Source organism: Pseudorasbora parva, chromosome 11 (assembly GCF_024679245.1).
Source record: "Pseudorasbora parva isolate DD20220531a chromosome 11, ASM2467924v1, whole genome shotgun sequence".
Lineage (NCBI taxonomy): Eukaryota > Metazoa > Chordata > Actinopteri > Cypriniformes > Gobionidae > Pseudorasbora > Pseudorasbora parva.
In genome coordinates, this window is record NC_090182.1 from 40,513,513 (window position 1) to 40,619,198 (window position 105,686).

Here is a 105,686-nt window from a genome sequence, read left to right on the forward strand (position 1 = left end):
TGCTCAAGCTCACCAAAATTGGACAGTTGAAGACTGGAAAAATGTTGCCTGGTCTGATGAGTCTCGATTTCTGTTCAGACATTCAGATGGTAGAGTCAGAATTTGGCGTAAACAGAATGAGAACATGTATCCATCATGCCTTGTTACCACTGTGCAGGCTGCTGGTGGTGGTGTAATGGTGTGGGGATGTTTTCTTTGCACACTTTAGGTCCCTTAGTGGCAATTGAGCATCGTTCAAATGCCACGGCCTACCTGAGCATTGTTTTTGACCATGTCCACCCCTTTATGACCACAATGTACCCATCCTCTGATGGCTACTTCCAGCAGGATAATGCACCATGTCACAAAGCTTGAATCATTTCAAATTGGTTTCTTGAGCATGACAATGAGTTCACTGTACTAAAATAGCCCCAACAGTCACCAGATCTCAACCCAATAGAGCATCTTTGGGATGTGGTGGAACGGGAGCTTCGTGCCCTGGATGTGCATCACACAAATCTCCATCGACTGCAAGATGCTGTCCTATCAATATGGGCCAACATTTCTAAAGAATGCTTTCAGCACCTTGTTGAATCAATGCCATGTAGAATTAAGGCAGTTCTGAAGGCGAAAGGGGGTCAAACACAGTATTAGTATGGTGTTCCTAATAATCCTTTAGGTGAGTGTACATGTCAAAGCAATGAACAAATTGACAAATGTAAAAATGGACCAAAAATATTGATGATCCATTCTAGACCATCAATATTTATGACCATCAATATGGACCATCCTGGCGTTTTCAACTTTTTGTCCAATCAAATGCTCTCTAGAATGGAAACTAACTAGCAATAGCAAGTGGTTATTCACAATTGTGACTTAAAGTAAAGATTACTGACCTATTTCAATTGGAAATACACAGCGAAGAAACCTTTAGTCAAGCAATTTTATAAATGCATTAAAGGGGTATTGAACTGAGAAATTACATTTTTTGACATATATAAAAGCCATATTCACACGGGATTAGTATTATCTGGGGATCTCATGTGATTTAGAAATTAACTGAAAACTTTGTTGCTAGTCCAAAAACAGCTTTTATTGTAACCAAGCCCAGCGAACGACTCGTTGTGAAATGATAAGTGAAAGACCGCCTCTGCAGAAGGAAATCAACGCCTACTTCATGATTGCAACTTTGGCCCCGTCCACTGGTGTGAGAGCGAGATGACGAGGAGAGAAAAGCGAAACAGGATCACTGGACTAAAAATAACATTATCTTCCAAATGATCCTACTAGGAATGTATTATTTATTTTGTGTGAATGTGAACATCTCAGTGCATTATTTATTTGTATTCGTTACATTTCACTGTGGATTCTTTGGTAAATCAGAATCACAATTTCGGCGCAGGCTTTGCCAACAGACTTTTACTATATGGACTCGACAGTAATGCCATAACATGTAAGTAAACATGATAGTTCTAATGCCTGATCTGTGACCAGTGATTTCTGATTTGTAATGATTCATGTATGTAGAAAGCGATCAGAAAACGCTCCCTTCACTATCACTGGAGCGGTCAATCAAATGGCGTGAGTTTATCAGTGACTGAGTTCTGGACTTTCGCCAAAACTCAACAAATCTCTTATTTACATTGTGTTTGCACTGTTAGTTATGATGAAATCATCCGTTAGTGTGCAGGAATCGAGATTATGACGAGATCACTGCATTCATGAGCTCAATATGTCTGTGATTGGCTAAATATATGGATGTAGTGTCCGGGACGTCACCCATAGGATTCCGATAAGCCGTTCTGAAGCGTAAAGTAGAGACGAGCTAGCCTTTGCCATCTTGACAGCGCGTCATTGCATGCTACGCTCAGATAACAGAAAAGGGGCAAAAATGCTGGATGTGGGCGGAGCTTAGGTGACACAATGACTGTAGACGGCGGATAAATGGCTATCCACCCGTCCCTCAAAGTAACCATGGCCATAATTATGCAGGACTTTAAGGCTTTATATAATGTAAATGAATAAGTTATTTTAAAAAAATCCCTCACAGTTGTCATGAAGGGCAAAATTAGCCATATAGACCAAAACTACAATTTGTACCAGGCTGTAAACATGTTTTTTTTTTTTTGCTGTAAATTTGGGAATTTTAACCATAGACAGTAAAAGAAATGGACAAAGCTATCCCATTGACGTCAACGGTGGAATGTGATGTCAGTATAGGAGCACTCACTTCCTGATGGCTGAGCGAACTGCGCAGGCTCAGACTGAGCTTGACGACGTAGATGTGACGTGAGCCTCCTGTCTGACAGCTGTAAGTCTTCTTGTAGTTGTGGAAAGTGAAATCTGAATATTTTCTCCCGTTGCTTTTGGCTCACTATGGGCTTCTCCCCATTCTTCCCCCTTGACTTTATCAGACTTTATGTCTTCACGTCCCCCCGACTGTCTCATAGACAGTAAAAGATTGCCTGCGAGCGTCTCCTCAGGTCTATACGGTAATTTCTCAACTGTGCGAGAGAGTCGCGTTGGTTATGACGCAATCGTTAGCCTATTTTTACAAAAACAGCTTCTGCGGGGCGATAGTGTAAGATACAAGGTAACGGAGCCTTTTATGCATTGTCGTGTTTCTTTAGAAATAAACAATGGACAAATGGAGTCTTTAAACACCTCAGATGTAAAGTTATTCACTGTCAAAGTGACTCAAAAATGAATGGGATGCTAACAGCAGGTGATGGCTTGGTTAGCAATGGCAGCCCCTAGGGGTGGAACGCTTTCCGAGCGCTAGATTACCCCCTTGATTTTAACATGGGGCTCAATGAGATTCTGCTCCCTTCTGGAGCCTGTCCTAGTGGCCAATCAATAAATTGCAGTTTAAATTACTTCCGTATTGGCTTCAAGAGAGATCGCTAGAGGTTGCCGCTTGGCTACAATGCACATCACTACAACCTTTCATGCCATGATCTAAATATAATACTTTAATCAACACTTTTCACAATTAGTTAACCATGAGAGCTGTAATAGTAAAATGTACTAAAAGTTTTCAAGAGAGTTCCACATGTAAACTAGCTATGTAATTTGCAAAGATATCAACCAATCACAGCAGTGGGTGTTTCCACTGAAGTCAAAGCAGATACGCCCCTTCAGACAGCGTTCAAATCAGAGGGATAAAATCAGGTTAGGAAAATGCCTTTTATTTTTAAATTATGAACATTTTGATGTAAAAATCCTTCTAACATTATAAGTGCACCACAGAAAAAATTAAAAATGCAGTTCCTTTAAAGTGTAAATGTTGAATATGCAGTTTCCCCTCAAAATAAATAGCCTACATTGTGAAGTAACTATACCGGCTCTTTATTCTGAGACATTCAAAGCAAATGTAAATGACTATGCACGATACCCGAAGTTATGACTGAAAGCCCTTCATGTAGCTAACTATCACGCTGCACTAACCTGTCAAGTTCCAGATTCACACACGACTAAAAATGCTGCATGAAGATCACCTGATGTCTTCTTTTCTCGACTTGGTTTATTCAGTCGTCCCTTTAATTTTTCCCCCGCAATGGAAACAGCTCATCCAGCATCATCAGGAGCTGCTCTTTGATCTGGAGCTGGCGTGTGCGCATGCGCAGCTCATTGCCTTCGCTGCACTGGCTTCAGTAAGTTGGATGTGCGCTGTCTTCATCATCACATCCAAAACCCCATCAAAACTGTTGCAATGGAGAATATCGGAAAAACCCCACACATCTTCTTATTATGTCCGCTGATCGTGGCCGTGGCATGCGCGCAGAGGTATGGTTTCATTTTGTGCCTTTTTCGAAAGAAAATGTTGTGGTTTTGGGATGTGAGAGGAATTTACGAACATCTCGTGATATTATTGCAGTATCAGAGACCCGAGCAATATGCCAGTGGTCAAAGACACCGTGGACAGACTCATGAAAGGATACGACATTCGGCTGAGGCCAGATTTCGGAGGTAATGCATGAGTAAAATTCGTATAATTGTTGCATTTGGTCTGTCACGCGCACTAACATGCCCAATTACTCATGCAAACCTTGTTCATTCATCTCAAGTCTCTGATCAGGCGTGCATGTCAATGCATGGGGAAAAAATGAACGCATGCTTATTTACCGATGTTTTGCCATTGTATATTTTCCTAAAGAGGGGAGCTAACTTGGGGATCAATTCAATTTGCAGTGCAACTTTTGTTGCATCATGACGACAAATGAAATATGCTTTAAAATCTCCTTTGATGCACGCGCATATGCGAGTCCATCAGAGAAGGTGCTCAAGCTGTTATTGATAGATGGACGGACACGTCTTAACTGTTCATTTGTCAGTCATGCAGTTGCATTTGTGCGTTCACCTCCAGTGGTTGTTACAAATCAACAATTTCATGCGCATTGCCACGTGAATATGGGGTGTTGCTGTTTCATATAACCCATGTAATGTCATAATAAACATATTTAGTGTAATTAGGCACAGTGTATCCCTGGGAAAAGGGGAAAGTGTGTGTCTATGGCTGCATGCATGCGATTTCAATCAACCAGTTCCCTTTTAACCATTTTCCTTTCTCTCCATCAGGCGCTCCGGTGGCGGTAGGGATGAATATAGACATAGCCAGCATAGACATGGTATCCGAAGTAAACATGGTATGTTGCATGTAACAGTTTTCCATTGGTGTTATGTGTTAAAAAAGCAACCTATGCACAATAACTTGAGGCGCACCAGCTGATGTTGCTCACTCCTGATGATTAGATGTGAAACTGCAGAAGTTCATTGGCATGCTGCGGTATCTGCTCTGCATTTCGGTGTTACATTTGAATTCAAAACACACGCGCACTGGCGCACTCGCACGCGCACCCGCACCCGCACGCGCTCCGCATGTCTCGCACTGTGTTTTTGAGCCCAGCAGTTGTGATATGCCACCGAGAAACTGACACGTTCGTTGAAGCACCTTATCGCACTCCATGACTTGTGTTTTTTTCCCCGCAAATCTAGTTCAAGGTGAGCGTTGCCCTCTCAAGGAGAAAGACGGCACGTGCCACGTATGCTCGCAGAACGCGCGTTTCTTTCTCAATAGAGAGGGGTTTTGCGAGGTGTACATCTGTGAACGGCCTCTGTCGATGTTTTTGTAGTTGCATCTCCCTTTTAATTAAAATGGCCAGACGTTAATTTGTGATGTAAAGCAACATACTGTTGATGGGGACAGCTGAAAAGTTTATCTCGTGCAACGGCACCCTCTGTCGGAGGCAGCGGGCAGCGCAGCTGTAATTGCAGAGGAATATGTATGGCTGTGAAATTAAAGATTTATGGCTCGTACTCATTGCAGCTTTATCATTTCAGTGAGGGTGATGGAGTTTGTTTTCAATTCATTTCCCAGTCGCTCCTTTTAACTCGATGAAGGTGAAATGGCCTGTGCCAGGAGGTCTACATTTTCTTCCCCAATCGTTGTGGGAAAACAAAAGCATGCCTCGCTTGCAAATTGAGTTCGCGCATATATTTATAGATGGTGTGTACACACAAAAAGTCAAATCTATAATGAAGGCAGTGCGGTTTCATTAAACTTTAATAGAAGCATTTTAAGAGAACCATGTATGCTATATTAACTACCTGATATCCTGGATGTGAGGTTTGATGAACCATGGACAGGGCTTCAGAAAAACGAATTGAATATGACAGCCGTTGTCCATCAAGGTCGGGATATCCAATGTACATAGAACACCTCAGGGAATTTGGAAAAGTAATTTTAATGAATGAATAACTAACTAAAATATAATGGACATTTCTGTAATTGAATATGAATGTTGTAGTTATAAGCAGCTTTAAAATATATATTCAACTAGAATTTGCTCTTTGTGAGTGAAAATGTTTTTTAAAAATCATCAAACGGCACATTATGAACAAGGTAAACCTTTTCACATTCAGTTTTGTATATGGTAGCGTCATAGGCACAACCCCCATGTTTTTGTAATGAGAATGCATAAAATAACATTTATTAAATACGCCAAATGTCTATCTCCCGCTTTAAATTGGAATTCTGCCCTTTTCCACCTCAGAGGTCTTGACTTTTGACTTTTAAAATCATATATAATCTGTTAAATTGGTATTCACATCTTGACCTTCAACCATGTCACCAACAATATTTTAATACAGAATGAAGAAACAAAAGTAGAAACAAAGAAACAAAGTTCTAAAATCGCAAACCCCATTTTAGTATGAATTACAAAATAAAACTGGTCTTTGAAATCTGATTTTGACCTCGTTAGCTTGATGATCATTTACTAATCTCGAAAACTGAGAACACCATTGATATTCACGGATCAAAAGGCGCAGTGAACCCTGCAAGGTGTCACAGCCGTTATGCAGTTTGAAGACGGGCTTCTGGACGTAGATGGTTCATACTGTGTAGTGATGTGCCTACAAATTACCTTTATAGATCTGTCAAGTTTGTTGCTTGTCACGGGTGAGCTCTGGAATCCCTAAGAGTTGGAAAGAAAAGATGAAAATCTTTGTTTTCTGCAGCTCCAGCAAAATTGGATTTTCACCGAGCTCGCAGCCGACAGGATCCTCACCTATCCTAAGGGTTGACAGGGTTGATCTCTGAGATTTGCAGCCATTAGTATCTGATATTTCCATTCAAAGCCAGCCCCCCATGCATCACGCCTCATTCACTCTTATGCTCGCCTCGTACCAGTTTACTGTCTCATTAGTCCAGCGTGATGCCTGCGTCTTAGACAGATGTATGATCTCTCAATTAGGAGAGGCACGGGTGCCCCAGGTGTCTTTGTTAGGCGTAACTGCTTCAAGTGTTTTGTTTTAAAAGGAAGAAACCCCCCTCTCTTCATCTCCTCCTGCCTGCCATTTCACACAGATGTAAACAAGAGTGTTCGCTGTGTGTTAAGCGTGGCCGAAGAAGCCTCGACCAAAGGTCACCCGTGTTGTTTGGCAATGCAAATCTTTAGGCCAGTCTACGCAAGTTGCGTTTTCTTTGCTTGACATTAAAATGCGAGCTATTTTTGGAGAGAGGCTGAAAGAAGAGGCAAACACGGGCCATGCTCTCTGGCTGAGGCAGCTTCTGATGACTCATTTGAGTTTTGAGGAAGCAAAATACAAATGGGATAATATGATATTCCAATCGCTCTGTTTGTCACCGTCGCGGTCGCTAACACAGGGTCCTCTGCCTCTGGTTTGTTTGGTGCTTGCATAAATTACGGTCGAAATGACCTTTATTTGTGGCTGGGACGGGGGATATGTTGAACGGTTTTCTCTGAAAACATAATAGTCACTTCAAAGGAAAAGATTCAAGCAGACTTGTGCTAGCTCATGGGCTAAATAATTACCGGGGCGGAAACATTGCCCTTATATGTATCATTATCCTGACAAGCATTAATTGCTTACATGAATAAGAGGCAGGGCCGTGCAATGATAGCCTGTGAAATAACAAATGGATGAAAAGACAAATTTAGACTCAATTAGATTGGTCGACTTAATTACTACTAGTGTGCGTAATTGTAGATTATTTTTGCCTAGTCAGTTAGTGTCTGTTTAGTCCTGTTTTATTGAATTCCGAGCTGATAAACAGTGTGTTATTTAGTGTTATTTTTACTTTTTGTTGCTATGACAACACCACCCTTCTCAAAAGATGTGGGGTTAATGTGGGCTCTTCTCTGTTTCGATAGATTAGGTTTTAAGGCAAGGCTGCAGATTGTTTTTTAGGAATTCTTTCATACTTAACGTCGTGCGATGTAGATTTTGCTACGGTCAGAAATAGAGTAGCAACGCTGTAGTCACATGACGCTCTCTTCCAGACAGCAGCAACCTGTATTATAATTTCATACACTGATGAGATCTGCAGCACATCTCACTCTACTGAGAAGCGTATTATCCTTCTAGCACTGCTTTTTTCTTCTCCACTAATTTCTGCAATTAATTAATCACAACCTGTTAACGTAAACTTCATGCCTTTTAAGACATTAAAAGTCGATATACTTGGAGAATGCATATGTTGCGATCCGTTAGTTGCTTACTGAATTGCAGTTGGTCTTTTTTACATTTATTTGCATGCTGAATTGTGCTTGGTCTTACCTTAGTTGCATTTATTTTACTGCTTATACACTGCAAAGACATACTGCTTGGTGTTATGATTCTCATGCTCAGCACAAAGTCTTGTCAACCACAACCAGTCTCTGTAACATTTCATTTGCAGAACTAAAACTAAAACTTACCTAAAGCTTTAAAGGGATATTTCACCCAAAACTGATCATTCTGTCATCATTCACTCACCCTCATGTCGTTCCAAACCCATATGACTTTCATTCATTTTCAAAACACGAATGAAGATATTTTTGATGACATCTGAGAAACATTTCTGTCCCTCTGTTTGTTTTTTTCAAGACATCCAATGATGTTCATTCTCGTGTTACACAGCACGTTTGAGCTTCTCAAGAACCAATGAGTTTCTTTCTTGTGTTACGCTCAAGTTGAAGCTTCTTAAAGGAACTATATGTAAGAAATATATTTCAATTAAAGGTCCCGTTCTTCGCGATTCCATCTTTCTCACTAACTTTAGTTAGTGTGAAATGTTGCTTTTGGAGCATAAATAATACCTGTAAAATTATAAAGCTCAAAGTTCAATGCCAAGCGAGATATTTAATTTAACAGAAGTTCCCTTTCAAAGCCTACAGCGAACGGCCGGTTTGGACTACACCCCTGCACTTCCTTCATGAATGACATCACTAGAACCGTTTGTTGACTAACCCTCTGCCCACCAGAACATGCAAAATAGGGGGCGTGGTCTTGTTGCTCTCCCACGTGGAGAAGAGCGCGCATTCAGCGCTTGCATCTCCCCGTTATGGTAAGAGGCGGGACCTTCCCGGGCAAAGTGCGCTAAGCTGCTGTCCAATCACAACACGGGAAGCGCTGGCCCAATCAGAACTCGTTATGTATTTCTGAAGGAGGGACTTCATAGAACAAGGAAATCATCAGGCCGTTTTTAGGACAGAGAAAACGGCTGTACAGATAAGTAAAATGTGTGAAAAATACTGTGTTTTTTACACGCGAAACATGAACTCATGTTATATTGCACACTGTAAACATAATCAAAGCTTCGAAAACACGCGAAGAACGGGACCTTTAATCATGAAATGGCCCTGATATGTCACTAGATATTAAGTAAATCATGTTAATTTTTCAAAAACTTATATCACTGACAACAGAAGTCTGGCCAGGATATTGTCATTTAAAAGTTGTTGCTGCAGCCCTCAACTGATGTTGATGTTGACGTGTTGTGTTTTGGCCTGAAGCTCCACCCTCCACCTACTGACCAATCACGAAGTCAGTAGTATTTCTGCATCAGGGTTGCCAGATCTGCTCTAGTTACCACAGCTGCCGCTACAAACGTTCCTGCTTATCCTGCAGCCTATCTGGCAACCTCGAGTGAGGGGGGAGGAGAGAGGGGATATACCTGCAGTACCAGTTTTGGCCACAATCTTACACACACTTCCTTTAAGAACCACTGATGTTTATTCTCGTGTTACGCCGCAAGTTTGAGCTTGTTAAGAGCAAATTATGTTTTTCCTCATGTTACGCAGCACATTTAAGCTTCTCAAGAACCAATGAGGTTCATTCTTGTGATACGCAGCACATTTGAGCTTCTCAAGAACCAATAAGGTTTGTTCTCTCGCATCAAGCAAGTACAACTGAGGTTCTGTTTATGTTCGCTAATAAATATTTATTGCTTAAACTACTCATATGGATTCCATTTATGATCTCTTTATGTACATTTTTCATTTTGAAGCCTCAGACTTTTGGGTGAAATGAAGATAAAAAAAATGTCTTAATTTTTGTTTTGAAGATAATCAAAGTCTTATGGTTTTGGAATGACATTAAAGGGATTAAATTATGACAGAATTATCATTTTGACTGAACTAAACCTTTAACACTATTCTTTTGTTGCATTGTTTGTTACATTATTTTTGTAATGACTAATAAGTAAAAAAAAAATGTTTAGATGCTAAGAATCCTCAAATATGATGATCCTCTTGCGAAGACTCCACTTCCTAAAATATATAGGCGACTAAGACTAGTACATGGGATATTATAAAGACAAATTAAACAACTATCATTTATCGTTGTCAAGAAATGGTTAAATATTATCTGAACCCAAAATTGCGCAGCACACCACAATATAGATTTGTCCAAAGCTTTCATTGTTTTAGGTTTTTTTTTCTCCATCTAGGGGTCCTGGCATAAACACTCTGATTAAAAGTGACCAATGGTCCATTGCCTATAGCTCTGATAGTTTCATGTGTCTCACAGTCTCTTACTTTTTTTTAATGTTCTTCTCAAATGTTAAAATAATTTCCATTTATCTATTGATATATGCATTTAATTTATTAATCGAATGAACATTTCATTACATGACTGCAAGTAGCCGTGTAATAAGCAGGATAATGCTTTGCGTCGGGGTCCTGATTCCTGTGCAGGTCTAGTTATTTTGCGATGATCAGCTGACTTCTCATTATCCCTTATATGGAAAAAGTCTAACATAAAAATGTTTTCAGAACAAAGTTTAATCAAATAACAACATTAAACTCTGATTTCCAAACTAATTCCGCAAAGAGGCGCTCAGTTGTAGATTAATTTGAAACACCTGGCATTTGGAGTCTGTCTGACATTGCAATAAACTTTGCCACTTAATCACGTCTTCGACATCAAACGTTTATCTCCAAACATGTCATCAACATCCTCATCACGGCACTTGCAGTTATGAGCTTAGATTAAGTGAAGTTAATGTGACAGATTTTGCTTGTGTAATCTGTAAATATATCATCCTGTGATGGGGTGTTAGGCTGTTAAATCAAACGTGTTTAAGTAGCTGTAGAAAACGCTCCATTGGGAATAAAGGCTAATCGGGCCAGTCATGCTATCAGCACCCCGGGTATGACCACTGGATCTTAAGTCCATCTCTCTTACAACCTCCAATATTTAGAGGCTTGTGCTTAACCAGTCATTCGCATGGTTTCGTTGTCATGACCAATTAATGAAGTCTCCCAAGTCCACAGCGACTGCGTTGGTGTCTCTCTTATTTAGAGAGACAGTGAAACTATGGCAGTGGTGATGTTAAGTGCCCTGTTATCAGCATTTTCCCATCACAATCTCTTTACGCTCTCATTTGGCACTTTCCACAAACAGGGACGAACAGAAACACTCTGGAGGCACCACACGTGACTTAATCAAAGCATTAGAGGCACAGATTCCATGTTTTTGGTGTGAGAACCTTTAGATGTTAAACCGTATAACATAAAATGAGGCTAGAAGGAAAGCAGCTAGATTTAAACACAAATATTTTGTGCTCAACCCTGTTACCACATTACAAATCATATAAATGTCCTTAAACCGTGACACCCTAAAATGACACTGTTTGGATCCTGTTTACACCACGACAGATACAAAATCTTGTTCTATTTTCTCAATTTCTGCACAGATTGTAGTGTTGGTCTACAATGAATTTTCTCATAATATAGATTAGCCGCTTTTCCACCACTGGGCTGAACGGTTCTTAGAAATGTTTGGAACGGTTCCAGGATGGTAAAATGCTGGTAAAATGTGTGTACACTGTAAAAAATATTGTTGGTTTAACTTAAAAAAAGTAAGTAAACTTAAAAAAATGTGTTTATTGAAATTAAAAATTTGAGTTGATACAATGAAGGAAATTGGTTTAATAAATAGAAACTCAAATATTATTGTATCAGATCCACATTAAAATGTGATAAATCATGAAAATAGCATGTTTCACTGCATCATCACAAATAAAACACACAATTACCCAATATGCTTACAAATCTTTTAATAATATTCAAATAAAGTTTGTCGATTCTCAAAAATGTTCATTGTATTATCTCAAAATTTTAATTTCAATCGACTTAAAATTATAAGGCAACCAGGTAACTTATTTTTTTAAATAATTTTTCACAGTGACGTTGCCACTCAGGATTTGTTACTTGTCTGTTGCCTGGCTACTAGATTTTCTGTAGCTGGTTAAGCTCACTCTTTAAGCGACATCAACACAAAGAATCATAAAATTAAAAGAAATATCTGATTATCCTTCATAAGGCCCCAGTCAGACAGAACGAGTTTTTCAGGATTGAAAAAGCACGGCGCATCGCCGGTGTAAAACCTTTTTTGGTCGAAATCAGCAAATGTGCTATCAGTCTAATCAAGATAACCATCACTGCAACGGAAGGCCCGCCTCTCCATTCATTTGATTGGACAATGGGAAAAACTAAACAAAATGTGTTTCTGCTTAGAGTTGATTTTTTTTCAACTTAATGCGCTCAAAGTGCTCCTTCAAAAACCAGCTGGTTAAAACGTGAAGGTCCCGGGGCACAAAAACAGCTTGCAAAACGCTCAGTTGAAAGCCATTTAAAAAAGTTTTTTTTTTATTATTCTTTATTTAAAATTTCAAATAATTAGTAAACCGTTTTGTTACCAAGGAAATGACTGATGCTTTGAATTACATTCCAAAGTGGAATTCCCCACAGTGGAAAATTAAACCAGAACCGTATCAGCTGGCCTGGATCGGCACAGAATAAAACGGTTACGCGATGAGAACCGTTCGACCCAATGGTGGAAAAGCAGCTATTGTAGCATTACATCGGGAAATTCACTCTGCTCTGAATGGTCGGATGGCCCAGTCTGCTCTGATTGGTCTACTCTGCTCTGATTGGTCAGATGTCCCAGTCTGTTGTGACTGGCCTACTCTGCTCTGATTGGTCAAAATGGATTTGCTTTGGTAGCACAGAAAACAGCATCGCTTTAATATGTTGACAACACGAACCAAACTCTTCCAGACCTCGACTACAACTTTAAAATTGCTTGTTTTTTTATTTTGATCATTTTGTTTTTTAAATTTGGATGTTTATTAACTTTTCAACCCAGCGTTAAAAAAAAGCCACTGCCAGGGTTTTTGACAATTTTTTACAAAAAATGTAATAGCTCATAGAATATTTTGTTTTATGAATATTTCAGCATGCAATATATAAAAAGAAAAAGCTGACCCTCTTTAAAAAAAAATAAAAAAAATTATTCTTAGTTTTATTTTATTTAAAGATTCATGCATTCCTTTTTTATCAACACCCAAATGTGGGTAAGTTTCATAAAAAAGCACCGTTTTGAACAAAAAGCTGAGAAAATCATGTTTTTGTCAAAGACTGTATCCAGATCAGATTCAGAATGACGATCAAACAGAGGAAGTAGATCGAGTCCATCAACACCCCATAGCTTCACAGTCCTGTGTCCACTTTTCATTCTGTAACATTTGATAGTTTTGATTTAAATGATGTTTAATATTTTTTATATCTATCTGCTTACATAAGCTTGTTTTTACGCCGTCTTACTCGCGTGTGTTTTGATCAGGAGATTCATTACAGGTGGGGTAAGTGCTATCTGGTAACCGCTGTTGATATTTCAGATCACCAAAACAAACACGCCCCTACCCATTCTGATAGCTCCGCCCCACACATACGTAACCCAGCCAACGACTATGGCAGAATCTGTGTGTAACTAATCTAGGTTGAATATTCAATGAAAAAGTTACCCCTTCCATCACAAAAACACAAACCGTTCTTATGAACAACTCGATAGACATATTACAATTATGACCAGATTAGAGTTATAGCGATCACAAAAACACAAAAAGTTCTCATGAACAACTCGATAACGTTAGTATACAAGCTCGATAGTCCAGCTAACAACATATTACAATTATGACCGTATGGGTTATATAGATGAAATGAGGAAGCAAACATATATTAGGAGTAGGGGTGACCCCGAATAGTCGAAGATTCGATGCATCGATATGCGGAGCCTGATTCGACCACCGATCTCACGGTCGAATCTTCGCGGGTGTTATGAAACGAGGATCATACCATTTTGGCAATATGGGGGTGCTCAATATTTTAAAGACGTGTCGCGCCGCTGAGCTGAGTCGGTGTGCGACCCCTTTAAGGGCACTGAGCTTCGCACCGCGCCTTTAAAATTAGAACACGTTCAATGAGTGTACACACACCGGCGGCAGCATTCAGCGCCTATCCGCGGCCACTCAGGAAGTTGTTTTAAATCCTGCCGCACCACAGAGCGCTTTTTCAAGGTTTTATATTAAATTTATATTATATTTCCCTCAAATCGCTAATGTACATACTGATTTAAACTTGTGCTACAAAATACACTCATTGTGCAGCTCTTCTGTCAGTCTATTCAAAATTGAGCTTGCGTGTATATAATGTGCGCGTCCGGTGGCGGTGTGTGTGAGATTGTGAGGCGCGGGGCTGAGCTTCGCGTCCTTCACCCCCTTTAGGCACAAAGTTAAACTCAAAGTGTTCTTTTCCTCTCTAGGCAGGTATTTTTTTTAGGTTTATTTATCAAAACGTTCTTTTATATATTTGTGTGATGTTCTGTATTTCGATCTCGGCTTTAACATGTTATGAGAAAACGGTTTATTAATGTTTATCCACCACATTACCTTTTAGGCTATTTAAACCTAAATAAGAAAGCCATTGTCAGTTCGTCTGTCAGTTGGCAGGCAGTTTTGGTCGCTTTATTAAAAGTTGTTGCTGTGTGCAGTGTGTAAAGGAAAATAAAAATAGTTTTACCCTTCTGCTGACTAGTGTCGTGCCCCTCCCAACCCATTCAACACACACACAGATGATTCGACTATCGGTCGACCATAGAGAGATTCGACAATTCTTATTCGAATGTCTAAATCCTTAGACAGTATAGTATCTTACCTGTCGGACACATTTTGTGAGCTGACGCTTGAAACACTGAGGGGATTTAGATGCTCCATACAGTGTGGAAATGAACGAGTCTTTATCATTGCTGAAGTGAGTGACAATACAATCGAAAATACAAACAAGCGAACATGACACACAAGCATATTCAAGCAAAAGCCAGCATATATTAGTTCTTTCTTAGCTAATGTCCGTCCTGTGTGACTGGTGTGTTTTGAATAATGACGTGCACTGAGCCCCTCTTCTCACCATAGACACGCCCCTTGCCTGCTAATTGGCTACAAGTTTGTTATTCCACTCGGCCTGAGTCCTTTTTCTAAAATGGTTTTGAAATAATACTTACCCCACCTTTAATCTTTCAGAAGATGCATAATAGTGCTCCCCCAGCGTCTAACAGTGACTGCGTTTACATGGACAGCAGTAATCTAATTATTGACCTTATTCTGAATAAGACAATATTCTGACTAAGGTGTTTACATGAGTTGCTTTTAGAGTACTCCATTCATGTTCCCGTTTTACATGTGATAGAACATAGATCGATTATGGCACGTCTTTACGTCCCCATGCCACACTATGTTCGCCAACATCCAATCATAGCGTGACTTTGGCAGGCCTGTTAATTTTATGGGCTCAGGAAAACCGCTGTCACTTCACCTGCGGGTGTCGCTGTTGGACAGTGTTACTTTGCATTAAGAAGTATAAAAAACATGCGGTTTTATAATGTTTTATATACATTTACGTTGATTTATTTTTGTAATTATGTATTGTCTCTCTGTTTTTTTGAAGAGACACTGCCCCTCTTTCCTCCTTATTGACAGCCTACATTTAGAATAATAGCTTTGATTAATGATGAAAAAGGTTTAAAAATTGTGACTGCTTGGATTGTTTTTTCCTGCCGTCGAGCCACAGGCGTTCACTGAATGACCCATCTGGTTCACGATTACAGATACAAACTTTTTATTTTGTACTTTTTATCACGATTACAGAGCATAATAATTACAACAAAAATAAATAAAAAACTATAGAGAGAGGACGCAGTGTCCAGAATGAACAGTCAAGTAAAACACACACCGCCCATAGCAACGCGTTATGGCAACGACATTTCAGACTGACAGATACGTAAAAGATAAACGGGACTTTTCGGCCATTTGTTACTGGTTTGTAGACGTTGTATAATATTCATTATAATTCAAATTCTGTTTTATTGGCCACAATATTATCGATGACTGTTGAGAGGGGCACTTTTAATTAACTTTTAGGGGCACTGATTAATTTTCAGAAAGGACAGAGGCTCGAACCCACAAAGGCTTCCCTCTGCACTTCCCTGTTGTGCGTAACGTTATGTCTCCTGTCACAAAATGCGGCGAAATCTCCGACACGACATTAATAGTTAGATTAAGGTGTGTTGTGTACATGTCTGTATACACTGCTCTCCGATAATGCGACTAAAATAGGCATACTCCACATGTCTTAATCTGATTTATGTTTAGTTAGATTATGACTTTAATCAGATTAAGGTAATTAGAAATCGCTGTCTACATGGTAGCCTCTTAATCAGAGTATTGTCTTAATCAGATTAATATCGGAGTATTGTTGTCCCTGTAAACGTAGTCAGTGAAAACATAGAACCCCGGAAAATTTTGTGTTTGGCGGGAAAGAGTTCACTTTCCGCAACAGTCCGCACTCTGGCGGTTAATAAACAGAGCACGCATCTTGCGGAAGAAAATTGCAGCTGGATCTACTTCTCTCTGTTGATGTCTATGGCGAGTCACGCAGGGACTGTGCTCCTCTGCAGCGGTACCAGACCGGCCTGAAATAGTTCTAATAGCACTTTCAGGCCCTACCATATTCTTGGAATATGGCACTTTTTTCATTCAATGCCTGGAAAAAAGTGAATCATGTTTAGCTTGATGTTAATTTTGCTTGACATCCGTTTTTTAAATGTGTTCTGTGCAGTGGAGATGGATGTCTTCTGAACGTGATGAGTGTTGTATTTGGGTTGTGACAGGCTTAATGGAGAACTCCCAGCAGCCTCTGCGTCAGTGTCAGCTCAGTGGGAGAGACCCGACAAATGACGTTGTGTCATTCTGTCACAATCTCAATATGATCTATCGATCTGGTTATCCATCTGAAGAGCTGGCATGCCTCACTTTATCTTACATAAGGTTGTTTCACAGATTTGCAGTGCTCTGCTGTAAATAATGTTATGGCAGGGATCAACAACAAGATTTTTTTTCTTCTGGTGGCCTAGTCGTTCATGGTTTTGATTTTTACATGCTTTGCCGACATTTTTCATTGACCCAATAAGAAAAAAAACGTATGTTTTATTTTTTTATCCCCTAGTTTTGTTTTTTTAAATGGTGGCTTTCTCTTACGAGCCAATGGAAGGAAGTCGGTCAGTTGCAGTGAGAGTTAAACTGTGAAGGCAGATCCTGTTTCAATGACTTTAGAATAGTTTTATTGAATAAAAAGACAGCTTTTTCTTGTGTTGGAGACTTATTTAGTTGACGTTTTTTCATGTCACATAAAGAATTCATAACCAATGCGCCCTTAATTAGAACATTTATGCTGCAGATTTAGAGACGTCCTTGATTAAATTAATTTGCACTTGCAAATTTCAGCTCAGTTAACGATGATTAAACATCACAACCTAACAGAGGCTTTTTTTGCTCTTTGCAGAACATTTCTGCTTCACAAAATTTAGTTCACCTAGATATTAATATTGTGTCATCTCTTACTCACCTCGTTTGTCTGTTGAGCACAAAAAGATATACATTTTGAATAATTTAATGGTCACACCTTTCCTTTATGGTGTTTTGCATCCTTCCTAAAACTTGAAAGCTTCTGATCCTAGCAAAAGAATAGCTACATGCTTTAAAATGTCACCATTATTAAAAATAATGCAAATGATAGAATTTATCAAAAGCAACAACAACAGATATCAAATGTTCATGTCTCGAAAATGTATCAATGTGCCAGTGCACGACATCTCTATTTTCATGCGTGATTCTATTAACAGAGAGGGAAAAATCCACTCGGTTGCATGTAAGCTCGCAGAAGCTGTGTTTGCGTCTCGGTTTGAGATCTATTGATGTCAAAGAAGAGTAAACAGAGCCCAAAGAGGCATCTGCTACCATCTGTGACCATAGTAATTATGCTCACATTTGGCACTGAAGCCAAGAGGAAAGTTCCAAGCCCAGGTGTTCCACATTCTGTACCCTGGCATCCATACTTCCCTCGGAAAAATGTATATTTAACCTCTTTCCCCAAAATGTTAAACTACAGAAAGTTTTTTCCATTTTTCTCCCGTTTTTTCCCCCTTTATGATTGATAACCGTAATACATCAACATATGCTATATGCACTCCTGTTTTATTGTACTTCATTACTTAACTGGAACACTATGGGATGAAAAAGCTCAGAATGGTGCAATACCAATAAGCATAAATATCATCAAAACATTTCTTCATGCATAGCACACATCTTCATTCATTCTTAAAGGGATAGTTCATCCAAAAATAAAATTCTGTTGATAATTTATGCTGTTTCAAACATGGATTATCTTCCATCAATGGAACACAAAGGAGAATGTTTTGCAGAATGTTCATGTTGCTCTTGTTCTTACAGTGATGGTTAAAGTTGACGAGGTTTGTCATGTTCTAAATACTTTAATGATCCGTCCATACTTCTTGGGTACTGTATTTCAAGTCTTGATTGATTCAAATCCTTGATTGCAATTTACCCGTCTCAAACAACCGGCAAAATAAAGGAAGTGGCACATTCCACAGGCAAAAATCCATGAACCACATTATTAGACCGTTTTCTTAGGCTGCACAATGTATTAAAAACATTTAAAGACCATACTATGCATAGTGCTATTGTGAATTCACCAAGGCTGTGATTCATTTAAAAAAATATATAAATGCTGTGGATTAAATATGCACTTAAATTATTTACATGCATGTAGGTTAAGTGTGTCTCAGAGAGGCTCTGTTCACAGTAAATGCAGCTCCACATGCGTGTCTCAAACTCCATCTCTGCATATGCTGAGAGTTTGGGTTGCTTATAACCTTCATCTGGGAATGCAATCGGCAACATTTCATCAGATTTGTAAGATAAATCATTTATAAACCTATGCCAACACAGTAGAATACATCAATATGTTTCTAAATATGCAACTGTTCATCATGGTTTCAGAATGAAAGTTTAAACCCTCACTCTGAGTTTGCATGTTTTGATGTCCACATATTCTTGTTCAAATGATTATAGTGGCTGTAGCATTTCTATCATAAAGAAGTGGCCAAATATTAAAGTAAACCCTAGGTGTAATCGTGAAATATAAATGTAATACATTTACCCAAGAGTAAATGAGATTTGAGGTCTGTGGTGGAGAAGATTTTTTATTGACTTTACCTGACTTTATGGTCTTTACTTAAACGGTTTTTAAATTTGAATTTGAACATGTTAAATATATAGTGCACAAGTTGCATGGATCACTTTTATAGCTCATTAAGATGGGATTCGGATCACAAGCAGACAAGGGAGACACATTCCTGTTGACACCTGGTGTTTTAATCCGTCTCTTTTGTCCACTTTCGATCACTTCTGTCCTGTATTCTTCGAGGGGAGGGTCAATGGGAAGTAAATGTTTTTTTTTCTGATCTTTTGATCAAATGGATGACATAAGCTCACGCAATTTAAGTATGAACATGAAAGGAGACATACAGAGAGCATCATCTTTAGTTTCTGCTCTGACAGACGCAAGATCAGACCGAACGCTGTGAGTGTGTGTTAGAAATCAGGAATGGTGAGAGCACATTGTGCGTTTTTTCAACTTCATACAAAACTTGGGTCTTTAGCCAGCAAGCTTCCCCCTAATGTTTACTCATTAGATCCGAAGTGGAGGGTAGATGGTCTTTTGTGGCTGTTCGAACACATTGCACCACATGAGCGTCTATACTACGAAAGCAATCCAGTCGAAAGTGGACAAGCTCAAAACGTTTTAGATCCTGTTTACACCTGTTTAGCGTCACCCACTTGTGATCAAATCGAGCAAAATGTTTCTTAAATCTTTCCCCGCCAGCGTTTTAAAAAAAAGTTGCCAGCCACCGCCAGGTTTTTTTTGACAATTTTCACAAAAATTTAATAGACCATAGAATATTTTGTTTAATGAATATCTGAGCATGCAATATATCAAAATAAAGAGCGGACCCTCTTCTTTAAAAACAAAACAAAAAAACAAACGCTTTATTCTAGCTTCATGCATTCCTTTTTTATCAATACTTGAATATGGGTAGGTCTCTTAAAAAAGCAGGGTCTAGGATGCTTTTATGGTGTTTTTGAAAAGTAATTTATCCCGTTCACTTTTTCTTTGAGGGCAGCATGAATATTCTTCAAAACATCTCTTTTTGTTTTGCACAAAGAAATGTAAAGCTATGTTCCGAGTTACAGGGCTCCTACCCCAGTTCACTTGACAAAATGTGTTAATTCGAAACACCCGTCAAACACCAACTGAGTGCATGCATTAGAGGAGGCTGAGGCATGATAACATAATATAATACTGTAAATAAATGTAATATAAATGACCATACTTTAATTTAATATATAACACTTACATGTGTGTTTTTACACTCACCTAAAGGATTATTAGGAACACCATACTAATACTGTGTTTGACCTCTTTCGCCTTCAGAACTGCCTTCATTCTACATGGCATTGATTCAACAAGGTGCTGAAAGCATTCTTTAGAAATGTTGGCCCATATTGATAGGACAGCATCTTGCAGTTGATGGAGATTTGTGGGATGCACATCCAGGGCACAAAGCTCCCGTTCCACCACATCCCAAAGATGCTCTATTGGGTTGAGATCTGGTGACTGTTGGGGCCATTTTAGTACAGTGAACTCATTGTCATGCTCAAGAAACCAATTTGAAATGATTCAAGCTTTGTGACATGGTGCATTATCCTGCTGGAAGTAGCCATCAGAGGATGGGTACATGGTGGTCATAAAGGGATGGACATGATCAGAATCAATGCTCAGGTAGGCCGTGACATTTAAACAATGCCCAAGTGTGCCAAGAAAACACCCCCCACACCATTACACAACCACCAGCAGCCTGCACAGTGGTAACAAGGCATGATGGATACATGTTCTCATTCTGTGCATATTGTAGCCTCTTTTTCCTATTTGTAGTGGAGATGAGTGGTACCCGGTGGGGTCTTCTGCTGTTGTAGCCCATCCGCCTCAAGGTTGTGCGTGTTGTGGCTTAAATGCATTGCTGTATACCTCGGTTGTAACGAGTGGTTATTTCAGTCAAAGTTGCTCTTCTATCAGCTTGAATCAGTCGGCCCATTCTCCTCTGACCTCTAGCATCAACAAGGCATTTTCGCCCACAGGACTGCCACATACTGGATGTTTTTCTCTTTTCACAACATTCTTTGTAAACCCTATAAATGGTTGTGCGTGAAAATCCAAGAAAACTGAGCAGATTGTGAAATACTCAGACCGGCCCGTCTGGCACCAACAACCATGCCACACTCAAAATTGCTTAAATCACCTTTCTTTCCCATTCTGACATTCAGTTTGGAGTTCAGGAGATTTTCTTGACCAGGACCACACCACTAAATGCATTAATGGGAAATTGAACAGGTGTTCCTAATAATCCTTTTGGTGAGTGTGTATTAATATTAAGTTTTTATTAATTTACTTAAAGGGGGGGTAAAACACTCAGTTTCAGTCAATCTCATGTCAATCTTGAGTACCTGTAGAGTAGTATTGCATCCTTCATATCTCCGAAAAGTCTTTAGTTTTATCATATTTATAAAAGAAATATGGGCTGTACCGAGTCTTTCCGGAAAAAACCGAGCGCCTGGAGGCGTATCGAGTGGGCGGAGCTGAAGAATGACGAATGTGCACAAAGCGGTGACGTCCTCAAGCGTGGAGAAACCCATCGCTCAGCTAGTTAATGATCCACAATCAAATCTGAGGCTGAAATAAATTGAACAGGAGAAACGGCAACATCAGGATGTCCGTCTCTGTGGTATGTACTGTATTTAGGGGCCTTTGTGTGCAGTTTATGAGGACATGATTCGGTTTATGGACTATTGTATGTGACTAGACCTTAGAGGTAGCAAGCAAAACGGTTTTGCACGTCAGAGTCAGACTAGTGTTATACAGAACAACAATGGAGTAACCGTTAGCACATTTGAATGACGAAGCACGCGATCGTATCGTTTACTGATGTTTACTCATGCGACGGTAGCCAATAGCAGAGACATTTGAAGTTGATTTACTCACCGGCATCTTCCAAAGCAGGACCGCTCAGTCAAAAACACACTTCTTTGGTATGATTTGATGAAGTCCTGTGACAGCAGTGACCGTGGAAATCCACTTTGCGACGCGACTGAAGCGATGCCTTGAAGCTTCCCGCCATTTCTGCGTTCAAATCGGTTCAAATGCAGCGCTGCCTTCCCAGAATGCTGTGCTGAAGCGTTGAAGTCGCTCGACGTCACCCATAGGAATAAAGTGGAGCGCGGCGCGACATAAGTGTTCACGGACGACTGGATCTGCACCTGTGAGCGTGTTTACGGCCGTGCATTTCCTCTCTCTCCCTCTAGTCACGCGCGCGTGCACCCTACCGGGAGAAGAGCCCATACGGCCCATACAAGGACCTTCCGATCTATTTAACGTCAAGTAGACCCATACTCGAAAAAAACTCGCCGAAACTTGTGAGAAACCGGAAGGAGTATTTTTAACACAGAAATACTCCATCAAACGTCCAACATTAGTTTTTGAGACTTTGTCTATGTTTAGGATGGGAATCCAAGTCTTTAAAGGTGTAAAAAGCTCAGTATGTATGAAACAGCATTTCACCCCCCCCTTTAAAGGGGGGGTGAAACAGTCAATCTCATGTCAATCTTGAGTACCTATAGAGTAGTATTGCCTCCTTCATATATCCGAAAAGTCTTTAGTTTTATTGTATTTATAAAAGAAATATAGGCTGTTCCAAGTCTTTCCGGAAAAAACAGAGCGTTCTCCAACCGCCTGGAGGCGTATCGTGTGGGCGGAGCTAGAGTGCACACAAAGCGGTGACGTCCTCAAGCTTGGAGAAACCCATGGCTATCAATCAGATTCAGCTAATACAGATAGTGATCCAGAATCAGATCCGGAGGCTGAAATAAATTGAACAGGAGATACAGCAACAGCAGGACGTCCGTCTCTGTGGTATGTACTGTATTTAGTGAATTAAATATTTCAACATTTGTGTGTGTTTACTCGCAGTTTATGAGGACATGATTCGGATTATGTACTATTGTATGCGACTAAACCTTAAGTTTAGCACAAAAAAAAGCAAGCAAAACGGTTTTGCACGTCAGACTAGTGTAACGTTATACATAGAACATCAATGGAGTAACCGTTAGCGCATTTGAATGACAAATTAATAATAATAATAATTCATTACATTTATATAGCGCTTTTCTAGGCACTCAAAGCGCTTTACATAGAAGGGGGAATCTCCTCAACCACCACCAATGTGCAGAATCCACTTGGATGATGCGACGGCAGCCATATTGCGCCAGAACGCTCACCACACACTGGCTGATTGGTGGAGAGGAGACCGAGTGATTAAGCCAATCAGGATAGGGGGAAGATTAGGAGGCCATGATGGACAGAGGCCGATGGGCAAATTTGGCCAGGATGCCGGGGTTACACCCCTACTCTTTATCGAAGAACATCCTGGGATTTTTAATGACCATAGAGAGTCAGGACCTTGGTTTAACGTCTCATCTGAAGGACGCTCAGAAGCACGCGATCGTGTCGTTTACTGATGTTTACTCACGCGATGAGCCAACAGCACAGACATTTGAAGCAGTTTTACTCACCGGCTGCTTCCAAAGCAGGACCGAACCTTTATCGCTGGGACCGCTCGTCAAAAACACACTTCTTTGGTATGATTTGGTGAAGTCCTGTGACAGCAGTGACCGTGAAGATCCACTTTGAGACGCGACTGAACCGTGATGTGAAGCTTCCCGTCATTTCTGCGTTCAAATGCAGCGCTGCCTTCCCGTAATGCTGTGCTGAAGCGTTAAAGTCGCTTGATGTCACCCATAGGAATAAAGTGGAGCGCGGTGCAGACTGTAACGATAAGTGTTCACGGACGAGTGGATCTGCAGCTGAGCGAGTGTTTATGGGCGTGCATTTCCTCTCTCGCTCTAGTCACGCGCGCGCGCACCCTACCGGGAGAAGAGCCCGTACGGCCCATACAGGGACCTTCCGCTCTGTCGACGTCAAGCCGACCCATACTCGAAAAAAACTCTCCGAAACTTGTGAGAAACCGGAAGGAGTATTTTTGACACAGAAATCCAACGTCCAACATTAGTTTTTGAAACTTTGTCTATGTTTAGGATGGGAATCCAAGTCTTTAACAGTGTAAAAAGCTCAGTATGCATGAACCAGCATTTCACCCCCCCTTTAAATGATAAACTAAGCAATACATGTCCCTTGCCATGTTTAATAGGAAAATAAACATAATTTGTTTATGTTAGACGTGTTTTTTCTTATATAACTGTAATCATAATAGTTGCATTGTAACTGTCACATCTGGCACAGATGTTTTTACCCGCAAACAACCGCATACAAACCACACCTAGGGACTAATTAAACTCATGCTGAAGCCTCAAATCATTTTTACTGTTTATTTTAGTCAAACTTCAAGTGGTGGAATGATGTGCAATTACCTGTGTGTAAATTTACCTCTCCCTTCCTGTGACGTGATGTCTTGATGCTCCTTTTTTCCCTAAGACATTGGAATCTCACTTAAGATGGCAGAATACCCTGTGAAGTCTACTTTGCAGGGCATTTATGGTTCAATGGAACGCACCTCAAGTAAAACATGTTTGGAGCGACATGAGTGTGAAAAATGCATTGTAATACACACAGTATGGAATTTATTCCTAGAATGTCTCATGTGGGAATAGGGGATTTAATTAAAAAGGGATAGTTCACCCAAAAATTAACATTCTGTAATTATTTGCTCCCCCTAATGTCAGTCCAAAAATGTATGACTGCTTGTGTGGAACACAAAAGAAGGTTTGGTAATGGACAAAAACACATTTCTCAAAATATCATCTTTTATGTCCCACAACAGAAAGAAAGTCTAATGGGTTGGGAAACACATGAGAGTGAGTGAAAGATGACAGAATTTTCATTTATGGGTGAACTTATCTCTTTAAGGGTTTGAGGAGGCTAAAGTGACTCTGTCGCCCCAGGCATCAGCTGCTTCTCCTGAGGGGAACCTGCAGCGTAGATGCTCAGCACTGTCTTTAACCTACTCTATGAGTAATGACAAATGCTAAAGATCGGAGGGAATTGTAAGAATCAAGCTCACCCCACTGACAATGGACCATCTGCATGTCATTAGAAGTAGTCAAATCTTTATCATCAATAATTTGAATTCTTATCAGTATAATTTGAATTTTTATGAATTTGGGTTTTCTTATCAGAATAGTTTCATGATTTTTTTTGTGTGTGGCCTTATTATGCCCTTTTTCAAAGCCTTGATTTTGTTTTTGGGGTGTACTAGAATAGGGCTTTATTGCCCCCCTGCTTGAATGAAAGCAACATATTATTTTCAGATATTTTGCATTGTTGCTGCACCTCTCTTTCCAGTCTGTCAGTAACTCTCTGTTTATTTCTGTTAGACCACTGTCTCTATGAAGCCCATTCTTCTGAAAAGCGCAATGTGCTCTGATTGGTTGGCTTGACCAGTGTGTTGTGATCAAGCGGCAACCTTCCGGTCTCCCTCTTGAATACAACACGGAAGTGCAATTCATTGACTGGCAGACCCCCTCATGTTAAAATGCCTTTTTATAAAAACTTTACAGCAGAAACTAAAATGTTTACAGCCTGGTACAAAAGTGCTTTTGGTCTATGTAGCTTATTTTGCCAACTGTGCGAGGAATACATTTTTTTTAATGAACTCGTCCGTTTAAATTATATTAAGCCTTGAAGTTCTGCAGAATTAAATCTTTCCCCAGCCTTTAAAAAAAAGTTGCCAGCCACCACCAGGGTTTTTGATCATTTTCACCAAAATGTAATAGCCCATAGAATATTTTGTTATATTAATATATGAGCAGGCAATATATCAAAATAAAAAGCTGACCCTCTTCTTTAAAAAAAAAAAAAAAAACAAAAAAACCCTGTTTTATTCTAGCTTCTTGCATTCCTTTTTTATCAAAACTTTAATATGGGTCAGTTTCATAAATAAATACAAATTCTCTGGAAAAAATGGCGTTTGGGGGGTTAAATGTGTGTTTTTTTGGCAAGGTTGCCTGCTAAAATTCGCATTCCTGGTATATATCAAATAAATGATTTTGCTTCAACCCGCTGACATGAAAAACACGATTAAAACCACAGACTTGGCAACACAGTGCAGTCGAGTTCTGTTGACATTTGACAATTAACATTATGCGTCCCTTCGTTGCTCTGATTGGTTGTAGGTCTATCCATTTGAGGTCTGTTCTGGTTCGGTTGAAACGCGCCCCATAATCACAGCCCAATGGAGCAGTTTCAGACTCATATTCTGACTAGAACTGAGTATGACGACGTCAGGCTAATGTTTAATGTTGATGATCACGTTATTTTTCATATGCATGCTTACATACAATCGCTTGTTTGACTGCGTCTTCCCCACGTGTCTTTTGATCAGGAGATTCTCGGGTGGGAATTATTTAAATGAGGAATTCTGTGATGTGTTCATTCCTGGAAGAAAACTCAAGAGTAATATCGAGGCGTTTCAGGCTGTTGTGCATACCGATATACAGATTAACTCCCTTTGGAGTGGATCTTTTTTATTCTCAAACAGCAACATTACACACTTTGGGTCTTATTCATACAACACAAGGAGATTTTTTTTGTGTCTGTGTAAATTATTCATTAAGCCGTTGTGACGTAAATTTTTGGATTCATGAAAATTAATTTTCGATATGTTAGTTGGTATGTATGCCTGCTCCCTAACACATGTAAAATGTGCATAGAACTGTTGAACGTTCTGTGTTCTTTTAAGCACACTGAGGACACTGCATTTTCAGGCTGTATGTAGCATAATAATATTTCACTAGGTCATTCCAAGCAGTAACCTCCCCCAATTTCTGTTGAAGCCATTACGGAAGTTATTTAAACTGCACTCCCTTGACTGGCCACCAGGGACAGGCTCTAGAAGGGAGCAGAATCTTATTGAGCCCCATGTTAAAATGCCCAACTTTACAGCAGAAAAACACATGCAGCCTGGTACAAATTGTGGTTTTGGTCTATACAGCTAATTTTGCCCTTCATGACAAGGGATGTGAGGGGAGTGCATTTTATAACTCATTTGTTTACATTATATAGCCTTAAAGTTCTGCATAATTAAGCGCGTGGTTACTTTGGTCAACCATACAGGTGGATAGCTATTTATCTGCAGTCGATAGTCATTGCATCACCTAAGGTCCGCCCACGTCCCACCTCTTTGCCCATTTTCTGTTATCCGGGTGTGACGCACGATGACTTACTGCCAAGATAGCAACGGACAGCTCATCTCTACTTTGAGCTTCAGAACAGCTTATCGGAATCCCATGGATGACGTCACGGACATATTTTTCCATATTTTTTTTCTATGTTTTTTTTTTTTCTAAGTCTATGGGTCATTTGCCCTGTCTTTTTTTCTTCTTTTTTGTAGCTGAGAGTTGAAAGCTGCTCAACTTTCAAAACTGCGCTCGTCACTGTCACTTTTTAGCCATCCAATCACAGTTGAGGAGGGGTGGGACAACTACAACACTGACCAGTTATCCTACTTGTTTACTGGTTACTGTATTTTTATATTCAGTAATATTCTTCAAAATTTGATTGCTATTTTTGATTTGATTGCTAAAAAGTTGCTATTTTTTAGTAAAATAATACTGCCGTGGATATTCTAAATCATAGCAAACAATGCGCCTCAGCTTGAAAAAATGCCGTGCCTCCAAAGCGCTCTCAAGCGGCACCAGCTGGCTGTTTTTAGAAGAGTAGCAGGCTTTGGTGCACATATGATAATTGAATATTTATTGTTAAGCATATGGCCCATTAGTCTCTTTAGCATTTATGCAATATAATGGAGTCAAACCTTAGAAGGGAGTCCAGAAGATTCCACAGCATTCCTGGACATGCAATTTACCTAGTTGTAATTCATACTAACTGCAGCTGCGGTGACACAATGACTTTACTAGTCAACGATTGGCTCTTTCATTTAGAAGGCAGGGTTTACTTGCCGTAACTTGAACGTCTTTGGTTAAACATGTGTGTGTTAAAGGAACACTCTTTTTTAAAAAATAGGCTCATTTTCCAAGTCCCTTAGAGCTAAACAGTTGAGTTTTACCATTTTTGAATCCATTCAGCCGATCTCTGTTAGCCTAGAAATCTAGACGCACCCTAGCGGCAGCAAATTTAATCTGCCCGCAAATGTCGTCTAGCAACTCTCAATACCCTTCTGAGCTGTATTCCCCTAACTCTTGCCGGACCAATCACATCGTGTATAGAGTCGGTGGGCGGGGCCATAATGACAACAGCCGAGTTGCGTTTGCGTGCTTCTAGTAAACACAGAAACTGGCGAACGGCGGTCTTTCGAATCAGCTTTGACCGCGACTCTGGAAGACTTGGAGTTGTGCTTTTCTCTGAGAAAAGAACAAAGAACGGCATTGAAGTCATTCTTAAAAAGGGAAGATGTGTTCGGAGTTTAGCCGACCGGATACGGCGAATGTTTAATCTATCAACGAGCTCCGTTTCACCTTCGTTGCTCTGGTTGGTGTAGCGCTATCCTATCGTGTGAAGAGGGAGGTTGAAAGACAACCGTTTATCCCGCCCCTCAGATTGAGCCCTGTCTATGGTGAGTTTCCAGACCAAACATCTTGATGTGGGTCTGGCTTGTCAGGCTAGATCTCTGTATCTGGCGGTAGCACTTTTAGTATAGTTTAGCATACATCATTGAATCATATTAGACCATCAGCATCAGTGCTCAAAAAAATGACCAAAGACTTTCAATATTTTTCCTATTTAAAACTTGACTCTTCTATATTTATATTGTGTACTAAGACCAACGAAAAATGAAAAGTTGCTATTTTTTTACACAGCGCCTGAAAATAGGCAAACTTCCGTCAACATAACCAGCATAACCAGCTTGCGCAGAGAGTGTGCCTTGTAACCATGGAGACGTTTGTGAGAGACGATTCAGAAGATATTTACTTTGGTGCAGATCCCGAACCATATCTATTTGAACCGGAATAACAGTTACACTGAAGGCGAGCTTTTGAAATGTGAAAGAGAAAGTGTGGCTGAACAGACAGGGGCAGAAGGGGACGAGGAGAGCAGATTCAAACTGGTGAGTCAGAGAAGAGTCAAAATTCAAGGAATAATGGTCCGACATGGATTCGGTCTTCAGGCCTTTTGATTTTGACTAACGTAATATGGGTAGATGAAATATGCTAGGACGATGCTGCTTTTAATGAACACACAGAGAGTGCGCGCGCTCTGCTCTTTCTCTCTGTCACTCAGTTAACATGCACCCTGTCATCTACATCACTCATAAATCACAAAAAAAAAAAAAACGATCAAATAAGATTTAATCGGGTTGTTCAAACTAACAAAAAAAAAGATTTACAAAAAAAAAAAGATGTACTAATATGATTCAATGATGTATGCTAAGCTATGCTAAAAGTGCTACTGCCAGATACAGAGAACGGCTGAATGGATTCAAAAACGGTAAAACTCTACTGTTTAACTCTAAGGGACTTGGAAAATGAGACTATTTTTTAAAAAGAGTGTTCCTTTAACATACACATGTTTAAAAAAAAACGTTCAAGTTACGGCAAGTAAATCCTGCCTTCTAAATGAAAGAGCCAATCGTTGACTAGTAAAGTCATTGTTTCACCGCAGCTGCAGTTAGTAGCTCCGGTTCTGAGACGCACATTTAGGACTGCGCATGCGCATTAGCTTTGTCCAGGATGAAAAATTCTTTTTTTTGTCAAGATGTAAGTGTGTATCAACAAAATTTATAAGACAGGTGTTGTCAGATTTCATTGGTGATTTCAAATATGAAATTCTCCAACAGTATTGGAGAATCTGATGTTTCAACATTCAAAGAGATAGGAACTGCGCTTGCCTGCCCGAAAGGCATTTCAAAAGATGGCCACTGAGTGAAATTACTTGTCCTAAAGGGACTTTGGTTTAACTATCAAATCATACGTCTTAATCGTATGAGGCCCATTGTTACATTTACAAAGTTATATTTAAAAATGTAACAAAGCATAATTGGTCCTCTTTAAATAATTTCTATAAATACCATCATTTAATAACCGAAACAGTAGCCTAGTGGTATTAAATATGTATACGGATATGTCATGGCGAATTGGGGCGTGTGCGCGCAGGTGTGTTTAGCGTGTGTTTGCTCATGCTGAAGTGGCCGTTTGAATGTGCACATGCAGGACAGTGTGAGTCACAGCTGGTTCTTCCAGCGGCTTTTGAATCAGAGGGAGGTTTGTCCTTTAATGCCTGAGAGTTACTTTATCAAGTGCGCTGGTTATTTTTGGCACAAGACGATTGCCGGTTTTAAGAGTTCCCTCACAGGTCACTGCTGGAGAAGCACGGAGAGATAAATATGGTGCTAGAAACTGCCTGCCACCGTTCAGCCAGCCCACTGCCCCCTCATCCTCTGGCCACGCTGATAAACACATCCAAAGCACTCCCAAAACAAACCAAAGATAAAATCAGGGGCATTTTGTCCCCGGAGGAATGAGGAAAGTGCCTGGTAAAAATTTTGGATGAGAAAATAATTGACAGTACAGAATTAAAACGAGAAACATTACAAAATATAAGGTCAAATAGAGTGTAAAGGTTATTTACATTGATGCTACAACATCTGATGCTTCACTGTGATTGGCTGATTACATTATTGCATATGTCAATGCAATAATGCCAGCCTATCATGATTGCAGCCAGTCAACAAATCGGCCTGAATGTGTCAAACTGGTGGAAATGGATGGGCTAATTACAGAGTAAACAACTCGCACTCGGACATCATCACTTTCGGTCACATCCAAATCGGAATGAACTTGTAATGACTTGAAACGCGAAGTGATTTGTGACTGAGGCAGTTTTAGCGAGCACTCAGCTGGGTTAAATTAAAAGGTGCATCTGCGTGCCTGCTACCATCTGCTGTGTTTACCGAGGATTTGTTGACTAATGATCTGAAAGAAGGCAACTGCTAATAAATTGCTTAACAACGGTTTTAAGTAACTAATATAATAGACAATAAATGTGCTTGCCACTGTATTATTTAAGATATTATTTTATAAGCAACTTTATGAGACTTCTGACTAAAAACGTTATGCTTCATGTGGTAACATCCAAATGAATTAATTCAAATAAATATTATGATCATCCTTCACTGCTATTAAAAGGCTTGGAGTCAGTAAGATTTTTTTTGCAGTTAATCTGCAGTTCACATTAAACTGATGAAAAATTACAAGTTACAAAAAGATTGGATTTTAAATAAATGCTGTTCTTTTGAACTTTCTATTCATCGAAGAATCCTTAACATTTTTTGTACTGTTAACCCTTAAATGCATGAATGCTTCGCCAATCATTATTACATAATCGGGTCTCTAGCGACCCGAACCAATATATCCAACACGGACGGATCGCTAACTGCCGCAATAGCATACAACTCCTGATATTTTAATAACAATCTAAAAAAAGAATAAAAAAAGCATATTTAGTTACCTTTTGAAACTTGAAAGGGTTTAAAGATGCAGTGTGTAAATTTGAGCTGCATCTAGAGGTGAGGTTGTGAATTGCAGCCACCAACTGCTCACCCCTCCCTTTCAAAGCACATAGAGAAATACGGTGGCCGACACAGGACAAAGATGTCATCATCTGACACAGCAGAGAGTAGCTAGCACTATGTACAGAAGTTTGTCCATTTAGGGCTACTGTAGAAACATGGCTGTGCAAAATAGTGACTTCACTCTAAGGGGACCACGGTGTATAAATATAGAAATTACATTCTAAGGGAATAGAAACATAACGGTTCATTATTTCAGTATAACAGAGGCCAGCTAGTAGTTGCTGTGTGGGTAAACCTCACTCCTTTGATCTGAAGAGATGCTCTGGCGACTGACACTTGGGCTTGGCCTTTATCCTCCTTGTTTGAGCGTCCGACTCTTATGCCGGTGGACCCGGGTTCAAGGCACACTTAGAGCGATTGGTTGGAACAGAAGGGTTTACATTAGGGCTGCACGATTTGGGGATAATATATACTTGCGATTATTCTCGGTAAAATTGCGATTGCGATTTAAAATGCGATTATTGTTATTATAATGTTTTACAAATGAAAAGTGTGTGTTTATAACATTTTTTATTTTTATATTTATGTGACTAAAAATTATTATTATGATTATTATTACTGCTAAAAATATTTTTAAAAATAAGAAATATTACCATTACAATAACATTTTCATAATTACCAATAAAAAAAGAGTATGTCAGAATAAATTTAACAATATAATACTAATTATTATTATTATTTTTGTAATATTTTACAGAAAACTTTTTTTACACACACAAAAAAAAAAATACTGCTGGGTTACCTATTAATATGCAGACACCCTATGACTAAAAAACATTGGAAAGGTCTAAGCCTAAGGAGTTATTCTTAAAGTCTGTCTTTAATATGAAATATGAACCTCTTGTGCATCCACTGTGGTGGAAAAACTCCTGTACATTGAAGAAAAACATGGATTGTCACACAAATGTATAATTTTAAAAAGTTTATTAAGTTTTAAAATGTATTAAGCATTATTTTCTTATTATTGATTACCCAATTTTTTTTAATTCATACTGAAAGCCAGAGGGCGCCCTCGAGCGGAAAACGCCACATTTGCCCCAGAGAAGTAATTGACGTTAGTCTTCAGGAAATCCATGATGTGAAGCTAACGCTGTAAACAGAAGATAGAGACGCTTTGATTGAAACATGACGACAATAAACACGACTGCTGCAAAATATGGTGTATTTGAGTTCTTCAAGCCCTCAAGGGTATTTTCATAATAACAAAGTGTATTATAATGCAGTGCTGATTGACATAGAATACTATAAAATAACGCATCGTCTGCCTCACTGTGATGAGAAGCCACATCAGCTCACAAACACTGATATGAAGTGAGGTAAAACATGTTATTAAACGTTGTCTTTTGTTGAACAGGTTTATGAACGCTTCACTAGTTTGTGAAGATGTTTGACTCGTGTTGCTTTTTCAAACACACGTTATAAGCGACTCAAACTCGCAGTCTTTCAGACGGAGCAGTGTTTATCACAGAGTCGCTCTTCGCTAACACACTGGGCATTTATTTATTTAATATCGCAGCATTTGAGCTTTCATAATCGCACACAAGCCAAATCGCGATTGCGGTTCGATTTCAATTAATCGTGCAGCCCTAGTTTACATAATGGCCCTCATTTATCAATCTTGCGTAGAAACTGGTGTATATGTTGGCGTAAGATTATGCTTACACTCCTCTCACCGCCTGATTTATGAAACTGTGCGCACCTCTGCAATCCAGGTGTACGCAATACACCCACGCCCTCATTTTACGTCATGGACAAACAGAAGACGGCAAAGAAGCGAAACTTCTCCGACGTGGAGATCGGGCGCGCTCAATCATCTCACTAGTCCACTAGACAGGGCACTGATTAGGACATAAGTCAATGGGCTGACTCCCTGATCAGTGCCCTGACTACTGAACTAGTGAGATGATTGAGACGCGCCCATCGAGACCATCACCAGGGAAGTGAAAAAAAAAAAAAAACGAAATTGTTTTATTTGGGAGTTTAAAGAGTGGGATTAAAGGCACCTACAAAAACAAAATATGGACCCAAATTACGAGTACTCTTAGGAGGTTGAGAAGCGCACTCCAGCAGTTTAAATAGCTGTTTGGATGATAAATTACCATCACAATGCATTATTTTACAGCACGTTTTGAAACAATTAGCATTTACTTTCATATCACGGCACATGTATAGTGATGATGATGTGATGTGGAGTACTACCATTCATTCACATTAATAACTACATGACAATTTGTAAGATTCTTCTTCTTATTATTATTATTATGATTATTATTCTTAATGACGCTTGTTATTCAGAAGAAGAGTGTCGTTTTTATTGATTTTATTATTAATTAAAAGAAGAAGGTCATTTTTATTATTTTGTCAGTCTGAATTATTTTAGTCCCAGTCCGTGCGCAGCTGCCGGGCCAGGCGGGCCTGAAACGTCAGATAAAGCGCACAGGCTCGTGACTGGAGGAATACATATGCCTACAAATCAAACGCTTTGGTAAAGTCACACAAATTAAACATTGACGTTCATGTTGCACAAAAATAAACACTGAATGTTGTTGTTGTGGTTTTTAACAGTGGGTCATATAGCATATCTTGTCAGTGCGTTTTGTGGTGTTAGGAATTGTTTTTCTGCGCATTTCCCCACTAACTCAAACGTGCGTACACCACCTCCTGAGCTGGCGTAGGATTTGAGCGTGCCGTACGCCAACGTCCATATTGATAAATCTCAAAGTCACCGTGGGTTTGGGTGTATGCAAGGTGTTCGCTGGAAATTTGGTGTACGCACTTTTGATAAATGAGGGCCAATGTCTTTATACACTACTGAAAACAAAGTTATGTATATTATATTGCATTTCTGTCAAAAGATCCTCATAAATACTAAACACTGCACCTTTAATTTGAGCAGATGATTTTGCCATCACTGTCATCATCAGTGTGTAACCCCAGTGAATTCAGCATCTGGCTCATGTTCGCCATCTCAAACATATGCTCAACATCTTTAAAATAAATAATTTGATATCTGGCAGCTATTTCACCACATCCGCCATCAAATGACAGTGACACTTATATTTGATTGCATTCAGTAATTGCTCTGCAGTAAAGCCGTTTCAAGTTTTGCCGATGGTATTCTTCTGTTTTATGCCTGTGGTAATTTTGAGTCAAACACCACATCATCATTGTATATCAAACATAATAAAGGTGAATTGCACTTACTCATCAGTGTAGGGGTCAGATTTAATAAACACTAATTAGCATGAGAGCACAATAAAATAAAATAAAACGCAGATGGAAGTGGAAAGTTCAGCGCGAGATCTACTGCGGAAATTAATGTACACAGACGCAGCCGGATCATTTCCATAATTACCAACACAATCTACCAATGTGGTTTAAGAGGTCCTTTTTTGAAGCGGTAAATAATGGTGTAAATACCAGTACATCGACAAGCACAAACTTTAGTCACCTTGTATGATTAAATACTCTCCTCCCATAAATGTTGCGTCTGAAAGGGAAACGCATATGCAATAAGATCAGCTGCAAAAATAACTGTCCAAGCCTTTTCAGTGCTGATTTATCAGTGCCTGCGTTTTATAAATCCTGACAGTATATTTTTTTATGCCAAAAGAGGTTTTGCGTTGGCACAATCTGTTAGTAAAGCTGGCCCTAAATTTTTGTTGATTAAATATCATGAGATATTTCATTATTTTTGCTAAGGAAAAATATACTGACACTATTACATACCTCGGGTCGCTAGCGACCCTTTACAGGTTTTTTTTTTTTTTTTTTTTACAAAAGATTGATTAGGAAACTTACTTTTATAAATATTTTTCCCCCTGTTTTTCAAAAGAAGGTTAAGCCAGAACATGGTCTTGCAATTCCCAAATCTTCTGAGACAATTAAATACTCTTCCAAACTCTAGGCAATGACAAAGAAGAAAAAAAACTTTTAAATGGAAACTCTTCAGACTCTCCATGTTTCAAAGCTTGGTTGAGAGAATTGTTTCATGTCATTCTACTGGTGAGGTGAATAATGGTTCCTTGCAGTCCAATTCCAAACTGATTGGAACCCCTTCATGGATTTCCTCAAGTCTGAATAGTGTATTATTATTGCTTTCACTCTAATAATCCATTGAAGCTATGATTATGCTTTGCTTATGTTAGACCCCCGTTTTGTTTTGTTAGGGTTGTCATGGTTTTCTGTTTGATTTTCTTTGTATTCTTAGGTTTGTACACAATGTAAAAATGTTTAAATAAAAAATTGTGTAAAGCTCCTTACAGTAACATCCACAGGTTACCACTTTTTACAGTGTGGTTTTAAAGTTTAATATACAGTGTGGTTTGAAATATTAATGTCCGTCTTAGTTATTAATATTAAATATTGATGTAAAAACATACAAAAATATCATAGTGTTCATTGCCTGTTGATAGTGTAAAGGCACAACATGTAAGATTTTTGGATTAAAGTATCCAAAAACTAATAGAACAATGATATATATTTTGTTACCCCAAATGTTTCCAAAAATGTTTAAATCCAGAGAAATAAGCGATTTTAACCAGGACACGAACCGTTTCCGTGCATCGGCAATCAATGACATCATACCTGTTACCCTGTTCGTTTTTTTATTTGTTGTAGAAACCATGGAAACACCAAAGACGCTTTAATATAAAATGTGTTTTATTAGATAAGATGAGCAACTGTTTGGAGACATTTATCGACAGAAAATTGATCATTGTTCTATAGCTCAGCACAGTTAGTCTTATTGTTTAAATCTTGTTTTCTTGATTTACCGTGAGTACCGTGTTTTACCACGCCTGATATAGATCTAGCTCACTGCAGTGTGAACAAGTGACTCATATTAGCCACTGAGCGAACACACAGAGTAGCATTATAACATAACTTTCAATACACTCAAATAATGAATGCATTATAATAAAACAGCACTGCGTTACCCCACATACGCATGAGCGAAAGAGGCGGAAATGCTTGTCTTTTTTTTATCTGTTGTATTTTTCCATCTTTTCCTAATGATCCTAATTTTCCTCTTATTTTAGGACTACACCCTGACCATGTATTTCCAGCAAGCTTGGCGAGATAAACGCTTGTCTTACTCCGAGATCCCTCTGAACCTAACCTTGGATAACCGCGTCGCTGACCAGCTGTGGGTGCCCGACACCTACTTCCTCAACGATAAGAAATCCTTCGTTCACGGAGTGACAGTTAAGAACCGGATGATACGCCTGCACCCCGATGGCACGGTGCTGTACGGATTAAGGTACGTCCTTTTGAGGTCATTGTCCTTGTCGTTATCGACCGATAATCACGTTCGGTAGAGGTTGTTTAACTCCTCTCAGAATTCTGTCCGAGCACTGGTGCAAACTGTTTGCAATCCACCCACATAACACGTTCACGACATGTTCTGAGGTCTGTTTTTTATTTTCTCTCGCTGCTGATTGCATTATGCCGGTGTAAATGACTCAACATCGGGTCTATGTTTAGAACGGATGAAATTGTTGTTGCTAATTCCAAAGCTGCATATTGTGCTTTCTGTTCCTCAGCCTGACAGCAGTGTCCTTATCAGAGGAGTGTTAAAAAATTAAGAATCTGCATTGCAGCAGATAATTCACTCTTAATACACTACCAAAATCAATAAATATCATTTATAACTCTTCATTATGTAAGTTCCCAATTACATAAGCTATTTTTACATAACCCAAAAGGGAAAATGCGTGCAGAAACACTAAATGCACGATGAAACATTGATGGGAATGTGTGAGAGTGCCGTGACCTGGCCCGCAGAACATTGCTGCTGGGACTGCCAGCACGCTGCTTTGTCAATGGAGACATTCGTATGTGAGACAGCGCCGGCTGCGGCCGCATGTGTGTGTGCGAGCATGTGTTGAGGAGGCAGTAATGGAGCGTTCTCTCTTGTGACATTTGAAATTTAGGGAGAATCTGTGCTCTGTTGCGGTTTGACATAAAAGAGTGTTGGAAGATGGGGTGTTTGGGTTTGTAAATGCGTTTGTGAGTGTGTGTGTTTGTGGTGTGTTGTCTGTGGAAGTGCCCTGCTCCACTAAGCCTGCCAAAGCATGTTCCTCAATTACCAGGAGAAGAAGAAAATAACTGCGCTCCTCTATAACTGTCTGTGAGAGCCCAGTCGGAAAATGTAGCACAGGCAGGTAGATCTGATTATCTTGCTCCTAAAAGACTTCAACCAATAACGTGGACACCGACCAGGAGGTGAAATACACCGGCTTAAATACAATTTCCAAGTCATAATGCAACAACTGAATCCTTTTGCAGCCTAGCAGTTTGCGTTGTCCTTGTTTTAATCGACTAGTTTTTAAAAAAATTCTATCGTTTATGCCTTAGACATTTTCATATTAATTTTGTTTCATATTAAAATGTTTATTGTTTGGAGCCTGTAAAGACAGAGATGCATAGTACAGTATTGATTTTGTCTAGAGCTACAGATGCCTATTATAGCCAAGAATCACCTTAGAAGGCCTTTAACTAGAAGGTTTAGCCTGGCTCTGCCCTCCTACGTACCTTCAGTACTTCGTCAGGGACTGCGGTTTTCTCCGAACATATTTTTACCGGTCAAATCAGCGGACAGAGGGAGTGGCTGAGAACGATGACGTTGATGTCGTGCACTAGTTTGAGTTGTAGTTCAGTAATGGCGGCGGACAAAGATGTGAACGAAACCATTCATTCCGTTGTGGCACTGCTGCCAAATATCCAGAAGCCGGAGCAATAACAATCTTTGCTGAGGTTTATTGGTGGCCTTGATGTTGTGGCCCTCCTCCCCTACAGGGTGAAAAGTTTGATTTTCCAGCTCGCTCCGTTAGTGTTGAAGGAGTTGGCTGAAGCCCTATTCGGACGGTAATTGTTTTTCCTGGGGTCGGAAGGTATTGCCATCATTTAAGTAACAGGGGCATTTATTTTATTGCCGTCCGTTTCCCACCACCCACGTAAAAATCCCCAGCCCAATTATCTACTGCTTTTGACAAACACCAAGGTCATGTGGTGATGTAATAGCTGTCCGAATCCACATCTCTGAGTTTTCAAAAATGCATCACTTCAAAATTTACGGTTTATTATCCTTTTTGACCACTGCAGAGCACCGTACGGTTGCGCTTTGCTATTATTTGGATGCATTTCTAGACTTGTATTTATTTAAAATGCTAGCTAATATTTACCAGAGCAATATATTTAAAGGGTTAGTCAACCAAAAAATGAAAATTCTGTCATCATTTACTCTCCCTCAAGTTGTTCCAAACCTGCAAGAATTTCTTTCTTCTGCTGAACACAAAGGAAGATATTGGGAAGAATGTTTGTATATAAGCAGATTTTGAGCCCCATTGACTACCATAGTAGGGGAAAAAATACCATGGTAGTCAATGGGGCTCAAAATCTGCTTATATACAAACATTCTTCCCAATATCTTCCTTTGTGTTCAGCAGAAGAAAGAAATTCTTGCAGGTTTGGAACAACTTGAGGGAGAGTAAATGATAGAATTTTCATTTTTGGGTGAACTAACCCTTTAATCACCGCCCAAACAAGTTAAAATAAAAGCACATAAACATTTGAATTGGTCCGTTATTTATAGCAGCATTTATTATTATACCAAGCATGACATTTTATTTACAGCATACAATCGTTACGGACCACGTGAGCGGCACGTTCCTGATCACACAACTCTCCCCTCCTATGTGAATAAATCAATCCGAATGCATAAGTTTTAGGTTTTATCACTGATGCCTGCACATTTATTTTGAGGATTTCTATGTGTGAAACAGGCAAAGGGCGCATGACACGTCACGAACAAACGTTAGCGATTGGCAGATCCAGAGTGGCTCTGGACAGATCCAATAGTTTTAAACTTCTACAGAGAACTTGTCAATGTAGAGTGGCCAGACTCTCTGTACAAATGAAATGTACAAGGGTCTGGTAAAACCAGGCTATTAAAAGTTAGGCTATGCGTTTCATTTAATTTTAATTTAGTTTTGTTTGTTTTGGATGTCTATTTTTCTTGCACCTGCATGCCTCAAAGAAAGCTCGAAGTATCGTTCGAGTCATCCATTAGTTCTCTCTCAAAAACATGCAGTGCCTTTATTTGTAAACTCCTAGTATATCTTTTAACTCTTTCCCTGCCAGCATTTTTTATTTTTTATTTGTATCAGCATTTTTTATTTTATTTTATACCACCAGCTGTTTTGATCATTTTCACAAAAAGGTCATGTCACCTAGAATATTCATGCATAGGTTTATGCATTCTTTTTTTTACTTGAATATGAGATAAGTTTCATTAAAAAAACATTTTGAGCAAAAATCATGTTTTTGTCAAAGGCTACATCAGGGGGGTATTCCAGAAAGCAGGTTATGTGACACACCCGGTTATGTTTAAGAGTAAGTTAGCGGATAACCTCAACTTTCGGTTCCAAAAATGGAGGTAACTTTCAGGGTATGTAAGTAACCATAGCAACTCACTCTCTGAACATATCCTGCTCCGGAGCAGCTCATGATCCAGGGTAAGTTTGCTTAAGAAGTATTTAGAGTTAAATGAATCTAACTAAATGTTTTATATAGTTACAGTTATATAATATACACTATTATATATTAATACTAAAGCCCCATTATAACAAGGTAATGTTTAAATGTTAATTAAATTCAAATATATTTATAATTTATTTTAGTCATCTCACACATGGATTTGCATTCAGCAATCGTCAAACAAACAATATAATCCTTATTCTGAGGGAATAAAGATTCCTTATTTTACAAAGAGATTGAAAAAATCTTACCAAAAAACACCAAATAGGTGGGAATGTGCACAAAGTTATGAAAAAGAAGAAGAAGAGGAAGTAGAATGGCGCACTTCTTCTTAACGTATGTTTCCATGGTGACTCATCGATTTGTCGCTCTGTTTTGAATGTATTGTGGGTTATCTGGGATCATACTCTGAGTTGTCTGAACTTACTCATGGATGCATTTTTGGAACCAGCATACCTTGAGTAAGAAAGGTTTTGGTTAATACACCAAGAGTTCAGGGTATATGTGACGGTAGGTTAACCTTGCTTTCTGGAATACCCCCCCGGAGCAGATTCAGAACGATTATCAAAACATTGATAAAGTAAACTGAGTCCATAAACACCCCTAATGCTTGCCTAGTCCTATAGGATGACATTTCATTCAATAACATTAGACAGTTTTTATTTATATGCTGTTTAATGTTGATGATTGCATTATTTTACATATGCGTATGATTACATATGATATCACTTGGATCTGCAACTTTCGATTCAGTACTCTTTCAGAAGATGTGTAATAACGTCCCCTACAGTTTACCGTTTGGCGGGAAAGCTTTCTTGTTACAAATAACAAAAAAAATCTGTGTTTGGGAGGAAGTTATTTTCACAAATAATGGAAAATTTGGGTGTTTTGCAGGGAAGCGTTTTCTTACAAATAACGGAAAATTCTGTGTAAAAACTGAAAGTATCTGTTCAATATAATGCAAGTGAGCCTATAGAGTGTCACGGCACAAATGCAGCAGGAGTCAGATTACGATCACTAGAGCTGAGGTAATCGTCCATGGCATATATTCATAGCCTTTGGAAGCTTAAAGGGTTACTTCAGCGATTAGCATATGGCTTTGTATCAGTAGAAACCCTGGAGTATATTCAAATGATTGTGCTTTCCCTTCTCATATCCCCCTGAGGCAAGAGATTTATGCAATTTATTTCTGGAAAAATTCCTCCTATGACGCAAATTGACGAATGTTTGGCCAAAGACTAAAGACTACAGCCAGCAGAGGGAGCCATTTCCGCATGTTTTGAACCCGCGCATGGGGGATGGAGATCACACTCAGAGCTCAGCTCGCAGCTGCAAGCACTCATTTAAACGGAGCTATGGTGAGCAATGTAAGTCTTTTAACTTCTCAAATTAATTTCTATGAAAGTTAAGGTTGCAAAGGCATGAACTGAAACTCGCAAGAATGAACTTGCGTTGTGAATGTATGCCGCGAGTGTAGTCGCGATTACCTCAGCTCTCATCATGAGAGCTCATTCAGCTCATTTATCTGACTCCTGCAGTTAGTGCTGTGATACTTGTGCGGTGACTCACTCATATATTTAACAGACACGTTCAGTTTTTAATTGTAGTGTCTTTTCCAACTCAGTCACAGTAATCCAGTAGCGGTGGCTTTGGGAATGGCCTCACAGGGCAGCGAAGCATTCTGGGAATTGTAGTTTTTCATCCCCATGAGACAAAAATAAATTTTCTGTCTTTTCTCAGTCTAGAAGGCACCAAATTCAAAAATAATTTCATATTTCTACTACATTGATGACCCAGTTCAAATACAGATTCATATTCCCAGCGTTGAAGTACCCCTTTAACTTTCATAGGAATTAATTTGAGAAGTTGAAACACTCACTTTGCCCCACACAGCTCTGTTTATATAAATGCCCACGGCTGCTCGAGCCGAGCGCTGTGAGTGAGATCCCACTCCCCATTGATGGGTTGAAAACGTGGAAATAGCTCCTCTACTGGCTGTAGTCTTTAGCCTCTGGCCAAAAAATAATCAGATGACACAAAATGACGATATTTGCGTCATCTAAGTATTTTTTGCAGAAATAAAATACATATCAATATGATAATTCAAATATATTCCCAGGTTTCTTCTGATACAAAGCCATATGCTAAATCGATGAAGTAACCCTTTAAAATTCATTCATTAAAATGTAAACAAAATGACTTCTGAATTAAACTAACTTTCCCGGTACAATTTTAGCAGTTATTGCCTCATTGTGTTGCGGTGTCTCATTCACAGCATTTTGGAGCACAACATAACTCACAAACGTTATGAGGTGTTCAGCAAGGCTATGTACTAGGCCCAATTAAGAAGTGTTACAGTGTCATTTCTGTCTAAATGCAGTCGACTAATTTAAGACATAATGTACTTAAGCAAATCTAAATTACTACACATGGTGTCTGAGAGAGAAGAGGTGTTCTGTTTACCATCTCATTTCCAGTGGATGAGCCACACAATAAAATGGAGACATGATCATTAATTCTCGTTTACAAGAAAGGTTGCCTATTATATGGAGGTGAAGTGCATAGGCTGGTGTTATTTTTTTACAGAGACTTGAAGATGGCTAAGGGTAGAATAGGGCAGCTTCTATTTATAGATGGCAATAATTTATTTTGTGTATAATCACACATTCCTGTGCTGTCTTTCTGTGTAAAGGTGGGTAAATTTCAGGGCAGCAGCAAAATTCTGAAGGGACAGGCATAATTGCAGAAAAATTGCTGAACTGTTTGCAGAATTCAATACCACGTCCTTCTCTTGCACTTTATGCCTGATTCTGTCAATAGTGGCTTAGCAGCATCACCAATAAAATATATATTAAATATATTATATAATATATAAAAGTAAATAATCTGATGTGACACTTCCCTACTTTGCTTTTCCCTATGAGAGTATGATATTTTTTTTTTTGTGCAAAACTTTTGTAAAGTTATGTTTAAAAAATATCTTCAGTGGTTAAATTCAATATGAGTTCTATGGGCACATTTAATTTTCATTTGGTTGCAATGGGCACATTATGCTTTTATCCAAGTCGGCTTGTACTGCCTTCAAGGTATACGTTTTATCCCTTCATGCATTCCCTTGGAATTGAACACATGACCATGGTGTTACTAACACTGTGGTTTACAGGAATATTTGAATAATGTTTACAGGAAGTCACATTCCTAGTTAGTATGCTATTATGTTTTATATTTTTATAAATGCAGTAGTTTCTGTTTTAATTTTTTTGGATTCTGTTTTTTTCCTTTAAATTTTTAGTGTGTGGAAATTTTACTAATCTAGTTAATTGAAATCATGAAACTTATACAATTTAACAATATTTTATTAAAAGTTAATAAAGGGCCCTATGCAATGTTTTTTTTGTGAAAAAAAAAACGTTTTAAATGTTATATTTCATTTTAATGGTTTAATCAAATTATATGATTAAACTAAAAATTATATGAAATGTTTTTCTTTTCAGAAATTCTGTGTTGTGTATTTCAATTTTTCTGGCAACCAAACGAAAGCATAAAATATTAAATGAATTGATCTTTTAATCATATGAAATTAAAAAAAAAAAATGTCAAGCAAAGAGCTGTACAATAGAACTTTACTGTTAAAATAAAATAAAATAAATTACTCCTAAAAATGAAGGGGTTACACTTTATTTGAAGGTGACATTTTTACAGTGTAATTATATAATTAAGTACTGAATAATACTATGGTAAGTACATGTAACATGTAACAAGGACACCTGTCCCTAACTCTACCCTTAAAGGGTTAGTTCACCCAAAAATGAAAATTATTTCATTAATTACTCACCCTCATGTCGTTGGACACCTGTAACACCTTTGTTCATCTTCAGAACACAAATGAAGATATTTTTGTTGAAAGCTGATGGCAGAGAAAGGCTTCATAAAGGCCTCCATTGGGATTCAGTACATTTCAACTGACCCACTCACAAGACCCATAAAGGCACTAAAGACTTCGTTACAAAGTCCATCTCACTACAGTGGCTGTACAATAATTTTACAATGCGACGAAAATAGTTATTGTGTGCACAAAAATCCAAATAACTATATAATCCACCAAATTATTGACGTGAACTCGACGCATGCGCGAGAATATGACGCAGCTCCGCCGTTCGAATCATAGCGAATACATGACCCGGAAGAGGAGGAGCGCCGCTATCGCGTGAGTTCCAGGTGAGTTCACGTCCGAGACCTACATGGAAGACAATATCTTGGCAGGTAAAGTCATTATTTTGATTTTTTTGCGCACAAAAATTGTTCTCGCCGCTTGGTACAATTATTGTACAGCCACTGTAGTGAGATGGACTTTGTAACGAAGTCTTTAATGCCTTTTATGGGTCTTGTGAGTGGGTCAGTGGAAATGTACTGAATGCCAATGGAGGCCTTTATGAAGCCTTTCTCAGCCATCAGCTTTCAACAAAAATATCTTCATTTGTGTTCTGAAGATGAACGAAGGTGTTACGGGTGTCCAACGACATGAGGGTGAGTAATTAATGAAATAATTTTCATTTTTGGGTGAACTAACCCTTTAAACTGACCCATACCAAGACACTTGTCCCTAACTTTACCCTTAAACTTAACCACACCACATCACCACACCTGACCCTAACTTTACCCTTAAACTGACCCACACCACCACACCTGACCCTAACTTTACCCTTAAACTGACCCACACCTCCACACCTGACCCTAACTTTACCCTTAAACTTACCCATACCACCACACCTGACCCTAACTTTACCCTTAAACTTACCCACACCACCACACCTGTCCCTAACTTTACCCTTAAACTTACCCACACCACCACACCTGTACCTAACTTTACTCTTAAACTTACCCACACCACCACACCTGACCCTAACTTTACCCTTAAACTTACCCACACCACCACACCCTGACCCTAACTCTACCCTTAAACTGACCCACACCACCACACCAGACCCTAACTTTACCCTTAAACTTACCGACACCACCACACCTGGCACTAACTTTACCCTTAAACTTACCCACTCCACCACACCTGACCCTAACTTTACCCTTAAACTGACCCACACCACCACACCTGACCCTGACCCACACCAACACACCTGACCCTAACTCTACCCTTAAACTGACCCACACCACCACACCTGACCCTAACTTTACCCTTAAACTTACCGACACCACCACACCTGACACTAACTTTACCCTTAAACTTACCCACTCCACCACACCTGACCCTAACTTTACCCTTAAACTGACCCACACCACCACACCTGACCCTGACCCACACCAACACACCTGACCCTAACTTTACCCTTAAAGGGGGGGGTGAAACACTCAGTTTCAGTCAATCTCAGGTCAATCTTGAGTACCTATAGAGTAGTATTGCATCCTTCATATCTCCGAAAAGTCTTTAGTTTTATCATATTTATAAAAGAAATATAGGCTGTACCGAGTCTTTCCGGAAAAAACCGAGCGCCTGGAGGCGTATCGTGTGGGCGGAGCTAAAGAATGACCAGCGCGCAAAGCGGTGACGTCCTCAAGCGTGGAGAAACCCATCTATCTCAGCTAATACAGATAATGATCCACAATCAAATCTGAGGGAGAAATAAATTGAACAGGAGAAACGGCAACAGCAGGACGTCCGTCTCTGTGGTATGTAAGTTACTGTATTTAATGGCCTCTCCACATTTCTGTGTGTTTACTCGCAGAGTATGAGGACATGATTCGGTTTATGGACTATTGTATGCGACTAGACCTTAGAAGTAGCAAGCAAAACGGTTTTGCACGTCAGAATACTGTAACGTTATACAGAGAACAACAATGGAGTAACCGTTAGCGCATTTGAATGACGAAGCACGCGATCGTGTCGTTTACTGATGTTTACTCATGCGACGGTAGCCAATAGCAGAGACATTTGAAGCAGTTTAAGTTAACTCACCGTCGAAGCTTTATCGCTGGGACCGCTCCGTCAGAAACACACTTCTTTGGTATGATTTGGTAAAGTCCTGTGACAGCAGTGGCGTGTAAATCCATTTTGAGACGCAACTGAAACGATGTTGTCAAGCTTCCCGTCATTTCTGCGTTCAAATCGGTTCAAATGCAGCGCTGCCTTCCCGGAATGCTGTGCTGAAGAGTTGAAGTCGCTCGACGTCACCCATAGGAATAAAGTGGAGCGCGGCGCCGTTCACGGACGACTGGATCTGCAGCTGAGAGACTGTTTACAGCGTGCTCTAGTCACGCGCGCGCGCACCCTACCGGGAGAAGAGCCCGTACGGCCCATACAAGGACCTTCCGCTCTTATTAACGTCAAATAGACCCATACTCGAAAAAAACTCGCCGAAACTTGTGAAAAACCTGAAGGAGTATTTTTGACACAGAAATACTCCATCAAACGTCCAACATTAGTTTTTGAAACTTTGTCTATGTTTAGGATGGGAATCCAAGTCTTTAACAGTGTAAAAAGCTCAGTATGCATGAAACAGCATTTCACCCCCCCTTTAAACTTACCCACACCACCACACCTGACCCTAACTTTACCCTTAAACTTACCCACACCACCACACCTGACCCTAACTTTACCCTTAAACTGACCCACACCACCACACCTGATCCCTAACTTTACCCTTAAACTTACCCACACCACCACACCTGACCCTAACTTTACCCTTAAACTTACCCATACCACCACACCTGACCCTAACTTTACCCTTAAACTTACCCACACCACCACACCTGACCCTAACTTTACCCTTAAACTTACCCATACCACCACACCTGACTCTAACTTTACCCTTAAACTTACCCACACCACTACACCTGACCCTAACTTTAACCTTAAACTTACCCACACAACCACACCTGACCCTAACTTTACCCTTAAACTTACCCACACCACCACACCTGTCCCTAACTTTACCCTTAAACTTACCCACACCACCACACCTGACCCTAACTTTACCCTTAAGCTGACCCACACCAACACACCTGATCCCTAACTTTACCCTTAAACTGACCCACACCACCCCACCTGACCCTAACTTTACCCTTAAACTGACCCACACCACCACACCTGTCCCTAACTTTACCCTTAAACTTACCCACACCACTACACCTGTCCCTAACTTTACCCTTAAACTTACCGATACCACCACACCTGTCCCACTTACCTATACCACCACACCTGTCCCTGATTTTACCCTTAAACTTACCCACACCAACACACCTGACCCTAACTTTGCCCTTAAACTTACCCACACCTCCACACCTGACCCTAACTTTACCCTTAAACTTACCCACACCTCCACACCTGACCCTAACTTTACCCTTAAACTGAACCACACCACCACACCTGACCCTAACTTTACCCTTAAACTTACCCAAACCACCACACCTGACCCTAACTTTACCCTTAAACTTACCCAAACCACCTCACCTGACCCTAACTTTACCCTTAAACTTACCCACACCACCACACCTGTCTCTAGCTCTACCCTTAAACTGACCCACACCACCACACCTGTCCCTGATTTTACCCTTAAACTTACCCACACCACCACACCTGTCCCTGATTTTACCCTTAAACTGACCCACACCACCACACCTGTCCCTAACTTTACCCTTAAACTTACCCACACCACCACACCTGTCCCTGATTTTACCCTTAAACTTACCCACACCACCACACCTGTCCCTGATTTTACCCTTAAACTTACCCACACCATCACACCTGTCCCTGATTTTACCCTTAAACTCACCCACACCACCACACCTGTCCCTGATTTTACCCTTAAACTTACCCACACCACCACACCTGATCCTAACTTAACCCTTAAACTTACCCATACTACACCCTATCTCTAACTTTACCTTTAAACTTACCCACACCACCGCACCTGTCCCTAACCTTACCCGTATCCCACCTCAATATCAGCAAAAGTGTTTTGCATTTCAATATGAAAACTATAAATATGCTGTTACTTATTTTGTATGAAAGTGGAGCCCATCATTGAGTATCAGACATCGCCACCTTGTAGAATAAAGGTGAATTGCACTTATTCAGTCATCAAAGATTAAAGGGTTGTGTAGAAAAAAATAAACGTACACTCTTGCACACCTCGGGCCGTTAGCGACCCGATTCACTTTTGCACAAAAAATGAACGGAAAAACAGGCATTCTTTTATAATTTTTTTATTTTGTCTTATATTTTTTATAATGAATTGATTGAGCAATACTAAGAAGGTTGATGTCTAACTTTAAAACATTTATGAGAGGGAGGGTTGTGAATGACATCCCGGGTCGCTACAGACCCGAGCTATGCATTTAAGGGTTAATATTCACATACACTGTATTGCGATTTGATTTAAGTGTGCTGAGCTACTTTTGATTTATTCTTCCAAGATTTGACAAATTCCTTGAAATTCCATGTTATATTTTGTTTTCATGACTGGATTGATTCTGTGGATTCTGTGATTCTGTTCATGTTTTCTGCTTCGTGGAAATCATAGGGCCCTAGTATGTGTGCACATTAATGTCTTGTGTCTTTTAGTCTCAAATTTGCTAAAATTTTGCTCTGCCTGTGAAATTACTTTCCATGTCCATTGATTGTCTTGTTTTTCAGCCCATCCCTTTCAAACCAATTTTCATATAGATTATTGGCCATTTTTCACCATCCAAGCAATCACTACACTTTTTAAAAATCACATTCTAGTAAATCCTTGGTGCGTTTTGGGACTAAGATGTTCACTGCAATGTTTTCAGCGCATCCTCTCGCAACCATCATAGAGTAGTTTAGTCAGAACCCCTGCGTTGTGTATTGCAGCACAGGCCTTAGTAAACAAGGTCGTTTGGAATAAAGGTACACATGATGCCTTGGGGTCTGTACCCAACCCTTAAATGAACCTGTGTGGTGCACAGGGAAACCGTAGTGCTGCAGCCCGGCCATGTTAGATGGATGGATGAATAAAGTCTAGTGTGTAAAGAATGTATGCGGAGGAGAAGACTACAGTGTTGGTGGGTTTCAGTGCAGGGAAATAGCAAGCTAATGGCACTAGAGAGTAAACAGCTCTGACTTTTATTCCTCAGACCCTTTTCAAGCTGATACAAGCTGCCAGAGGCGTTAAGCGGCCCTAAACCTGTGAGAGTCAAGGCTAGCTTCCTTCTGCTCTTAATATATTGAGCCAAGCCCTCTTCACGCGGATACAAATCAACCAATAAGCAGCAGGTCTCTGTGAGAGGGAGAGCAGCAGGGGGCGTCACTAGGCCCAATTTAGGAGGGCTTAATCCCCCTACATTTTCACCCAGCCCCCCTAAAATTTGAAATTAGCTCCGTAATTCTTAATCGCCTCATTCCCCTTTAAAACTCATATTGAACCAACATTGGCTCATCCCTGTATTCAATCTGTAATGGCATCAAAAGCAAAGGACAATGTGTGTGCATTTATTGACAGATTGTTACAGCATCTATGTAGTTAATTGTCATAAATAGATATTACATTATGTGGGAGGAATTCAAGACAGTTTCCCACCCACTGTAAAATCTTGGCGTAGTTATTTATTTAATGAAATTCATGAGACTTTATGGCCTTTCCTAATCTTGCTATACTTCATACTTCAGTGCAATAACATTTCTAAAATATGTTATAATATTAAATTATATAAAGCTATAAAATGGAATGAAAATGACAAATGAGTTAATGAGTGCTCCTCAGTAGTCATCTACTGGTTATAGTGGTAATTTCATGTTAAAAATATGTTTGTTTTCCACCAGGGGACAGAATTCCTCCACTAAACCATGGCACATTTGTAATGTTATCTCCATGAATGAAAATTCAAAATGTAGATCTTTTTAAAGTTAATTATACTGCACAAACATAGAGTTTAAAAACAATAGTGTTTAACCCTTAAAGACCGAGACAGCCGCCCGTGGCTAAAAATAACTATCGTATTAAATGTTTAATAACTTTTAAACTGCTAATCCAATCTGTATGCTGTAAACTGCACCATAAAGAGGATAATCTCTAGCCTGACAAGCCAGAGCCACATCAAGATGTTTGGTCTGGAAACTCACCATAGACAGGGCTCAATCTGAGGGGCGGGAAAAACGGTTGTCTTTCAAACTCCCTCTGCACGCGCTAGGATAGCGCTACAACCAACCAGAGCAACGAAGGTGAAACGGAGCTCGTTGATAAACATTCGCCGTATCTGGTCGGCAAAACTCCGAACACATCTTCCCTTTTTAAGAATGACTTCAGTGCCATTCTTTGTTCTTTTCTCAGAGAAAAGCTTAACTCCAAGTCTTCCAGAGTCACGGCCAAAGCTGATTCGAAAGACTGCCGTTCGCCAGTTTTTGTGTTTACTAGAAGCAGGCAAACGCAATTCGGCCGTTGTCATTATGGCCCCGCCCACCAACTCTATACACGATGTGATGATGTGATTGGCCCGGGAAGAGTTTGGGGATTACAGATCAGAAGGGTATTGAGAGAGGCTAGACGACACTCACGGGCAGATTAGATTTGCTGCTGCTAGGGTGTGTCTAGATTTCTAGGCTAGGTAATCTCTGCTTTTCATAGGTATTCATCATCATTGATCATTCAGAGGCTCCGTAGTCAGCGTGGATACGCCATATACAAAATATACAGCATTGATTTGTCAAGGAAACGCACGTGGGTTGGTCCCCAAAGCCAAACAGAAATGTTTTTTTTTAATCATTAGTCCCACCCCCCGTGCCCAGATTCATTGAAACTGTAATTAACTCAACCAATAAACACAGTGTTTGGTCTTTTGAACCACCAATCACATGAAAAATTGGGTTTGAATTTGCGTGCATGAAAACAAAGAGAAATAAACGCATGCAGAGCGTTCTCTTATATAGCACAGCTGTCACATGTATGCCTGTCTTGTCTGTTTTGGTTGAGCTTGTGTTTCTCTCCAGTTCGGTTAATTAGTCATGTCAGTCACCTGTGCCTTGTCCTTCACCTGCACTTCGTTATCCTCATTTGCCCTGTGTATTTACACCCTCAGTTTGCCCTCAGTGTTTGTTGGTTCTCGTTTGTATGTGCAGGTCCTTCTCAAAAAATTTGCATATTGTGATAAAGTTCATTATTTTCCATAATGTAATGATAAAAAATTTAACTTTCATATATTTTAGAATCATTGCACAGCAACTGAAATATTTCAGGTCTTTTATTGTTTTAATACTGATGATTTTGGCATACAGCTCATGAAAACCCAAAATTCCTATCTCAAAAAATTAGCATATCATGAAAAGGTTCTCTAAACGAGCTATTAACCTAATCATCTGAATCAACTAATTAACTCTAAACACCTGCAAAAGATTCCTGAGGCTTTTAAAAACTCCCATCCTGGTTCATTACTCAAAACCGCAATCATGAGAGAGACTGCTGACCTGACTGCTGTCCAGAAGGCCATCATTGACACCCTCAAGCGAGAGGGTAAGACACAGAAAGAAATGTCTGAACGAATAGGCTGTTCCCAGAGTGCTGTATCAAGGCACCTCAGTGGGAAGTCTGTGGGAAGGAAAAAGTGTGGCAAAAAAAACGCTGCACAACGAGAAGAGGTGACCGGACACTGAGGAAGATTGTGGAGAAGGACCGATTCCAGACCTTGGGGGACCTGCGGAAGCAGTGGACTGAGTCTGGAGTAGAAACATCCAGAGCCACCGTGCACAGGCGTGTGCAGGAAATGGGCTACAGGTGCCGCATTCCCCAGGTCAAGACACTTTGGGCTACAGAGAAGCAGCACTGGACTGTTGCTCAGTGGTCCAAAGTACTTTTTTTCAGATGAAAGCAAATTTTGCATGTCATTCGGAAATCAAGGTGCCAGAGTCTGGAGGAAGACTGGGGAGAAGGAAATGCCAAAATGCCTGAAGTCCAGTGTCAAGTACCCACAGTCAGTGATGGTCTGGGGTGCCATGTCAGCTGCTGGTGTTGGTCCACTGTGTTTTATCAAGAGCAGGGCCAATGCAGCTAGCTATCAGGAGATTTTGGAGCACTTCATGCTTTCATCTGCTGAAAAGCTTTATGGAGATAAAGATTTCGTTTTTCAGCACGACCTGGCACCTGCTCACAGTGCCAAAACCACTGGTAAATGCTTTACTGACCATGGTATTACTGTGCTCAATTGGCCTGCCAACTCTCCTGACCTGAACCCCATAGAGAATCTGTGGGATATTGTGAAGAGAAAGTTGAGAGACGCAAGACCCAACACTCTGGATGAGCTTAAGGCCACTATCGAAGCATCCTGGGCCTCCATAACACCTCAGCAGTGCCACAGGATGATCGCCTCCATGCCACGCCGCATTGAAGCAGTCATTTCTGCAAAAGGATTCCCGACCAAGTATTGAGTGCATAACTGAACATAATTATTTGAAGGTTGACTTTTTTGTATTAAAAAACTTTTCTTTTATTGGTCGAACCTTTTCATGATATGCAAATTTTTTGAGACAGGAATTTTGGGTTTTCATGATCTGTATGCCAAAATCATCAGTATTAAAACAATAAAAGACCTGAAATATTTCAGTTGGTGTGCAATGAATCTAAAATATATGAAAGTTTAATTTTATCATTACATTATGGAAAATAATGATCACAATAAAATACAATAAAACTTTATCACAATTTTTTTAGAAGGACCTGTAGATGTGTACAGTGTGTTCCTGAGTTTGCTGATTAAATACTTGTTTCCTGTTCTCCTTCGTCTCCGTGTGCTTATCTACTACACACATCTGTAACAACAGCACACAGAAGTCAGTATATTTCTTTATTTATATGTAGTTTGTGTTTTACACAATTTCCACTCAATATTTCACTCATATTTTCCTCAATTTGTGTTTGAGAAGATTATTTGCGGAGAGGTTGAAATATCCATTTATGAAAATGGTGTAACCACGTGTAAAGGTAGCCTCAGTATATTTTGTTGCAGTTTATTGGTCACTCACAACTTGTTGCATTGTTTGCATTTGTTTTTAATTTTCAAATTATATTATATTTCTCTGAAGAAAAATGTTTGTTTTTGTTATATAATGTGTTATTATATAAAAATCGTCCTATTTACTTTACTCTTTGAACTTTTGTCAGCAAATAAAATACACCAGTTTTCACTCAAAAAATCTAGAAATGCCTAGAATAATGTTATAATAAATGGCTATAACTTGCTGAGGGATTGTTATATGGAGACAAAATTCCATCTGGAAGTCTAAAACAATCAAGTCTAACTCTCTAAAGAAAAAAAAAAATCCAAACTTCATGTAGTTTTGTTTGAGTTCGCAGTAAAAATACCACTTTTTTGCTGGCGTTTTTCTTGACATTTTATTAATTTAATTAATTCAGAATAAAAAAAATTAAAATTGGGACATCAAATGAGCTAGATGGAAACTTTAGGTTCTCCTGTTTAAAATGATGGCACTTGATGCTAACTGCTAGAATGGGTGATAAAAACAAAGAAAAGTAGAGGCACGCCAGGTGCCCCAAAAATGTTCTAGGTCTTTAAGGGTTAAAACATCAGGTGTTAAACCAATATTTAAAATGAGTTTTTTACCCACATATTGCCAATCAAGACCATGTAGACAGTTACAGTAATATACAGTGTTTCTATTTTCTTAATGCATATTAGCTGGTTAATTAAAATTAATTAAAAATTCAGGGAATTACTTTTTTCATACCTTCATATTGAAATTTCTAGAATTGCCCCTGGAGAGCAGATAAATAGAGAGATGAGAGAGTTGATTTAGCAAGCTATCTCACAGACTACTAAACTATATCTGTGGTCTTCAAGTAAAATAAACATCTACTGTATATTTGGAAAAAGTAACTATGCAAGAATTAGACTATAGATAATGAGATAGATTAATATATCAATCAATGATTGTTTCAAAGCAGCTTCACAGTGTCAAACGAGACCATATTGCAACAAAATTTGATTTGGCTATACAGTTGTTCTGGAGAAAACAGTTATGTTATATTAGCTTATTTTAATTGATCATATACACTGTAATATTTTTTGTTGGTTTAACTTAAAAAAGTAAGTAACCTGGTTGCCTTAAAAATTTGAGTTTATTGAAGTAAAAAATTTGAGTTGATATAATGAAGGAAATTGGTTAAATAAATAGAAACTCAAAATATTATTGTATCTGAACCACATAAAAAAAGATAAATCATGAAAATAGCACAATTTGGCATGTTTCACTGCTTCATCACAAATAAAATTACCCAAATATGCTTACATATTTTAATCAAATTTGAATAAAGGTTGTCGATTCTCAAAAATGTTCATTGTATTAACTCAAATTTTAATCAAATTTTATTGAACTCAGAATTTTAAGGCAACTAATTAAAAACTTATTTTTTAAATATTTTTTTTACAGTGTAGCGACAATATTGGCAGATCAATATTATTGTTTATAGAATTAAATAAGACCTAATTCATTAATTGTTTTTGTATATTTAGTTGAATAACTTAGATCATAAATTTAGTGTTATAGTTTTAGTGTCCCCAATATAAAATGTAATGTAAGAAGTCAGAGTGTTTGGGGGCAATTATAACACCTGACAAATACATCCTATTAACCCAATTTCACATAAGATCACACATCCAGCTTATAATGTTTTAGCTGTAATGTGTGTTTAAAGGAATATGCTGAAGTGGGACCTACATTAAAATAGTATGACATAAATGAAATAAACTTTAATAAAATATATTCATCTGCTAGAAAGTCAAGAACAGTCCTCAACTAGATGAAATAAATATACTGTGTATATAGTAAGCATATTGTGTTTATATACCACTACCAACCGTGGGTTTGGTAAGATTTATTTAGGTGCACTAAGGATGCATTTTTGATTAGCAATGAAGTAAAACAGTAATATTGTGAAATATGTATACAGCTCTGGAAAAAATTAAGAGACCACTTCACATTGAGAAATAAATGTTAAGTGGTCTCTTAATTTTTTCCAGAGCTGTATATTCAAATGTCATTTATTCCTGTGATCAAAGCTGAATTTTCAGCATCATTACTCCAGTGTTCAGCGTCACATGATCCTTCAGAAATCATTCTAACATGATGATTTGTTGCTCAAAAAACATTTCTTATCAATGTTGAGATCAGCTGAGATGCTTAATAATTTTGTGGAAACCATGACATATTTCTTTAGGATTCTTCTATGAATAGAAAGTTCGAAAGAACATCATTTATTTGAAATATACATCTCTTGAAATATTATAAATGTCTGTAATGTTCATATAAATGCATACTTGCTGAATAAATGTATACATTTCTTAAAAATACAAAAGAATACAAAGTGCACAACTTTTGAATGGTAGCGTATAATCAGTTGTTCTTAGACGTGTGCTGAATAAATGTCTTCATTCTAGTTTATTTATGATAAATTAAATTTAGTTTGTTATAAATTGCCCTGGTACAACCGCCAATGGTCTTCCCTAACACAGAGAAAAAGAGATGTGCTGTAGTGAAAGAAATACGGACGATGGATAGAGAAGAAGATAAAAGGGGGGTTCAGAGATGAGAGATATTGTGAAAGGGTTACCAGTGTTAAGAAAGAGAGAAGAATAGAGACAAAGAGCGAGAGAGTAAGTTATCATGATGAGTCTGATCAATTTGAGAGGCATTAAGGCTCCCTGTGTCCCTCCACTTCTAACTCTTCTCTCAGCTTTCCAACAACATGCTTCCAGAGACTCCAAACCTCATCTGCTAGAGGCACCAATAACTCTAATCTATCCATCTTTTAGACATCGGAAATGCACAGAGACTTTTGCTGATGATGTAGCGACCTATAAATAGCCTGTTATTTTTACCTCTGCCATCTTGGCCTAATTTCCTGATTTCCCAGAGCTCCCAGTACTTCCACAGCGCTTCCTGTGGAATTGTGGCTGCGGAATGGTGCACTAGGAATCTCCAGAGTGTTGATGTTTTTAGCATGCTGATTTATGACCGTAGAGTTGTGAACAAAGAAATAGATGAGGCTTGTTCTAGCTATATGCTGACAAACCATAACTCTGTTAAAAAAATAATAATAATATATTATTATTTTTATTATATATATATATATATATATATATATATATATATATATATATATATATATATATATATATATATATACACACACACATATATATATATATACACACACACATATATATATATATATATATATATATATATATACACACACACACATATATATATATATACACACACACATAACTATTTATATATATATATATATATATATATATACATATATATATATACATATATATATATATATATATACATATTAGCAAATGGCGGATAAAGTCATTTTGATTTTTTTTTTTTGCGCACAAAAAATATTCTTGTCGCTTGGTAAAATTATTGTACAGCCACTGTAGTGAGATGGACTTTGTAACGAAGTCTTTAGTGCCTTTATGGGTCGTGTGAGTGGGTCAGTGGGAAAGTACTGAATGCCAATGGAGGCCTTTCTGAAGCCTTTCTCAGCCATCAGCTTTCATCAAAAATATCTTCATTTGTGTTCTGAAGATGAACGAAGGTGTTACAGGTGTCCAACGACATGAGGGTGAGTAATTAATGAAATAATTTTCATTTTTGGGTGAACCCTTTAAGTTCATTTTTTGTCTCATTAATGTATGTCTAATGAGTCTGAGACACCCCATAAGGACAGAAAAACACAGAATTGTTGAAATTTTTGCAGATTAATTAAAAAAGAAACACTGAAATATCTCATGGTCCTAAGTATTCAGACCCTTTGCTGTGCCACTCATAAGCTGCATCCGAAAACCTAGGCAGCTGACTCGTTGCCTCGCTGCATTATCAAACAATGTCTTGTACGGCAGCGTTTGTGCACAAAGGCACTTTACAAAACTGATTTTGGACAGACTTCTTAAGCAGTGTAACAGTTTAATGATCTACAGCAAAATAGAGCGAGCTTTGGTGAGAACTAAACACATATTTTATTACTACATTAGTCATTTCTCGCTAGAAATGACATCAGAAGTGGAAAATATTGGTTATAAACATAAATTTACACACAAACTGACCCGCAAACGCAACTTTCGGACGCCATCTTATTTTCCCAGCTCAACTGTCACTGAATGGAAAGCACAGCATTGTGGGATATCAAAGGCAGCGAAGGATACATGTATGCTGCCTTCAAAACTCGATCAGATGAAGGTCTCTCAGGAGACAGGAAGTGAAGCAAACATGAGATTCGGACATTGCTTGATGCCTTCCTGCCTTGAAATGTGCCCTCCGAAGGCAGCATTTTCCAGGTTTCGGAGGCAGCCACATATTTAACTCAGGTGCTGTCCATTTCTTCTGATCATCCTTAAGATGGTTCTGCACCTTCATTTGAGTCCAGCTGTGTTTGATTAAACTGATTGGACTTGATTAGGAAAGCCACACACCTGTCTATATAAGACCTTACAGCTCACAGTCATGTCAGAGCAAACGAGAATCATGAGGTCAAAGGAACTGCCTGAAGAGCTCAGAGACAGAATTGTGGCAAGGCACAGATCTAAGGTTACAAAAAAAAATCTGCTGCACTTAAGGTTTCTAAGAGCACAGTGGCCTCCATAATCTCTAAACGGAAGACATTTGGGACGACCAGAACCCTTCCTAGAACCCATTTCAGATAAATGCTGTTCTTTTGAACTTTCTATTCATAAAAGAATCCTACATTGATAATAATCATACATTTTTCTTGAGCAGTAATTCATCATATTAGAATGATTTCTGAAGGATCATGTGGCACTGAAGGCTGGAGTAATGATGCTCAAAATTCAGCTTTGCATCACAGGAATAAATGACATTTTAAAATATAGAAAAATAGAAAACAGTTATTTTATATTTAATAATACAGCTCTGGAAAAAATTTATTTGTGTGAAGTGGTCTCTTAATATATATCACATACCTGAATCAATCATGGCATGTTGGATGAAATTAAAATATAAACCAGAAATATGTAAATCATTAAAATATTCATAAAAACATAAAACATTTTCGTCAATCAAACTTCATCAGCCTTAAAAAATATGCAAAGTATTAATTAGTTAATTAGTTACATTTATATAGCACTTTTCAAGGCATTCAAAGCGCTTTACATATAGAAGGAGGGAATCTCCTCAACCACCACAATGTGCAGCATCACCTGGATGATGCGACGGCAGCCATACTGCGCCAGAACGCTCACCACACACTGGCTGATTGGTGGAGAGGAGACAGAGTGATTAAGCCAATCAGGAGAGGGGGATAATTAGGAGACCATGATGGACAGAGGCCAATGGGCAAATTTGGCCAGGATGCCGGGGTTACACGCCTACTCTTTATCAAAGGACATCCTGGGATTTTTAACGACCACAGAGAGTCGGGACCTCGGTTTAAGGTCTCATCTGAAGGATGGTGCTCTTTGTCAGTATAGTGTCCCCATCGCAATATTTTTTTCCCCAGGATGGTAGGGGAAGGTAACGCCTTTTTCGTCTATGATTGGCTGGAAGGGCTCTCCTCCGATTGGTTATATATCTCACGTTCAACAGAAGTAAACAAAGTCAATCCAACACACTAAGAAAGCGCTATATGTCCGTGTCTTCAGATTTATATTTCAAGTTCACAATTTCACAGAAGAGACACCACAGTATGATTCAAATATTATTCATTGTGAACCTAACATTGCATAAACTTGCTAGTAATAGACAATTTTAGTGCATGTTAAACACACTAGTAATTGTGTGTGTGTGTATGTATGTGTGTGTGTGTGTGTGTGTGGGGGGGCATGTTTAATTGTACAACAAATGTGTATAATGACATGGGTATGACAGGTATTACAAGGAGAGGGTGAAATATGAGGACATTACCCATGTCCCCACTTTTCAAAATGCTTATAAATCACACAGGATGAGTTTTATTTTTAAGAAAGTAGAAATGCAGAATGTTTCCTGTGATGGGTAGGTTTAGGGGTAGGGGCAGTGTAAGGTTACAGTTTTTACAGTATTAAAATCAATACGCCCTAGGAATGTCCCCATATGTCAAAAAAACAAACAAACTTGTTTGTGTGTAGGCTATGTTGGATTGACTTAGTTTACTTCTGTTGTAAAGACGATCAAAACAGACAAAACAGACTAGCTTCTAGCCTACAATGAATGTGGGATGTATAACCAATTGGAGGAGAGCCCTTATAGCCAATCATAGACGAAAAAGGCGGTACCTTCCCCTACCATCCTGGGGAAAAAAAATAAAATCACATCCCCATCACTATTCTGGGGCGTTAGGACGCACACAGACCACAGGGTGAGCACCCCCTGCTGGCCTCACTAACTCCTCTACCAGCAGCTACCTAGTTTTCCCAGTTGGTCTCCCATCCAGGTACCGACCAGGCTCAGCCCTGCTTAGCTTCGGGAAACCAGTCTTGGGCTACAGGGTGATATAGCTGCTGGATGTTTGAGAACAGATCATTTCAAGTTAAATCAAATGTTACTACAGGGAGTGCAGAATTATTAGGCAAGTTGTATTTTTGAGGATTCGTTTTATTATTGAACAACAACCATGTTCTCAATGAACACAAAAAACTCATTAATATCAAAGCTGAATATTTTTGGAAGTTTTAGTTTTAGTTTTAGCTATTTTAGGGGGATATCTGTGTGTGCAGGTGACTATTACTGTGCATAATTATTAGGTAACTTAACAAAAAACAAATTTATACCCATTTCAATTATTTATTTTTACCAGTGAAACCAATATAACGTCTCAACATTCACAAATATACATTTCTGACATTCAAAAACCAAACAAAAACAAATCAGTGACCAATATAGCCACCTTTCTTTGCAAGGACACTCAAAAGCCTGCCATCCATGGATTCTGTCAGTGTTTTGATCTGTTCACCATCAACATTGCGTGCAGCAGCAACCACAGCCTCCCAGACACTGTTCAGAGAGGTGTACTGTTTTCCCTCCTTGTAAATCGCACATTTGATGATGGACCACAGGTTCTCAATGGGGTTCAGATCAGGTGAACAAGGAGGCCATATCATTAGATTTTCTTCTTTTATACCCTTTCTTGCCAGCCACGCTGTGGAGTACTTGGACGCGTGTGATGGAGCATTGTCCTGCATGAAAATCATGTTTTTCTTGAAGGATGCAGACTTCTTCCTGTACCACTGCTTGAAGAAGGTGTCTTCCAGAAACTGGCAGTAGGACTGGGAGTTGAGCTTGACTCCAGCCTCAACCCGAAAAGGCCCCACAAGCTCATCTTTGATGATACCAGCCCAAACCAGTACTCCACCTCCACCTTGCTGGCGTCTGAGTCGGACTGGAGCTCTCTGCCCTTTACCAATCCAGCCACGGGCCCATCCATCTGGCCCATCAAGACTCACTCTCATTTCATCAGTCCATAAAACCTCAGAAAAATCAGTCTTGAGATATTTCTTGGCCCAGTCTTGACGTTTCAGCTTGTGTGTCTTGTTCAGTGGTGGTTGACTTTCTGCCTTTCTTACCTTGGCCATGTCTCTGAGTATTGCACACCTTGTGCTTTTGGGCACTCCAGTGATGTTGCAGCTCTGAAATATGGCACAACTGGTGGCAAGTGGCATCTTGGCAGCTGCACGCTTGACTTTTCTCAGTTCACGGGCAGTTATTTTGCGCCTTGGTTTTTCCACACGCTTCTTGCGACCCTGTTGACTGTTTTGAATGAAACGCTTGATTGTTCGATGATCACGCTTCAGAAGCTTGGCTATTTTAAGACTGCTGCATCCCTCTGCAATATATCTCCCTATTTTTGACTTTTCTGAGCCTGTCAAGTCCTTCTTTTGACCCATTTTGCCAAAGGAAAGGAAGTTGCCTAATAATTATGCACACCTGATATAGGGTGTTGATGTCATTAGACCACACCCCTTCTCATTACAGAGATGCACATCACCTAATATGCTTAATTGGTAGTAGGCTTTCCAGCCTATACAGCTTGGAGTAAGACAACATGCATAACGAGGATGATGTGGTCAAAATACTCATTTGCCTAATAATTCTGCACTCCCTGTAGTAATAATAACCACACCTTTAATTACAAAAGAAAATACAATTATACACCGTACATGTTTTGTAAGTCTGCAGAATGTTGATTGACAGAAATGTTATTCATTTTAATGTTCTTAAATTAATTACTTAATTCGGTAACTTTCAAACTCTAAAATTTCACAAAGTCTAGAAGTTTAAATGTATTTCTATGATCTGTTTTGTTTGTAATGAAGGTCCTGAGATGTAAGGGATAATGTATATCCAGGCTGTTACTTATGTTATAATCCATACAAAACCAATCGTCCTGGCAACAATACAAGTGGTAATTTTCAATTTAGTCGCTAAGTTGACGCAAGATGGCGGCAGTCACGAGTCACGACACAGCGTTGCAGTTGATGACAGTAATTATCAGAAAATATCAAACCAAAGAAAATTGAATGCATGCTGATTGCGATACGTTAAAATATGCTCTTTAAGTAATAAATTAGATGAATCTCTCTCTCTCTCTCTCTCTCTCTCTCTCTCTCTCTCTCTCTCTCTCTCTCTCTCTCAGGAGAGAGAAAAGCTGCATATACTACAAACGATTGATAAAACATAGTGCTAGGTCATGAATAGCATTGTTTTATTGCATTAGAATGTTTCATGTGGTGCACTTATAATGCATGATTTTTCAATCAAAAATTTTGAAATAAAATGCAATTTACTATGCTGATTTTATCCCTGTTTTAAACGCTCTGTTTGATGAGGCATGTCTGCTGTGATTGGCTGCTGTGAGACTTCAGTGTAAATGCCTACTGCTGTGATTGGCTGCTGTGAGACTTCAGTGTAAACGCCCACTGCTGTGATTGGCTGCTGTGAGACTTCAGTGTAAACGCCCACTGCTGTGATTGGCTGCTGTGAGACTTCAGTGTAAAAACGCCCACTGCTGTGATTGGCTGCTGTGAAACTTCAGTGTAAACGCCCACTGCTGTGATTGGCTGATGTGAGACTTCAGTGTAAACGCCCACTGCTGTGATTGGCTGATGTGAGATTTCTGTGTAAACGCCCACTGCTGTGATTGGCTGATGTGAGACTTCAGTGTAAACGCCCACTGCTGTGATTGGCTGATGTGAGACTTCAGTGTAAACGCCCACTTCTGTGATTGGCTGATGTGAGACTTCAGTGTAAACGCCCACTGCTGTGATTGGCTGATGTGAGACTTCAGTGTAAATGCCCACTGCTGTGATTGGCTGATGTGAGACTTCAGTGTAAATGCCTACTGCTGTGATTGGCTGATGTGAGACTTCAGTGTAAATGCCCACTGCTGTGATTGGCTGATGTGAGACTTCAGTGTAAATGCCCACTGCTGTGATTGGCTGATGTGAGACTTCAGTGTAAATGCCTACTGCTGTGATTGGCTGATGTGAGACTTCAGTGTAAATGCCCACTGCTGTGATTGGCTGATGTGAGACTTCAGTGTAAACACCCACTGCTGTGATTGGCTGATGTAAGACTTCAGTGTAAACACCCACTGCTGTGATTGGCTGCTGTGAGACTTCAGTGTAAACGCCCACTGCTGTGATTGGCTGACATCTTTGCATATGAAATTACATGTGGAACTCCCGAAAACACACACATTTTTACTTTTACAGCCAGACCTGGTTCCAGAATCAAATTACTGAAGGTGGTCTAGTAAAGTGCAGATAGGCTAAGCGACGGCTCCACCATAGCAGTCTACAGTGAGAAATGTATGATTATTTATTTACAAGTCATTTACCAAAAATATTTTGCTAGAAACTGTCTATTAACCTATTAATCTCTCTTTACACTGCTTTAATGCATTACTAGTATTTTAACATCTTATAATCATCTTCCTGAGAACCAGAAAAAAAGGTTTTGTGAATTTCTCTCCGGTCATTATTGTTTGGAGCATTTTTTTGAGCAAATGTCTGTTATATGCTATATTATCTGCTCTGTAGAGGGCACAATAACCCCTTTATTGAGAAAATTAAAATACATGAATAGGCAAATAATGGGCTTTTTTCATTCACAAATCAATTTTTATGCTTTGTTTTTTTTAATCCAAACTTTGTATAAAGATGATTTTCAGTGTTATGAAAAATACAAATTACTTTGATTTTACTTTATGCAGTATGTGTGTAAACATGGCCATAAATGCCATTCCCATTCTAGGCAATGCATATGCATCTAATTTGCATATTAATGTGTTTTGAGACAATATGTAATTGAAAAAGACGTGTAATAATACTTTCATAAGAATGTCTTGTACTTCATAAGAATACCCAGATTTAAAACTGTGCATGTTGTCAGAGAAATTGGCTAAACTATAACGTCCTCTGCAGAGGCAAAGCCTCTATTCTGGGTCTCGTGCAGAGTGGCATTTTATTCAATGAATGACAGTAGTCTTGAAAGTGAGCCAAAATCGCTACAATCACTAAAATGTTGTGCTTTGTCAGTTCATCGCGATCTCAAAAAGTCCCGTATAAAATGTTGTTGTCAACAATAAATCTCTTATTTCCGTCATGTCTTGACTTTGTTAATGAGAGGTTTCGCGAGCCTGCATTAACTCAGCAGCACTGAATAAAAACTCTGGCATTTTGACCGGTGAGATACTCTCGCTTTTGAGAGATCAACAACTATCTGTGATTGGCTACATTACTCATCACATTACAAAAACATACCGCAAATATGTATTTGACGCTCTCCAGAGCTCGGACACTAATTTGCAAATCTGCCAAATCTGTTTCGCCAATATTATTACAGTATCAACTGAGGGGCTTTTGCTTGGGTTTGAGGGTACTCTCTTGCACCCCCGTATAGCTGGGCCTGATTACAGCTCTCAAGGTTAATTAACTGCAAAACATTTTGATTATAGCATTATATTTAGATCTTTGGCATTATATTTAGATGGTGAAATGTTGCAGGGATGAGCATTGTAGCCGATCACAGACATGTTGAGCTCATGAATGCAGTGATCTCGTCATCAACTCGATTTCTGCACACTAATGCCTGGCTTACACTACAGGAGTTTTAGGCCGATTTATGCCTGATTTTCCCCTCCCGAGACTCTGAGAATTTTTTTTTTCCAGGACTCAATCGGTTCCGATGTTCGGCGCAGATTATCTGGTAATGTGAGGCGTTCACAGATCAAATCTTGCTCCTCCCGATCTGCTCTCAAGCAAATCGGGCTCGCCCCGATCATATCAAACATGTTTGATATTTATCGGGATAAGCAAGATTGTAATAAAGTCAGTACTGTCACAATAGCCAATAGGAAACAAGTCTACGATGAGACGGACATTTCGAAATGGCGACCGCGAGTTGAGTTGCCGTAGTTTGCTGTAACGTCTGTGTGTGAGAGAGAGAGAGAGAGAGAGAGAGAGAGAGAGAGAGAGAGAGAGAGAGAGAGAGAGAGAGAGAGAGAGAGGGAGATTCATCTAATTTATTACTTAAAGAGCATATTTTAACGTATCGCAATCAGCATGCATTCAATTTTCTTTGGTTTGATATTTTCTGATAATTACTGTCATCAACTGCAACGCTGTGTCGTGACTGCCGCCATCTTGCGTCAGAGAGAGTATCAGCATTTCTTGCTTTTCATTTGACAGCACAACACTGTAACAGGTGAAGATCGCTTTTAAACCAGGCTGCGGTAAACATTCTAGCACACTAGTGTGACCTAGCATTTGTGCAGGGTTCGCCTCAAATACTCAGAAATAAGAAAACAATACATGACAGTCCTCTGAACGTTCCTTCACTTTATTCTCAGTCACACACGTAATAACTAGCCTGAAAAACCCGCTACACTCCAGTACAATAAGTGTGCATGCTCCACCTTTATACGGCAAGCCCCGAGGGGAAAAATACATTGCAAACACACACACAATGAGCGCCAGAACGACAGGATCAAATAAGGTCAATAAAATTACCTCCATTTCTTGCTGAAGAACTGAAAATCCATGTTGAGCCTGTCTCTCCAACCATTTTCTAATCCACACTGGTTTATTCTTACGCTTTTGGTTTTTTTCCCACAACAAATGATCATTATTGATACAGCAAGTTTTCATGTTACAGTAGGCTTATCCATTTTGTTTTCCCGCTTACGATCTGCTGCGTAGATCACGTGACGCACTTCCTCTGGCACGATAATCTTAATAATATTTTGTAGTGTGTGATGCTCCTCGATTTTCAAATCTTGTAGTGTGATCATGTTTAAGATTTGAGTTAAGAAAATCTGCAAAGATTCTCCTGAAGTGTGTACTGCAACCAGGTTTTACAATCTGATAGGATTTTAAAACTCCTGTAGTGTGAGCCAGGCATAATGGATGCTTTCATCATAACTAACAGTGCAAACACAATGTAAATAAGAGATTCGTTGATTATAACGTGAGTTTTGCTGAAAGTTCAGAACTCAGTCACTGATACACTCACACTGTTTGATTGACAGCTCCAGTGATAGTAAAGGGAGCGTTCTTTGATCACTTTCTATTACTTGATCACAGTATCAAGAACAGATTTAAAAAAAAATCTTATTAAGAGAAACAATGTGAAGTTGACCGTTTAATCACTGGTTTGATTTACTGACACAAAGACAAAGAACATCTGACTGTACATGAATCATTACATAACCACTGGTCACAAATCAGGCATTAGAATGAACACGTTTATTTACATGTTGTGGCATTACTGTCGAGTCCATATCGTAAAAGCCTGTTTGCAAAGCCTGCGGCAAAATTGCGACCCATTGCAAAGAATCCACAGTGAAATGTAACGACTACACTGTAAAAAAAATTGTGTTGGTTTTTGTTGGTTTAACTTAAAAAAGTAAGTAACCTGGTTGCCTTAAAATTTTGAGTTTATTGAAATTAAAAACTTGAGTTGATACAATGAAGGAAACTTGTTTAATAAATAGAAACTCAAAATATTTTTGTATCTGAACCACATAAAAAAAATGGATAAATCATGAAAATAGCACAATTTGGCATGTTTCACTGCGTCATCAGAAATAAAACACACACAATTACCCAATATGCTTACAAAATCTTTTAATAATATTTTAATAAAGGTTGTCGAATCTCAAAAAATGTTCATTGTATTAACTCAAAATTTTAATTTCAATGAACTCAAAATTTTAAGGCAACCAGGTAACTTTTTTTCTAAATAATTTTTTACAGTGTACAAATAATGCTCAACTGAGACATTCGCATTGTTGAAAATAAGTAAGCACATTCCTAGCATGAGGATCATTTGGAAGGTAATGTCCAGTGATCCTGTATCGCTCTTCTCTCCTTTTCATCTCACTAACACACCAGTGGGCGGGGCCAAAGTTGCAATGATGAAAAGTAGTGTAAATGCTGTTTGTCATTTTTTTATGATTTTTGTCATGAGTTTTCTTCTTGTTTTCAGTAAAAGCTGTTTTTGGACTAACAAGGAAGTTTTTTTAGTTCTGAACCTTAAAGGATATTCTTATATGAGGACCTCTTATATGTCAAAAGCTCAACATAAATGTAATTCTTTAACAGGATGGCAAACCAAAGGAGCCATGCTGCTACACTACAGTATAAAAGCTAGCTATGTGAGTTAATGTGACTAACCTGTGTGGATGCGGTGTATAATACAAATTTGATGTTGTCATCTTCTTGTCTTTAGTTGTTTTCCCACATTTTTTGCATCTAGCTTTTTTTACATAATAAACTCAAATGTGAGCGTACGGGTGGCTCACGTCATGTTTCTCTTATGACATTTTGGAGTTAACGCGCAATACACGGACATATATAATCAAAATCTATGACAAGGGTCCGAATCTCAATTCTATGACAAGGGTCTGAATTCAAGTCTGAAGTCTATTAAAATGCGACTTGAGTGCGAGTGACTAACTTGAGTGCCCATCTCTGCTTCGTGAAGTATGTCTTGGAGGAGGGTAAGATTGAATGTCCTCCACAACTGACTGCAAACTGGCCTTCAAATCTGCCTCTGTTTAGTTAGCAACACCCAAATTCCTATGGAAAAACAAAGTTGCAGTTCTGTCAGTTGGAGAATTCATGTAAAAGGCTTTTGAATTGAATTGTGAGCTAAATTATTAAAGATAAGCAGTTCTCCAGATTAGGCTTACCAACCCACCTGAAGTTCAGGGACATCTATTCAATTTTAGTTTCAGACTTCTTTTTAATTTCCTGTGATAATGCTGCTGCAGTTGGGTCAGCCTCAAAAGACGGACTGTTTTCCTTCAGGTAATGAGGACTTTGTCCACATGAGATTGTCATTCTGAAGTGACCATCAAAACCTCTCATTATACCTTTTATTTTATAGAATGTATTGATTTGATAATTTTGATATTTGATAACAATAGAATAGCAAAGCATTGTTTTTCAGCAGATCTTGTGAACCACCAGTTGAGAACCACAGTTGTAGATTATTTCTCCATGTTACACTGAGCTTTAGATGTGAGACTGGTCTGATTATATAGATGTGGGGAGAGATTGAGGGAACGGGAGGAGGGGTGCTCCAGCCCTGCCTTTTCTCTGTTGTCCTTGAGAAGTGTCAGTAATCCCCACAGTCCCTTGTCTCTGCTTTGCATTCAGGATCACCACCACCGCTGCCTGTATGATGGACCTGAGGCGATACCCGCTGGATGAGCAGAACTGCACGCTGGAGATCGAGAGCTGTGAGTGTTGCACCTTTCGTCCTTCTTGACCCAGCTCAGATTCTCTCACTACACCAGAGCCATGCATCTGTTTTTCATCATCGCCCTGACTAGAAGTCAACTGAGTGTTTTGTTTTTTTTGTTAACCAAAATAAAAATAAAAAAATACAGTGAGGAAAATAAGTATTTGAACACCCTGCTATTTTTCACGTCCTCCCACTTGGAAATCATGGAGGGGTCTGAAATTGTCATCGTAGGTGCATGTCCACTGTGAAAGAAAATAATCTAAATAAAAAAATCCAGATATCACAATATAGGATTTTTTAGCTATTTATTTTGTATGATACAGCTGACCTCAAACAGGTGCATCTAATTTAGGATAATAAATGGAGTGGAGGTGGACATTTGAAAGGCAGACTAACAGGTCTTTGAGGGTCAGAATTCTAGCTGATAGTCAGGTGTTCAAATACTTATTTGCAGCTGTATCATACAAATAAATAGTTAAAAAAATAATATATTGTGATTTCTGGATTTTCTTGTTTTAGATTATGTCTCTCACAGTGGACATGCACCTACGAGGACAATTTTTAGACCCCTCCATGATTTCCAAGTGGGAGGACGTGAAAAATAGCAGAGTTTAGTTATTTTCACTGTATAATGTATAAATTATATTATAATAAAATAGTTTTCGTTTTTTTAATTAATAATTTGTACTTATGCCACGACTAGAAGTCAGTTGATATTGTTTTTATGATATGATGTTGATCTTGTGATATTTTTATAATAAAAAAAATCACATAATAATAAATATACAAAACAATGAAATATTTATTTATAATGTACTGTTTGATATATATATATATATATATATATATATATATATATATATATATAATTAAGGTGTTTTTTTAATAATTAGTATTTATGCATATATATATATAGTGCCATTATTATTATTATTATTATTATTATTATTATTATTATTATTATTATTATTAATCACAAATGCAATTTCATATCTTCATGTGTGTGTGTGTATTAATTATACATTTCATTATAAATTATATTATTATTTTTTATTAAAGTGTTATATTAATAATTAGTATTTATGCATAAATATAATGTCATTATTATTATTATTATTGTTATTATTATTATTATTATTATTATTATTATTATTATTATTATTATTATATTTTTTTAATTAAAATAATCTCAATTGTAATTCCATATACACTCACCTAAAGGATTATTAGGAACACCCATAGACTGTAAAAAAATAGGGACGTAGTGTCCGTGATGTCACCTATAGGATTCTGATAAGCCGCTCTGAAGCTTAAAGTAGGGGCGAGCTGAGCGTTGCCATCTTGCGAGTGAGTCATCGCGTGTCACACCCGGATAACTGACAATGGGCAAAAAGGCGAGATGTGGGCGGAGCTTAGGTGACGCAATGACTATAGACGGCGGATAAATGGCTATCCACCTTTAACCACACCCTTAATTATGCAGAAATTTAAGGCTTTATATAATGTAAACTAATGAGTTTTAAAATAATTCACTCCCCTCACAGTTGTCATGAAGGTCAAAATTAGCCATATAGGCCAAAACCACAATTTGTACCAGGCTGTAAACATGTTTTTTTCTGCTGTAAAGTTGAGAATTTTAACATCTCATTTTAACAATGAGATTCTGCTCCCTTCTGGAGCCTGTTGAGGAATTGAAGTTTACATGACTTCCATATTGGCTTCAAGTGAGATCGCGGGAGGTTGCCGCTTGGGAACACCATACTAATACTGTGTTTGACCTCTTTCGCCTTCAGAACTGCCTTAATTCTACATGGCATTGATTCAACAAGGTGCTGAAAGCATTCTTTAGAAATGTTGGCCCATATTGATAGGACAGCATCTTGCAGTTGATGGAGATTTGTGGGATGCACATCCAGGGCACGAAGCTCCCGTTCCACCACATCCCAAAGATGCTCTATTGGGTTGAGATCTGGTGACTGTTGGGGCCATTTTAGTACAGTGAACTCATTTTCATGTTCAAGAAACCAATTTGAAATGATTCAAGCTTTGTGACATGGTGCATTATCCTGCTGGAAGTAGCCATCAGAGGATGGGTACATGGTGGTCATAAAGGGATGGACATGATCAGAATCAATGCTCAGGTAGGCCGTGACATTTAAACAATGCCCAATTGGCACTAAGGGGCCTAAAGTGTGCCAAGAAAACACCCCCCCACACCATTACACCACCACCAGCAGCCTGCACAGTGGTAACAAGGCCCGATGATGGATCCATGTTCTCATTCTGTGCAAATTCTAGCCTCTTTTTCCTATTTGTAGTGGAGATGAGTGGTATCCGGTGGGGTCTTCTGCTGTTGTAGCCCATCCGCCTCAAGGTTGTGCATGTTGTGGCTTCACAAATGCGTTGCTGTATACCTCGGTTGTAACGAGTGGTTATTTCAGTCAAAGTTACTCTTCTATCAGCTTGAATCAGTCGGCCCATTCTCCTCTGAACTCTAATGAGAAATTGAAATGGTGTTCCTAATAATCCTTTAGGTGAGTGTATGTAACACTAACTAGGTAACATTAAGCTTAAAATGCTATGCATTTGAGAGTGAAAGGCTATTAGCTAAACAGCTGAATAATTTATGTAGGCAATGCATGGAGCCGTTCTACCTGTGAACACTGTTGTTTCTTGTTGAACGCACAATGTTTTAATAGTGTTCTGTAGAAGTGCTGCCATTGATCTGTAAACTCCATATTACAGAACAGATTCAGTAGAAAAGTATGTTAAAATCGGTTAACTCTTAGCCAGACCCATGTGATGTCAGAACCTTTAAACACAGAAGATGTGGTTGTTCAGCTTTGCCATGACAGCAATGGTAAATTATGCATTTACAGCCATAACAAAAGCTAATCATCTCCCTCTTTATCAAGATGAATGGGCTTTCTATTTTGTCATTATTGCCTGTAATTGTGTGTAACGCAATTTTTCTTGTAATAAAAAGTGAGAGACATAGGAGAAGAATGAGAGGTCTTCTCAGTGTTTTATCTGCGTCCCTGGAGTCATGGATTACAGCGCTGTGATGTGATGCTCAGGCACAGGCTGCCTCCGTTTGATCATTAAGTTGCCAGAAGCGTTAAGCAGCACAAAAACAGTGAGGGTCAGGCCTGGCTTCCTTCAGCTACTAATACATTGCGCAGTATTATGTTTCTCCCTCTTTCTCTTGCACATTCCCTCCATTTCTGCCTCTTTTCCCTCTTCTTTAACTCATCTCTTCTGTTCAAGGAGTTGCAAAATGTCATATTTAAGAATTGGCTCACTTTCAATTTGAATTGAATTGAACATGGCCTGAAGCATGTTGAATTGAAGTAAGAGTGGAATACAGTCAAAGCTATATGCATTTATATAATATGTAATATACGCAATGTGTGTGTGTGTGTGTGTGTGTGTGTGTGTGTGTGTGTGTGTGGGTCTATGTATGTGGATATATATAATATCTAGTTCAGTCATGAACTAGAAGGTGCAGGCTGATCGGACCTAGACATGCAGTCTGCAAGAAATCACATCATTACCACGTCCACAAGTTAATCGGCCTCTGCTGATCCCGCCTAGTCTGGTTCAGTGTTTGCTGAAAGCTGGTTCTGCAGCGCTATCAGAGTTCCTCTGAAACCCTCCACCTCCCCAGCTCCACCTGACTACATCTCCTACAGGATTTATGTATGTCTTGTTTATACATAAGCAGCAGCATATCTTACATGCTCACTGCAGTGCATATGTGTAGCTTCCATCCATCCATCCATCCATCCATCCATCCATCCATCCATCCATCCATCCATCCATCCATCCATCCATCCATCCATCCATCCATCCATCCATATTTCATTGTATGTTAGGTTCAGGGTTTCGGTACAGTTCTGTATTTGCAATGTTCAGGGAAAAAAGGACTATACTGTCTAATAAAAATAAAGATAAGAACAAATAATTTTAATACAAGCAGCAGCACACATTAATACAGTCGAGCAAAGATACTAATAAAATAAACAGTGCTTTTCAGGTTTTTCAGGTAGGTCTAACACATTAGTTACAGAGATGTAATAAAGTAATCAAATGTAAAATAAAATTGCATATTTGATTGTATATATTAACGATTAATCCTGTTTAAACTCAGAAAAGCTATTCAATCAATAGCAGTGATTGATGTCCTTATCTTTTATTTGACATTAAACAGAGGAAAGGCTACTGCCCCTTTAAAGGGATAGTTCACTTTGAAATTAAATTTTGATATGTTTTAGCTTACTTCATGGGCATCCGAGATGTAGGAGTATTTGTTTCCCCAGTAGTTTCAATTTTGATAATTTTAGGTCAAATCGACCCGTGCCCGCGATAAATCACACACGCTAAAACATTCAAATTAAAATGCTTTATTTTTTATCCTGCACCTCTCTCAACATCAACAGCGTCATGAATGGGCTTTTTTTGAAACACTCAAAAGTGCCTTTAAAGACTCGTTGTCAACAATTTCATATAGGCTACTCCACTCACCAACTTTACTTTTACTTCATCCATTACTACTCCTGCAAAGCTCGCTCCTTCTGGGTTACGAGAGGCATCAACAAAAGTTTCAATGTCGCAGTGGTGGTGACGTGATGGGTCAAATTGCATATCGTTGTTGCGTGTATGTGTAATGGTAATTTGGACATAGAAATTGTAATAGCCTACAATATGTTCGAGGGGGGAAGAAGGAGGCGGGAATCGGCGAACATTTAAAAGACTTTAACCAAACAAAACGAAAGTAATGTGGGCAGCCCCTCATGGACATCTGCCACGCGCACACACATAATAAAACAGGTGACGCTCATTCACAATCACGCCCCGGTCTCTAAAAAACTAAAATGGGGCATCACTAGATTTTACTATAGAGCACGAATGAATCTCTCTCTCTCTCTCTCTCTCTCTCTCTCTCTCTCTCTCTCTCTCTCTCTCTCTCTCTCTCTCTCTCTCTCTCTCTCTCTCTCTCTCTCTCTCTCTCTCTCTCTCTCTCTCTCTCTCTCTCTCTCTCGTTCACTTTGCCACAGAAATATTGCACATATTTTTCATCCGCCCATCCGCGCTACTACCCGCCCGCACAGAGTTAACTATCCGCCCGCATCCCCGCCCGTGAATTTTATAAATGTCACAATCCACCCGTTTTAGCCACTTTTATGCGGGTACCCGACCTGTTGCAGGACTCACATAATGCAGGTCTATGGTGACCACCTCAAAGAGCATACACAGAGAAGTCCAAATTAAACAATCCCCCATTGTAAGTACACACTGATGGCCTAAGGCACGGATCGAGCGGTTTGTGTGAGAAAACGAACAGTATTTATATTGTTTTTACCTCTTGTACACCTCTACGTCCGACTGATCCGAGGGCGCGCGTGCGTTTCCTGTTGTGACATTCGCGCGTTCTTGCTTTAGTCTGCGCAAGCGCGGAAAGCACCGGAAGTGGATCTCTCGCGCGTGTACGTCTCATTGTTTACACAGAAATTTGGGAAGTGTTACCTTTCACTGTGAAGGTACACATAGTTTACACATTGGTTTGACTAGATATCTCTCTCATATAAAACCATTCTTACCAAATATATGGTGACCATATAAAAAAGTAGTAGTTATAGTAATGCAAGTAACGCCCCCCCGAAAAATGGTTTTACTAACTTACATCAAAACTACATTTTATTGCTCATTCATGTAATGCCAGCTTTACAAATGGAAATAACACATACAAAGACGTTGTTCACATACCTCCGTTGGATGTGAAAACACCATAGGCACAGCTGATGATGTCAGTACTATGCGATCCACTCCTTGCTTTGTAAAGTCATCAGGGGAAAAATGATCACTGCAGATTCTTGATATCTAGCCGAAAAGCAATCAACCATAACTCCAAGAGAGCACGCTCATAAATTGGGAATTTGTGAAAACTCACCACTCCCGGATGAGTTCGCGCAAGCATACGTAATTGTTTTCTTTTACGTCGGTTTAAACATCCAGGATAAGCACAAATTAGTACCATTTCTAATAGCCGTTTCACCTATAATCTCTGTTTTGTGTAAACAATGAGGGACGTACACGCGCGAACGATCTACTTCCGGCGCTTTCCGTGTTTGCGCTGACTGAAGCCAGAAACACGCAGTCACAACAGGAAACACACTGCGCGCCCTCGGATCAGTCGGACGTAGTGGTGTACAAGAGGTAAAAACGATATAAATACTGTTCGTTTTCTCACACACACTGCTCGTTTCGTGTCTTAGGCCATCAGTGTGTACTTATGATGGGGGATTGTTTAATTTGGACTTCTCTGTGTATGCTCTTTGAGGTGGTGACCATAGACCTGCATTATGTGAGGCATAGACATGAACGGTTTGACCTAAAATGATCAAATTTGAAACTACTGGGGAAACAAATACTCCTACATCTCGGATGCCCATGCGGTAAGCTAAAACATATCAAAATTTAATTTCAAAGGGAACTATCCCTTTAAGACCTAATGCACGTATATGTGTCGTCTTTCTCGACTGTATAAAGTTCACTTAAGGCATATTCAGACTATCCTTGCTTGGATACTAATCAAGATGGACATGTGACATACGTTTTGTGCGAGTTTGCCCGTTCAAGCACAAGACTTGAAAGAGAACTCAATATTTCCGTGCTTCGGATCAGTGCACAGACAAATCTTCTCATTCGCATCTTTTGGCTTTTGGATGTTTAAAAGGGCAAGGCTTAAATTAGTTTAGTTTAAACACAGACCCCACCTGCGCTCACACCCGGGGGATGATGGCGAAAATGACTTGTTGTGTTTGAACATACAGCACACTCGCATGCATTGAACAAAGTTTACAAAGAGAGACCATTTTGATGTTTTGATTTTATTTATTTTTTATCGCTGTTGTAATGTATCATTGAGGAGCCAGCACGTGTATCCATTGACATGAACATACATTAGTAGAACTCTGTTTTATACATTGTTATTTTCAACAAACCATATTATAGATGCATTGTCAGATTTGAGATGAACCGCAGTGCAAGTGTGTGCCAAACCATGGGTGGAGAATGATATGGTTTGTTTTTTTACCGAAAACCGTTACACCCCTAATATATATATATATATATATATATATATATATATATATATATATATATATATATATATATATAATATATAAATATAAATGCTGTCAAAATTATTCTGTAAACGCATGTTTAATTTCTTTAGTTTAATGCGTTAAAAATATTTTATACAATTAAAGCTGCACTATGTAATTGTTACGTCCGCTAGAGGGAGCCTATTCAAAGCAAAGTTTGATGACGCCAAGTTTGAGTGTAGAATCTTGGAACATGTGGTCTTCACCTCACAGCCGGTGGAAAAGAGTCGGGATAGGACTCTGGGAGAAATCATGTTCATGGATGCGGTTATTAACGTTACTGTAGTATGAAGCAGAGCAGGGCCGAGTGTTGTGGAGCTGAGCAAGGCCGCTGGAGCGATTGTTACGCAACACACGTTCTCGCGAGCAGCGGGACTTTTATTATGACGGGACACAGTTGCCTGCACTATATCCGCTTTCCCGGTCATGAGTATGAGGTAACGCAGCTCTGTTTATCATATTAAATACATTTAAGTGTGTTTCAAATGATGTTATGACGTTACTCTGTGTGTTTGCTCAGCGGCTGCTGTGACACTTGCTGCTCATTGCTAAGAGTAAATCGTTTAACCGAGGGTAACGCAGATGAGAAGCAATTGACAGGTGACTCCTTCAGATGTCCCATTTTCTTGGTTAAATAGTTGGAAACATTTGGGATATTGCAAGAACTCAACTGAACAAAATATATAACACTAGTCTGGAGGTTTTTGGATATTTTACTGCAAAAATACTACATAGTGCACCTTTAATGCAGTATCTGTTTTTCTGTCATTCTTTGGCTAGTGTTAAAATATATGATCATGCTCTTATTCATGCTAATGCTTTTAAACGATTTAAGTGCAACAAGACAAAAGAGAACGCACTGTCTGTGAATGTCTGTGACACACAAACGACGCATAGAAAGACCAGTATCATGTTCTCTTTCTTGCTTTAACAAACAATAACACACAGAATTATGCTAAAATGCCCAATAAGATTAGCCTAGAAATCTAGACGCACCCTAGCGGCAGCAAATCTAATCTGATGCAAGTGTCGTCAGCAACTCTCAATAAACTTCTGAGCTGTAAATGCCAAACTCTGGTCAGGCCAATCAAATCGTGTATAGAGTCGGTGGGCGGGGCTAAACATAATGACACCAGAGCTGAGCTTGGGTCCTACAAGTAACACTAAACACAGAAACTAGCGAACTGCGGTCTTTCGAATCTGCTTTGGAGCGACTCTGGAAGACTTGGAGTTAAGCTTTTCTCTGAGAAAAGAACAAAGAACGGCACTGAAGTCATTCTTAAAAAGGGAAGATGTGTTCTGAGTTTTGCCGACCGGATACAGCGAAAGTTTAATCTTCACATGTTAACTAGCTTCAACAAGCTCTGTTTCACCTTCGTTGCTCCGGTTGGTTGTAGCGCTATCCAATCGCGTGCAGAGGGAGTTTAAAAGACAACCGTTTATCCCGCCCCTCGGATTGAGCCCTGTCTATGGTGAGTTTCCAGACCAAACATCTTGATGTGGGTCTGGCTTGTCAGGCTACATTATGATCCTCATAAGATTAGTCTTAAACAAGTTAAGTAACATCTTAAATGAACTTAAAGAGTTGTGAGAAAACGAGACGCACATGACAGCAAACAGTGTTTGGCAGCGGCAGATCTTAAAGTGACAGCAGCCGAATAAACCAGTTACTGTGATGTCTGTCAGAACAAAGGTAACTGTAACTTCAATAAGGATTAATCTATATTTAATTTATAATATATGCAGTTAACTCTGTAAAGTGTTCGATAAATTTATTCAGTTTCTGTATATTTATTATATATAAGAGGCCACTGGTAAATAAGTTATTTATTATAATGGGTTGATTGTTTTAAGTTCACAAATAAAAGGTATTATTTTTTTAAAGCATAATAAAAGTTGAAATTGATAGCTTTAAATTATACTGTAATGTTTAATGTCTATCATTAAAATAAAATAAGAAAAATCAATGTCATAGCTGTATCCGTGATATGGGCCTTCATTCATATAAAGCTGCCATTACAACAAATATTTAATATTTCTACATTAATTTGGTGAGAAACTGAAATTATTACAATATAAAAATATTTAAAATATTTTAGGGTTTGAAGAGTATTCAGAATTTTTAATACTTAATTTTTTCGTTATATTGCAGCCATTTGTCTCATTGATGTACACACAGCAGCCCATATTGACAGATAAACACAGAATTGTCGACATTTTTGCAGATTTATCAGAAAAGAAAATCTGAAATATCATATGGTGCTAAGTATTCAGACCCTTTGCTCAGTATTTAGTAGAAGCACCCTTTTGATCTAATACAGCCATGAGTCTTTTTGGGAAAGATGCAACAAGTTTTTCACTCCTGGATTTAGGTATGCTCTGCCATTCCTCCTGCAGATCCTCTCCAGTTCTCTGCCATAAAGCCCAGACTGGTGGAGCGCTGCAGTGACGGTTGACTTTCTACAACTTTCTCCCATCTTGCAGCTGCCTCTCTGGAGCTCAGCCACAGTGATCTTTACCTCTCTCACCAAAGCTCTTCTCCCCCGATAGCTCAGTTTGCCTGGATGGCCAGCTCTAGGAAGGGTTCTGGTTGTCCCAAACCATTTAGAGATTATGGAGGCCCCTGTGCTCCTAGGAACCTTAAGTGCAGCAGACATTGGCTAGTAACCTCGGCCAGATCTGTGCCTTGCTAAAATTCTGTCTCTGAGCTCTTCAGGCAGTTCCTTTGACCTCATGATTCTCGTTTGCTCTGACATGACTGTGAGCTGTAAGGTCTTATATAGACAGGTGTGTGGCTTTCCTAATCAAGTCCAATCAGTTTAATCAAACACAGCTGGACTCAAATGAAGGTGTAGAACCATCTCAAGGATGATCAGAAGAAATGGACAGCACCTGAGTTTAATATATGAGTGTCACAGCAAAGGGTCTGAATACTTAGGACCATGTGATATTGCAGAATTTTTTTTTTAATATATCGGCAAAAATTCCAACAATTTAGTTTTTCCATCAATATGGGATGCTGTGTGTACATTAATGAAAAATAAATGAACTTAAATGATTTTAGCAAATAGCTGCAATATAACAGAGTGAAAAATGTAAGGAGGTCTGAATACTTTCCGTACCCACTGTGTTTATATTATATATATACTACTGCATCCTATTTTGCATGAACTTGGTATTCTCGATTCAGTTTTGCATGGTGCACTCTACTCGTCTTTCATTTTCTCTCCCTAATCCGCATTACTCATCGATCTGTCTTTTCCAGTATCTCAGCCCTTTTGCGTGCACACACTGCACGCACAATTGCGTGTTTTTCTCATAAATTTCATCTGCATATCTGGTGCTCTCCTGTGTCAGAAAGCTGAGGGCCGGGATGTAACATCCTGGAACAGAAACGTTTGTGTCAGCCTGTGTTATTTCATGCAGGCTAATGAGACAAGAGCTTAAGCCTACTTTTCCCCGATAAACTTGATTCTTGATACATTTTTAATGGCCGCGATTCAGAAACAGATTTTAAAGCATAGCAGAGTAGAAAGCTCTCCACTCGAGTCAGTCATCTCTGATGTGGTCCCAGCTTGTCCTTATTCTCGTCCTTTTTCTCTTGTTTTTTCAGGGCCCTGAGGGAATAATGGAGCAGAGCAGTAACCCTCAGAGCAGAGTAAAGTGATGTGATCTGTTGACAGTAATCAGCCAGTCAATTGACAGAATCAGACGGGGTGGCACAGAGATAATAGTTTTAATGGAAAGTGAAACACCAGTCCTTCCCAGTCCAGCAGCAGATTTCTCTAGAGTCCTCGGCTCTCTCTCTCTCTCTCTCTCTCTCTCTCTCTCTCTCTCTCTCTCTCTCTCTCTCTCTCTCTCTCTCTCTCTCTCTCTCTCTCTCTCTCTCTCTCTCTCTCTCTCTCTCTCTCTCTCTCTCTCTCTCTCTCTCTCTCTCTCTCTCGCTTTCTTTCGTCTGCTCACCATTTAAAAGCCTTTTCAGACAGCGGGGTGAACACGACTCAACCTTTTGTGGTTATGGTCTCCAAATTCTCCCACGCTAAGAAGACTTATGATTGTCACATGGCTGAAGCTCTTGTCGTATTTACATCACGGTTGCTCTCTGGCCCATTAAACTGAACGGAAAAAGCTGTATTTGTAATCTTTGTCGCTGAGTAGTTCATTAATGCTTTATAAGGCCTGCAGCTTTGTTGGCCTTTTTAAGTCTGTACCTGGTTGCTAAGTCATGCAGAGATAACTCCCTTGAATATGAAGAAATCAGAAGCCCATCTTTAATTATTCAATACACTAAATAGGTCACTGGTTCTCATTATAAGTTGCACGCAGACAAACTGGTACAGAAGGAGAAGGAACCTTAGCGAGGATGGAGAACAAGCAAACACAAATTCCTTCACGGATGTGGATTCGTGTCTTTTTCATAACCAGCTGTCTCCTTACATAATTTAATGATTACTTGTTTTGAAATCTAAATGTCACCGTCAATATTTATGTTGCACTTTCATGAATATGGTGCACTTTGCTGTCCCGTTGATTATGTAAAGTATATAAAAAAACACAAATCCCAAGTTTTTTGTTGTGAGAACTATTGCCTCTGTTCTCTTCAAGGTGTTGCAAAATGTACAATTTAAGATTTAGCTCCTCTTTATTTCATTAGTGTGAATTTGAATTGAATTGGTCACATGGCCCAAAGCATGTTGAATTAAAATTTATGTTGAAATAATAGAATACAAATATTAGTTAAAACATAATTTATTTTATTTTATGTTCAATGTACTTTTGGCTCATAACTAACTTCAACACAGTTTGAACGATTACTACAACCATCAAAAAAGGTGCTTCTCCCTTCTTTAGTCTGTGAGTTAATGTGGTAAACATAACATCTAATATAGATCCTTTCCACGTACAAACAACCCCATTCCATTTTCCTTTTAATTGCATTTGGAATATAATTTGTCAATAATTAAAAGACAAACTGTTGGCCCCAAGTACTTGTTAATCTTAATTTAGGCTACATTTACAACCCTGCTACCCATATTTGCATAGTTATTAAGTTTGTTTTATTTATTTATTTGTGTAAGCTTTGTTTATTTATTGCTAAAATGCTAAAATTCCTTAAAAAAAACAAAAAAAAAACAAAAACATGTACTAAATATTGGTTGAAAAAATGTGTTTGAAAAAAATATATGTATGTAAATTAATAAAAAACAATTGTGTTGCTATATATAATATTTAAATTGACCTCCTAAGGATGATGATCATGATTTTCCAAAAATGTGATAAAACAAACACAACAGAACATTTTGTTCTGTCTTCATTTTAAAGTCCCTTTTTGCTACAATATGTGTTTTATTTTTTATTTTTTCTTAGTGGACGGTACCCTCTTTAAACAATAACAAAGGTGTAGATTGATGACGCAGTGAAAGAGCGTGGAATCATGGAACTTCATAACAATGGATCTAATAATGTTTGAGGAAATAATGTTTATGGATGAGTGAATGCATTCATGTTTTTTAACATGACTGTGGTATGAAGCAGGGCAAGATTACTAATAAGACTCCCGGGGGATATAAAGAAATGAGGACATTTCATTCTACCCACAAGTGCTGAATTACTACTCATACAGGTCAGTTTATTTCACCAATTAAAACTGTGAGGAAACTCAATGCTATTTGACTTGGTCTACACTATCTAAACTGCATTTGAGTGTATTGAAAATTAAAATGTTATTGTGTGTTAGTTTGTCGGCTGTATAAGAATAGCAGTGTAAGCTACAGTAACATTAGAACATCATACTGATGATATTTTAATATTTCATCATGTTGAGCGACATAACATTGATTTGTTTTATGTACATTTGCTCACCTGTCTAATAAAGCACATGTAAGAACGGCATCTCTGTCAAGTCAAAGTTTGTTTGCGAAGCTCTCGCCATCTCGATACTGGTCCTCATTTGATTTCTTATTTTGTTCCAAAGTCTGTTTGCCATGGTCCATAATGTTTGAAAGAAACTACATTAGCGCTAGACATTACGCAGTTGTCCACGTCTGTTGCCATGGTTTCTATGGCATTAAAAATGGAAACGAAGGGTAATGCGGATATGACATTGACAGGCGACTCCCTCACAATCCCGGTTCTTCGGTTAAAATCACAATTTTCTCACAATTTACAAATATTTGGAAACGTGAGATAGTGTAAGTACTCAACTGAACAAAATATGTAACACTAACCTAGTGGTTTTTTTATATTTTACTGCAAAAAATATCCCTTAAAGGCGCAACATAAATTTTTTGCATTAAAATCCAAAATCCACTTGAACAGCATTATATATTTTGTTGTCTTGTGTACTTGCATTATCCCAAATGTTTCAAAGAATGTTTAAATCCAGAGAAATAAACAATTTTAACCTTGATTTCCATAGAAACCATGGAAACACCAAAGATGTGTTAAACACATGCCTGATGTAGTGTCTCATAGTAGCCGCCGAGCGAGCGCACAGAGTAGCATTATAGCATTTAAACTTTCGACACATTTAAATGTGTCTAATATGAGAAAACAGCGCTGTTACCCCACATACACATGAGCGGAAGAAGCGGAAGCGCTCGTCTGTGCCATAATAAAAGCCCCACTGCTCTCATACAGCCGTGTGTTGCGCTCATCTCTCATTAGCATCACTCCAGCGGGCTCGTTCCGCTCCAACGGCTTTCAGCCCCACCCTGCTTCATACTACGGCAACATTCATAAATCTTTAATGCATTAGCTCATCTATGAATATGATTTCCGCCCGAGTCGTGTCAGATTCTTTTGAGGGCAAGACAACATCTCCCATGATCCAGCAAAATCAAGGCGTCACCAAGCTACAAAATGTAATATTGTGCCCTTTAAAGCTGCAAACAGAAGTAATACAGTCTTTCTCTAGAGCTCATTTCCTGCTTCTGTTCCTCATATGTACTCGTATGTACTGAGATGTACAGTTTGTTTTAACGCACATGTGTTTGGGATCCACCAGATGGCTACACAACAGATGATATCGAGTTTTACTGGCGAGGGGGGAATGGAGCCGTTACGGGGGTGGAGAGGATAGAACTGCCTCAGTTCTCCATCGTGGACTACAAACTCATCTCGAAGAACGTGGTTTTCTCTACAGGTTGAGTTTATTCTGTTCTCTGTGTGTTGTACAGTTGGGACCATGAGTCAGATCTGTTCAAAAGTAATGTTTGATCTACTGTAGGGGTGGGCGGTACGACCAGAATATTATATCACAGTATGAGCAGTTTTATTATGAGAGTGGTACATATCACAGTTTATTTGATTGCAAATTACATATTTACAAATGAAAGGTATTTCATCTCATTTAGTTATTTTTCATTTGAACCTTGAAGGACACAAACCAAAAAAATATGATTATTCAAGACTTGAGTTACGAACCAAATTAAAATGTATACACATATTTGTGAGCACACTGTGATACCGCCCTGTCCTGGTATGATCCCTACACTAAATTATTACAAACTGAAATACTGTGGTGCAGATGTTATTGCATGCACATATATAGTTACAGTGTCCTTTTGCTAAACCTTGAAGCGATGTATGCGGTGAGTAAGCATGTGAGTAAGTGCACATAATTTGTGTTTTTCTCCAGTCTTATTATCATCACTGGTCTGCCTTTCAGGAACAGATAAAGTCATGCAGTCTGGCTGTCTGACTCTACCCCACTCTCAGACACTGCGCTTATTATCGTGACCTGTTCTGCCACCTAATATAAATTTGTGGTGGCCTGTTTGTTTACTAGAGATGGACCAATGCATTGATTTATCAAATTAAAGTTCTCAGCAATCTGCAATAAAGCAAGAAAAAGGCTGATGTTATACTGCTGTTTATTGATAATCAATTACTGTGTAGATACATCACCGTTAAAAAAGTTTGGGGTCAGTACTTTTATTCAGCAAGGATGCATTCAATTATGGAGGTTTGTTTCCGCCACAGAATAAAACATTTGGGTCATAAACTCACAATTTCAATTGTTTGCTAAATTTTTTATAACATGAAACTTTTTCTCAGAATTGCAAGATGTAGTCTCAGTTGTGTTATAAAGTCCATATTGTGAGATATAAAGTCAGAATTGTGAGATATAACGTCAGAATTGTGTGATATAAAGTCAGAATTGTGAGATATAAAGTCAGAATTGAGAGATATAAAGTCAGAATTGTGAGATATAAAGCCAGAATTGTGTGATATAAAGTCAGAATTGAGAGATATAAAGTCAGAATTGTGAGATATAAAGTCAGAATTGTGAGATATAAAGTCAGAATTGAGAGATATAAAGTCAGAATTGTGAGATATAAAGTCAGAATTGTGAGATATAAAGTCAGAATTGAGAGATATAAAGTCAGAATTGTGAGATATAAAGCCAGAATTGTGAGATATAAAGTCAGAATTGTGAGATATAAAGTCAGAATTGAGAGATATAAAGTCAGAATTGTGAGATATAAAGTCAGAATTGTGAGATATAAAGTCAGAATTGTGTGATATAGTCAGAATTGTGAGATATAAAGTCAGAATTGTGAGATATAAAGTCAGAATTGTGAGATATAAAGTCAGAATTGTGAGATATAAAGTCAGAATTGAGAGATATAAAGTCAGAATTGTGAGATATAAAGTCAGAATTGTGAGATATAAAGTCAGAATTGAGAGATATAAAGTCAGAATTGTGAGATATAAAGCCAGAATTGTGAGATATAAAGTCAGAATTGTGAGATATAAAGTCAGAATTGAGAGATATAAAGTCAGAATTGTGAGATATAAAGTCAGAATTGTGAGATATAAAGTCAGAATTGTGTGATATAGTCAGAATTGTGAGATATAAAGTCAGAATTGTGTGATATAGTCAGAATTGTGAGATATAAAGTCAGAATTGTGAGATATAAAGTCAGAATTGTGTGATATAGTCAGAATTGTGAGATATAAAGTCAGAATTGTGAGATATAAAGTCAGAATTGTGAGATATAAAGTCAGAATTGTGAGATATAAAGTCAGAATTGAGAAATATAAAGTCAGAATTGAGAGATATAAAGTCAGAATTGAGAGATATAAAGTCAGAATTGAGAGATATAAAGTCAGAATTGAGTGATATAAAGTCAGAATTGTGAGATATAAAGTCAGAATTGTGTGATATAGAGTCAGAATTGTGTTATATAAAGTCAGAATTGAGAGATATAAAGTCAGAATTGTGTGATATAGAGTCAGAATTGTGTTATATAAAGTCAGAATTGAGAGATATAAAGTCAGAATTGTGAGATATAAAGTCAGAATTGTGAGATATAAAGTCAGAATTGTGTGATATAGTCAGAATTGTGAGATATAAAGTCAGAATTATGTGATATAAAGATATTTTTCAGAATTGCGAGTTTATATCTTACTATTAGGACTTTATATCATAATTCTGACTTTGATTTCAGAATTCAGAATTGCGAGATGTAATGCTGCAATTGCGAGATAAAAAGTCACAATTAACTTTTTCATTTTTTATTCTGTGGTGAAAAGCTTCCATATTAAATCAAACAAAAGTGAGAGAAAAACATTTATGATGTTACAGAAGATTTACTACTTATTAAAAATTATGTTCCTTTGAACTTTCTATTAATCAAATAATCCTGAAAAAAATTAACCCAGGTTTCCAGAATAAAAAATAAGCAGCACAACAGTTTGATAATAGTCAGAAATGTTTCTTGAGCAGCAAATCATTAAATTCGAATGATTTCTGAAGGATCATGTGACACTGAAAATGTAGCTTTGACATCAAAGGAATACATGAAATTATAATTTATGGTGTTTTACAATAGAAAACAATTGTAATAAAATTCCCCATAATTCCTGTATTTTTTATCAAATAAGTGCAGCCTTTGTGACGATAAGAGATGTCTTTAAAATTAAAAAATAAGTAAAAAGTAAAATGGGGCATCACTAGATTTTACTATAGAGCACGAATGAATCTCTCTCTCTCTCTCTCTCTCTCTCTCTCTCTCTCTCTCTCTCTCTCTCTCTCTCTCTCTCTCTCTCTCTCTCTCTCTCTCTCTCTCTCTCTCTCTGACCAGGTTCGTATCCACGTCTGTCTCTCAGTTTCAAACTCAAGAGGAACATTGGCTACTTCATCCTGCAGACCTACATGCCCTCAATCCTAATCACCATCCTGTCCTGGGTATCCTTCTGGATCAACTACGATGCTTCTGCTGCCCGTGTGGCTTTAGGTGGGACATCTGATCAAGTGATGTGTGTTGACTAACTGCATGCCCTCTGTATGCGAGTTGAGTTGCTGGAGATGTTTGCTGGGTTCACAGTGACCACTTTGAACTATATATATCTTTATTCTGTAGGGATTCTCAGGGATCAGCTATAGTGGTTCTTTGGATTTCTGGTACTTGTTTTACAGGTTCTTTTCTGTTTGCCTCTCATTGCAGTTGAGTAATACATCAGCGACTGTGATTTTGCAAAGAAATGTTTCTGTATCAATATCCTTGTTGGTCCTGGAACAACATTCCTATTGAGTGCTGCTGCGATGATGTTAAAAAACACCACGACTTTAGCATCACCATCAAGTTTAGACAACTCTTTCAGTCTTTATTTAAAAACATTTTCCATGAAAGTTTAAGGTGTAATAGTTTGTAAGAATGTGATTATAAACATAACAAGGCTGTAAAAGCGGCTTTATGTCAGGCATTTAACTAACAACCCAATAAAAAAACCATTCACTTTGGGAGAATGGAATTGAAAGTGCTAAAATGCTAACTCGTTTCCGGGTTTTAGGAGTCATGCTTGCAGCAAATCAGATTTTAGGTTCCATTTATAGTCGAAATGTGGGATATGCCTATTTGATATCTCAGATTTCCAGAGGTGTTCCATTTACTCATCACTCCAAAGATGACGTACAGGAGAACAAGAAACTAGCATTAAAGGGATAGTTCACCCAAAAATGAAAATTCTGAGTTTCTTTTTTCTGCTCAACACAATAGAAGATATTTTGAAGAATGTTTGTAAAAAAGCAGGTAGAGCAACCATTCACTACCATAGTATTTTTTCCTCTACTATGGTAGTGAATGGTTGTTCTATCTGCCTGGTTACAAACATTCTTCAAAATATATCCTTTTGTGTTCAGCAGAACAAAGAAACTCATACAGGTTTGGAACAACATGAGGGTGAGTAAATGATGACAGGATTAATTTTGGGGTGAACTATACCTTTAATGGTTAGATTTGCACATTTTCAGAGTCTCCGGCCAACCAAACTGCAGAGAAGTGATGCTACTCATTCATTTTGCCGATGTGGGATTTTCAACAGATTTTTTTTTACGCACATGTCTCTGCAAACACTTACTAAATAGGTTATAACTTATAATGTTGGACCTTTGACTTACTGATTCTTTGAATTTGCTTTGTAACCATATTTATGTGACATCACACAAGTTTAAAAGTTGGTAGTCTAACCAGATCTTACACCCAAAATTCTGTCATGATATGAATTTCTTTCTTCTGCATGAACACGAAAGAAGATATTTTGAAGAATATAGGCAACCAAACAATTGATAGTCTATTATAGTCATTATATTCCACAGTATGTAAAAAAAAATCTATAGAATAGGAGTGGGCGACACGGTTACCTACACTGTAAAAAAAAAATTGTTGGTTTTTGTTGGTTTAACTTAAAAAAGTAAGTAACCTGGTTGCCTTAATTTTGAGTTTATTGAAATTAAAAACTTGAGTTGATACAATGAAGGAAATTTGTTTAATAAATAGAAACTCAAAATATTATTGTGTCTAAACCCCATAAAAAATTTGATAAATCATGTAAATAGCACTATTTGGCATGTTTCACTGCGTCATCAGAAATAACACACAGAATTACCCAATATGATTACAAAATCTTTTAATAATATTTTAATAAAGGTTGTCGAATCTCAAAAAATGTTTATTGTATTAACTCAAAATTTTTATTTCAATGAACTCAAAATTTAAAGGCAACCAGGTAACTTTTTTCTAAATAATTTTTTTACAGTGTGGTAGAAATTTGTCAACTGGTAGAGATTTTGGACTATCGTCTCTTTCGTGGTAACGCCCATGTGACGTAGCTGTGCAACGCAGTCACGAAAGCGCATCGCTTACATGCATTTTTAAAGGTGCTGTATGTAAGTTTTTTTACTTTACTAAAGCATAAAAAAATACCATAATATCTTTGTAAAATATATGTAGAAAACAATAAACATGCTAAATCCACCTACTTGTTTCTCAGAAAAACAATGCTACAGCCAGTTATTTGAAATGTGAATTCAGTGTCGGAATGTCTGTTTTTTGCTTTGGTCTGTGCGAAACTGCACATTGCCAGTTTCCCCAATAGTATTTCGACACCACAGGTTGCCAGTTGCCAGAAAGCACAGCGTATTGCAGCGGCCATGGAAGCCAGCACAGGGTTAGTTCACCCAAAAATGAAATTTATGTCATTAATGACTCACCCCGTAAGACCTCTGTTCATCTTCGGAACACAGTTTAAGTGTAATTTATATTTTATAAAATTTTATATTTGATACAATTTTATATTTTGTCCGTATCCAAGTGTATGCACACTTTACTGTCCATGTCCAGAAAGGGAATAAAAACATCATCAGAGTAGTCCATATGTGACATCAGTTAGTTCATTAGAATCTCTTGAAGCATCGAAAATACATTTTGGTCCAAAAATAACGAAAACTACAACTTTATTCAGCATTGTGTTCTCTTCCACGTTTGTTTTCAAACCTCAAATAAAGATTCAAACGGTCATGAATCAGCAGATTGATTCATGATTCGGATCGTGATTTCAGTAGTTTGACACACGATCCAAATCATGAATCCTATTTCAACCACTATCTGTCAATCCTACACACTGCACCTTTAAGTTATGCTGTTTAAAAACAGGTGATGTTAAACTGTTGATGCACAATTAGCAGCAAAAGACAACTAATGTCAGTATATGTGCTCAAGAGACTGTCTCAGCGCTGTGTGAGAGAGAAGCTCAGCATGAAGCCACTGCTCATAGAGTGTGCGTGACAACTGAACTGAGTGATTTTGCTGCCTAATTGGGCTTGAACGGTTAAATACACATACCTATGTGTCAAAGCGAAATGTATTTGCAAGTAAGCAGAGTAATTTATGTCTAAGTGAATGTGAACAGTTAAGAAAGAACAACGCACGAGTATAATGGATCCATGGAGTCGTTCTTAAAGTGACAGCGTTCAAATTTACCTGCTGTCATTATTAATGCTAATCAAACAACAAAAAAGAGAGAAAATCTCTTACTGCTCTTGACTGAATCACTTTTGTAATAAGAAAAAAATATAACGATATCTAATTAGAATAAATGTATATTTGTATATTTTATTTAAAAGGCCATTCACTGTTTTTTTTATACATTTGATTACTTTAGACAGTTTATGTAGTATTTCTCAAAGTTTTTCAGGTATGTCTATTTTATTTGTGTCTTTTCTTCTGTTGTAGTTTGTTTTCTTTGCTCTTTATTTATTACTGTTTATTCGTCTTTAGTTTTTTTAATGCTTTTTTTAATGCTTGAAAATGGTGGTAAGAATTATGAAATTTCAGTGGTATCAAAAGTATTTAAAGGAAAAATAACTATTGCGATATACGTATATCGTTATCATGAAATAAAATTACTCATATCATGATATATTTTGGTCATATCGCCAGCTCCTACTGTGGAAGTCAGTGGGTTCCATCAACTGTTTGGTTACCGACATTTTTCAAAATAACATCTTTTCAGAATGTTATTTTTTGGGTGATCTATCCCTTTAAGTAGGACAAGATTGTATGACCTGTAAAGCGATCAATAACTTTTTTTAAGGGGTGGGTAAATGTCACATCAATAACAGAATAGCGTGCAACCATACATCATTCCATAAAGATTAGCAATAAAGTTACAGCCGGCATGAAATGGAGTGTTGTGTCCTTCTTCCCTATTGTGACTTATATCAGAGTGAAACGGCTTTGCAAACAAGAATGAATGTAGGACGGAGCTTAATTTTGCCCATGTGGAATTGATTGTATGGTTGTGGTTTGCTATTTGTTGATTTCTTGTGAGTGACAGGTTTCCCTGCCCTCATCAGAGACGAGATGTTGCTTCAGTAGGGAAGGGAAGTTATTTTTTATTTTGATTAAAGATTATAAGGCACATGAATTGTAAAAACTTGATGTGCAGATAAAATCATAAATACCGCAATATTCCATTAAAAAAAAAAATCGATTTTGATGACATGGCTTTAAAGATGCAAATATGTAGTATTTTTGGCAGTAAAATATCCAAAAACCACCAGGCCAGTGTTATTTTGTTCAGTTGAATTCTTAAAATATCCCAAATGTTTCCAACTATTTGTAAATTGTGAGAAATTTGCTATTTTAACCAATGAATCGGGACATCTGAGGGAGTTGCCTGTCAATTGCGTCACATCTGGGTTACCCTCGGTTTCCGGTTTTATTCTGAAGAAACGCTTTACTCTTAGCAGTGTGAATGAGTGTCACAGCCGAACAGAGTAATGTCATAACATCATTTTAAACACACTTAAACGTATTTAATATCATAAACAGAGCTGCGTTAACTCATACTCATGACCAGAAAAGCAGAAATAGCGTCGGCGACTGTGTCCCGTCGAAATAAAAGTCCCACTGCTCGCGAGCCGTGTGTTGCGTAACAATCGCTCCGGCGGCCTTGCTCAGCTCCACAACACTCGGCCCTGCTCTGCTTCATACTACAGTAACATTAATAACTGCATCCATGAACTTGAGTCCTATCCCGATTCTTTCCCACTGGCTGTAAGGTGAAGACCACATGTCCCAAGATTCTGCGCTCAAACTTGCCGTCATCAAACTACGCCTTTGTTTTGAATAGGCGCCCTCTAGCGGATGGAAAAGTTGCATAGCGCAGCTTTAAAGCAAATTATCGTGCAACAATCTGCATAAAAAAACAATATAATATATTAGTTGGCGATGTCTGTGAAGTTTTTTTTTAATCCACCCAAAACAAATAAGCACTGATTATTTCAATGCTGCATACTTTTTAAGAGCCATCAGACGCTCCTGGTACATGTCTGTTTGCCCTTTTTAGTGTACCCAAGCAATTTTGGAGATTACAATACACAGATTTTGTGAGCACCGCTTTGTTTCCTGGCAAACCATTACATGCCACCACACACTAGGCTTTCAGCAATCAGATTTAGACTTTGTGTTTCCAGTTTTACTGTGCCCTATGCATCAGGCGTTCTCCTGCAGTTTCCCATGTCAGCAAAAATCTTTTTCCAAGATCGACAACAATACTTATACAGAAACATGTCTTGGCAAAATCAAGGTGACCTTAATACATCTGTTCCCAAGATGAAAATTGTTCAAAGGTTGTTCTTTCATTTCTCAAGAGACCTAGACCTACTGGGGTCCTTTGTCAACTCAGATGTTTTTGTTAAGAATGTAGAAAAATGTTTGAATGCATATCTAGAGGAGACTCATGAGATTACTAGGGTCTTTTTTAATCTCCATTTGATCTCACATTACTGTCTAGAAGAAACTAGTGAGATAATGCGGTTGTCTTTCCTTTCATGCACTACCTGCCTGTGCTCCAAAAGAGGAAGCTCAAATTGCAAATGAAATTGTATGATGCTTGGACTCAAGTGGGTCTTAAATCTGCCTCACTCCAATGAAGATGCTGCGCTGCCAGTGCTCCCCTCCCTCTTGCTCCAAACTCTATTAGGAGCGCTCTGTAGCCTTTCCTGATCTGCGCTGATGTATTACTGCTGATTAAGCTGACAAACTTTCCTCCGGTCTGTCTTTACTGACGTGTTTTATGTCCAGGGCCATGTTCCTGCCATTATGACAAAATGGCTTCTTCTGACGTTGATACTGGGGGGATGGGGGTGGGGGGTGCGGCGAGAATAGATCACTGATGATAGGAAGGCCGGGCCTTTTGTGTTTGGGTGAACTTGTCAGAATTAATCTGTCTGCAGTGAGGGGCATGTGACAAGGAAACACATGTCTCAAGAACCTTGCTGTATTATTTAAACTGAAATACAGCATCTCTATTACAGACTTGACAACTCTTTCCCTCTTCCCTCTTCCCTCTCCCTCTCTCTCTCTCTCTCTCTCTCTCTCACTCTCTCTCTCTCTCTCTCTCTCTCTCTCTCTCTCTCACTCACTCTCTCTTCGAAATAAATTGCTTGAGCTATCTTCATGAACATGGTTGCTAAAGCTTAATATGTGTGAAACAGAGATGATGCTGAACAAATTAAACATTTGGGAATATGGGGGAAATGCTGATGAATTGTTTTTGACTAATTTAGCACATGGTTAGAGGTGAGTTTAGAGGCAGAAATCCATCATATAACTAAATTTTGACATTTTCTTAAGAAAATGTCATTAGTGTTTGCCTGCTCAAGTCTAGGTGGTTTTTAGCATTGCTGTGTTCTTGGTATTTCTAGGTTGTTTTATCTGGTTGCTATGGTGTTCTGAGTGGTTGTTATGCAGTTGCTTACTTGAGAGCCCACTCTCAAGTCTCTGGTCTATTCCTGTCTTAGATACCCAAGTATTACTATTAGATAAAACTCAGCTATTAGTCTTAGTCATGTAACTCGGCCCACAATGTTTGTTCTTAAAATCATCCTTTGTTAAAATCCATAACCCTGTGTAAGATATGAATAGTGCTACTGAACACATCTCTAGGGCACTGTTGACACCTGGATGTGTTTTGGTCGATGGGATCACAAGTGGACGAGGGAGGCACATTCCAGTTGACACCTGGTGTTTTAATCCATCTCTTTTGTCCACTTTTAACCACTTCTGTCCTTTGAGGGGAGGGTTTATGGGCAGGTAAATGTAAGGGCTTTTTCAGATCTTATGATCTAATGGACTAAATAAGCTAATGCAATTTACATATGAACGTGACTGGAGATGACGGAAAAAAATATGGAGAGCACCAGAATTAGTTTGTGCTCTGATAGCCACAAGACCATGCCGAACACTGTGAGTGTGTGTTAGAAATCAGGAATAGTGAGAGATCATTGTGAGATCTGGCTAGCACACTTCCCATAATGTTAATGGATGATTCTATAATTGCAGGTACAGTTGGTGTCCAAAGTCATTATTTTCTGCATTTCCATATGGCTATATTTTTAATTTGTTAATTGTTGTCATGCATCACAAGATCTTTTAATCATGATTTCATTAGTGCCATCATGTGCTCCTAGCATTTATGATCCTGTTACCGTCAAACTCTGTTACCAATGTTATTTTATACACATTGCCCAATTTGTCTGTAACAGAGTTGACAAATATTTTTTAATAAAAATTAAAAAAGAAAAAGAAAAAGAAAAAAAAGTAAGTAACTTGTTTAGCAAGCACTGAATTATTCAAATGGAATTTGTTTTCATTAAGCATTTTTGTTAGTGAACAGTTTTTTTCCCTTAACTTTTTGAAATGCAAAATATATCTGCAATTATAGAATCACTCTCTAGGTCAGTAGGTGGAAAGTAGACGATCTTTTGTACCTGTTAGAACACATTCGACCATATGAGTGTTTACACTGTGAAATCAGTCTGATCAAATGCTTTTTTGGCTACCTCTGGTAGTGGTTGAAAAGGAGACAAGCTGAAAACTTTTAGCATCTTCCACTTGTGATCCTATCCACCAAATACATCTTAATACCAGGTGTACACCAGGTGTATACCAGGTCATGGACCTAGGCATATCTCCAAACTTCTCTCTGGAAGTGCTGTAGCTTGCATGTAACTGTAGTTTGCCTTTGCATTAGCACATTGTGTTCAAGTTTATTGTTGTCAAAGTTTCCATAATGGTTTCAAGTTTGAAGATGACACATGAATAACCTCCTTAATTGCTTAGTTGGCAGCTCCTACTCAGTACTTGCTGGATAATTACATCTCAGCTCTCTTGTTATATAAAGCTGCAATTGACTTGAACTATGCTGTACTGTGCTTAATTATCCTTGAACACTTTTTTTGAACTCCAGGTATCACCACCGTGCTGACCATGACCACCATTAATACTCACTTGCGAGAGACCCTTCCCAAGATTCCCTATGTGAAAGCCATAGACATGTACCTGATGGGCTGCTTTGTCTTTGTGTTCCTGGCGTTGCTGGAGTACGCCTTCGTCAATTATATCTTCTTCGGGAGAGGCCCTCAGCGGCAGAAGAAGGCGGCGGAAAAAGCCGCCACGGCCAACAATGAGAAACTCAGACCCGACCCCAACAAGGTACTGCCGAGCTGACCGCACACACACACGCCGTGCATCATTAGGGTTTGTTTACAAAGGCCTCTGGTCAGTAGGTGGTCAGTTCTCTGAGGTAATATGCTGTGACTTCTATCAGTGTCCTTTCAGGGTCAGTGGTCTTTGGAGATTGCTAAAACACCGGATGTATAGCTGTATTTTTTCCACTGGCATAAGCTTGTTCACCAACCACAAGCTAATGGGCTTTTACCCTCAGAAACATGTGATGAAATATCCGGGAGATCGGCGCAGACTTTTGTTAGCTGTAAACAACAGACACGCTTGCTCATGCCGGGCAGGCCGCGTCCGAGCTCGTGGCTGGCGGAGCCTCTAGGGCTTTCCTTCTAATCTCATTGAAAGAGTTGTGTCTCTCTCTGAGTGCGGCCGACCTCTGTAACAGTGCTGATTTTGTATGCTTGCAGTGGTTGGTGGGAAGTGTAGTTCAGAGAGACGATGCTCTCTATGCCAGAATGAAACAGAGGGAAATTGACGGGTATGACTCGATGTGGGATCCGATCTTTGCGGAGGATGCAGCATTAGGACTAGGCGATCAAAGACTTAAGGTACTGAATATTTGACCTGAAGTCAAAAAATGCAATGGCTCTGCATCGATAACCAACCAGAAGTAAACACACCCAAGCTCTTTCTGTTTGATTATTATTTCTTTGGATGACTGTCTGTTGTTCCTTTAGAGGAATGATGGTAGCCATCATCATTTCCACCATTACGTTGTCCTGCCCTTTTTTCAGTTACTGTTTGCACCTGAGCCTTTTCCCAGACGCCCATTCCTGTTTGATCGGCGAGCGTGGCATTTTGAGCAGCGTATGCTTGTTCACACATTCACACCAAGAATAATGATACGTTTTAATAATAGTTATATCTATATTCTTATAATATAAAAATAGGAAATTCCACACCACAAAAATAACGATAACAACAAACAGGAACGGTATCATTGGAATCACTTTCAGAATTACTTTTGTCAAGGTGATGAACGATAAAAACATTGACAGCCAAACTGAATCCAGACTTTAAAGAGCTAAAGCAAAGTCCCACCCACCTAAGTCAAAGCCCAATTCCCACCAAAGTCCCACTAAAGTCCAACCCAATTCCTACCCATTCAAGTCCAACCCATCCAACTCCAACCCACCCAAGTCCCACTCAGCTACCCAAGTCCAACCCACCCAAGTCCAACCCATCCAAGTCCCACCATCCAAAGTCCAACCCAATTCCTACCCATCCAACTCCAACCCACCCAAGTCCCACTCAGCTACCCAAGTCCAATCCACCCAAGTCCCACCCACCCAAGTCCCACTCAGCTACCCAAGTCCAACCCACCCAAGTCCCACCATCCCAAGTCCAACCCAATTCCTACCCATCCAACTCCAACCCATCCAACTCCAACCCACCCAAGTCCCACTCAGCTACCCAAGTCCAACCCACCCAAGTCCCACCCACCCAAGTCCCACTCAGCTACCCAAGTCCAACCCACCCAAGTCCCACCCACCCAAGTCCCACCATCCCAAGTCCAACCCAATTCCTACCCATCCAACTCCAACCCATCCAACTCCAACCCACCCAAGTCCCACTCAGCTACCCAAGTCCAACCCACCCCAAGTCCCACCCACTCAAGTCCCACCATCCCAAGTCCAACCCATCCAAGTTCCACTCACTCACCCAAGCCCAACCCACACAAGTCCAACTCATCCAAGTCCCACCATCCCAAGTCCAACACATCCAAGTCCAACCCAAGTCCAACACCATTAAAGACAACAAAACACTTATAATAAACAGAACGCCATTGTCCCTTAATGTAATTGAGTTATCACTATAGTACATATTATACTATACTATACTATACTATACTATACTATACTATACTATACTATACTATACTATACTATACACTATATAGTAGTCCTTAAAGTTATCGTTCTTGGTGTGAACAGGTCTTAACTGTCTGGAAATTAGAGTGCAGAGTTTGATTTTGGGGTAATGTTTAGCACAAAATAAGTTCTGAAAATTTTGTAATAGCCAGAATTTTTCTCTATATATAAAAAATAAGTGGCCAATTGTTCCATAAACTGAAGATATATGTATATGATATAATTCAAAGCAAACAAGGTATAAAATTAAGTGAAAAGTTCTGTTATTTCGAAAATTCAGAAAATGCGCTATCTATTGCCAAGGTTATCATTAGATTTTTTTAATAAAACAAACAGGGAACTCCCACTTAATCTGTCAAATAGGCTTGACAAAAACCTATATTATTTTAATATATACTGATAAGTAGCATTCTTACTAGCCAAAGCACAGTAGCATTAGCATTTAGCAGACTGCATTAGCAATGTTTATGTCTCATTGGCAGCTTTTGCAGGATAATTTTAATGATCAGTGAGCATAATAATGCTTAAAATTTAACTTTAAAATTAACATTTTTGACAATGTAACAGTAAACACAGTGTTTTAGTATGGTTAACGAGCAAAGTGGAAGCAACTTAATGGTTCCCCGCCCTGGCCTTTCCTTACCTCCATCTCTGCAACCTGATTCCTCACTGTTGATCTAGACTTTTGCCTTCATGTTTTTGCCTTTTTTATTTGCATTTATTTGCCTTATTTATATGCAGACAGAATTTTAACCATGTCATGGTTGAAATTCGGAAATAACTCTGGATATTATTGCCTGAAAAGCTTTATCCACAGCTTACTATGAGTGCAGTGTAACTATCTCTAACTATTCATTTACTCTTTCGTATTTTTTGCCAACTATGGTTGTACTGCATTCATCATAGTTTTAAAGGGATAGTCCACTTCTTTTCCACATCTAGTTCATGATATCCATCATTGTACATCATTCCAACTTATGGAAAAACAGCATTAGCCTGCGGTCTGTGATTCAAAAAGAAGAGAAGGTTCAGGAAGTAAAGGCAGCTTCCAGTTACATCAAGAGAGTTTGGAATTTTCTTACACACAGATCTCAGAAAAATGCTGTGAAGACCGTGATTCATATTCAGACCTGATGCTATGGTGTTTCTTCTCTCTATAGATGACCGCTGATGATATCCGACTGACCACGGTAGAGATGAAGAACGAAATGGGGCCGTCCGATCTGTCCAGGGGTCTGGGTGACCCGCGCAACACCATGCTAGCCTACGACAGCTCTACCCTGCAGTACCGTCGGGCGGCCATGGCTCGGCAAAACTATGGCCACAGCGCCCTGGAACGCCACGCCACTCAGAAGAAAAGCAGGCTCAGGAGACGGGCTTCCCAGCTCAAGGTCAACATCCCAGACCTGTCCGATGTCAACTCCATCGACAAGTGGTCGAGGATGATCTTCCCCACCGTGTTTTCCTTCTTCAACGTAGTTTACTGGCTTTACTACGTCCATTAAAAGGATCCGGAGAGCGGAACGGACCAAAAAAGAAAACAAAGAAGTAAAAAAAGAGAATAAAACTACACCTTTTGCTGATTTATTTCAAATATATAGTGGAAAGACTAAGGAAAGACAGTCAAAGTAAAAAAAAAAACATCAGGATGGACTCTCTTTCGATTTTTTTTGGACATAAACATTGAGGAAACCCACGGCGGCGTAACTGGAGAAAAAAACATGCAGTACAGGGCTTGTTCCAGAGTTTCAATATACCACTTATATTTGTCATATGTAGATTACTCTGTGGATCAAATATTTATGCTTGTCTTTGCATATATTTTAGGGATTTGTTTTTTGGGTTAGTATATGTTTACTTCGTAGCCAACTGCATCCAAGAAAGCTTTACAAACGGAGTCGGTCTTGAAAGTCTATTTTCCTATAGTTAAGCTGTATATCAGATATCTTTTAAAAGCATGCTTTGGTTTGTTTTCTTTATCTCTTGCAGAGAGCTGGAGCACAATGCATTTTCATTTGACACTTTAAAGGTTCTTCTGTTCTTTCAAATGAGTTTGCAGGATGCAATGCAAAGACGCTGTCAGGAAGCCATACAGGGTATTTTCAAAACAGGTCCTTTTACTATTGTTTTTTAGTTGGGTTTTTTTTCTGTGTTTTTTTGTTTGTTAGTTTTTTGATGTTGGGCCAACAAGGAAACTCAGCCCTATTAAAACGAAGGTTTTATCTGATGCAGGGGAAATACAGACAGGCTGGGCCACGACAAAGGACAAATGTGAACCTGTGGAAAGGACGGACTGACATGGACCATTACCCTGGTGGTTGGGCTCACTGTTGGGCTCACTGTCCACTCCGGCTGTGTCAACAGTACCTTGGCCGTGTAAATGCTAAACAGTCCTCATCTCTACACTGTATAAATTTTGTGTGGTGAGCCGCTGGGGAGGGGGAACGGCTGTTTAACATCTCTCAAGTGTTTTCCGATACATGGGTGTATTGGACGAGGCGAGTTAACCTCAACGAAGAAAGACGCAATATATCTGTAAACCATTAACACTATCGATAGATATAAGTTGAAAACTAGTAGCTGATATTACATCATGGTAAAAAAAAAAGAAGAAACTTTCTGATTCAATAGTTATAATATCAGATGTTAATGTTATGGTTCATTATTTAAACGTATTTTTTGGTGTATTAGATTTCTTAATGTTGAAGACTTTGGTTGAAGAAAAAAATCTTGCTTCTTAAAAATTGGGAAACGGATCTGAATCTTTTTCAAAGGCCTCAAAGTGTACCAGTTGAAGTTAAGCAGGAAAACCGATCATTGAAATTTATGGTAACTATCACTTCAGTTTACTAACAATATGTGAAGGATCTGGATCATACAATCAAGGCATCTGTCAGGCAATTTTGTATAAAATCCTGTAAATTATAATGATATTTCATAATGACCTGTAAATATATATATTGTGTAATGATTGTCAACAATAATGAAAATGTATCTAAATTAAATTATTAAAGCTTAATGAAGCTTATATCTCTTAAACCATTATCTTACAGAATTTTCCTTATAGTTTTACGGCGGCTTCAGTCAGAAAGTCTTTACCAGTGTTGGGGGTAACGCATTACGAGTAACGTGAGTTACGTAATCAGATTACTTTTTCAGGTAACAAGTAATGCATTACTTTTAAATGCACAATAAAATATCTTTTTTATTGAGTTACTTTTTCAAATAAGTAACGCAAGTTACTTTGTTTTCCCATTCCTTGACTGACAGCTCTTCTGTCCTCATGTTGAGAGGCATTCGCCCCTTTCACACATAGTCTTTACTGGTAAATTACCGATAACAGATAATGTGTGAACAGGACCTTTCAAAAATACTGTTAAATTGCTGGAACCATTTTTTAACAAAGGGAGGTTGTAACATCACCAGTAAATTACAGGTAATGTGCTCTGTGTGAACGCGGAATGAAGATTACCGGAACACAAATATGAAAGAGACCATCCACACATATGAAATCAAAAAGCGATGACGCAAGTCTTTTTTTTTCTTTGTAAATATGCGCTAAATTACCATCTTTGACCGTTGCCAAGTTTCGCGTTTAAAGGAAGTGTATGTAAGACTGTGGCCAAAATTGGTACTGCAATCACTTTCAAATGACTGTAGAGCGGTGCATCCCCTCTCCCCCTCCCCCCTGACTCGAGGTTTTTCAGATTGGCTGCAGGATCAGCAGGAATGTTTGTAGTTGCAGCTGTGGTCAGTAGAGCAGATCTGGCAACCCAGATGTCGAAACACTACTGGATTCATGATTGGTCGATAGGTGGAGGGCGGAGCTTCAGGACAAAACACAACATGTCAACATCAACATCAGTTGAGGGCTGCAACAACAACTTTCTAAACCGGACTACTGTTGTCAGTGATATAAGTATTTGAAATGAACATGATTTCTTAATGTCTAGTGACATATCAGGGCAATTTTATGATTAACTGAAATGCATTTCTTACACACAGTTCCTTTAAAGATCATTTCTGATGACTGACAGCACATGGTTTAGCTGTATTTTGGAACTGATGTGTGAACGGTCTCTTACCGTTAAAAAGTCAGAACACCGCTGCTAGTGTGAACGGCGTATTTGTGTATTTACCGGTAAAGTCATTCTGTCTAATTATACGGTAATTTACCGGTACTACTATGTGAAAGGGGCTATTGTGTGCGCTGTGTGGACATGATAGTTACTTCAGTTCTAGACTAAATGTGAAACATCCATTTACTCATCTCACCTGCACAAAAACAGATTCATTATTCTTCAGTATAAAACGAGTAAAAACAGGGAATATTACACAAACTTGCAATAATTAAATGTTAAATAACTCAAATACACTTTATGTATAATCTCACTTTATCAACCAATGTCTTTTTGCTGCTGTCCTTCGATTATCCAATTCAACCAAACTAAAAAGCAAAAATTACTTTAGTTATACAATACATTTGTTTTATTTTTTAGAGTTTTGAAATTCTCTTGCATCCTTTTCTCTTTTATTCTTCAGTTTGAGCTGCGCCTTCTACTATACAGACGTGAATTTACAAATCCTTTTGCATTGGCACTTTTGGGCCAGATTTACTAACAGCTTGCACTAACGCAAACCATCTTTTGGAATTAAAAAACTGTCAGGATTTACTAGACACGCAACGAAAAGTTTTCACTGAAAAGGTGTTATTTTGCGGCTGATCTTATTGCATATGCATTTATAGAAATTTCTCTTTCAGACACAAAATATATGGGAGGAGTAGCCTAGAAATCTAGACGCACCCTAGCGGCAGCAAATTTAATTTGCCCGCAAGTGTGGTCTAGCAACTCTCAATTCCTATCTGAGCTGTATTCCTCAGAATCTGGACGGCCCAATCACATCGTGTAGGTAGGCTATAGAGTCGGCGGGCGGGGCCATAATGACGACGGCCGAGTTGCGTTTGCGTGCTTCTAGTAACAAAGTCTTCTGGTAAACACAGAAACTGGCGAACGGCGGCGGTCTTTCGAATCAGCTCTGCCCGCGCCTCCGGAAGACTTGGAGTTAAGCTTTCCTCTGAGAAAAGAACAAAGAGCGGCACTGAAGTCATTCTTAAAAAGGGAAGATGTGTTCGGAGTTTAGCCGACCGGATACGGCGAATGTTTAATCAGTCAGAGAGCTCCCCTCCACCGCCGTTGCTCCGGTTGGTGTACCGCTATCCTATCGCGTGCAGAGGGAGTTTGAAAGACAACCGTTTATCCCGCCCCTCAGATTGAGCCCTGTCTATGGTGAGTTTCCAGACCAAACATCTTGATGTGGGTCTGGCTTGTCAGGCTATGGGAGGAGAGTCCTAGCTAACAAAAATACGTGACTGTTACGTACCTGCAATTAAATATGGTGACCAAACGTTAGTACTGGCGACTTGGTGTGTTGGTAATTTGATGGTAATGACAGGCATGCAACGTTGTAGTTACGCTTTCAGTAAGTCATAAAATTACCAAAATATTACATATACATTACATAACTGTAATGTTGTGTATTAGCTGAGGTATTGAAATAATCTGAGGTAATTTACTAAGATTTGCGCTCATCAATTGAGTGGTATTTGCGCCATGATTTACTGGTCAAAAAAGTGCGTCTTAAACCAGGCTCTAACTTTCAACACCTTTTATGCTTACGCGCTAATTTGGCCTGTTTAGAAATTTTGCCCTTAGAATTTGCCAATTTTTTGTTAATAAAAGCAAGCAAGCCCAGCCCAGGTGAGAAAAAGTAACTGAAATGTAACATATTACTTTCCATAAAAAGTAACTAACACTACTAGTTACTTTATCAGGGAGGATCGCAATATTGTAATGCATTACTTTTAAAAGTAACTATCCCCAAAACTGCTAGTTTATCAGCTACTTTACTAATACTTCACACTATATATTGTATACTTCCAACTATTTTTGAAAATGATTAAGTAAAACAGTTGACAGCATACAACTATAAACATTTCAACATTCATCATTGTTGTCACTTGACCTCTTCTCATTGCACACTGAGTGGTGTCTTGATATCATTATTTAGACTTTTTAATTGAATTATGATTAATTAAAATAATAAAATTGAGCAGTTTTAGTTTTTCTTTTACATTTTTGGTAAAGCTATTTATTTTGATGAACATTCTGTTGACTATATTCTCATTGGAGTATTAGTAGACTGTCTGCTTAATATCTGCTGACTCTTTATTATGATGGTCCTTCAACTGACATTCAACTTACTGTAAGTAACTTTGCAACTACATGTCAACTTATTCTAACCCTATAAGTCTACTAATACTCTATTAACATACTGAGAGTTAGCTGACATGTAGGTGCAACTATACGTATAGTCAACAGACTGTGTTAAAGGGACCATCAAAATAAAGTGAAACATCGTTTTTTTCATTTCGTATTTTGTCATATTCAAGTCTTTCCTTGATGAGATGTTAAAATCACAGTTGTAATTATTTCTGGTCACACTAAATATGTAAATATTTCATCTGTCACACTAAAATGGAAAGTCAAGTTGAATACTTTGCATTATTCTGTTGTGTACTACGCATTTTGGCGGATGTATGGGTATTCTATGCATACTTCATTGACAGTATGCGTGCTTTATACTTCATAATGGTAGTGTACTATTCTGAACATATCCACCAGCTCATTAGATTAAGCAGAAGGACAATATTGAATTTGTTCTCAAGTCATGTTGTGCGTTTAATCCCATTGTAGGCCAGTTGGGACGTGTACATGATTATGTTGCTCACAGTTCATTATCTCTGGTTTGTTTGAAATATGGATTCTGCTAACACAGCACAGGACTAATATCTTTATGGATCCCTGGAAAATGATGAGCACTTTAATAACTTTGGAAGATTTTCAATAGCCCTTCAATGTGCGTTGACGTATTACGCTTAAATTACCATAAATCCATGTGAGCTCCATACAAAAGAGAGGAGAAGATTAAGATGTGTTATTGTCGCCAGGTGATTGAGAGACTGGGGTGTGTGTGCTTCAGGAGAGAGTGGAGCGGGGTGTTGTGCTCACTTTATGACTGACTGGGTGCCAGAATGCATAATGGACGAGGACACTCCTCTGATAGACAGAGAAGGGGAAAAAATGCAGTTCTCATAGGCGATGGAGGCTGCCACAGGGGACATTAAGGCAGAAAGGCATGAACGTTTCAGTACACTATGGACTCTGTGTAAAAGAATGGCCCTGTAGGCCACAGGAGCAGCTAAATGAAAGCTAGGCGGAAATAGAGATCAGAAATAAAGATTTTTCACCTCAACAGAACCCATACTCACAAACATGCATGAATTTTTAAAATTGTGATTTCGAGGCCTGGAAAAACTAAACGTCAAGGGAATGTCTACAGTGAATACAAATTTTGTAGTAATGCTTAGCTCTAAAATATTTAATTGGCTTGAATTTTCTTTTGTTTTTTTTTGTGAATACAAAATCATTTTTTAAGACCATTGTCCAGTAATGGATATGCAGTACCTGTTTGTGAAGGACATCACTGTTTACACAGTGGCTTGTAAAATTAAAACCAAAAATTGGGTTGTTTGAACCCAGTGAATAGACCCATTCAAACAACCCAATTTCTGGGTTTGTCCATTTTCAACCCAACTTGGGTTGTTTTTAACCAAGCATTTTTTAGAGTGTAAGTGAAGATGCCAGTGTCCCAATATGGCACTGACATCTAGGGCTCTATCATACACCCGGCGCAATGCGACAACAGGAGCGATTCAATTGTAAAAAACATATTTTTTTGCTAGTTTCAGCCCAACGCAGTTATCATTTTCACACGCAGAGGCATATTGTTTATATAGCAAATGCATTTGCGCCATCTGTTCGCCACTGGTCTGAAAAAGTGTGTTCAGGAGCATTGTTACTATTTCGAGGCAACTGAAAATGGCTGGGCCACTGACCAACAAAAACCTGGTCTAAAGTCAATAGCGCTGTATTTTTTGTGTCATTTAAAGGGCGTGCTTATTTATTTGATAGTAATATGCGCCTATAGGCTGGTGCACAACGTGCGTACACTTTGCTTAATACACACACACAGGGACATGCAGCACACAAACATTTTGAAATACTAAAAATAAAAGGATTCCTCTCTGGAGTTCAGTTTTTCCACTCATAAATTCTGCCATGTAAATAGTGAATCTGCCACTGTGCAAGCTCAACTGGCTTTTAAAGGGGTGGTTGCATGGTTTTTTTCTAGGCTTGGTTGTGTTTATGGGGCGCAGTATAATGTTTTAATACTTAATACTATTCCACACCACTCTCTCCACTGTCCTTTGAACGGCTCGTCTGCTTCCTGCTTCTATTAAGCCCATCCCTCTGAAAAACACAATGGTCTTAGATTGGTTAGATGGCCAAATGTAGTTTCCTGTATTTTTATTGGCTGAAGTGCCAAGCACAGGTTGCAGTAAACACCACGCCCCCTTACCATAACGGGCAGAAGTCACATCTGGAGCAGAGTTTATGTTAATAGCAAGGGTTTAAGATGTCACCAACCCGGGAAGAAGCTCGTTGTAGTCCAAAACAGCCGTTTTTGTAGGCAATAAACTACCATAACTTTAAAAGACAATATCTCAGTTTGCTTTTAACTTTCAGCGCTGTAACTTTGCAGATACTGTTTATGCTCAAGCAGCAACATTACACACTAACTAAAGTTAAAGGAGTACTTCAGCACTGGGAAGATGAATCTGTATTTAAACTGGGTCATTAATGTAGCAGAAATGTGAAATTATTTTTTAATTTTGTGCTTTCTAGACTGAGAAAAGACAGAAAATGTATTTTTGTCTCATGGAGATGAAAGACAACAATTCCCAGAATGCTTCGCTGCCCTACCAGGCCATTTCCAAAGCCACCGCTACTGGATTACTGAATCACTGATCACTTTCCCACCGCGACCGCGTTTCATAAAATCAGTTCAGTTAGAGAACAGACACTACAGTTAAAAACTGAACGTGTCTGTTCAATATGTGATTCAGCCGCTGAGGGAGTCTCACAGCCCAAAACGCTGCAGGAGTCAGATATATTGAGTCATGGATGAGCTCGTGAGGAGAGCTGAGGTAAACGCGTCCGCGGCATAGATTCACAGCGCATGTTCAGTCTGGCGTTTTCAGTTCATGCCTATGAAAGCTTAACTTTCATAGGAATTATTTTTAGAAGTTGAAAGACTTACCTTTCTCTGCTGGCTGCATCGTTTAAACATGAATGTCTGAGGCTGCATCTGTGAGCTGAGTGCTGTGAGTGTGATCTCCATCCCCCACAGCCCAGTTGAAAACCTGCGGAAATGGCTCCCTCTGCTGGCTGTAGTCTTTAGTCTCTGGCCAACAATTCCTCCGATGCCGCAAATTGACGATATTTGCGTCATGGGAGGGATTTTTCCAGAAATAAAATGCATAAATCTCTTGTCTCAGGGGGATATGAGGGGGCGGGGTTTGGGGGGGTCACAATCATTTGAATATACTCCAGGGTTTCTACTGATACAAAGCAATATGCTAATCGCTGAAGTAACCCTTTAAAAAAGTGAAATCGCATGCAACCACATTGCATCAGGGTGATTAAACACTGGGGAATCTTTCCCATCTTTGGAAAAAGAATAATTTGAAGTGCAATTTGATTGTTTAGTTTGTCTCACTTCCCATTAGGTTACATGGAGAGGGCAGGGTTTATGGCCTATACTGGGAGCAGCCACCTGGGTGCGATCAAAAAGTTTTGGCTTCACTTTTCAGGACTCGTATGACACACTTGTATGTGTCTTGGCTGAATAGGTCTGCTATGCTGCCCATTATGCAAATTAGCCAGGCTCCACTCACTCAGCCCAGAAGTACAGTCGGCTTACTGAGGCAAATGGTAATTAATATGATTATCCTTTTGCTTGACTACGTTATTAAACAGCTACTAATGTGTTGCTAATGTTACACAAACCATGTTTCCATTCGCCATCACAGTCTGCCTTCTAAAAATAGTATCCTTAAAAACGCTTTGAACAATTAGAACGTCAGTGGAGAAAGGCATATAATTTATCATAACATCATAATAATTCATCTGCTATATTGCTAATACACAATTTTTCAGTTGGAGTTAAAAAAGTGTAAATATATATTTCTATATTCAGTCACTCATGGTTTTACTCCTGGGGACTAAATTCTTCTCTGTGTTAATAGCCTAAAGCTAACTATGCTAAAGAACTCCACCTGCACAAAGCCACACAGCCACACTCAATGTCAAGTGTAGTTGCCATGGAGATCTCTCTGCCAGGAAGTGAGAGAACAAGCTGGCTGTCTTAAAGACAGGGTTGCACGTTCACCCCTGGAGTTGGCAGTCAGTGTGAC

At 38.7% G+C, this 105,686-nt stretch overlaps 1 protein-coding gene across 2 annotated transcripts; it reads left to right on the forward strand.

The window, feature by feature from the left end:
- Window positions 1-3,573: 3,573 nt before the first annotated feature.
- gabrb2a (gamma-aminobutyric acid type A receptor subunit beta2a) lies at window positions 3,574-97,173 on the forward strand. 2 transcript variants are annotated; one of them, XM_067457954.1, is made up of 10 exons: window positions 3,579-3,765; window positions 3,857-3,948; window positions 4,558-4,625; window positions 36,717-36,937; window positions 67,867-67,949; window positions 82,127-82,264; window positions 85,212-85,364; window positions 93,163-93,407; window positions 93,845-93,985; window positions 96,469-97,173. In XM_067457954.1, exons 1-10 carry the CDS (start codon window positions 3,692-3,694, stop codon window positions 96,811-96,813), a joined length of 1,560 nt encoding a protein of 519 aa, XP_067314055.1. In that variant the 5' UTR covers window positions 3,579-3,691; the 3' UTR covers window positions 96,814-97,173. The 2 variants fall into 2 exon arrangements, with proteins under 2 accessions (XP_067314057.1, XP_067314055.1); XM_067457956.1 differs by lacking the exon at window positions 93,845-93,985 and having other exon boundaries at window positions 3,574-3,765.
- The last annotated feature ends 8,513 nt before the right edge of the window (window positions 97,174-105,686 follow it).

Coding starts and splice junctions, on each gene's coding strand:
- gabrb2a (XM_067457954.1), top strand. CDS start 3,692: ATGGAGAATATCGGAAAAACCCCACACATCTTCTTATTATGTCCGCTG. Junction 3,949..4,557: donor GCTGAGGCCAGATTTCGGAG/GTAATGCATGAG, acceptor TCTCTCCATCAG/GCGCTCCGGTGGCGGTAGGG. Junction 4,626..36,716: donor TGGTATCCGAAGTAAACATG/GTATGTTGCATG, acceptor CTCTTATTTTAG/GACTACACCCTGACCATGTA.